Here is a 141,166-nt window from a genome sequence, read left to right as displayed (position 1 = left end):
AAATCCCCCTCCATCTTCCATCTCCCCACTGAATGTTTACTTTGTGTATTTGGCAGTAACTTGCATATAATCACTTCCCACTATTGTCTGCATAAAGCTTTTGCATCACAGGAAACAGAAAAATAGGAAAAAGGGTGATTATAAACCACAAAATTTTAAAGCTACATATAAATGCTGATTGACTGGACTGAGAACTTAATGGTAACATTACCACTATGCAATCTCACTCCCCAAGTCAATAGGTTGACACAAAAACACAAACAAACCAATGTTTTAAAATGTAATGGTGGTGCCTAACATTAGGCTCCTAAACAAACAGTCTGATTGGGGAAGAAGGGGTACTGACCACTCACCAGGATGACCAGATGTCCTGATTTTATAGGGACAGTCCTACTATTTGGGGCTTTGTCTTACATAGCTGCCTATTATTCCCATCCCACTTTTTCATACTTGCTATCTGGTCACTCTAGCACCCGCTGATGTAAAACGGCATTTGTGGCTACCCCCCACTTCTCCAAAAAAACAGGCCACTTATTTAGGGGTCCCCCTCCCTTAGGCACTTAGTAAAGTGCCTAAATACAGATACAGGCGTCTAACTCGATACCCCCAGGAGTGGAAAACTGAGGAAGCAACCGCTACACAACGTTTCACCTGAATAACCAACCTCGCTACCAAGATCTACGAGGGAAGCTGGTTTAGCTCCTGCCTGGAAAGGAGCTCGCCCTGGGCCGGCAGCCCGGGGTCTCAGTTCCAGGGGACTGGGCTCCAACCATCTAGGGGAGAGGGGGATGACGGGGCCCGAGAGAGACGATGGAAAAGGGAACAGCTGTGAGCTGAGTGACAGGCTACCGCCACCCCACCCCTGGCGTCCTCCTACCCCCACTCCCTGCCCCGGGACCTCCCTCATACACCCCCACCCCCCTCAACGTAGGGGTTCCCCCCTCCCGTCCCAGGGTCCACCAGGCCCAGCCCCCAACCCCGCACCTTCATCTCCCGCTCGGGGACCACATCCATATCGTCCCCCATGGCTCGGGCTCAGCCCCGGCGACAGCCGCTCGGCTCCTCTTCCCCGCCCGCGGGCTGCGCAGGGACCCGAACAGACGCTTCCGCTTCCGGAGGCCATCGAGCCTAAGGAGCCGCTCTAGCCGCACCGCTCTATGGCAGCGCCTCTAGGGCCGGGAGAAAGAAGCGTAGAAGGAGGTTACGCTTAGGGGCGGGGCCTAATGCCAGGGCGTGGGAGCTTTGACAGGGAAGGGGCGTGGCTAAAGAGGAGGGGGCGTGTCAGCTCTTTGGGGCAGCGACTATTGGTTTGTACAGTGCCTAGCAAAGTGGGGGTTGGTGCATTATTGGGGCTCCTAGGAGCTACACTGAATAATTCAGACCTGACCCTGTGTGAGGAGGGCGATCAGACAGCACCTGTGAAAAATCACAACACCTATGTTTTAGGGGCAGTGGATAGTTGCCTATAGAAGACAATACTTCCAATATGGGGAGTCACGCCTGGTCACTTGGGAGGAGGCTGCAGTGTAGCTCCAGGCTAACATTTCCCTTACCTGATCAGTCACCTTACAGTCACTCCACTGCAGTAAATCACCAGCTTCAACCTCAGGAGAAAGAAGTTATTCCAGTGTTGCCCCCTCTCGTGATATTTGGTGTTTTAATTAAAGCCCTAGTTCCTGGAGTCATTTTATTACATAAGACTGTCAGGTTCTTTTGAAGAACAACAAGCAAATGTCCAACCCTCATGGTGTTTGGGATGGAGATAGAGTGGATGTGGCCTAAATATAGCTTAAAGGCTCAGAAACCCCAAAGCTGTATGTTTTAAGAAATTCATGATCTTTAAGCCACTCATGAAAGTTTGAAGGCTTGGCAGTACTATATGCAATAATCAGTATGCAGACAGCATGCATAACAGCTGTGAATGATGCTGCCAGAGTGTTGTGTATCTGAACATAATTACCATAAGAGTTTAGCACTTTGCATGGGGGGATAGATCCACTTCCTACATTTTGAAACTGATTGTACTGACCTACGATAAAGGAGTTCTACATTCCCTGTACAAACAGTTTCCAAGTGAAACATGAGTGCAGCATAAATCCCATTTTAAAACATCAGTCTCAAATTATGGAGAAGCTAGTTAATGTGGCTTTATATTTATAGCTGAATTGCTTAATTCCATTTCTTCCCCTGCAGCATGTAACTCCCTCTGACTGCATTAGCAATTACTATTATTTGGCAGTGAGATTATCAGATCCTTTAAACTAAGCTAAAAAAGTCTTGTTCCCCCTGCTCTAGTGTCAGACTAGATCAGGAGTGGGCAAACTTAGTGGCCCGAGGGCTACATCAGGGTTTTGCAACTGTATGGAGGGCCAGGTAGGGAAGGCTGTGCCTCCCCAAACAGCCTGGACCCCACATCCTTCCCCACTTCCTCCCTCCCCACTTCCTACCCCCCCAAACCTCTGCCCCATCCAACCACCCCCTGCTCCATGCCCCTTATCCAACCTCCCACTCCCCACCCCCTTACCATGCTGCACAGAGTGGCAGGATCTTGCAGCCTGACTGAACCCAACCACGCTGCCACGCTGCCCAGCAGGAGCAGTAAGACAGAGCACTGGCAGCATGGTCAGCTGAGGCTATGGGGGAGAGGGACAGCAGGCGAGGGGCCAGGGGCTAGCCTTCCTGGCCGAGAGCTCAGGGTCCAGGCAGGATGGTCCCACAGACCAGATGTGGCCTGCAGGCCGTAGTTTGCCCACCTCTGGACTAGACAGAGGCATACACACACCAACAGCAAATGAAAGGCAAACAATAGCATTACTCATGCAATCTCATTAGACAGCCCATCTGTAGGGGACACCTGCCATTAGATCTCTGGAAAAGAGCTTAGGCTCCTTTTTCCACAGGTGATTTCACCACAATTTCACCACAGTCAGAAGCAGATACAACCCCATTAGTGTTGCCTTCAATGTAGTTACACCCTCCTACACCCAGGTATCTAACTAGAAAAAAATAAATAGTTTAGCCTCCAGCCACCTACTGTTCACACTGTGATGCGAGAGATTTCCTCCCTGAGCACAGATGAGCCTTATTACACTCCAAATCGGGAAACGTGTCTTTTACTGTCACCCAACACTAGAACAACATATTAAGGAGATTTTATCTATACTTGGTTCCCTCGTTTTGCTGAGGGGAACTGGAAAAGCGGTTTAGAGTGTTCAGGTGCATTGTAAGGCAGTACAAGTGCATGTGTTTATATCACTGTAATAGGCATTTTAGAGCATACAAAATACCTTCAACTACTACCACTTAAAACATTTTCTCTCTAGATCAAGTGGTAAAACCTTATTTTGGGCAGGGAGAGCTGAAAGACAAAGGTTCTAATTACAATTCCACAGCTTTATGCAAGGAATAAATGTAATACTGTATTATCTGAAGCATGGAAGACCTTGTGACATTCTTACAAGTGTAAAGCTTCCCCCTTTTTAAAATGAACAATACTTTAACTTGCACTGGCCCCAGCGAGGCATAGACATTCTTTAGAGAGGCTGCTGGCAAGGCCTCATCCCTGCATCTGACTATGCTGGGGCAAAAGGGCATCACACAGCCTTCTGCGATGATGGAAAGGAAATCCACCTCCTGGACCCATGAAGCTTGGTCCCTGCTTGGATGATTATCTTTGGAGACCCAGATGGTTTAGCCAATCCATTGTAAAAGCGAGGGTGGAGAAGATCTGTCAGAAGAGTCTTGCTGCTCCTGCCAGACAGGTGTGCATGTCAAACGGTGACTCTGAAGCAAGTGAGCAGCCAAGAGGCAGCCTGAGAAGTATTTCATGAATGTTTGATTTAAAACAAACAAACAAACAAAAAACTTCCCTTGCCCTGTTTAACTCAAACATTGAAGCATTTGATCAGTTACTGACTTAAATGGTTTGCACCTGTCTTATACTGATGTAACTTGAGTGCCTAGTCAAGGATTTGCACCCTTTTAACTAAACTGTTTTAAAAAAGTTTTAGTTTATCAGGAAAAACTTGACTTTAGACAAGGCTCTGGAGTAGCAACATTGAATAAACTGATACTTCACAGAGTTTCAGATTTATTTTCAGTCTGTACAAGTAGAGCTGTGCTGCCCTTATCTACGTCTCTCTCCATTGCAGTTCTAAGTTCTCAGACAAACAAGAACAGAAAAGACATTTTTAAAAAGGGCAGCCTTTGGCAGGCGCAATAAGACGAGTTAGAATTCCAAACAATAAATTGGGTATCTGTTTTTATTTAAGCCATGATTTAAAAAACACCACAAAGTTAAAAGCTAGCAAGGACAAAGGAAAAAAAAGCCGGAGGGGGAGTGAAGAAACACGATAAGCAATGAAACCCCAGCGGCAAACAACTGGGTTCCAAGCATTGTAAATACAGAGTACACTGCAATGAACACTTCGATGTCCAGAGCACAGTCCTGCTAGATCTAAGTTCTGGTATGCAGGGGAGTCTTTCCTCGCCCAAAAAGTGAGACACAAGATCGCTGTTCCCATAAAAAAAAAAAAAGTCACGTGCTCAGTTTTAATCGCAGAGTAGTCCCATTGAAGTCAACTGACTGCATGAGAATAAATTCAAGCACATAGGAAGGAGTATGTTTGCAGGACAAAGGTCTAATCTGGGAGGTTTTGAGAGCATCAATATGGACAGACAGACACATCCACAATTCTTTCTGGGCCAGTTTAAGAAGTCAGACAGGAGTCCCATTTCCTTCACCTACAGATTCAGATCATCACAGGCCTTTTCTGTGAAATTTGAAGGCAAAAAAGCTGGGCCTGTTCTCCCACCACCCCCAACATTTCAGGTCCAAGATACAGCCAGTTGAATTAGCTCTTAAAATAGGATTTATTCTAGGCAATTGAACGGATCTGTCTCTGGAGAAGAGGGAGGCTGCAAGCTTCAGAAGCCAGCCACTTATTCACATTACAAGGAAAACAAACCCAATATATTATGAAGTTTACATTTTAACTATATAAATATAAGCAGACAATGGATCAACAGCTTCTACCACAGATGACTTAATAGAATAGTTTATCTAATTTCTTAAAAAGGAGATCACAGTTGCAAGGGCTTATTCCCCTTGGTCAAAGGGGGACCCTCCAGGGCGCTTACTCTCTGTCCTGCACCATAGTCACAGATGGAAGTTTTTTATTGTCTTCTGGTTGGAGGCTACTGATTGTGATCGGGAGGGCAATTCTTGCCTATTTTTAGTCTCATTGCTGGTATGAGCTCCTTTAAGTTACAGCTATGCAGGACTTCTTTAAGTCACTTGTGGATTCTTTAATAGTTACCATATAAGCAAACATGTTCCTGCAGACAGCTTGAGAAGTACACTTAGGGCTTAATCTTATACCTTGGGCAGGCAAAATGCTGAAGGATGTCAGTGAGAATTTAGCCTGCCTTAGAACTGCAAGACGGAGTGGGAAATCCAGGCCTCATTAGAAAGTCAACAGCAAAATTCCCATTGATTTCAGTAGGGCCAGGATCTCACCCAGAGGCTTTAACAGGTCCAGACTCTCACGGATTTGCACCCTAGTTCAGGAAGACACATGCAAGACGTAACTAACTCCAGCAAAATCTCTTCCACTCTCCTGATCAACAACGAAAGGAAACAGAGTCCCAAAGAGCCATCCCAGTTTGGCACCAGATCCAGTGCATCTTGGAACTGGATGTTTTTCCAAGTCTGAATTAGTTCTACTGGGATAGCCACTCATTAGCATGTGTTCAGTAAGGCCAGCTCTTTACCTTAAAACAAGTGATCCTTAGAGATGCAGCACTCGGTATTTACTGTATTGCAGCAGTGGCTCTTATGCACATAAGGAGAGCTAAGGAGAGCTAACAGAGTTTTACAGGGCTCCCTCGCCTCTCCTCTTAACCTACCATAGCAACTTCTAGAACAGTAAGATGTGAATATCTAGCCCAACACCATAATATCTCCTCAAATCCTGCTATGAGCTTCACAGGGCATGAGGTCAAATCTCAGCAGTAAAACAGGCAGGTTCCGCATCATTCACAAAGCAACAGGCTCCATGAAAATAGAGGATGCCACATGGTGCAGGAGGGCTGAGTGGAGCTTTTCCTCAGCCAGGACATGTGGAGAGGTATCGATCTGTAACTGGGGTCCACTTTGGCTAGTGAAAGGCAACAGAACTGGGACAGAGATGAGTGTCACAGGTGTTCTGGGGAAATTTAACAGTGGACACTAGGCTCAGACCCAACAATGCTGGGATAAATCAGAGGAGCAGATACTGGGACCTACTGTTCAATGAGATGTAGGAGTATGTGGAAGGGGTCCAAGATTCCTTCTTCAATGTCAGACTCCAGGCCTCCAAGCCTCAGCAGTTACCTGCCCTTCTCCCAAATGGCTAGCATCCCCCCACTATGTCCCCAAAGGGCTGTTCTCACCTGCCTGGGCAAGGACCTAGCCAGCCAGCCTCAAATGTACATCCACCTCCCCATCCTAGTCTAGGACAGCAAGCCACAACGGTGAAAGATTTACTTGCATTTAGCTGGAAAATTGCTGTTCAGGTTCAGTGGGAAAGGAACTAGTCAGAAGCTGTGAGATGTAGGGTAGAGCAGAGACAGCACTTTACTATCTGTGGCACAGCAGTACTCAACAGCAGCCACAGGGAACGCAGATAGCAAGGTGGTGACTGGCAGCAAGGCCATGTCAAGAACATGCCAGTTTCCCATGGAAGTGACGGGAGGATGCTCTGTGCTGAATGCAGATTCAGCATTTGATTCACTGTGGCTCAGGATCCACCTGTTCAAAAGGAGGCAGCCCCTTCTAGCAGAGAGATCCATGCTAGAAACCACAGAGAACAATCAGCAATTTCTTACCTGAGAACCACAGGTGAGGTTGCAGTTATTTTTGGTTTCATGTTTACACTTTTGCTACAGATGAAACTGGCTAGGAGATGCAGCAAAGAGACGGCTACCTGTGGACTGGGGGTCCCTGGGCTTCCCTTGTCATTCCTCTTCTACGGCAGATTAGTTTCTATTACTAAGACTGACCAATGTAAAAGTAACAAAACAGGTAACCCTCCTTAAAGATCACCATAGTGCCGACAGATTTGGCTCTCAGCCTATTGCCTTCAGGGAAGACTGGCAATATCTCTCTCTGGAGGCGGGCCAGAAGGCTTTGGGATGTTTTCATTGGCTTTTCCTTCAAACAGCATGACTCTGGAAAAAACAGTCAGAAGCACAAATTAAGAAAACAGGTGCAAGTTTAACCCATCACCAGGATCGACAACATCTGCTGGAAAACAACAAGGTCTTGCTCCTACATTAGAAAATCCAATAGTTGGACTCCAAAACTGTATGTCAGGATTCCTGGGTTTTATTTCTAGCTCTGCCCCTGACATACTTTGGGCAGTCTTCACCCTTCCAAGTATCTTTCCCTATCAGTGAAACAGAGATGTTCTGCATTGCACAGAAGTGTTGCGAGGCTCAATACATGCCAGCAAAGTGCTCAGAGATCCCCAGATGTTAGGCCTTATAGATGTGCAGAATAGTAACTTGTTTATGTTTTTACTGATCCAGTCTAAACTGCAAAAATATGGGTGTGCTATTTCCCCATAGCCACCACTACTCTGTAGCCAGTAGAGGGCAGTATTGCCAACACAGTACAAGATCTCATCTTCGAAGTAGCCATAAAAGCTGTGCCTTGAATGCCACTTGCAAAGTCGCCCATTTGGTTCCCATCTGAGTGTGCAAGGGATTGGTATGTTCGCTTTAGGCAGCCACTTGAAGTCGATTGAGAACACATGGCAGACCACTGCTTCTAATACACTGTGCCTACAGACCTGCATGGGACAGCATAACTACACTGCATGCACATTAAGAAGCAACAACAAGCAATCCACAGGAACTGTGTGCTGGACAAGGAGTGACTGCCAATTGGGTGGGGCAGTAATTGGAAAGAGACTCCAGAATGCTTTTTAACTGTCACTGCTTTATTCCTCCCTAAGAATTGTAGCCACTTAGCTGCTGCCAGCTGCTACCTCGGTTCGGTGGCTTTTGCTGGAACTGGAACTTCACATTTACAATTGTAGCAGAAACTCAACCCTGGCCTGAGAACAATAGGATGCTTGTTTGGGTGTCTGCTGAGAAGGGAACTGTCTATCTAAAACAGGCGTAGGCAACCTATGGCATGGGTGCCGAAGGCGGCGTGCAAGCTGATTTTCAGTGGCACTCACGCTGCCCGGCTCCTGGCCACCAGTCCAGGGGGCTCTGCATTTTAATTTAATTTTAAATTAAGCTTCTTAAACATTCTGAAACCTTATTTACTGTACATACAACAATACTTTAGTTATATAGTATAGACTTATACAAAAAGACCTTCTAAAAAGGTTAAAATGTATTATTGGCACACAAAACCTTAAATTAGAGTGAATAAATGAAGACTCAGCACAGCACTTCTGAAAGGCTGCCGACCTCTAATCTAAAACTAGTCACATTGGGCCAGAGGATGGAGAGTGTCACACAGGCTTCAGCAGGGGAAGAAGGTTGCCAAGGGAACACTCATGAGTGTTTGTGATAGGAGTCATGGAACTACCAGGAACAAATCCATCGCTGGGAGAGAAAACCCCAGAAACATCCTTCACTAACGTGCTAACCAAGGGCAGTTAAGGGGAGAAGGGTGGTAAAGATTTTCACCACCATAAATACACAGCAGATTAGTGGCAATATGTCTGCTGGTGTGGGGAACAAAATGATTCCCTTAATATCCACTTTGGAGAGCTAGTCGCACTGGAGGTATCCTTCAGAAACGGACGAGGGGCACAGAGGAGAGAGGACCCCGTCTATCTTGGGTAAGCACAAAAGCAGTGCTAGCATGGTTGGTGGCCATGAAAGGCCGAGAGGCTTTAGGAGGGTGGGGAAGGAGCCCGTAGACACCACCCCATTGCAAGAAGCAGCCAAGCTGGTGCCCAGAAGCCATTTGTTACAACAGCAGAGCTTTCACCGCCCTTCTCAGGAAGGCACAAAAGGCTGTGAGAAGCTTACACCAGTGGCTCACACCACAGTAGCAGTACCTCCCCTCCCCCGCATGCACTGCTTCAAACGTGCCTCCTCCACCCACTCCGATGCCAAAGGAACAAGGAAAACCTTGGCACCCAGCAGGAGTGACTCTGGAATGGATGTGAGGAGATGGAAAGGGGCATATTGTACAAAGAGGCATGTGACAGGAGCTTCCCAGCTGCATTGTCGCTGAATTCCCAGTTCAATCCGGACACCCTTCAGGCAGGACAGCAAGAGGGAACCTACTGTCCTGCAAACCTGGACAGACTCAGGTGGGAGAGAGACGAAAGGACCTAATGCTACACTAGCCTTTCCCCACCACTACAGTCTAGGGTTACAGCTGGATTGGAACATGAGTGTGAAAGGACCTGGGTGGTCTCTGGGGAGCACCTGTGTGGACACACACCAAGCCACAGCATGCGAGTCACCCTCAGTCTGGGTACAAGGCTATGTCTGTACTGCAATCACAGAGTGTGACTGCAGCTCACGTAGACACAATCTAGCTAGCTTGGCTACCAGTGCAGTGAATTATGGCAGCACAGGCTATAGTATGGGGCTAGCCCCAGAAGTAATGACCCAGGGTTCCAGGCAGGCTTGGGCAACCAGTGCTGAGGCACATGGTGTCGTGGCTTCATTTCTATCAGCACCCAAGCTAGCTAGATCAAGCTAGCACCCCGTGACAGATGTATTGTGACTGTGTGGCGCACCACCTAGGTGGGCTGTGAGATGGGCCATATGCTCAACCATGCAAATGGCCAAGTACTCCAGAGTATTGTGCCCTATGCGCTTTGGAGCTGCTTTAACCCTGCCATGTCATGCAGGAGGAAGCCTCTTCCCAATACACCAGGCACCTCTATAGTGCATTCCTGGCAGCATGTGGTGGTGACAGACCATGGACAGCCCTACCCCTGGACCTGGCCACTTTGTCTAGCTTTGGAAGGTAGATTGAAAGCAAACAGGGCCTGGAACCACCACAACTTCAGCCCCCTCCCCACACTACATAACCCCCTCCTCAGGTTCAGCCCTCACCCTGGCTGGACTCCGACTCCCCGCCCCAGTGACTCCCGACACCTTTCATCCTTGAGATGCTTCTCTGCTCATTGCCTTCCAGAGATGTTCTTCATCCCTTCTCCATTCAGGCTTTGCAGCCTGTCTAGGACACATGGGTTCTTGCTCCATCTTTGCTCCTCAGGAGCATGTAGAACAGCCCCTGCCTCCTGCTGCACTTGGTTCCCGAACCCCCAAAGCATGGAGCTCAGATCCCAGCATCACATCTTTCGTCTGCCCCCCGGCCCCTCCAACACTCACAATTTAAGGACGGCGGAGCGCTTGCCAAGCATCACGTTGACGAAGTCCTGGTAAGAGATGGTTTCGCTAACCCCTCCAGTCACTTCAGAGATCATCTTCTTCAGCTCTAAGTGTGTCTTCGGAGCCCCCAGTTTCTCCATCATCCTTTTGACAGACATTAGATCTGCAAGAGGAAGAGCCAAAGTGCCAATGCCAGGAATGGTGGCAGCGGGAGACAGTGCAGCGCTGAACATGACGAATAAGCCTCTGGGATACAGGGCATTTACATTAACGACTCAGTCCTCCTCACCCCTTCAATTACAAGCTGAGCATGCTCAGTGGGCAACTTCTAGATCCAAAACAAACCCTCCAGCAAAACCTAAGCTGACCACGGCCACTTTACCTCATGCTTCCAAGGTATAAAATAAAAAATATGCAGGAGTGATTCCTTGCAGCCCCATGCTGCTCTCGCAAAAGTCAGGGCCGACAGTCAGCAGCAGCAAAGTACCACAGAAACCAAAAATGACTGATATTTTTCCTTTGGGCGATGTCTAAGTTCATTTTGTTAGCAAACAAGTATTGGTGGTATCCATACTATTATACCTGTGTGCCTCAAATACTAGTGAATTCAACCTCCTGTTAGAATCTACCACTCTCTCTCTCTCCTGCCCTGGTCCCACAACATTGCTCTGTACAGGGACCATAACTGACTAGAGATTATCCTGAGGGAAAACATAAGCCGGCCCTCATCATAAACCTGAGCACAGAGGTTGTGCCAAGGTGGAAGGAAGCTGCAAGTTAGACACCTAAGGGCTGCTCTGACTTATGCCGGGGCCAGTGGCCCTGGAGCAGCGCAGGGCTAAGGTGGTATAAAGCCACCTTTGCAGCCCCTTCCCCTGGGTTTTGATTTTTGAGGTGCAGCCATTTGAAGCACAGCGTGGGATCAAACCCCTCACTTCTAATCCTAACTCTGCCACTGACTCTGTGTGATCTGGGCTAATCAAGGCATGTTTCCCCATCCTCACCCTATTGTGAGTAGAGATGAGGGTCTCTGGATTCCAACTCTCCTGAAGTGTAGGAGAAAAGCTGGGGAGGGGGATGGGGGGGACAATGGGGAGGGAGAGAGAGGGAAGCACCAATATTAAAGGAACCAAACCAGACCCAAACAGGCCCCTTGGAAGTGGTGCTAAAACCCCACCCTCAGGCAGAGTCTGAGGCAATTTCCTTCAGATTGTTCTCACTTGAACAATGAGCTGCAGGCTTCTTTCCTCCTCCTAACCAGCACCAGGGTGAGGAGCTAGGTCTCCTTCTCCCTCCCCACCCACCGGGGACACTGGATAAGCTAGAGGAGGTGGAGGCGGCTGTGGCTTGCAGGGAACTCACAAGACAGACACAGTGAATACACTGTGCTTTGGGGAAGTTAGAAGCAGGGATGGGCCCCAAGGCAAAACCCGGGACCTGAATCCTGAACATTGCAGAAGTCTGGATCTGGACACTGTGGCTTGGCCTCATCTCTTTTCAGGTGCCAGGTCCTGTCTTTGGGAAAGAGCAAGATAGCACCAATACCAGGTGTGAGAAAAGCCTTCCTTAAAAAACCCTAAGCCGGGAGATCTCAGCGGGTGCAAACAGAAAACTGGGCCAGCTTCAGAGCCTAGACCTCAGCTTACAGAGGTCTGGGGTACAGCCCCTTCTCCCACTAAAGAGAGTCTGGAGGTGGGGCAGGACAAGAGAGCTTTGGTTTTGGGTGGAGACCTAGGGGCTTTGCCTGGTTTCAACCTCAAACCAAGCAAAGCCTTGATGCTGCAGGCTCATCCAAGCACAAAACCCTGTCTAGGAATCCATGGCTCTTCCTGTTACTTACTGAGAGAGAACCACGAGGAAAGAAGAGCCCAGAACAGAAAGAGAAGCAAGAGGGCTGAGCAGAGATCCAGAAGAAAGAGGGGAGCTTGGGACTAAGAACAGAGACACGTCTAATGCTTGAAGCAGGCAAGGAGAGACCCAGAGAGAAAGAGGAAGACCTGGACATGTGAGGACAGCGTCAGTCTCTCAGAAGCCAAGAGACAGAGTAAAGGTCCCATAGGACCAGGCTAGAGATTTGGGGGAGCAGCCCTCGGACTCTATCAGCACCTGCAGATAGAGTTTGAGAGAGAAGTAGCAACACTGGCTTTATGCTTTGCAGTCCCAGTGTCTACCCCAACAGACCACTCTCCTTCTGGCCAAGCAACAAGATGTGTTCCTCCAGGGGTCACTCACCAATCTCGCCTTGGTTATTCAGGTCAAACTCCATATATTTCTCTGGAAGAGACATACAGAAGGGAGTTAGCAAATCAGAGCAGCTTCAGCAGGATCTCAGGGCAGCTCCTTCCATATCCTAGCTGAGGCAGAGGACAGCCCTGAGTGGCACTGCTCCACGGATGGGCACAGGGGCTAGATCACCAAGAGGATGCAATGAAGCACACAGGGTGGTTATACTGGAATGGATCATTTGCCCAGCTAGTCTGGCACCATGTGACTCCTCAGAAGCTGGCAACAACAAAGCCTTTCAGAGGAAGACAAAAAAAAAACCCACATGCCAAAATGCCCAATAGTTGTACTATTCCATGTGGGTAGGGAAGGAAGCAAGATAGTAAGGCCGAGTGGATACAGCACTGAGCTGGGAGTCAGGAGAACTGACTTCTAGTCCTGGTTCTGCAATGATTTGTTATGGGACCTTAGCAAAGTTATTTTTCTCTGTGCCTGTGTCTCCCCTCCCACCTGAGAACCCTCTGTCTAGTCCGACTGTAATGTCTTCAGGACAGGGAATGTGTCTGAGTGTGTATGTACAGCACCTAGCACAATGGGGCCTTGATCTCAGCTGGGGGGCCTCCAAGTGCTACTGGAATACAGAGAGTGATGTGCCTAATATCACCATGGGGTGGTCACACAGGGACACAAATGCCCAGGCTCTTGGGTTTAGTGTCCAGCCTGGACTTTAAAGCTCAGTAATGACTCCAGTTGTGGTTCCTTTCCTACAGGGAAGCCAAAGAAAGAGACATGGTACAAAGCAGTGGCCAGTGGCAGACCAGGGTAACGAGATACGGATGAAGACATTGTGGAATGAAGGAGGGATTTAGAGCAACACAGGATTGCACAGGTAAAGGGATGGGTTTTCCCCAAGTGCTTAGGTCTGATTCCTGATGAACAGTAACTTGGAAGAGGCACTGCTCCACTGGGTGGGGTAACCTGTCCATGGGATTCAGAGGGAGACAAGAGAGCCAGGCAGGCCTGCCCATGTCATGAATTCATCGCCTCTTTGAGGCACAGTGGCTCTTACTGGATAGTGCTCTTTCTTCAAGAAATTTTTAGCCCTACCACTTAAAGGTGGCACCATCACCAGAGATCAGCCCTTAGCAACCATTATACAACGTGGACTGAATAGATTTTCAAAGAGTACTTTTTTTTTTTTTTTTTTAAACTTTGAGGCATCACGTCTATTACCAGCAGAGACACGTCTTTCAGAATTTGCCAATCCACATGAGACATCATATACGACATGAGCGAGAACTGGGCTGTCTAAACCTCAGCTCACATAAAGGGGCTTTGAAGATACAAAAGCCTTTTTAATGGACTAAGAACCAATTAGGCCAAAGGCCAGTTTAGAGGTGCCAATTTGTGCCACAGCCCCCCCCTTCAGTACTGTGACAGGGTCACCCTTGGGTGAATGCATAGGGCTCATTAATGCTAATGGGAGCTCCATGCATCTGGGCAACATGTACCACTCATTAGTGACGGCATGCTAGGATGAACTGTGTATTTTCTACACTGGGTAGCGCAGCAGGCCTGTATATCCTGTGACACAGAGCCTTGCTGTATTTTACATGGCTGATCTGGGTTCTAGGATAGATGGATGACTGGTTTGATGTGGTAAATAATCCTGTTTCCTGAAAGATTAGTGCAGGGTAGATGTATTGGGCCACAAATTCTTTGATTCAGCCCCAAGCTGTCAGCTAATTAGTCACTGGATGGTTGAATGACAGCCTTCAATCGGGATTTAGACACTAAGGCACAATAGGCAGGGATGGCTGGAAAGCCAGCGAGGGGAGAAATTGCGTCCTTTAACACACCTAAAGCATCAGGAGAGTCAAGACAGTGTACAGCTTGGGATGGCTCACTGCACAGAGAACTGCGTATTTACTTTTCAGAAAAGGCCTTTCACTGAAATCCACTGTCTGGCACTTGCTAAAATGAGCTGGCTATTGTGTATATGCACCATTGTCTTCTAGCGGCTAGAATCAGGACTCATCTGTGTGTCCATGGCCCAATACTGCTAACCTCTAAAAGGAGATTCTCCTTGAGCTCAAGTGGTAGGAGTCTGTTTTGCGTCAGAAGGTTCTGTTGCTGCTGGCAACTTGAAATTCCAAGTTGCTACAGTGTGCAGCGTGGAAATAATTGAAGAATAAGAGGGCTACAGATTCATTACAGTAACTTTCTATTATGAAAAAACAGCCTATGTCCGATACCATTTGTGTTGTTACCATGTAGTTAGTTCCATGAGCGTTCCCATTATGCAGTGCCTTATTCCTAGTGGGAAAAGGTTGTGTTATTGTGTCCTCATGCCAGCCAAACCCCTGGCCGAGTGCTGGATGCTGCTCATTAGTAATCAGCATCACTTCAGAGTATTAGAGGGCTAGCTAGGTTAGTCTGTATCCACAAAAGACTTGTAAGGTAACTCCCTTCTCTTCATGTGTCAGTATATTTATGCCTGCATCTGTAATTTTCACTCCAGGCATCTGAAGAAGTGGCTTTTAACCCACAAAAGCTTATGCCCAAATAAATCTGTTAGTCTTTAAGGTGCCACCGGACTCTTTGCTATTTCAGAGTATTCTTGTCCTTTACAGTAACAGGTTCACTACGACGCTCCTACATGGACAAAGCTACATTCCTCTGCCTCTTAGCTCTAAGCAATGCCTTGATACCACGGTGGTGGGCACTATATTAAGAAATTCCCTCTCTTCTCCACCTTATGTTTGTAACATTAAGCAAGGTCATTTATAGCAGCACAGGAAAGTCCCAGCTCAATCACAGCATGTCCCTGTTCTACAGGCAAATTGCAGTTTAATTGCTCATGGTGCCACGTCCTTGTTCTACCAGCGACAGGTAAATAGATGTCTCTGTTTACATTGCCCTGTGGATCAGCTCAGGGTGAGAGGCCTAATCAAATCCAGGCCAGGGCATGATGCTAGAACTGCCTCTCTGGCTGAGCAGCAGAGGACCGACTGCAGGAGGGAATTTCCATCTTGACGAATGCCTTATCAACAAGCCACCTTTCATCCTGGGCTGCAGCAAATGGGCTTGTAGAGGGAATAGCTTGTGACTGGCATGTGCGCCAGAGGAACAGAGAGCAGCAAGGGAATAGGACAGCAGCTCTTGGGATGAAAGGCAGGTTTAACTCTCTAATCAGAGTGCCCTCCTTTGTGGCTCTGAGTTACTTGGCCAGGCCCAAACACTGGGGTCAGTCATCCCAGCATAGGAATCTCAACCGTGTCCCCCACTGTGTGTCTGCTGTGTGCAGTGTGTGTGTTATTTTCTCTGTTCTTCTGAGAAAGTTTGACAGGCAGCGCAGAGAACAGAGGAGGCTTTATACGACGGCACTCCGAGCCTGAGCCTACCCGTTCACGTCTCCCTTTCATCCCATGCTGCCGCGATTCAATGGGGTGAAATCCTGCCCTGCTAACCCCAGCGCATTCACACAAACACCGATTCTGCACAGGGGCTCCCAAGACTCTCTGGCTCAGCTGGGCGAGGGGGATGCATAATGGGCTGATTGTTGGGAGAAGCTGGAGGAGGTGTTGGCGGCGGGGAGTGGGACTCCCACAGAACAGGCCATGGAGACAAATACATGAGGCAGGGGGAGGAGATGCCGAGGGCTCCTGTTAACAGGGAGCTCTGTGGCTGCAACCCACAGTCACAATGTTTGAAGAAAGCCCAATTCAGAGGGAAAATAATTCAGGGTTTCAGCAAAAATGGGAGGAGAGGCAGGTGGCGGGGAAGGAGAACGTGGGGAAACTGGAGACATCCAGTTCCCTCACTCTCTGCTGGGAAAGGCACCAGCCAGCACCCTCTAGGACTGATATCAAAGCCAAAAGCAGCCAATGCCTGGAATGGAAGCAGGTTAGGCAGCTGCCCCGGGTCCTGTTGATGGGCCCTTATTTGCTGTGGAGCTGTGCTAGAGGACAGACAACCAAGGGGTGCATGGCACAGAGGGCATGTTTTCCCAGGGCTCCCCAGGGGGTGGGGGGGCAGGGTCTTTAAGGGTTTGTCTACACTGCAGCTGGAAGGTGCGATTCCCAGTGCGGGGAGCCAGACCTGGACTAGCTCTGGTCGGCATGGGCAGCAGCTCAGGTTAACCACTGGAGCTCGGATCCAGGGGATCAGGTGGTCTTGGAGCCTGGTGGCTAGGCTGAGCCACCGGATATGCCATTATTTTTGGCGTGCTAGCTCGAACGGAGCTGGAACGAGTCTGTCTACCCACGCTGGGACTCTCTCTCCCAGCTGCAACACAGACATCCCCTAACTGCCTGTTGAGAAACAGAGGCAGCTAAGACAGCTCAGCTTGAGACTTGCCCCGCCCATAACGGGCCCAAACCCCGCACCCAGACAGCCCCACGTGCAGAGCCATGCTTTGCACTGCCCTCCTTCCCCCCCTCAAAAACAAACAAATCAAAGGGGAAAAACCACCATTTTAGGACTGAACCAAAACCCCAGAGCAGCCAACGTTCCAGATCTAGAAACACAAGAGTTTTAGGTGGAAATGAAGATAGGGGCACATCTCTGAACCCCATCAATGTGGACTGGACTAGGAGAAGAGGTTTGGGGAGGGAACGGGTTGGCTGGATGGCGATCTACATTGTGTTAGGAAAGATCATGGGGACAAGTGGCCCAAACAGGGATCCCAAGATTCCCCCCATTTTGAGGAAGTTTGGAGCCCAACTTTGTAGCAGAGGCTTCTACTCACTTGTCTAATCAATCTAGGTGCTTATATGGCTACAGTCACTGTATTAGCTCAGTACCACTAGGATCTATTGAAATACAGGATGAGAAAGGAAGGAGAAAGACAGACCTTGACTGCACTGGAAGATTCTGTACTTATTTTCAAGCAATGCCACAGCCATTGCTAGTATGGCAGCTGCGCTGTTGCTGGAAAACGGCAACACGTGTTTGAGCGCAGAGCTGCCCTTAGAGGAATCACTGTTTTGTCACAGTTGTGTGGGAGATGCCTGCGGAGGGACCATTTGACGGGGTGTGCGTGTAAAGACTCATTGTGGGAAAATGAAGTCACAGCGAAGGTTAGGGCTTAGTCTGAAACGTGAGGAGGCTGTGATCTCAGTTCAGTCACTCGTATCTCTTCTGGCAGCTAGTTCTCCTGTCTGGCTGGTTCCAGCTCCTGGGAAAAGGCTACCCTTGGCACATAGTGTACAAGTGAAAGGGGACAGAGAGTGGCAGCTGAGTCTCACCTTTGAACACCGCAAGCTTCTCCTCCAGGTCCTCTTCATCACTGAACTTGGGGTCACAGAGAAATTCCTAATAGGGGCAAAAAAGTCCCAAAGGTTAAACACACAAGGCAAAGCTCCTCAAACCTCCCAGGGAAAGTCTAAGATGGGGTGTGTGTTTGACTATATATACACCCAAGAGGGGAATTAACTGCCAAAAGTCAAAAACAGATGCTGTTTACAAAGCTGAGCAGTATCAGTGCCAGGAGAGATCTCAAATGGATCAATTCCTTCCCCCACCCCATACGGACTGGACTAGGAGAAGGGGTTGGGCTGGATGGCGATCCTAGGGAACCAAGAGGGAATCGCAGTGCCTGGAGATTTCTTAATGACAACACCTTCATCGCACCAGCAACTCCACAGTTTTTCTAGCGGCAATGCCAGGGGATTCCCTTTAGTTCTGTCCAAAGGTGGACACTATAACAGTGTTCCTGATATAGCCATATAGAGTCTGGGGTAGCAGATGAGAGACTCCAACCCCCTCATCTCCCTCTCCTGAGGTCTATGCATACACACTATGCACAGCAATGGCTTTTGGTTCTTTACAGCCGGCACAGTTCTCTCAGCGCTTTGAAGCTCCTGGATTCACTGAAGAGGATGTGGTGCACATTGGATACTGAGTTAAGAGGACCTTTTACATCCAAAGCGAGACACAGCTACTGCCTCTGATGCGCTGAGGCAGGAAACAGGTTCCCCTGAGTGCTGGAGGAGCAGCTCACCCACTTGCAGATGTCTCCAGTCTCCATTGCCATCATCTCATGGCTTTATTATTAAAGTGCCTTAGCACTGCAAGGTGACGAGCCTGAAGCTCCAGCGCAGAGCAGGATCTGGACAGCAAGCCCCACCACTGTGCCCCTCCAGCGAATCTCTGTTGGCAATATATTCCCTGCAGCTGCAAACTGCCTGGTCTTCCTCTTCATTTCCAGCCTCCCACATCCACCCAACGTCCAGGAATTTAGTCACTTGGTCCGTGTTCAGCATTCTTCTCTGCAGCAATCACTCACAGCTGCTGTTTATTTTTCTATTGCATGGGGCAAGGACCCTCCAAGGGATTGAGGGGCAGCGGGCTGAGGCTGCTGCACATTCCATGCATGCGTTGCAGACACAGACTGCATAGCCATGAATGGGTGTGGCAGACGCAGCCCCTAGCCTTAAGGTATTGGGATGCCCAGTCATCACTAACATTAACAGAAACTTGCATGTTCTTTCCTACAACCTTGCCTGACACATCCTTTATTGCTAACAAAATAGGAACCAGGCACCCAGACCCCCAAGGTGGCTCAGAAAGTCTCAGTCTACAGCTCTGGGACCACCAGGTGCTGACTCAGCCATCTCTAGTCTGGAGATTTTAGGGCTTTAAGTACATTTGACACCTGTTTCAGAAGAGAGAAAAAACAGTCAGCCACACCCAAAGCAGTGGCCAGCATAGGTGGACAGGATGTGACACTTTCCAGGGATACCCAGGGCTGAGAGGCACCTTGCTTACACCTGCCGGAGGTCAGCTCCACAGCTGCACTGGCCACAAGCAACACAAGCACTGCCCTCTAGGCCTCTGCAGGCTCAGCTGTCTCTCGACAGGTTAGCAATAGGCACACTCCAACCCCAGAGTGACTCCCAGAGCTGTCAGTCCCTGATCCACTGGACAGTCCCAGTATTCGGAGATTCACTGCTTCCAAAGAAACAGTGCACCCCAGCTTCCTTGTTATACCTGATCATTGCTCTGCTTAACACATAGCACTTAGCTAGGTTTATAGTGAAATCCAGTAAAAGTCTATTTAAAGTACAGAGATTCAAGGGATACCAAGTAGAAATACTGGAAATGGACAGTTGCATATAAAACAAAAATCAGAATATACATTTGACAGCCTAGACTTACTGCACTCATTACTGTCATGTCTTCTAGAGCAAATCTCAGCCCAAGTCCTTCAGCGTTTTACAGCCAGGTTTGGCTATGATCTTCCATTTGTGATACAACTCATGCTATCAGCTTGCCCCCCTCCCAAGGAAATATCCAGGGTCTACCTACCTCTGTGGCCCATTATAACCCAACAACCCACTGGGTTTACTTGTAAGCAGGGCCCCCTCCTGCTGTCTATTTCTTTCTGCAAATTTCCTCTTGAAGATTTGGCTCATGATGCAAACCAGCCTCCATTATAAGATATACACCACACAGGTGACCGGACATGTTACCCCCTGCCGTACGAATCGTAGAAGTTTGTCCCCTCCTAGTCGCCTGACTTAAGAACATAATTCTCAGCATAGAAACCTAATTCCTTCAATATTACCCATACGCACTTTTCACTGTGATTAAGGTGACCGGGGGCTTTCAATAGAGACTTCACATTCCACCCATTAGTGAATTATGAACATATCCAACCCAGCAGATACGTGTAAAACTCTATGCACTCCTGTGCCCTCTGCCAGCTGGCACCTAGAGGTCCCTGGATCAAACTGGGGAAACCTCGAAATGCACTGCTGGCTCCTCCCCGGCACAGAACTGACCAAGAGCCCATCCACATGATTCAAATGCAGTCATTAAAAAAAAAAAAAAAAGCCTACCATAATGGCCTCCTCGCTCTCAGAGCCCATCCCATCCCCGTTCTGTACGAACACCTCCTGGCATTCTTAACTTATAGCACAGAGATGGGCCTGGATCAACACACTAGGGCTGAAGAGCAACACCTAACTCTTACACAGTGCTTTTCATCAGTGCCTCTCCGAACAGGGTCAGTATCGTTATCCCCACCTAACGACTGGGAAACTGAGGTACAGAGCGGTGAAGAGTGGATCCAAATATGCATTCTGCTAAATAGCCCCATTTCGAATAGGGTCCTCTCAACTCTTGCTAATTAGTTAGCTATTGGTTAATATACCTCTCAAAGGGGCTCAGATTTTATGGTGATGAGCACAGTGTAAGAACCAGCACAGAACAGAATGATGTCATTTAGCTCTGGTCTCTCAAGCAACCTCAGACAGATCAAGCAGCTCTGCTGTGTAAAAGCCCCTCACTAAATATTTCAGTCGTGTTACTGCTGGATCACTCTCTCACCATTAGTTAGCCCCACTCTCATCAGGTTTTCCTCATACACAGGCTTGCCTGTTCCATTTACCACCACCCCTGCTCCCAAGTGCTCTCTGCAACTTAACCTGACCTTTTTTTAGAGTGACCAGATCTGAACACTGCTCTAAAGGTGGCAACAGCACAGTATCCTTAGGCTTGTGTAACACACACTGCCTGATACAACCTAGTGTTGCATTAGCATCTGTTACCACTACAGCACAGCACCTCGAGAATTTAAACAGCTGGTCTAAGCAACACACCAAGATCCTTCCCCTCACCCACATAAGCCAGTCTGGTTCCCTTTGAGCCATCCTTAAACAGAAAAAATGATCCAGCTAAGAGTATCACCCTCCAGTTCAACACGATGTTCAGCCCTGGAACCCAGCTGAAAGTGCAAGGGGAGTTTGGGTGGCAAAATGCCATTACTCAAGGTAGAATTCATCCAGGTCATCAGGGTTAACATTCTATTTGTAGAGAGAGTCTCAGAGGAGCTGCGATAGACACGAGAGGTCACGCCCTTGGGTTCATATCTCATCAGAACCCCAGCAGCACGCTATCCCCATGCACCATCTGGCCCACCCTACATAGAGCTCATGGGACACGGTGACAGACTCACAGGCTGCAGAGTGAACCTGTGTTGGGAGGGAGGGTTATTATGGGTATAAACAATCTCTGCAGAAGTGACCTGTCTAACGTCACAAGAGGTGGGAGTGGAAAAGCCAGTACGGAACCAGGGCCCGACTCCCTGTCCCACGACCTACCTGCTGGACCATGCTGAGCAGAGCAGTGGGTATATTTTTCTCCCAGAACGGAGGGGTGGTGAGAAAGGAGAGGCATTTAGGATGGGAGGATACCAACTCCTGCTGCCCTAGCCCAGCTACAATTTGCCAGGGCAGGTGCACAGATGCTCCAGTCATGTGACACCAAGAGCAGGTGGCACTGACCCAGCAGGTATTCAGCCATCTTGAAGTCAGCAGCCAGTTCTCTTGGTACAAGAAGTCATAGAGGGGCAGGGAGTGTATTTCATCGGCCAGGGAGAAGAGTCACAGCCCAGCAACTCTCACAGGGCCTGGTCCGGAATGTGCAAAGCAACAAGGAATACATTTCAAATGGAAACATTCCACCCTCAACACTGTATACAACTCTTGTTTGCAGCCACTGCGATAAGAACAACAGGCATTAACAAGAGCACAGAGGCATTCCATTGCCAGTTGCTCCCAGATCCCTCTGCCAGGGCTCCAGCTTTTAGGGGCACAGTTCCCTGTCTAGCATCCTTATTACTAAGCAGAACTGCACAAATGAGACACATGAGTGCACAGATTAGATGGAGTTACTCTTGGCTAGAGGTCATTTTCCTGAGGCCTATGGACTTAGATGCACAAACCTTCTCTATCTGCAATACAACTGGGGTAGCAAGAGCACAGACCTCCTCAGCCCCGCCCCACTAACACACCTGCACCTTTCAGGGTATGGAGATATGATTCCAGCACGTGGAGAGGTACCTGAGCTAGCTAGTTCAGGAACTAAGAGCAGTAAAGCCGCTGCAGCATGCACTGCACAAGTCTCCCCAGGACCCTGGGTGCGTACTTGGCAGCATGGACTTCTGCAAGACCTAGCCACCCACGGCTTCACTGCTACTGGTACCTAAGTGAAATCAAACCTACGCATGCTGCAATCACATCTCCAACTGCAGCGTAGATATACCCCCTGTGAGGGACAGGCCAACCTACCTACAGCGTTTATAGTGTTTGTAGAGTGCCCATCACTGGGCCTGTCTCCACAGGCCATTGAATTCTTAGGCTGTACTGAGACTGCCCCTTGAAGCATGGACCTCAGCTGGGGCATTTTTGTGATGCGAGCACCTTGTTCCTGGAAAACTGATAGAGACCATTCCTTTCCCATTGGCCAAAGCTATTGGAGAAGGGTAATGTTTGGGTTGCTGCTGATCTGTACTGATTACACCAGGCACCTGCAGATCAAAGTCCCCAAACCAAAGTCCCCTAAGAGAGAGAGAGAGAAATGCATTGGAAATGAGTCTTCAATGCCGTTTGGCAGTCAGGAGGCAGCAAGGGGAGTGGCTTCCTGCCAGAGATCCTTATCCGCACAGGAGTCAGGAGAGTGCTAAGTTGCTCTCCCTGGCTCTCAGAAGCTGCTTGGGAGTCAGGATAGGTTTGGAGATATCTCCTAGAACTGGAAGGGACCTTGAGTCCAGCCCCCTGCCTTCACTAGCAGGACCAAGTACTGATTTTTGCCCCAGATCCCTAAGTGACCCCCTCAAGGATTGAACTCACAACCCTAGGTTTAGCAGGCCAATGAGTCAGGATAGGTGCTCCTAACACATCTCTGTCCTGCCTAATTGAGCTTGTTTGCAGCCCTGGGGATTTTGCAGACTGGAAAGTCCCCTCAGAAAGTCTGAGAAAGTTTCTCCTTTTCCATATACGGTCCCGGCTCGCTCTCAAGGGTGACCCCACCATGCCATCCGCACAGCCTGGTATGCCAGCTATGTTACAGTTGGGAGGTTTTGGAGAGGTTCAAGTCTCTGCAGTTGCACAGCTGATCAGATTTTTAAAAAGGCAAAAAACAACTCCTCCCTCCCCCCTCAATGAAGAGAGGAAGTACAGAGGCTGGTCAAGAAAAGCAGAGCAGGATTTACTGCCCACAGCTGTTCCAACCCATTAACCCCTCAGTATTTGCAGGCTGTTTCATGCAGCAGTTGTGTGTACAGAACATGCATCCCTAACACTCAGGCCCAAGAAAGGTGTTACAGTAGGGAGGGAGAAGCCGGCAAGGGCATTAACAAGTAGCTCTCCAAGGAAATCCAAGCTTGTTGCATTTCTGACACCCAGAGCTCCCTACAAGGAGACTCCTGCCGCAGAATGAGGGTGGCACAAACCATAAGAACATTCCCACTCAGTGCAATGGGCTGAAACAACCACAGCTCAAAGGGCAAACCCGCCTCCCTGCAGAGGCCCAGGCTTGGACCACCCCCCTATGCGGCAGAAATATGGACAGTTTTGTTCCTGCCACAAGATGCAAGTGGGGCTATTGAGCCCGTTGTAATCCATCCTCCCTCAAGTCAGTGAATTCAGGGCCCCTTACCTTGAAAGGACGGTGTTGGTATAGGAACAGTGTCAGAGTGTCCTGGCCCTCTGCACTTCCAGCTGCGATTACCCTACAGATGGGGGAGGTTAGAGAGCAGAATGTAGCTCTTTCCTCAGCCTTCTTAGTCCTAAATCTCGCAGTTGCCCCTGGATATCAGGCAGTGCTAGAACTGACCCCAAACTCTCTAGTCTCCACATCTCCCAGCCGTGTAAGCTGTCCTGGTATCTTACTCCTAAATCACCTCCACATCAGACACTGTCTCCACCTCTCCTCTGCCAGGTGCTGTCTCATTCAGGCCTCTCACTGGTTCAAATCCTCTCCAGTTCCCCCCTCTGTGGTCAGGGGCAGCTCTATGTATTTTGCCGCCCCTAGCGCAGGAGTCAGACTGCCTTCAGCAGCATGCCTGCAGGAAGTCCACCAGTCCCGCGGTTTTGGCAGCAATGACCTCCCACAGGCATGCCACCAAAGGCAGCCTGACTGTCACCTTCACGGCGACCGGCACAGCACACGGTTGGTGCACTGGTGCCTGGAGGCCCCCCGTCTGTGATCTCCATAAGTCCCAACTCTACAGGGCTCAGTCAATCCAAGAGATCCTGACTGCTCTCATCCATACCCAGAAGAGAAACCCACCAAGTGCAATACATTGGCACATGGTGAGGGCAAGAGATTGGGACTGGGGCACCTCAGTTCTACTCCAGGATATGCCACTGGCTTGCTGTGACTTTGGGCAAGTCACTTGCCCTCTGCGCCTCAGTTTCTCCACCTGTAACATGGAGCTGACACTGCCCCATCCCTATGTGGGTTGGGAAGGTTCATCAGCCTTTTTAAGTGCTTTGAAATGCTCAGATTGAAGGTGCTGGCCTGGATGAGCTCCAGATGTTGTCACCCTCCTCCCTTAAGTTTCACTGGTTTTTGTCCACCCCAGAATCCATTACATCTCCCCCCGCGCACGCACAACCCTTCACCCCACACCCTCTTCTCTTCCTAGCCTCCAGCCCACTCCTTATGGGCCTCCTGACAGGTGGAGCAGTAGGAAGTCTGGTAAAGTGCCAAAGCCACCTGGAATTAACCCAGCCAGCCTCCTATCACCAGCACTTACCATCCCAACTCCTCTTCCTCCATGAAACACCTCCCCTGAGAGAGTAAGGCACTTACTGTTCATGGCACAGGCAGGGAAGACAGGCGGGGGGATGGACCCATCTTGTAACCTACTCTCGGGGACAGGAGAAGGTTTCTCCCTCCAGCCCAGCAGCCTCCTCTGCATTGCACCAGGGAAAGGGACCTCATCCGGCCCTCATACCTAGGGCCTTTACACTAACGGCCCTTGCACCCTCTAATCCTTGATTTGCTGTTCCTCCCTCCAGCCCCCTGCCAAGGTCTGCAGGATATCCAGCGGCCCCAGCACCGAGCTCACCCACTGTTTGCACAGAGAGTGGAGAAAAGACCCAAGTCAGCATCCACAAGAGGCAGAAACTCTACACGCCTGAGAGAGGAAATCAGAACAGCTCGGTACAGGCCGGGGTGAAGTTGAAAGCCCTTCCTGAGAACAATAGCTCCTATTCTTCCTAGGGTGCGTTCCTGCAGGGACCGTTATGGCAGCTGGCCACAAAGCATCCACTGGCACACAACAGTCCCTGGCACAGGTCCAGCTGTTACCCCACACACACGATTCCAATCCTCACGCTGCAGTGAGGAAGGGGACCGGCCCCCTAGCTAAGGGACTGCTGTTGGGAGACAGCCCTTGTGTAGATCCAGCTTTGCTGCGCTGCAGTCTCCTGCCCTCAGCTCCACTGGCTCTGCTGCAGCAGAAGCGCTCCTCCAAGGGCCATTGGCTGTGCAGGTGTAAGCAGGACCCCAGGGCCATTAATGCTGCCTGCTCCGGCTGGTGGGACCTGCGTTTCCCATCCCTCCCCACAGGCAGTGCAGCACTGCCCAATGCCACGCTGGGATGCCCAGTGCCACGGAAGGAATAGTTTCAGTCACCCCACTGCCCACTAGAACTCTGCTCCCCCCTCGAGTGCCCAGCCAAACGCCCACCAGCTTTGTAGGGGTTCAGCTTGCAAAGATGTGATAAGATCTCAGCCCCAGGCAGCTTCATTCATCTCAGCCCCTTCATTCTGGCTGCCTCCACCGGGCAACGGGGAGCAGCCCATGACCCCTGTGCTGAGGGCCTGCCACTCTCTGGAGCTGGTAGAATGCAGGGGCACTGCAGAGGTAACAGGCCTAAGTTCTAGGGCTGAGCACAATGGGGCCTATCTCATAAAGTGCCTGCTTGGAACCAGCCACACGCCCAGCACAGGTTAGACCAGGCCAGACAAGGGTGCAGGGAGCCCACTGAAGGAGAAAAAGGCACCTCCACCCCATCTCTCCCATTGAATGGACCTCTGCAAGACATCTGATCTCTCAGCTCTCTGAGCTCAGCCTCCTGAAGGTGTTCCTCTGCCTCAGCACCCCCTGCTCAGGGACCACAGGGCACAAGGGAACACTAGACTCACGGCTAGTGCCTGTAATACAGATTCCTCATGCCTCACCTTGCTGACCTGTCCCAGCCACCCATTCCCACCCCACACCAGATCAATCTCCACCCCAGGCTCAAGCCAGCTCCATTCTTTCCTTGCTGCCACACCCCGTCCTCTTTTCCTGCCAGCCACACTCCCTGCCCGCAGTGGTTTATGGGTGTGACCTGCTGTGATGGAGTAGGGGCTGTCTGCATGGGGGATGGGAGAGCAGGGGAGGACTTTAGGGGATGGACGATACCGGAGCCTGTAACCTGAGCTAGGTAGGGCGGGGAGGTCAACTCCTTGGCCGGGGGAAGGAGGAAAAGGAAGGGGGTGGCAGGAGGGAAGTTTTTTGAGTTGGGGTTTGGGGCTGTGGGGCAGAATTCCGGGTATCCTAGCTGGGATCCAAGCACCCTGAACCCCCAGAAGGACTCGATGGAGGGGTCCTGACTGTGCCTGCAAGCTCTGCTGTAACCTGTGTTCCTGTTGTCCAATAAACCTTCTGTTTTACTGGCTGGCTCAAAGTCACTGTGGGTTCCAGGAAGAGGGGTGCAGGGCTGGAACCCCCAGACTCCGTGACACAGCTATATTGGGAAAGCATGACTACATACCTCAGGGTTTGCTCCAGCCCCTGTTGAAGTCACAGCAGTACTGAGGTCTGTGGGGAAGAGGATGTTTACACTTGTTTTGCCTGCACGGGCCCCTCTTCTAGGGTCCTGTTCAGTTTGGTTGGATTATTCAAACACAACCTCAGACCTGAGCTATGAAACTAGGACAGGAGTAGGAAGCTGCTGGGAAGAGACCAGGATTTAATACATCGACGCAAGAGCCAAGAGTGAGGACAGGCCTGGCTGTGCATTCCCACCATCCTGCCAGTTGGTCCCATGATGTATGAACCTGGCCCAGCCTGCAGAACACACCCAGGGCTCTGGGAGGCTTAAAGGGGCCGCTCTGTTTTGTGGGGCCCTTTGCACTTCGGAAGGACACCTCCCCATCCCGCTCAATGGCAGCCTGGAGAGACACCCTCCTTCACCTGTCTGGGAGTTTTGTGGCCTCTGAAGATCCCCTACGTGAGCTGGGAAATGGAACGGAAGCACTCGGAAGGACAGCTGCGCAGCTCACTCACTATCGTGGCCCTCTAATACCAGGGTCCCAGAGCCAGCTTGGGCGTGGGGATTGGGGCTCTACTCGCTGGGCAGGACTGGGTCCCTGGAGCCATAACAGTAGGTCAGCAAGTCTGTTCTCATTTGGGGCTGGGGGAAGCAAGCCAGATACCAGATAGGAGGCAGTTGCATGAAGAACCCAGTTGGAATTAAGATTAACTAGGGCCTGGTCCCACAGAGACTCCAGTCTTTCCACACACCCCACCTCAAACACTGCCCCTTCATACACCCCTCCTGCCAGCCAACCCTCCAACTCTGATCTCCATCCAGCCCCCCTCAGATGGATTCTTCCCCTCCCCACCTCCAGCCTCCTTTCCCTGCAAACACCTTCATCTTCTCCTCTCAGCTCTCTAGACAGACCCTTAGTTCACATCGACTTCTCGCCGCTTTTGGGCTTCAGCCTCAAGGATTCAGCTTTAACTGGCTCCTAACCATGTCAATCTGCTCCACAAGTGAGACAAAACAGGGCACAAACCAAGTGATCAGCTGCCATGTACACTGCCATGTACAGGCTGGGTCTGCAGACAGCTCTCTCCACTGGGCACAGGCAGGGGTCTTGCTTGCAGCCCAGTTTAGGAGCTGGAGGGCTTTAGTGACACCCTTGGAAAGGCTGGGGTGGGTTTTTTTGGGGGGAGGGCAGGGTGAGAGGGAAGAGCAAGACTGAGACAGATCTGAGAACTTCACTCCCCGATGCCTGGTGCAACACCATCAACTGTGGTCACCCTGGCTGGCACAAGGCATTGGGGAGTGAAGTTCCCAGATCTGTCTCAGTCTTGCTCTTCCCTCTCACCCTGCCCTCCCCCACAAAAAACCCACCCCAACCTTTCCAAGGGGTCCCTTTCCCTCTCATGTCTGATTGCTGCATCAAGCTGAGAGTCTGATGGGGAAGGGGAAAGGGGGCTTGTGGGGATTTCAAACTTTTCAGCGAAGAAACACAAAAGCATCCATCCTTACCCCTAACACGCTGGCCCCCACCTAGCACAACTCACTGGATGAGAGAGGCACATTGGAATTGCTTTAGCAGAGGGCTCTTCAGCAGATTTTACTAGCTAGAGGAGTAACTGTGGTAGGCGAGAATGTCCCTGTGGGTAGAGTCCTGAACTGGAGTTCACGCTTTCCCATCCCAACTTTGGCAAGTCAAGTCTTTGGTCCGTGCCTCAGTTTCCCCAGAGCTGGGCCCTGCTTGGCAGGGGGTGTGATGGGAAGGCGCAAGCACCTAGACACACCTGTGCCCTCAAAACACACACAAGCCAAGATCTAGCCCCTTTCTCCAGCTCACACGTGGGAAACCGGGGCTGGAAGCAGGCTCAGCCGCGTGCGCCGCCGAAGTCGATCAGAAATCGAAGCGCAGGAACTTCTGGCTCCCACCAGCCATGTGGAGCTTCGGGGCTGCCTGCCCCGGCCCGAGCCGGGGGGAACAGGAGCAGAGGCGGCCGGGACCGCACTCCCCCAGCCCCCTTCCCAGCAGCCCAGAGAGCGGAGACCGCTTCCCCGCCGCCCCAGGTTCCCCCCAGAGCCCCTCGCCTTCCCAAGCCCCTTCCCAAGCCAGTTCCCCAGCTCCTGCCAGCCCCCCGCGCACTCAGCCCCGGGAGGAGACGCCGCTTCTCCAGCCCCCGGCCGGCACCCACCGCCCCACGCCGGCTCACCCCCTACCTTGTTTATCTCCTCCAGCCGCCCCTCCTGCTGCGCTCTCCGCTGCCCGTAGGCTTTGCCTCCTGCGCCGGGAAGAGAGGGGCGTTAGCGGGGTAGGGGCCGGGCTGCGCGGGCTCCTGCGCCCCAGAGGCGCAGCAGGGGCCGGGCTCGGGGCGCGCCTACCTTGGAAGCGGCTGTTGAGGGTCACGGCCATGCTGAGCTCCCGCCGGCCGGCCGGGCTGCACTGCGGAGCGGGACGAGCTGCGAGGCGCTGGCGGAGCCGGGAGCGGAAGGGCCGCCCAGCCCCTCTTGAGCGCAGCCATTCACCAAGCGGGGCCCTGGTGACTCAGCGGCCCCTCTGCTGGAAGAGGCAAAAGCATGCACCGGCCAGGCAGGGGTTAACCCTTCCCTTGCCCCTCCGCCCCTCTCCCTGGACTCGGTCCTGCAGAGCGCCCGCCCCGTGCACTAGTAAGGGGAGCGTTTCTGCAGCCAGCCCGAGGCTCAAGCCCTGCCAGCCGCCTGCTTTTCAGGAACTGGTCGAGGCCGCTGGTTGGGCCTTGGTGGTGCCCGCTGAAGCAGCACTTACGGCTTTGCTACAGGGGCGCATAACGTTGGTCTCCCCCTCAGCCCAGCGAAAACTGAGGTTAGGTACCAGCCAGCGCCTCAACCATCTACCCCAGACTGGTCCATGGCTTTGGAAGATGCCAGGCTCCAAGCCACACATTGACCTGTGTTGGCTGCAGGTTGACTAAGGAAGCAACAGTTGACCATGAAAGGGATGTGTGAATGAAGAAGGCCAGCACCGCATCTGGTTGCCTCCATCACTGGATCTGGAAGGAACACGGACTCTGTCTACAGCCAAAAATCACCATCTATAATGCTGTGGTCCTGCCAGTAGGACCCATGAGCCTGTTGTCAATGGCACATTAGAAAGTGAGACCATTTCTGTTTGCGACTCCTGTGATGGTTGGTGATGTTCCCTAAGGGTGAGCGCCCACAACTTGGAGAATTCCATCGAACGGCTGGAAGCACAGTGCCAGGCATGGCAACAAGGTGAAATTCAAGCATCACAACTAGGCAAATGTCTCCATCATGGCCAGTGACACCAGAATGAAGCTAATACCCACTGATGGGATGTTAGATGGGGTGGGATCTGAGTTACTACAGAGAATTCTTTCCTGGGTGCTGGCTGGTGAGTCTTGCCCACATGCTGAGGGTTTAACTGATCACCATATTTGGGGTCGGGAAGGAATTTTCCTCCAGGGCAGATTGGCAGAGGCCCTGGAGGTTTCTCGCCTTCCTCTGCAGCATGGGGCACGGGTCACTTGCTGGAAGATTCTCTGCAGCTTGAGGTCTTCAAACCACAATTTGAGGATTTCAATAACTCAGACATAGGTTAGGGGTTTGTTATAGAAGGGGATGGGTAGGATTCTGTGGCCTGGATTGTGCAGGAGGTCAGACTAGATGATCATAATGGTCCCTTCTGACCTTAAAATCTATGAGTCTATGGTGCGAACTATGATTGTCTGTGTTGGCCTTGAAGTCGAAGTGATGAGCATCATGTTGCTCCCGGAGCACCAGGCCGTGCCTCCTGTCCCTCAGTTCTTTCTCCGTCAGCCCCTGGGCTCACTCAGCCACTTTCCTCATGGCGGTTCAGCAAGCCCCTGTTAACATGTGCTCCGCTCAGAGCTGTGCTACACAGGAGCACCAATAGCTTGGCCAGCGCAACATGTGACCCCAAAGAACAGCCAGAGTGGTTGGGTCTGAGCCCTAGAGGATTCAACCCCGGAGCCCTGAATGCAGGGACTTCTCATCCGGATTTATTTTCATCCAGTGAAAACAAATTATTCTCATGAGGACAAGGGGCTGGAGGCCCAGAGTGCTGGAATCCAGAGCAGATTGGCCACTGGTGAGATGAGTTTGGGGAGTTCAGCCTGCTCCCTTGTGGTCCTTTGTCCATATCACAAAAAAACAACAAACTGTTTGGCACAATTGCAAGATACTTCCTCACTCGCCCAGAACTGAAACAAAAGGAGACAAGAGTCAAGCTGCGCAGGGGCCAGGAGTGGGATATCAGGGACTGCTGCAGATTAGAATTGATAGCCATCAGAACAGCTAGGAGAGAGGGGCAGGACTGGGATATATCACAGGGGGTGCAGTGGTAAGGACTGAAGTGCATCAGCAAAGCTGGAGAAACACAGTGGGGTGAGGAAGATCTTGCCCAGCACCCACCTGCAGGTTAGTCTCCTTGCTGGATTCCAGCCCATTTTACTCTCCCATTTTCATAACCACTCAGATCCCCATTAATAACAATACTGTTTATTTTAATTAAAGAAAATAAATGAAACAATAAGAGTTTGGGCGAGTCCCTTGGAATGGCTGCTGCCTGGAGAAGCCAAGTCTGAGTCACCAGCTGGAAGCCAAAATCTATCTCTTAGGAGAGGTCTCCTGCTTTTGGATTGAAAGTTCAGGGACAGTGGGGCTGAGGGCCACACCTCCACCCAGCACATACTTTCAGTTATTCTAGCACTTGCTCCCTGTCTGGTCTGCCCCCTTGATGTCAGCATCCAACTCACCCCCCTCAGATGGCTCCTTGAAACACCCAGGTTCCAACAAACCTTTCAGAACTGACCTGTGCAAGATACTGGCACCTGTTCATTCCAGCACACCAGGAATTAAAGGCCCCGTACACAGAGGACCTCGTTCTCCCTGCCTCGTATCTTATGAGAGTTGATAAGTAGATCTTATCTATCCAAGGTACTTATGTGACCCGCACTCACTGTAGTAGCCAAGCACCTCTCAACACCCCGTGATGTAGGGCATCCCCATTTAGAGATGCAGAACTGAGGCAGAAAGAGATTAAAGCCCAGATCCTGATTTCAGTGGAATTCAAGAGTCTAAATACTTTTGAAGACCTGAGCCTAAGTGACTTTCCCAAGACCTCCACAAGAAATCTGTGCCAGTGGAGGGTGTTGAACTCAGGCCTCCCAAGTCCCAGACTAAGGCTGTAAGCCCGGTCCCTCCTGTGTCATTATTACACGGTGCTCAGGATTAGCTAACGCTGCCCACGAACAGAGCTGTGCCCCACCTATGGATCAAACTGACAGGAACCGACTGGGTTTTAACAGCAGGCTGAAAGCGTTGGGAAGGGAAAAGCCTCCCTCTAGTGTCCGCAGTGTGGGAGTGATGCTGCATCCAGCCAGTGCAGGCCAGAGAGAGCAGTTTGTGTGGGGGAGCCAGGCGCCTCAGGATCACAGGGAATGCAGCAGCATGGGGAGCTTCAGGGACTGGGATTGAACGATCCCCAGCAGATCCTTAATATGCCCTGTTGTGCCCTGCGGTGTGTCGTGGGGCACTGGGGTGTGCGCAGAGTGTTCAGGGCTGCTAGGAGAGGCACACAAGCAGTGTTCCTGGTACCTGCCCAGGAGAGACGCAGGGACCCATCCCCTTTGTGGACGTGAGCGTTTGGGTCTTGGAACTTTGGACATCTGCCCCCAGAGCTGCTAGCCTGCATCCCTCCAACCTTGACTCTCTCCATTCTGGCTTCCTCCTGCTCCGCTCTGCTCATGCTGCTCTCAGCTAGGTTGCTAAACCTCCCTCCCGGCCGTGTTTCATCTTCCTCCTCACTGACCTCTGCTGTTCAGGCCCTCCCTGCTGAAATGTGCCCCTCCCTTGACTTTCATGGCTCCATTCTCTCCTGCTAATTCCTTTGGCATCTCATCTGGTGTCTCCCTCTCCTCCCCTCTTCAGGGGGCATCCCCCCCAAGGCTCCGGCCTTGACCCTCTCCTTTGCTCATGCGATGGCTTTTTTATGAACAATCTCCATTCACGCAGCTTCAGCTCCTGTCTTTAACTCACAGATCCACCTCTCCCCTCGACCTGCCAACCTCCTGCTCCCCCTAACCCCACATCTTGGCCTTTCGGATGTCGTCTTATGGATGGAGTTGTCATCAATTGGTGCTGTGTTCCCTTCAAACATCCTTCCCCCTTCCCATCTCTGTCACTCAACACATCACCCTCTTCCCTGTCCCTTGCCCAGCCTACGCTGCACACTAACAGTATGGGCCTTCTGTTCTCACAATAGATAGGGGTATGTATCTAGACCACATGTGTGTTATCACTTCCTGCAAACCGCACCAGCCTTCTGCAGCTTGCATTTGCTCCCTTCCTAGGAAGTATCTGCAGGAGGAACTGGGATTTGCATGATTCCTTTTTCTAAAGCTAATGGGAGAGATGCTGGGGTGCTCTGCAGCTGACAGCGGTGTCTTTATGAACCCAGAGGGTATGTTCCTTTCCATGCCTCCACTGGGGACTGGCTATACCGCCCTAGCCTGGGTAGTGCACTGCCCGGCACACAGAACCAGGAAGGGTGCAAAGTAACACGAGGATGACTAGTGTATCAATGGGAAACTACAAGAACCCAGATGGTGCAAGCAGTAGCATTCTCTGAGTCAGTAATTAGCCAGCCCCCCCATGGTGCTGTGCTGCAGAAGTGCCATCCTTCAGAGATGACATGAAACTGAGCTCCCAAACCCTTATGGTCATTAAAGATCCCAGGACACTTTTTTCAAGAACAGGATGTGTTAACCCTACTGTCCTGGCCAGAATCTCCAGTCACATTCCTCCCCCTAAATTCCCCCTGCGGTTTCAATTGGATACTGGGGTTTTTACTTCCTCTCCTAAACTGTTGTGCCATTTCACTGTGAGCTGTTAAACAGCTGCCACTTTCCACCCCAGAAGCAGCTGCACTTCACTGTTAGGTGAGGTCATTCTTGTAAAGCTTTCCTTTACAGAACTCTGGGAGCCTGCTGGAGGACAGATGCTAGAGGTATGTCATGTATTTCCCCCCCACACACACAACTACCAGCTGTTTTATAGCCCATGAACTGCAGTACAAGCAGAATGTAACATATGTATTATATGAAGATTTTTTTTTAATGGATACAGCTACAAGCACATAGCATCAGCTAAGAAAACAGGTCTCTGGAGAGGCTGGGAAGGCGGGTGAATCACGTCTTCTTCAGCACTGGGCAGGTGGCAACGGCTTGACATTTCTCTAACAGCAGCGAGTGTGTGTGCGGATTGAAGATGCCCAGTTGTTTTCCTAGGGAGGCAAATATGTGGCTATGTGTCCCTGCCTCCCAGCCAAGCTGAAATCATGCTGTGCTAGCTTTGCATCAACTGTTGTGCTTTCCCAGAGCTGTCCTTGGGCAGGGAAAGGGGGGAGAGTCTGACAACATCCAGCTGGGGTTTTCTTCTCCAGTGCCAGCTTTCACGCAGAGGCAAGAATGAGCTGGTGTCTTCTGGGAAAGGAACAGGCCCTGTGGCACTTCCAGAGAGCTGGGCCATTGGGGCGAGGGGGGATCCACAGTCCGCTCCAGCAGCCTTGCAAAAAGGGTTGACAGGTGGCTCCAGCTAACTCAGTTTCTAATGATGTGAATGGCACCAAAGCACATTAGAATCAGCTTAAAAAGCAAACCAGAAGCAGGCTCCTAGGCTCTAGCATGATCTTACTTACACCAATGGAAAATCAGGAGTCACGCCCCTGGAGTTATGCTACTGCAAAACCAGTGTGAATGAAAGCAGAAGGGGTTAGATCTCTCTTCTCTCATGTACTGCTTGGCTCCAAGCTGGACCAACCCATTAGAGGAAGGGGCAAAGAGTGGCCATTGCGCGCTTCAGAGAAGCATTCTATCTGTAGCCATGCCCTGCAAGTGATCCCAGCTATTGGGAATTGCAGTCAAGCTTTAGCCAGGAGCCACTGGACTTGCGAGCATCACTCCAGATCCATCTACCACAGCTGCAAAGCCTGAGGCAACTGCCCAGCTCCTCCTCACTTCGCCTTTCCCGGTAGGAAGGGCAAGGGGATGCCAACGAGCTGCTGGGAATTATGGGCTGCAGCCAAGCTGAGCTTGAGAGCAGGGGTGACAGGGATGCAGCCACAAGAGCGAACATAGGCCGTGGCTAGTGACGCACACACACCCCGCCAATGTATTGAGTGGGATGGTGCCATATACACAGAGACAATGGCGTTGGGCCAGTCACAACCCCTGAGTGCACTGGGACACGCTGTGCCCCAGGGGATGGCAATAGCAGAGCTGCTCCGGACCAGTCCCACCTTGGCAGAGCTGTGAAAGCACAAGAGGCAGGGCATGGCCCATCCCTCGCACCTCAACCAGGTAAAGGCTCCTGCTGCACTTGCACCAATGCCCATTGCAACCAACGCTGTTGTGACGGCAGGATCCATGGAGCAGGCAGTTGTGTGCGTCCCCCATAGGAGGCAGCACTGAGCCCTCTCTCAGTCCTACACCCCAAGGTGAGCTCTTTCTTCGATGCTCTCCCATTCTATACAGGTGGCGCTGTGGTCCGTGAGCACCTCCCAGCAGAGCATGGAGTGACGTGACTAGCATCTGGCACAGGTGTATATGTTTTGAAGGCCAGTGGAAGAAGCGGAAGGTGGGTTGGCCTAGGGATGGTCCTTAGCTCCTGCGGAAGTTTGTTCCACCGTCTGGGGTTGGCTCCCAAGACGGCTCTGGTTCCCGCATGGACAAGCTCTACCCTTTGGACTGGAAGTTCCGTTGGGCCTGCGGCGCGGAGCTGAGGGCTGCGGTCCTCGTCCCAGAGCTTCAGACAGAGACCTTGCCCCGCTGTTCTGTGGGAAGGCAGCGTAAGGAGCAGAGGGCAGGTTTGAGGTGCTCATCAGTGAGCTGGGAGATGTCCATTGCTCTGCAGTTCCTTGTGGAGGTGGGGGCAATGGGGGTTGTCCATGGGGCCCTCTCACTGCCAACTCCAGCAGCCCTCCGGCAGGCTCTGTAGAATCTCCTCCAGGTTCTGCTTGTCGGCCCTGATCTCCTGAAGGTCGCTCTCGAATGCCTGGATCTTCTGCCGCTGCTGCTCTGCCTCCCACTGCAGATGGCTCAGTTTCCTCTCCAGGGCTCCGGGCCTGGCCAGGCGCAGCCACAGGCGGTCCAGCTGGAGACGGCTAGCACTCAGCACAGTGTCTGCATGCGTGTCCTCCTCCAAGTTGCCTGGGCGAGATGAAGAGGGGACAACAGTGAGGGAGGAGGCAGAGAGCCCCAGCAGCCCTGTATGGAGCCAGGCCGAAGGGGCTTTAGACAGATGCTGGGCTCACGCCTCGGGGTGGGAATGAATTAAAAGGATATAAAGGGAGTTGGAAGCTCCCAACCACTGCAAAGAACGAAGGGAGCCGGTTAACGTAAACATGGCTCCCTACAGCACTGGGAACAACCTTATGGTATCTGGGCACCTTGCTCTGACCTTGGGCAAGTGACTTCACATTCCATTCCCACACCTGTGGCATGTGATTGCTCCCCCCGTTCCCCTGCACCCCAGCAAAGCACTTGGAGATCTATGGCTTGGACGTGGAATGCCCTCAGTGCTGGGGAAACCTCAGGGCTGGCTCAGGGTTTAAAAAAAAAAGTCACAATCGCAATCAGCGGCACTTCAGCTGCAGCTCCACCATGCCACTTTCTTCTTTGGTGGCAATTCAGTGACTGGTGGGACCGAGGGACCCGCCGCCGAATTGCCCTCGAAGAGCCCAACGTGTTGCCCCTTCCCCTTGGCTGCCCCAAGCATCTGCTTGCTGAGCTGGTGCCTGGAGCCGGCCCTGGGAAACCTGACCCTGAAATTGATTCATCACAGCAGCAAAGCCAACCAGGCTAGTTTCATTGCTCAGACTAAGCTAAATGCAGAAAAAGACACTAACAGCATCCAGAGGAAGAAATCTGTTTACTGTTGGGCCCCAGCTGAGATCACAGCCTCATTGTCTTAGGCACTGTATGTGCACACACCGGGAGAGGACGTCCTCGTCCCAGTGAGCTTAGAGCCTACAGAGGCAAGACAGGCAAAGGGTGTGGGGGGGAACCAGAGCCCCCAAGAGGGGAAGTGGCTTGGCCGAGTTTGACTGTTGAAATCCCTTTTGGTTCAGTAATCTCTGGCATTGTCAGTGACAGAGTTTTGTCTCCCCTCTTCCCCTCCGCCCCAGATCTCTGTAATGTACATTAAAAACATCAAATAAAAAGATACAAAATATCCCGTTTCCTTGTGTGCCCCAATCTCCTGGCTCGGTAGGAAGCCTGACCCATTGCTGGCTGCTGTCCCCGATACTCCACCCAGGCCATAGCTGACCCCACAATTACAGTCTGTTCCCACCACTGAGAATCCAATTGGGGGGTGGTGTGGGGGGAACTCATGCAAATCCAACAGTAAGGTCCAGAGGCCAGGACAAAAGGCAGCTCTGGATGTGGATTGTGCACCAGCAAATCAGGGTCGGCTTTAGCAAGTGCGGGGCCCGATTTGAACAGTTTCAACGGGGCCTCAGCACGGATGACTGAAAAAAAAAAACCACATAAAAAACACATGGGGCTTGTACTCACAGGGCGGCGCTCCAAGTCTGGTCCTTCACATGCTCCAGGTCTTCCACGGCACTGAAGGACCTGCTGCTGAAGAGCTACCGAAGACCTGGAGTGAGTGAAGGACCCGCCGCCGAAGTGCTGCTGAAGACCCGGAGTGCTGCCGGGTGAGAAAAAATTAAAAAGGAACCTCTATCCAGGGAAGAGATTCTCGGCCACTTGTCACCCCTGGCAACCCTGCCACTGGGCGCGGGGCCCTCTTAGGGACGGGGGCTGATTCGAGGGAATTGGTGGAATTGGCCTAAAGCCAGCCCTGACCCTAACCCTAGCTCCAAGTGCCCTACCCATGCGAACCCTAAGTCTAGGGCGGGAAGTCCTACCCATAGGAACCCTAACCCAAGCTCCAAGTGCCCTACCCTTAGGAACCCTAACACTAGGGAGGGGTGCCCATTCATAGGTATCCTAAGCCTACCTCCAAATGCCCTACCCATAGGAACCCTAAGCCCAGGGCAGGAAGCCCTACCCATAGGAACCCTAACTCTAGCTCCAAGTGCCCTTCCCGTAGGAACCCTAACCCTAGCTCCAAATACCCTACCCATAGGAACCCTAACCCTAGCTCCAAATACCCTACCCATAGGAACCCTAACCCTAGGGCGGGGCACCCTATGCATAGGAACCCTAACCAGGGTCGGCTTTCGCAATTGCAGGGCCCGATTCAAACAGTTTCAACGGGGCTGCAGCATGGATGACTGAAAAAAAGAACACATAAAAAACACATGGGGCTTGTACTCACAAGGCGGCGCTCCTAGTCTTCGAAGGCTGGTCCTTTACTTGCTCCGGGGTCTTCCACAGCACTGAAGAACCTGCCGCTGAAGTTCTGCCGAAGACCTGGAGCAAGTGAAGGACCTGCCGCCAAAGTGCTGCTGAAGACCTGGAGCGCCACCGGGTGAGTAAAAATTAAAAAGGCACCTCTATCCAGGGAAGAGATTCTCGGCTATTCCACCCCACCCCCCCGGCAGCCCTGCCACTGGGCGTTGGGCCCTCTTAGGCGTGGGGCCCGATTCGAGGGAATTGGTGGAATTGGCATAAAGCCGGCCCTGCAGCCAGTCCCATTCTTTTAGAGACTCAGGAGGCCAATGACCACATTGGGAGAGACATGCTCTCCTTGGCTGCGCCAGCAGAAACTCTCAAGAAAGTGAAGGCTTAAAAAAGAAAAGTCTAGCACTGCCCTTTGCTGACGGAAACCGGAATTGCACACGGTGGACATGCTGACAGCGGGTGGAGAGTCTCCTTTCGCTCAAGGGGTTGGGGCTGTGGTTTCGGAGCTGGAAGCTGTGGGTTTGATCCCTGCTGTGGCTATCAAGGTCCTAGTGACTGCGATGTATAGCAGAGACTCAGCTGTCATATCCTAGGTGGCTACAGATCTGTTGTAATAAAGATCGGGCCAAGATCCCAACTTGAACTGCAACATCTTAGTAAATAGAGGTGCCCAAACTGGATTTGGCTCACAGAGGAGCTATCACCAAGGGATTCCAGTAGGCCAAGCTTTGCAGCAGTATTTCCCTCTGAGGTCCCACTAGGGCATTTATCCCTCAGGAGATTTCTTCAAGATCAGGATGGTGGAAGCTTTCACGACGCTCACAGGTCCCAGGCAGCACATGCTGCTGGAGTGGAACTGTCCCACATGACTGTACAACAGAGATGACATACCACTGGGTGGATCAGAGGGCTTCAGTGCCCAGGAAGGGGATGTGCCACCAGCGCACCGGGGGGGGTTCTTACCTAGGCTGCTGAGCAGGTTATTCAAGATCTCAATGTCCATCTCCAGGGAGCTCTGGGCTTCTCTGAGGCTCTTCTTAGCTTCACTCATCCCTGTCCTCACCTTCCAACACAGACATGGAGGTGCATTAGCCACCCCCAAGATAACAAACCATATGGCGGATTCTTGCTGCCAGTGCCAACAGATCAGCCCCATGTGGGCGATCCCATGGATGGCATCCCAGCCTGCATGTGGGGGATTCTCCAGAGTATGCCACATGTACCTTGCATCCCATGGTGCCCTGGAGTTTCATGGACAGAGCCTCAGTCCCAACAAATTGCTGAGATTTCCAGCTTTGCGCCTGCCCTCAGAATCAATGCTATGGAAGCAGGGGGGCAGGTCACTGGAGAGGAAAGGGGGGCTCTTACCCACAGTCTCATGGGACGCAGCTCACCTGGCGAGATGCCTCTAGCTCTTCCCCAAGTTCCTTGGACACGTGCTCCTGCCTTGAGATTTCTGCCAGGGTTACGTTGACTCGCTTGGCGAGCTCACCGGCACGCTTGCGTTCCCGCTTCCCTTCCCTCAGCACAACCTGGGACCTCTGCACGGCGTGGCAGCACATGGTTACAAAGGGAAAGGATTGGTAAGAGTTGGCTTTTGCATAGCTTCTCTCCCATCCCATCCCCTCCTTGTGCTGAGACAAGATGTCCTCTTAGAGAGGCTATCGACAGAGCTAGGTTGGTAGCCCAGACCCCACCATCGAACAATAAGAGCCCCGGGGTCACTCACCTGGTGGCATAAGTGAAGGCTCCGTAAGAGGGATGCTGAGCTCAGTGAGCACATGCATGAGCCCTGCCCTCCTGACACAGGACCTCAAGTTAGCCAGAGCAAGAGACATGCTGCAAAGCCAGCCCAGCATGACTAACAATCCCTGCTCAAGAGAGGGCCTTGGATCTAAAGGGCAAGGGATGCTGCATGCCAGGAGACAGGGCTGTGTGGAGATCGGGGGGCTGCAGGTTAGAATCAAGGCTGAGTGGCAGAAGGGGTTCTGAACTGCTCTTAGGAAAGACAGAGGGTGCTGCCGGTCAGGATGGGGATGCATTGGCAGAGCTGGGGGGGATCCTGTACCAGGATAACAGGGGGGGCTGCAGGTCAGGATGGGGGTACATTGGCAGAGCTGGGGGGTATCCTGTACCAGGACAGCAGGGGACTGCTGTCAGGATGGGGGTGCATTGGCAAAGCTGGGGGCATGGATCCTGTACCAGGGCAGCAGGGGGGGATGCTGGTCAGGATGGGGGCACATTGGCATAGCTGGGGGGTCCTGTACCAGGGCAGCAGGGGGTGTTGCAGGTCAGGATGGGGACACATTGGCAGAGCCGGGCAGATCCTGTACCAGGGCAGCAGGGGGGGATGCTGGTCAGGATGGGGGTGCATTGGCAGAGCGGGGGGGATCCTGTACCAGGGCAGCAGGGGGTGTTGCAGGTCAGGATGGGGGTGCATTGGCAGAGCCAGGCAGATCCTGTACCAGGGCAGCAGGGGGTGTTGCAGGTCAGGATGGGGGTGCATTGGCAGAGCGGGGGGGATCCTGTATCAGGGCAGCAGGGGGGTGTTGCAGGTCAGGATGGGGGCGCAATGGCAGAGCTGGGGAGATCCTGTACTTGGGCAGCAGGGGGTGTTGCAGGTCAGGATGGGGGTGCATTGGCAGAGCGGGGGGGATCCTGTACCAGGGTAGCAGGGGTGTTGCAGGTCAGGATGGGGGTGCATTGGCAGAGCTGGGGGGATCCTGTATCAGGGCAGCAGGGGGGTGTTGCAGGTCAGGATGGGGGCGCAATGGCAGAGCCAGGGAGATCCTGTACCTGGGCAGCAGGGGGTGCTGCAGGTCAGGATGGGGGCACATTGGTAGAGCTGGGAGGATCCTGTACCAGGATAGCAGGGGGGGCTGCAGGTCCAGCAGAGCTGGGGGGATCCTGTACCAGGACAGCAGGGGGCTACTGTCAGGATGGGAGTGCATTGGCAAAGCTGGGGGCATGGATCCTGTACCAGGGCAGCAGGGGGGGGATGCTGGTCAGGATAGGGGTGCATTGGCATAGCTGGGGGGTCCTGTACCTGGGCAGCAGAGGGCGCTGGAGGTCAGGATGGGGGCGCTTTGGCAGAGCTGGGGGCATGGATCCTGTACCAGGGCAGCAGGGGGCGCTGCCAGTCAGGATGGGGGCACATTGGCAGAGCTATGCTGGGGAAGCCCATGCAGCATCTCTCTGCATTAAGCCTGACTCCAGCACCCCCTTCACTTGCCATGTGCCAGACTCCCGGCAAGCTTAGGTTTGTACTGCCCCCCTCTCTATGCATCACCCCCTCGGTTGAGCACCAGCCTTGCAGACCTTGGAGCTCTCTCTGGCGACTTGCTCTGCTTCTCTGACCGTCTTCTTGGCTGTGGTGGAGACAGACACAGTGTTTCCCAGCATCCTCTCTGCCTGTCTAATCTTCTTCTGGGCATCCACGATCATTCTGTCCCGGACGATGACCAGCTTCCTGCTCACGGCGGCCTGCCCCTTCTGACGCACAAACACCCTCTTCCCCCCTGCAGACAAAGGCAGCATTCAAGAGAATGGGCCCCTCCACCCCAGCTTGCACAGGTATAGCCTCATGGGACATCAACGGAGTTAATCCTGATCTATGCTGGGGCCAACAAGAGGAGAATCAGGCTCAACAGAACCAGAGGGAGAACCCCAGCAACCTCCACGCATTAGAATCTCCCTGGAAACAGGCGGAGACAGAACCAACCTTCCCTTCCCAGCATCAAAGCAGGAGGGAAATAAATCCATCCTCAAACCGTAGTGGGGAGCCAGCCAAGCTGGAGGACTGGTCATGGCCTTGCACCCCCTCGCCTCTAGGTCACTGGGTCAAAGGCCGCCATACATCACACATTGGTCTATCCCATGAGACCCCGAGAAAGGAGCTAGAGGAACCTCCGTTCAGTGGATGGGAGCCCATTGCATCACCGTTGGCAGCCTCAGCACTGAGAGCAGGAGCTGAATGGGCTGGGCACGGCCCCAGGCGGCGTGGGGAAGTTGGCTCTGGTGCTGCTCAGGCGGTACCTGTTCTAGCAGCCTCCGAGAGGTTTTAACCCCCACGGTTTGGCATACGCCACCCCATCCAGGCATGTCTGCTGCAGTACAGTGTGGGGAGGGACGCCCCCCCCAGCGTGTCAGTGTTTGACTGATCGGAAACCCGAGTGGAGCCACATGCATCACCTCCCTCCCCCCTCGGTCAGGTCCCATTCTCGGTGCTGGGAGTCCCCGTCGCTGCAGAGAGCAGATCAGAGAACTCCCTGCTGGCAGTGCAGAAAAGGTCCCACTTTCCCTGCTCCATCTGCATTAGCCTCGGACTCCTGCAGGTGCTCTTAACTCCATGGGGCTGGGCAGGGTAGAGGCCCCGTGTGTCCCACTGCAAGGCAGGGTTGGCATATCCCACCCTCTGGCTCTGCTGGGATAAGCGGGGGCAGCTGAGTTCTGGTGAGATGCTTTGGGCAGTGACTGTTACCTTCCAAGCTGGACAGCAGGGACTTTGCTTCAGAGACCACAGCCTTTCCATGCGAAACTGAAGTGACTGCCAGAGTCTGGGCAGCATCAACCCCCTTCCGCAGCTGCAGGGGAAGGAGAGGCAGGAGTGAGATTTAGGGGCATGAGGGTGTCTCACCGGGGGAGCCTTCCTGCTGATCCAACCATGCTATTCAGAGACTGCTTGGGTGGGTTTTCTATAGGAAGAAGAGCGGGGTCGGGGGGAGGGAGGAAGACATGTTCTGGGCTGACTCCAGGGGACCTAGGCACTGCCCTCTGCATCTGAGAGCCCTACAGGGCCCAGGGAACAGAATTGTGACCGGCTTGAAATGTTCCGGCTCCAATTCTGCCCTGGCCTGCCTGGGTGAACCCCCAGTGAAGGGTTTTTTGGCCGGGGAAGTGTCTCTGTCCTCCCTGCCCCTGTTCCTCAGCCCCGAGTGGGCTCAGCAGGGCAAGCATGGGTGCCAGGGTGGTTGGGCTCATCCAGTTCTCTGTGGACAAAAGGACTGCAGCAGGAGGCAGGGCCTAGAGAGAGGATAGGCTGGGTGGGAGAGGAAGGGACGAAGAAACGTCCAGGCTCCTGCTGGGATGCAGAGGCCTCTGTCCCCAGAAAGGAGGGAGAATCTCACTCTCCCCACTCCTGTTTGCGCTGGTGGGTGCAAATGGAGGCAGATCAATTATCACCCCGCAGCCTAAATCAGTGACAGGCTCTGAGTTTGCCAGGAAAGTAGCTCCCTGGTTTCAGCCCACAGCCACCTTTCCCTGAGACACTCGCCTGCTGAAACTGCTGAGCCCTCTGCAGCTCTGGGCGCGGCTCGGCTATCAGAGAATCCCACACATCCAGGACCAGGCGCTCTTTCACCTCCACCCCCTGCTCCAGCTCCATCAGCTCCCGAGTCAGGGCTCCGATCTGCACCACTAGGGAGCGCTGTGGGATCAGGCACCAAAACAGCTTGGTCAGAAAGCAGATGCTGTGGGGAGGGGGCATCTCCCATTGCTCCAAGCCCTCGGCACCAGAGAGGGAGGGAATGAGCTCTGAGGAAGGCTCTCTAGTGGTCAGAGCACAGGACAGCGAGTCAGGAGACCCGGACTCTGTTCCTGGCTTAAAGTGGGGATAATCAGCCGCCCCAAAAGGCCCCTAGAGGCAGGGGAGCTCTGAGCTGCTGCTGCACTTACCAGCCTTCTCAGGCTGGTAACTGCTCCCTTCCCTCCCCAGCCAGTCAGCACCTAGGGATGGAGCAAAGCCATGCCAGCCACACTATGATCACCCCCACAGCCACATCAGAGGTGGCCCAGACTGTCCCCTGGCTGGCTCAGCACAAAGGTAGCGAGCTAAGCTGGCTGGTCGAGTGGGAAGGAGCTGGATGGGCAAGTGTCTTCATCTCTCCTGTGCCTCAACTCCCTCCCCGCCTCACAGGGGTGTGAGGATACAATCCAGGCACAAGTGAGAGGTGCCCAGATACCACAGTGATCTAGACAAATGACTCGGCCATGGAGTCTGAACCTCCCTTCCCACCCTAGAGGTGCCCTGCTGGGTTGGGACTGGGGCACACTGCTGGGTGGGACCCGTCTGAGTCTCCAGCCCTGCAGTCGATAGCATTAGCAAGTACTAAGGGCTGCCCACCAGCTGTGGAGCATCGAGCTTCGAGAGGTTCTTTGCCATGTCTGCATTAGCTTGGCGGATGGATGCAAAGGTTCTCTTGGCCTCAGTTGCCACCTCCAGCATGGCAGCAGCCAGCTCCTCCTGCGCACGCTGGATTTCCTGGTACCTAAACAGAAGGGGCACAAGACAAACCTGTGATCTTGCAGCAGGAAAGAGGCCCGGGCTGCTCGCTGCAGGCAAAAGGACACAGTGAGCTGGCAGTTGGCCAGGCATGCAGGTCTCAGGGGATTGCTGATGTAGGGGGTCCCCTCTAGCCTGCTGGGTTTGAGGCTGGTCCAGACTGATCGTGACCTGGGAACCAGCACTACTCAGTGGCACTTTGGTGACTTATGTGCAATGAGTTTGATGGGTCTCAGCCCAGGTGTCCACAGCACAAAACCACCACAACCAACCCTCCTTGTTGGCAGGCTTGGTAAAGAGGCCACGGACTGAATGGGCCATGCAGACAGTTCCCCTCTTGCCCCTAGCGGGGGTCCCTGGCAGCTGGGGTTGAGGCACATTGGGTGGGGAAACCTGGGCAGGTCTAGAAGGCTCCTGTGCCACACTGGCACTCAGCTCCCATAGCACACTGCTGATCCCATACCGGTCTTCCAGCTCTCCCCTGCGCTCCAGGCTAGCGCTGTCCTCCAGGATGCTCTGCAGGAGAGCGTAGCTGGTGTTGGAAGCGAGCAGGGCTCTTCTGGCCACAGACTCCAGCTCTGCTGTTGCATCCCCGTGACTGCAGAGACACCCCCCCACAAGAGATGCTATCAGATTTGAGCCTTGAAGTTACGCCCCAGAAACAGTGCATAGATGGGCTCTAAGTGCGTGCTGTCAGGCTGGCCTGAGCTCTCTGTCTCAGGCGACAGAACTGGATCAGGTCGGTTGGATGGTCACCATTCAACCGACACCCATAGCAAGACCGGAACAATTCCAGCGAGGATGCACGAGGCAGAATGGCATCCAGCTCCCGGCTCCAGAGTCCACGGTGCCTGTTGGGCTCCTTGCTCCAGTAGTTGGATCCCAGGAAGGCAGGTGGTATGCTCACCCCTCGCCTGCACCTCTCTGCTCTAACAGAGGACAGCGTGATCCAGAGTGTGCCTGCGTCACTGCACAGTCTGTGCACTTGGCTGATTACTGAGAACACTCCCTGCACGGGGTGCTTAGAGCACACAGGACGAGAGAAGGCCCCTGTCCTGAGAGCTTCTCCCTGCCTCAGGCACAACACATGAGTCAGCAGACCAAGAGGCATGAAGATGGTCAATGAGCAGCTCAGAGCAAGGGATCCACAAGAGGATTGGCTTTAAGGATGGAGGCTTTTTTCGTTGCGGGGGAGGTTGCTTCCAAGAGTGAGGGGGAGCCTGAAAAGAGGCGAGAGGCTGAGCGGGAGGAGTAAGAAGAGAGGGAACAGCCACAGAGATACAGGCGGGGCAGAGCCTTGGAGAGAAAATACAGTGCACGGACCAGGGAAGCCAGCGAGCGGATTGGAGGAGGAGGAGGTGTCAGAGTGAGGCGAACACGTTTTGAACGGACTGTGGGAGATGTGCCCTCGTGCGCACGCGGACATGATGCACGGGTGTGAATGTGCAGGCATCTGTGTATGCATCTATGTGCACGCATGTCCAAAGTGCGGTACCTGGCAGCCAGCGCCCGGGACTCCAGTGCGAGGCGACTCCAGCTGGTGGGCTGCTGGGAAATGTCGTGAGGAATTACCTTAAAAAAAAAAACATAAAACATGAATGTGAAGCCCCAGGGTTCAGCCCCCAGGTTCCCTCTGCAGGGACAGCACTGTACCCACTCCCAATGGCTAGGGCTGGGCAGGCTCCTTCCATGTCACCTTCTGGGTGAGTCTCTCCCCAGCCTTTCCTGGTGGGAAGAACAACCAGCTGCACACCTCCCGCCCCACCAGGATCTCATGGGGGTGGCAGAGTCACTGGATGGATTTCCCCTGGATTAGAAAAAGAGCAAAGGAAGAAATCTCAATCCTGCAAGGCTGAAAGGTCAGCCAGGGGGTGGGGCGCTGTGTTTGCCTATTAGTGCTGCTCCTTTACTGGAGGAGCAGGTCACCAGTTCAGGTCCTACTGCACCCCACGAGCCTGGCCCCTGCCGGGCTGGGAAAGAAACAAGGGCCCTCCCTCGTGGGGCATCATCACTAGCATCTAGCATGGCTCAGAGTCATTTTATGCCATGGGAGAGGGATTGACAGAAGCCCAGTGTGAGCCAGGCACCATTGTTGCTAGCGTAGCTGCAGCCTGCTGGAGCTCCCGCTGCGTGGACTGCAGCACGGCGCTGATTTCCGACAGAAGGATGCAGGTTTTCTCGTCACCGCCGCTGGCGCAGGCCACGGTCCCGCTGATGTTCCTCAGCCGACCCCATGTGGTGCCCACTGAGCCCTCCAGCTGAGCAACCTGCTCCACGAACAGCGCCTTGGCATCTGCAAGCAGTACAGGGAGAGCTCTCCTGCAGCCATCACCCCTTCCCTCGGGCGGAGCCCCGTGCTGATGCATTGCCGTCTCCTGCCCAGGGGAGGAGAGTGGTGCTCTGGCCCAGAGGGTGCATGCTCACATGGCAAGCAGGACGTCTTCCCCGCCTAACAGGTTCTAACGCCGGGGGGTTCTGATGACAGACAGTTGGATTCCTCCATTACACCTAAGTCCACCCTCTTGAGCCCTCCTTCACAATTCCCCTCTCTGGGCAATACCCAAATACTTGTGGCCATTAATCCTCCCTGCACTGAGTCATTATTGAGCCCAGCTCTGACCATTTACCCCGCCACAGGGTGATCAGATGTCCCGATTTTATAGGGACAGTCCCGATTTTTGGGTCTTTTTCTTATATAGGCTCCTATTATCCCCCACCCCTATCCCGATTTTTCACATTTGCTGTCTGGTCACCCTAACCTCACGGGTCCCTCCAGCCACCTCATCCTCTTCTCTGAGCCCCCTGCAGTTTGCCAGTAATGTGATGCTCACAGCTGCTGCACAGCCCAGGGACAGGATCTTCAAGTCAGCGCAGGGGGAGGTTCCCAAGGCTTAGCACCCACAACTGCAGCCAGATTTCCAAGCGTGCTCCACAGCCAGAAGCCCCACAGTGACACCGGCAGGTAGATTTCCAACAGAGGGCTCAGACCTCAACATGCACCCAGTGCACCGAGCTGTTGCGCAAAGGTCCCCTGACTCCAGTGCCTGACGGGGAAGGACGCTCCCCTCTGCTCTGACCCCTGCTGACTGGAGGAGCACTGGGATCCCCTCTGTACGCGAGGAACACGTTCCTCTGCACTGGGCAACTGGCTCTCACACTGCTTTCTAGTGACCCCCTCGGGCCACATGAACGCCTGGCGGAACCAGGCTCTGGAGGGAGCCCCGTCTATGTGGCTCTTACACTGCCACCGTTGCTCCCGAGCGCTGTGGAGAGTAACCAATGTGCACCGCTCCTCTCTCAGAGCCCCTCCTGCACTGATCCCAGGAGATGAGCCTCCCCAGCCTCTGCCCCTCTCTACCTGGCAGCTGGTCTCCTCGGGGCTCCTCTCCTAGTGCTGGGTAACGGGTCTGGGGGCTGCTGCAGTCTGGTTTCTGCAGCCTCGCCTCCATCTGCTGCAGCTTGGCCTTCAGCTTGTCAGCCTGCAAGGGCAATGGGGTGTTTCAGAGAGGACAGCTTTTGGCACACAGGCAGAGTGGTGTGTGGGCAGGGATAGGGTGGTGCATTGGGCCAGGCTGATCAGGGCGGTATATAGGACAGGGGGGGATATAGGTAAATATAGGGTAGGTGTATAGGGCTGGGGCAAGGTAGGTAAAGGGCTGGGGCCCACAAAGCGATGGCACTTGGGAGAGGGCACAGCACATGGGGGTTGGGGAATGGCAGTGTGAGGGATGAGGGGGCATGAGAAAGAGGGGAGCAAATGCGGCTCTGTGAGTACAAAGGGCTGTCAGGGTGGGTCAGGGGTACGCAGGGCAAAGGGGATTCTAGGCAGGTGTGTGCAGAGAAAGCAGGGGGCTCTGGGGCAGGGGAGGGTCAGCACAGTCAAGGAGGCAGGGGAGTGGGGGGGTCAGATTCGTAATGGTTCAGGCCAGAAGGGTCCATTTTAGTCTGACCTGCTGCATATCACAGGCCACAGCATTCCATCCAGACACCCTGTACTGACCCCTGAGAAGAGTAGGGTGCCTGGGGTGCTGCTAAAGAGGCTGGACAGGCAGGGGGACCGAAGCTGCTCTGGCCCTGGAGGAAGCCTGCAAGGAGGGAGTGGCTCCTGGCTGTGCAATCCCCTTGGCAGGAGACATGGCGGGCGCCGTACCTCGTCCTTCACCAGGCCGTAGCAGATGGGACACTCCTGGCACAGAGACCTCTCTGGGGCGTAGAAGAAGTTCACTTCGCACCGATCACACTTGTAGCCCACAAAGCCCCTCCTGCAGACACACGTGCTGTTCTCGTGGCACTGTGGGGTGATGGCGCCCAGTGGGGAGCAGTTGCAGGCTGCACACAAGGGACAGCGGGGTTAGGGGACAGCAGCAGGCACAAGCCAGACCCCAGGGGTAGAGGTGGGACGCTGTGTCCCTGCCAGCATCCAAGTCAGTCCATGGACTGGAGCCATGACCAGTCAGCCCAGAGGCTCAGGCAGAGACCCTGCTCTCCAGAATGATGCCAATGGGAAGAGGAGTTCCACTGAATTCAGAGCAGTCACTCCAGATTTGAACCAGTGCAATCGAAAACAGAGCCCGGCCCACAGAGGAAAACACACGGCTGACTGCCCTCCTCTAGTGCCTCTTCTCTAAGGGCTTCAGACGCGAGCCCCAGACTGTCAGGAGAAGCAGGCCAGAACATTACCTCCCCTGTGCAGCAAGGGTCACGGGGGCACCAAGAGGTGCGGGACTTGCTGAGAGTCACACTGTAAGTCCAGGTGGGTCTGGGAAGAGAACCCAGGAGCTTAGTCTTTCAGGTCCCTGCCCCAACCGGGAGACCCCATTGCCCTCTTTGTGTTAGACAGGCAGGGACTAAACTATTCAGTCAGTGGGCCAGGAGTGCTGTGAGGAGAGCAAATGATCAGTGGAGATGGCGAGACAAAGTTTCACCACCGCAGCCTGCCCCCTGTGCCAGACTCAGCTGCACCGATACCAAAAGCCATCAGTGATATGGGAGAGAAACTGAGTGACACGACCTCTCTGGAGAAGCTGCTCCTCATTGCTGTTACCTCGGCAGCCCTTGACTGAGAACCCGAAGAAGCCAGGCTGGCATCGATCACACGACTGTCCTTCTACACCAGGCTGGCAGGGGCACTGCCCCGTGAGCGGGTGGCACTGGCTGTCCTGAGATCCCACCAGGTGGCACTCACAGCTGGGACAAAGGCAAAGGAAGGTGGTGAGGGCAGACAAACCTGCAGCCCAGCCACCCACAAGGGCCCAGCCGGATGGGAACAGGGACAAGGTCAGCTCTGGTGTGTGCCCAGCGCTGTGTTAACACCTGGGCCCTTGGGGCGTCCCCAGCTGCCTTAGCAGAAATTGAGTCCCAGCTGACACGTGCAGGGCCGGAGGGTGGGGGTAGCTTTGGTTCAAGACCAGAGCTCCGTGACATCAGGCTGGGTCCATTGACACATGGAGGGGCTTTGCCATTGCCTTCAATGGGAGCCGGACTTGCCCCACAGGCAGCAGGCTGCCTCATGCTGCGGTTCTAGTTATGGGGGACCTGGTACTGGGATCCAGACAGGACTCTGGCTCCTGCAGCTGCAGCCTGCAGTAAATACAGAGTGCAGGGAACCTGTTAACCGGGCACCAGCCGCTGCCTCCCTCTCCTGGAGGCGTCCCCTGTGGTCCATGGCAGTGATACTCAGAGACCATCTTCCCCAGTGGGCTGACAAGGCCTCCATCTCCACCTACCTCTTGCATCCGGTCCCTGGTTGCAGGTCATAAAACCCCGTCTGGCAGCGGCTGCAGTCTCGCCCGGTCACATGAGGGAGGCAGGTGCACTGGCCAGTGAGGGGATCGCAGGCCTCCAGGCCCTGGGCTGAACCGACAGAGTTACACTCACAGGCTAGGGGGAGAAAGCACTGCCTATTAACCTGGAGCAGGCAGATGCAAGCCAGGGACTGGGAATCAGGACACCTGGGTTCTATCCCCAGCTCTGCCACTGATTTGCTGCATGGCTTTTGGACAAGTCCCTTCACCCCCCTGTACCTCAGTTTCCCCACCTAGAAAACCAAAGAACTCTAGAGGAGGTGGAAGGCTTCACACACTACTGCTTGCCCATCTCTTTGGGAAGCCGGACCGGCCAGCACTGCAGAGGGGCAAAGCATTATAACTATAGAGCCCAAGGCAGGTCTGGTCACACAGCGATGCAATTCCATTAACTCACCCCCTCCCCTGCTCTAACCCCTCAACAACACTGCCCATCCTCCCCAGCCCACACTCCCTCCAGTCTTTACGGGTTTACCCTGGCACTACCATTGGCCAAATCCAGCCCTGCAGTTGATGGGGGTGCAGATTCTTTTCCCTTCCACGGCAGCGGCACCCGCTTACCCCAGGAGTGAATAGAGCCCCACGTCCCGGTCTCCATGAAGTGGGATGTGATAAGCAGAAGGCCGCAGCCGGGGCAGGGGAAGCCCTGGAGGGCCAGGGGTGAGCAAGGGGATCCGTACTCACGGGCACACTTCCTGGCGGGGCTCTGAGCCAGCGCACTCCCGTAGAAGCCCTCCCTGCACTTTTCACAGTGCTCTCCGGACGTATTGTAGAGGCACCTCAGGCACTGCCCGGAGACGGGGTCACAGTTGCCCACGGCATTGCGGTCCACATTACCGTTGCACTGGCAGGGGCTGCAAGGGTGGGCCGGGCCGTTCCTCCCCAAGGGGTCCCCGAAAAACCCATCGTCACAGAGCTCACAGAGTCTTCCTGGAGAGGTGAGCAACACAGTGTGTGGGGAGTCTGTCTGCCAGCGAACCCCCCCACCTGCCCCATCCAGAACCGCTCCCCACCCACATCTCAGCACCTTACCTCTCTGCCCCTGGGGGCAGTGGGTGCACACCAGCTTCCCGCTCTCTGGGATCGCCGTGCAAGGCGACTGGCCGGGGCAGGGGCATGGCTGGCAGTCGTCAGAGTGCCCCACGAAGGGGTTGCCGTGAAAGCCAATGGCACACCGTTCGCAGGACGGGCCCTCGGTGTGGTGGAGGCACTGGCAGTGCCCTGCAGGGGACAGAGCAGAAAGATCACCCACCCCAGGTTAGAAAGCCCAAAGCCAGGATGTAAGACACCCCAGGCCCCTGCCTGGGCCAGGGATCACCCCTCATGCTCCTGGGACAAGGTCTGCTCGTAGCTACCCCAGTGTGACCCCACTGAGGACAGCAGGGGAGTCAGACATTACCCATTGCATGGGCTGAGCTGGATCACCTGGTCCTAGAAAACCCCTAAAGCATTTTCCCCAGCCCTTCCCTGCAGCGGATAGACTGCATCCCACCCTGGCTTCTCCATGAGCTGCTTTCGTTAGGACAGGTGAGGTCCCTCAGGGTTTGTCTACACTGGAATTCAAAACCCACAGCTGGCCGGTGCTGCTGATTCGGGCTAAGTGGCTGTTTCATTGCAGTGTAGATATTGGGGCTTGGGCTGGGGCCCAGATTCTAGGACCCTGTGAGGTGGGAGGGCTCCAGAGCTCAGGCTCCAGCCCAAGCAAAATGTCTACCTCACAATTGCACAGCCCCTTAGCCTGAACCCTGCAAAGCCAAATCAGCTGGCTCAGGCCAGCCACAGGTGTCTAACTGCAGCATAGACATACCTCCGTCCATCCCTTCCTCACCAATATCCCACCTTAGTGCCCAGTCTCTGGCCATCCAGGCTGCACACCAGTTTGATAGTGGGCATGGCGTTGCCTCTGCTCAAGCCCAGGGCTTGCCATAGCACCTGCTTCCCATCCCAGTCACAGATGGGTGCCTCTGCCTTCCGCTTGCTGAGCCACCCTTGGCTCCGACCTCAGCGGAAGATTCGTCTCACGTCCTAAAAGGTGAAAACCCCAGGACAAGCTCAATGTACCAGCCTCTCGGCCAGCGCGCCCCATCTTCCCATCCCTCCACTGCTGCTCCCTGCATAGCCTAACTTCAGGGTGTACCTTGCCTTGCTCCCTGTACCCTTGCAATGACTCTGGCTCCCTGGGTGCCCAACCCACAGCCCATTCCTGCTCACTCGACTGTTCCTCCTGTCGTCCCTAGGGGCAATAGCTAACCTACAGTTGCAAACCTTTACATTCAGGGATCCCTTTCGACGCATACTCCAGGTTCCACACTGGATTTATTCCTAGTGTCACCATCCAGACACGGAGGGACAAATCCATACCTGGAGCAAACCCCTAGATGTCAATGGAGCTGCAGCAGAGCTGAATCAGGAGGAACCCCAGCGAAATCAAACTGAGTTGCACCTCTGGGAGGGCAGAGTCAGGCCTCAGCCCCAGGTTGGCAGAATTGCTAGTTAGAACACGTCTGAGCCAAATTCCAACCTCCCCAGCATCTGGACCGAGGGTTTTCACTGGGCCCTTTGGAGAGATGGGGCCTGCTGCAAAATTTCAATCGCATCCAGGTTTGGATTAGATTGAATCAGCTCCCCACAACAATAGGGGTGTGCTTGTGTGTGTCCCTTTCTACAATTTATGGGCTAAATCCCACAGTCCTTGCTCAGGCAAGAAATACCTATTTGGCTTGCATGGAATAAGGACTGAGTAACACCAGCAGAATTTGAAAGGAACATGCCAGCCCAGCTGTCCCTGGGCGAGCCGGAGCACTCAATCGTCGGGCTGGACGCCCAATGAATTCTCAATATTAAAAATCTGTCCGAGTCTGAAATCCTTGACAATGTGTTTCTGCAAGATGGTGCAAGATGTGTCCGAACACATGCCCTGTCTGCGTCATGCGACACACAAGCAACCGGTCCGAAGCCCAGTGGATGAGTGTAACTTCCTCATGTGACCTAAGCCAGTGAGTCACAGGTTGAAGAAGCAAGCAGGAGACATTGGGACACTCTGAATCCCTCTCCTTTTGGCTGGATCCCTTCTGCCTCCAGCAATCAGTCCAAGTGACTGGAGAGAGAGAGCACAGAGAGTCCCATGATGATTTCTTCATGCAGCTGGCAAGATCAGATCAGACTAGGCAAGCTAGCCTGGGGGAAAGGTTTGTGGGAGATTTCCCAGGGGCACAGAGTCAGCTTAGCACATGGGGGACACATGACAAGAGGGGGAAGAGGGTGCGCTGAGGGGGCCTGAGGACTCAGAGCTCTCTGGGAAGAGCACACATGGGGCAGTTTGGATTGCAGTGGGCGAAGCTGTGAAATGAGTCAGACACGATGGGGAAAGAAGGAACAGAAAGAGAAAGGGGCAGGGAGAGAGAAGGGTGGGAAATGAATTAAGAGATGCCTGTGTGATGAATGGGCAGCTTGATTGTCAGAATGAAGGCCGAAAGATCAAAGGCGCGGAATTGCATCCGGGAATGGTATTAAACTGGAGACATCCAGACACTGCACTCAACAACAAATGAGAGAGAGAAGCTGCAGAACTCTGTAATGTTTCCGTCTGGCAGGGCAGAGGAACATGTTAAAAACTGCTCTTTAAAGTACTCTCTGTCCCAGCCATAAACATTTCCTCACTCATGCAACACAGATGTTACAATGCCAGGGCCAGACCACCAGCAAGACGTGGGGGGTGGAGGGGTGTCCTGTTAGCGCTGACATTGGGTCCTGGGTTTCTTCAGTTAAGTAACAAGTGAATCATCTTGTTTCCAAGTCTCTTTGAGGGAACTACGTTGAGCTGGGCTCCACTAGGGCCTGCCACGGCATTAGCCAGGGAATGTCCAGAACAGGACTCATGGACAGATTGAGCTCTGTCTGCCATGGAGAGTATGTTATTGGCTAGCATATATGCCAGGTGCCCACATCTCAGCTGTACCTGACCAGGGGAGTACATCATGTACCCTGCCTGTCTAGTTATACATGCTCAGGGTGGCTTAGCTGTGTGTCACAGGCCCTATACTGCTAATACCACTTTAGCTCCTGGTCTGTGCTTTTGGGACCTGGGTGCTGTCCTTACTGTCACCACAAAGCACCATGATGTTCACGATGTCACACACTGACAGCTGTGAGGTCACAGGTGGCCATGGATTGATGTTATATTATTTCATACAATCAGATGGGCCTGATTCTGCCTTATTGCCTGAGTAAAGCAGCTGCACTGCAGACAATGAGACAACTTGATGAGCAAAATACTACTCAGTGTGAACCAGGACAGCACGGGAGCATCACTGCAGCTCCTTTCACGTCTGCGTGCTGTGCAGAGTGCATCCTGTGATCCCTGGACTGTGGCACAGGGTGGGGCTGAACATGGCAGCTGACTCAACAGAGCATGTTGGTGACAGTCTAGGGCAGGCAGTGAAGAACGAAGCTGTGTCCAATGAGAACTTCGGGAGGAATCTCCAGACAGCAGATGCAGTCATCCCAGTAGCACTTTGGTCTGGATACCAGGGTGCTCGTGTGAAGCAGCCATGAGCCAGCAGATTTCCCCCACTGACAGAGAAACCCAGATGCTTTCCCTGGAGGAGCAGCTCACAGCAGGGAGTCTCTGCCATTTGCAATTCATTTGCAGTTGGCAGCCTTTACAGATCTGGTTTTGGTTACCCCGATGGAGCACTACTCCATTTGTATCTGCTTGCTTCCCCCCCAGCCCAGAATCTCAGGAGATGTCGTATCAGACCTGTTCAGGTGCCTGTGATCTCATGCTCCTCTAGTGGCGAAACACTACTGCCTGGGACAGACCACAAATAACCCACCCTACTTCGGCGGACAGTGAGGTTTGACCCCTTGAACCCATAGAGCTGAAGGTAAGAGTCTCTCCCACTGGAGCTAAAGGACTACGTCTCCTCCCTGGCTGCTACAGCAATCTTTTATATGGACCAGCAATCTTTTATATGGACCAGCCCCCAGAGGGAGACAACCCCATCCCCGGACACTCTCCTAATGTGGGTTACATACGAACGTCTCCCTCTAGTAGTCTACAGAGACTACAAGACGTAACCTAAGTTCCCTGTAAGCTGCTTGGCTGGGTGGCCGCCCAGCAGGCTATCAAGTGCCACACAGTTCAGGTGTCCCTCTGCCCAGTGCCACATGCTGCTCCTGCCCTCTGCCTTGGAGCTGCTCCCAGGAGTGTCCTGTCTGCTGTGCAAAGCGGGGTGTGTATGTGTGTGTCATAAATAGATAGCTAAGGGTTAATGTTTCTTTTACCTGTAAAGGGTTAACAAGGGGAACCAAACACCTGACCAGAGGACCAATCAGGAAACCGGATTTTTCAAAGTGAGGGAGGGAACTTCTGGGGTTTTTTTTGTCTTTGTTCTGTCTGTTTTTGTTTTTCTCCTCGGCTATGGAGGGAAGAGTGTTTTTTTTTTATCTCCAAGCTTCTTTCTACCCTTTCTGTTACCAAGTTGTGAGTACAAAAGGAAAAGCAATAGGGTTTATTGTTATTTTGTATTTACATGTGTGTATCTTGCTGGAAGTTTCAAATTGGATATCTTTTTGAATCAGACTGTTTATTCATATTTTCTTTAAGCAATAGCCCTGTATATGTCATCTTGAGCAGAGTTATATGATGTCTTTTCTTTCTTTTTATATAAAGCTTCCTTTTTAAATCCTGTTTGAGGTTTTGCTCTGGTTAAGGCTAAGGAACGAAGGGTGGGGGAAACTCTCTTTGTGTTAGCTTGACTAGGTTTGAATGCATAGCCTCAGGGGAGGAAGGAGGGGGGAAGGTAAATTGCCCTCTCTGCTTTGCATTCAAGGAGTTTAAGTACAGTATCGCCCAGTGATAACCCAGGGAGGGAAGAGCTTGGGGATGAGGTAAGAGGAGACAAGAGAGGATTTACTTCCCTTTGTTATGAGACTCAAGTCTCTGAGCCTTTTTTTTTGGGGTCCTCCCAGAGAAGGTTGGGGAGACAGAAGGGGCCAAAAACCCTGGAAATTTTGGTGGTGGCAGGAGATCAGATCCAATGCTGGTAATTAAGCTTGGGGAGTTTCATGCAAGCACCCAGATTTGGATGCTAAGGTCCAGATTGGGAAAGAGGCTTATTACATGGTGCAGCGGACGTGGGAAAGATAGAATCCAGAAGCCAGTAGGAATATTATTTTCTTTTTCCCTGCTAGGGGTTTAGCAGAGAAAAAGGGTTGGGTTTAAAGTAGCCAGAGAGAAATCTTTTTTTTCTGCTGCTTTGGAGGCTTGCATATTAAGCCAGAGCCATAGAGGACATTAAGGGTCTATTGTTAAGCAATAGGATTCCAATTGGGAACAGTACCCAGCAACACACACAGGTAAATAAACTGGTTGACTCATTAATTTGCATGTCAAGAGTAGCCAGAGGAAGAAAAAGGACACGGTTGCTAGGCACTGTTGCCAGGAGACAACAGAGAGCCAGCAGTTTCAGACAATAACCACCATGAATAAGCCTCTTCCAAATCTGGACTTAGCATCCAAAATCTGGGTGCTTAGCATGAAACTCCCCAAGCTTATTACCAGCTTGGATCTGATTCGCTGCCACCATCCAAAATTTCCAGGGTTTGGCCCCTTCTGGTCTCCCCAACTTCTCTGGAGAGACCCCCCAGACTCAGAGACTCTGAGTCTCACAACAAAGGGAAAGTAAACTCCTCCTCTTGTCTCCTCTTTACCTCATCCCCAGCTCTCCCTCCCTGGTTATCCTGGGCGATACTTACTTAAACTCCTTGAATCAAAGCAGAGAGGGCATTTACCTTCCCCCCTCCTTCCTCCCCTGAGGCTATGCATTCAACTAGTCAAGCTAACACAAGAGAGTTTCCCCCCTTCGTTCCTTAACCTTAAACCAGAGAAAACCTCAAACAGATTTAAAAGGAAGCTTTATATAAAAGAAAGAAGACATAAAATATAAACTCTGCATCAGATGACATATACAGGGCTATTGCTTAAAGAAAATATGAAATAAACAGTCTGATTCAAAAGATATCCAATTTGAAACATTCCAGCAAGATACACACATGTAAATACAAAATACAATATAACCCTATTGCTTTTCCTTTTGTACTCACATTGGTAACAGAAGGTAGAAAGATAAGCTTGGAGATAAAAAAAAACACTCTTCCCTCATAGCCGAGAGAAAACCAGACCAAACAAAGACAAAAAAAAACCCAGAAGTTCCCTCCCTCACTTTGAAAAATCCGGTTTCCTGATTGGTCCTCTGGTCAGGTGTTTGGTTCCCCTTGTTAACCCTTTACAGGTAAAAGAAACATTAACCCTTAGCTATCTATTTATGACGGGGGGGAAGGTGCTGATGTCAGGGTGTCCTCCTCGCCCTGGCCCTGTACTCCATCTCCACAGAGCGGGCTCAGGAGGGCAAGACAGGGCTCAGGAGGGAGGGAGCTTGCTTGCAGCTCCTACAGTGTCTGAACTTGCTGATCTACTTAAAAGGGCAACATGTTTAAAGTGTGTGGGGGTCGGTCTCTCTCTCTCTCTTTCTCACACACACACACTGTCTTTCACACTCACACCCCACAACACATACTTGTATTTTGTCGTTGTTACTTCTGGATACTTCTTTCAAAGGGTGTTATTTTAGTTTTTTGACTGGTCTATGCATTTCATAATTTTTATTTCTCTCTTACACTTAAATTGAATTCTTTGAATAGTGAGTTCTAAAATGCCCAGCCTGTCCTAACTGGAGTCATTATCCCTATAGTAACTTTTGAAAAATATAGATTATATCTAGGTTTTTACTGGTGGTGCATATCCGCACATTACCTCGAAATGGTGCACATAACAAAATTCATTCCGCACATGGATAGAAAAAATAGAGGGAACACTGGACCTAACAATGAGTGTGAAAATTTCACTGGTTACTGGTAGAGCATTTTGTGCATAAAACCCTCTAATAGTGTAGTTACATTGCAACTGCTGATCACGGTACATGCAGTCTATGTTCCACCTCCAGATAGCTTCTTCTCTCTTACCCTGTCTCCTTCACTAAAGCCTGTTGCTTCTTCCTCTTCAATATCCATCTTCTCATTGATAAATCCTTGGTCCATGTGCTGATCACAACTTGCAACTCAAGCGCGGTAGCCTTCTCCTGCCTGGCTCCTTACCTCTTACTTCTGCCACTCCAGTCTGCCCCCAACACCCTGCTAAGGTCGTCGTCATCTCCTCAGGTTCTGCCCACCCTACCCTCCCTCCTTCAATCCTTCCACTGGCCTCCTGCCTCTTCACGCATTATATTCAAACTCCCCATCCAGGACCAGTAACATTTCCACTGACACCTCTGCTCTTCCTTCCCTCTCCCCTGCTTACACTCATAAAATGCCACACACGTCTGTGGTGGTAGAGGCATTGTTATTATTCCTGTGAGGCAGTTATCTTTGTCTCTGAAATGACGGTGTTATGAAACCACCCCCTGTAATTTACATGGCAATAATCTGATATACTGGGTGCTGTAACCTCAAGTATAATTCCCATCCTTCTTAGGAAATTATGCAGATTTATTATCTATTTACAGCATAACTGCACAGTAATTATATGGCTAAATGGAGGCTGTGAAATGAATGAATACCATGAAGGCCTCTAGAAAAGGAAGGTGAGAGATCGTGTGATGGTAAAAGGAAATCACTAACAGAGAGCAGGGGATCCAAACCTGTGTTGGGGTCACAGCTGCCATGCTGGTTACAAGTACAGGGGATGCAGCTGGTGAAGGGCCCGCCCAATGGAATCTCTCTTTTGTAGCCCGGCGCGCAGGATTCACAGAACTGCCCGGTGTACCCTTGTGGGCAGATGCACTCCTCCACCCACTGAGCAGGCACGGAATGACCTGGGCGAGCAGAGGTGAGCTGGACCTCACTCAGGGAGACTTTACCTGTGGAAGGGACAACCAGAAGTTACGATGGGTGAATATAACCCGTGCCGAGACAATGGACCCTTCAATCCAGTCTCTCTCGCACCCCTTCCAGGATGGGCTGTCCAAAAGGAACAGACCACTGTGCCCAGCTCTAGTGCCTTCCTGTAAGGATCTCAAAACATTTTACAAGATACTCTCAGGGCGCAATTTTCACACATGACTAGTGACTCTGGGTGCCTGATCTGAGACATCTTAGGCAAGCCTGGGTTTCAGAAAGTGCTGAGCACCTGTCCTCTGAAAACCAGGTCTCTTTAAGGCATCCTAAGCATGGAAGCCAAACAACTGAGGGATTGCAAATCATAAGGCAATTTGGAAAATCTTGCCCTTACTAACTAAGCCTTCTAACACCCTCGTAGTAAGTAAAATCGAGAGCGATCAGGGCGCCCACCACTGAAATGCAGCCACCTGAGAGGTGGAACACGGGCTATTGCTTAACAGCTCACAGCAATGCTGCCCAAGAGTTTAGGTCAGAAAGTGAAAATGCCATGTTGAGTCTGAACCTGCGGAGAGAATTTTGGGAGGCAGAACGTAACTATTACAGTTTGAATGTGGCCATGATGCTGACTGCTACAAAGAGTGCCATGGGATTGTCAGAAAGGCCCATTCGATCATCCAGGCTGACCACAAACTGTGGAGACTATAAGCAGCAGGACTCTGCTTTATGTCTCATACACAGAAACTGTAACTCCAGCTGCGCTATGCCCCTAGCATCAGACCACCCGGATTCAGAGAGAGGGATGCTGCTGATTGAATCCCTGAGATCATGAGGAGTCTCGGGAAGGTCTCCCATCCAAGTAACCCCCTAGCCCAACCCTGCTTAGTGTCAGATCACAGCCCATGCTGGTCAGGTAACAGATTCCCACCATGCCACCTGCCTCCCGCAGCTCAGAGGGAGACTCCATCCTCAGACTCCAGGGCACAGGTGGAGTGGGGCAGGTCTCTGAACCTCAAGACCTTGGCCAAAGAACCCCCAGCCAGCACTATTCAGAATGGTCGAAGAGGAACTCAGTGCAGCCTCCACCTGGTGACCATGATTATTAATCATTTATATTGCAGTAGCACCCACAGGCCCCCATCAGGATCAGGGCCCCATTGTGCCAGGCACTGTACACACACAGCCCCCTCCCTGGAGAGCTTACAAGCTAAATCTTCCCTCCCCTTGACTTCCCTGTTGCACTGCAGGGCTACCTGGTCCAGTGCCCAGATCCAGAGCTCTCCTGGGCTCTTAGCAGGAGGAAGCTCCCAGCCCAAGGCGGTGGCTCTGGTGCCATCAGGAGATCACTTACAAGGTGCGTCGCTGCTGCCAGCCTGGATCCTGAGGGCGGTCAGATTGGAGAGCAGACGCTGGACGTTGAAGGACGACAGCGGGGGCTGCATCTCCTCCTCCGCCTCGTGGAGCCTGTCAGAAATCATCCCAAAAGGGAAGGGTGCAGCCTCGCTCCTTATAAGAGCTGCTCACACATACGGGCTGAAACAAACTGGAGCCATCTCGACCCGGGCGGGGGGAGGACAGCAGGCATGGGAACGGCAGCAACGAGGCAGGTGAATGTTGGGAAGTCTCTCGAGGCGGGCACAGACAAAGGGGCCTGGCAAGTTTGCGGGAGGAAACTCTGCTGTGTTTGTGCGTTCCCAGGCCATGGAGCAGGGCACTCTGGGTAACAGGCAGAGTCAACTCAGTGGGCCCGATTCTGATCTGGCTTACGCTGGTTTAACACTGAGGTAACTGCACTGACCTCAGCAGAGTCAGTCCTGATTTGCACTGAGATCAGAACCAGGCCATGGGGATTAGCACTGCTGAAAGGTGCTGTCCTGACAGAACAGGTCCAGCACACGGAGCATTGGTACAAACTCTCCCCACGGCGTTCTGCCAGTGGGTCTCAAATGTGCTTGGCGAGGCCACGCAGAGATGAGAGGGGAATTCAGTCTCCATGGCCCACTCAGTCGTTGGCCTCCCTGTGGGATTCTGCCAACAGAGGGGCCAGCTGAGGTGGTGATTTTACTGAGGGAGATGCGTGTCTGCCAGGAAGTGAGGTCAGCCAGCCTGTACCTGAAGGTGACCTTGTGCTCTCCATGGTGGAGCTGACTTTCATTGCCTGCTGGGGCGACGAAGCTCACAGAAACCGCAATGCCGTCTCCCTCTAAGACCAGCCGAATGGGAAATGAAGAGGATCTGCTCCCGTTCCCCTCCACTCGAAGGAGCAGGGAGAGGAGCTGCCCGTAGCTGAGATGCTGGTCATGCAGAAATTTCCCTGGGAGGTGAAAGGAAGAGACAAGAGCGCATGAGACCCTCCCAGCCTCTGGGTCCAGTCCTGCTTCCATGGATTTCAGTGGCAGAACCAACTGGCCCAGACCCAGGCCTGGCGTGTATAATGGATCTTGGCTCATTTCACACATAGTTTTGGGTTTCCACTGCTGTTCTAATCTGCACTGAGATTAACGCTCTGTCAGCGTCAACATGCTTCCTAACAAGGAGGAATGTGAGCATGAGAATGGCTTTAATGGCTTGGATGCTGAGGGCTCAATTCCCCCTTAGCCTTGTAACAGTACTAATGGCATCATGTATTTACAGTAACTCCTCACTTAAAGTTGTAGTTCTGTTCCTGAAAAATGCGACTTTAAGCAAAACGATGTTAAGCGAATCCAATTTCCCCACAAGAATTCATGTAAATGAGGGGGGTTAGGTTCCAGGGACATTTTTTTCATCAGACAAAAGACTATAGTACACACACACACACACACACAGAGTGTAAGTTTTAAATACTGGTACACAGTGATGATGATTGTGAAGCTTGGTTGAGGTGGAGGAGTCAGAGGGTGGGATATTTCCCTTACTGCTAAATGATGAACTAGCAATTGGCTGAGCCTCAAGGATTAACTCTCTCACTCTGCAAGGCAGCAGGAATGGAGGGAGATATGCACATTTCCCTTAAGTACACTGCCTTGTTAATTAGAACAGCTTGCTGAGACTGCAGCTTCTGCAAGCTCCCTCCATCCTGAGCCCTGGTGTGTCCCCTCTGCTCTATGGAAGATGCGGGTAAGTGGGGTGCAGGAGCAGGGGGGAGGGGGACACCCTGACATTAGCCCCCTTCTTCCTTCCCCCTGCCCCTCCGCACAGCAAGCAGGAGTCTCGGGGAGCAGCTCCAAGGCAGAGGGCAGGAGCAGCAGTTGTGGGGGGGACAGCTGCAATTGCTAGACTGCTGGGTGGCTGCTGCACAGGGAACTTAGGGGAGCGGAGAGCTGATAGGGGGAGCTGATGGGGGGCTGCTGGTCCACCCTGGTTCCAAGCCCCCACCAGTTAGTTGCAACAGGCTGTTTTTCCTTCAAACAGTAGACAAAGCAGGGGTTAGAAGGGAGCATTGCACAACTTTAAACATGCATGTTCCCTAATTGATCAGCAACGTAACAATGAAACAACGTTAACCAGACAACTTTAAGTGAGGAGATACTGTATACAGCACCTGTCATGGCAAGGGGACCCAAAGCTCTTCACGAATAATAGTAATATTAACACCTAGCTCTTAGGTAGCACCTTTCCTCAGTAGATATCAATGTCCTTTATAATGGAGGCCAGTATCATTATCCCCATGTTACAGATGGGGAAACCGAGGCACAGAGCAGCAGAATTGAGTTGCCCAAGGTCACCCAGCAAACCAGTGACAGGGCTGGGAACTGAACCAATGTCATCTGAGTCCAGGATCCTATCCACTAGGATCCACGGCCTCCCTTACATACAAAAGAATCACTTCATCCACCACTGAAATACAGCCACCTCTGGGGTGGAACATGGCAGCTGGTACATTGTTTTAACTGTGGATTCTTAAACAACACACAGTGGAGGTTTTATCACAGCCACACAGCAATCACAGTTACAACGTAGAAGTTCAGCTCGACATTCCCATATACAGCAGTACCTGGTGCTATGAAATCGGTTGGCTCCTCTCCGTCCTGCTCTAGGTAGATCTCCCCATTGGCCCAGTCCAGCTGTACTTCCTTGGCACCTGGAACTTCAGCTCTCCAGCCCTCAGGCCCTTGGCAACCAATGCACACAGTCAGAGCATGTAGTGAGGCATGATGGGAAATATAACATGGAGCATACAGGGGGTATCCCTGGCAGAATAGTCAGCTATTTGATCTGGGCATAAGCGTCACAACAATAGCACATTTGGAAATGTAGCCCTTATTTAGATTTTTAGGGGGGCTGCATCTCAGGAATGTCTTGCCCAAATGACCCCCAAACTGGCCCATTAATATCACCCAGCAGCCCCAGGAGGCACAGCAAGTTTCAAGACAATCTGAGAAAGCACACAGATTTTAGAGCACTAAGAATCATCCACTTCTGAAGGGGAAAGCGCTGCTCAGCATGAACTAGAGAAGAGCTGGTGCACGACAGGCTAATTGGGAGCTGAGCCCTTGAAAATCTGGCCCCAGGGCCAGCGCTTCCATTTAGGCGACCTAGGTGGTTACCTAGGGCGCCAGGATTTGGGAAGGCGGCATTTTGGAGCCCTCGGTGGCAATTCGGCGGCTGGGGGTCCTTCCGCGCTCTGGGTCGTTGTCGGCAATTCTGTGGCGGGTCCTTCACTCGCTCCAGGACCCACCTCCGAAGTGCCTCAAAGACTGGGAGGGTGGAAGGACATCCCCCCCCCCCCCGCCGCAGAATTGCCGCCAACGACCAGGAGCGCGGAAGGACCCCCGCCTAGGGCGCCAAAAGCCTTGGCGCCGCTCCTGTCTGGCCCTAAATGAGCAACCCAAAATTGGCTAGATTTCCTACCACAGAAAAACACATGATATAAAGCCTGGCTCTATTTCAAATGTATGGAACACATTACAGGGATATGGCAATTGGTAACATGTTTTTAATACAATCAGGATAACCTTTCATCGGATGAAGTTCCATACCATCATCTCTATGGGCAGCTATGCACAAGTCAGGTTACATTCATGGGCACGACAGCTGAGCTACCCTCATGGGGGGAATTTTTCTGCACCAGGACAGGAAGCCCGCTCCCAGGGTAATGCTCAGTGGTTGTATTATGTACATTTCTTGTGATGCTCTGCAGAGGGCAGAATTTCCTCACATATGCAGCAAAGAGATGGGATTCAGCCTTGTAAGACATATCCCTGGCTGCAGGCCCAGTGGAGATAAAGTCCTGTTTTCATGGCCTGAGCAGTACCTTCCCTCCGTCAAAGCAAGGGTCATGCAGAGGCCTTTCCCCAGTGGGAATAACCCATGCTATGCACAATGGTTAGGCCAAGGCTGGGTGAGCAGATTGCAAGTGTGAAAAATAGGGATGAGGGTTGGGGGGTATAAGCATCTATATAAGAAAAAGCCCCATATATCGGGACTGTCCCTATAAAATTGGGACATCTAGTCACCCTAGGAGGAGGAAGCCGACGTAGAAGTTCCAAGTATGAGCAGAACCCTTGAGCCAGCTGTTCACCCCTTACTAGGCAGAGACTCCAGAGGGAGCCAGGGGGAACCTCCCCCCACATGTTCATCCATCCCATTCCCAAGCCAACAGACTCTGCTCCACAGTTTTGGGGGGAAAAGGCCATTCAAACCTTTCAAAGCAATCCCAGCCCCTGGCCACTGAAGGATGGTTACAGCTTCCTTTAAGTAGCAACATCTGCCATCTATCCGGTACGTTACAGCCCAAGCAACTTACAGACTATATATTGGTATCTAGGGACCACAGCATCCAGGATTTCCATGAGCTACACTGGGGATGAAGGTGGTAGTTATGTAATGGCCATGCAGCGGTTCTGGGTGGGAAGTGAAGGGGAATACTGGGTTCAGTTGAACTTGCAGGGGGAGTTTATGGTGGAAAATTTAAACTCGGTTAGTATCAGTTGTTTATTTGCAGAGTGAGGGGAGGCCAGAGGACTGCCACTCCCCCACCAATCTAAGCCAGAGTCAGGCCCAAACCAGGATGTTCAGACCCAGACTCAGTGCAACGTTGAGTGACTTGCCAGCCTCCATCCCAGAGTCTCCCTCCTCCATCCCTGCCTCCCCTTTCCCATAAGGAGGCACCGGCTCCGATGCTGGGTCTGGTACCTTGGCTGAAATCAGAGCGGATGTGGTGCACCTCATACTGGGTGGCTGCGGTGCACACTGTCGAGTGGCCATAGCAGAAGCAGCTGGTGCAGCCTGCAGGGTTGTGGGGCTGCAGATTGAATGAGCCAGGTTGGCATCTGGACCCAGGGAGACAAAACACAGCAGTGGTGGTGATTAGGGGATGGGGCAGGCATGGACGCTTGCAGTGCGGGAACTCATAGCTACTCCCCTCCTGTCTTCTCCCAACATGATGCAGTTGAGGAGCAACGGGTGTGGGCACAGGCAGTAGGGAGGGAAGGAGAGAGAAGAAAGGGACTTCAAATCCCAACCTCTCCCAGCAGGAGTCGCTGGAGAGAAAACACACCTCAAATACTGCATTCCCAGCCTCTCCCCGCAGGGAGCAGAACAGAGGCAGGAGGACTGCACAGAATGGGACAGGGGTGCTGGCTCAGGGGAATTAACCACTGCACTCCCAGCTCCTCCCAGCAGGAGGCACTGTGGGGAATAGGTCAGAGCGCTGGCTGTGGGGAACTGGTGGCTGCCGTGGTCCTATCTTCTCCCTGCAGAAGGCAATGTTGGGAGTGGCGAGCTTGCAGCTTCTCCAGTCTCCACCCCACATCCCTTTGCTCTAGTGGGGGTGGAGGGGTGCTCCCTCTCTCATGCCCACCCCGGAAGGAGAGACCGACCCAGCAGAGGCTGAGCTCACGCTGGGCGCCCTGACACCCGAAAGGGAGGGGGTGTGGTTTTCCAGCCCAGCCCTGCCTTGCCCTAAGCCAGTACCCAGCACAGCCTGAGATGGTGCTTCACTCACCTGTTGCACAGATAGCCTTCCACCTTCTCCTTGCAGGAGCAGCGCCCCGAGTTGGGGTCACAGGTCCCCACGCTGCCGGCAGGGTCACAGGCACAGGGTCTGCAGAGGCAAAAGCCAACAACATGAGACCAACTCCCCATTCATCCATCCGTCAGCCTTCGGCCCTATCAGGTCAGGGTCGAGGCTGCATTCCAGGGTGGGAAGTAGAGAGAGGCCAAGCTCCCCTGAAGTGCAGGGGAGCCTGGCTCCAGGAGTTAGTTCTCTCACCTGCAGCCCCCTTCGCTCAGAGAGTGGAACCCGGCCCGGCAGCGCTCGCACTTCCAGCCAGTCACGCTGGCCTTGCACTCGCAGGCCCCTGAGTTGTCACACTGGAGCCGCAGGGAGCCTGCGAGGAACCAAACCAAGAGGAAGCAGTGAGGGGGGGGAGGTGGCAGAGACAGAAAGCAGGGGAAAGAATGGGTGTGTATGGGTGTGTGCAAGACCCTCCTGCAGCTGGGGAGATGGGAGCCGAGCCACAGCATGTTGGGAGAGAAACAAGGGGCTGGCAAGAGAGGGAGTCCACTCCCCTCACCCCTCCACAAAGTGGAGCAAGGACTCTGCCTTGAGCACAGCGCTATGGGACCTAGGGGAGGTGGATCGGGAAGAGGGGTGCCTCCAGGAGTCATGGCCTGAGGGAAGAACATGCTGCAATAGGTGGCAAGAGGGCAAGTCATAGAAAAATAGTGTGTGCGGGAACTGATGGAGAGAGCAGGGCATGGAGTGGGGGAGAGTGGGAGAGACGTTCCCCAGGATGGGACGTGGTTGAACATTTAATGTTATGGATTTGTTTTTTTAAAGAGGTCTCACCCCAATCACTGAAGATGCAGCTTTGTCCCTTTCCTCAGTTAATTGTGCCCACATTTCTGTCACAGCCCTCTTGCTCCCTGAAGCAGACGAGGGGCCTATTCTCACTAGAAAAGTTTGGCTGGGATCACTACACCAGCAGAGTTTCCATGTGCACACGCACTTATATGGGCAAAAAAGGGCTTTTGTAGGTGCAGCTTATACTGGTTCCCCAAGCAAAACGAGTTCTGTTGTATCTACACTAGGGCTTTTGCCAGCATAACTGTGTCAGTGGGGGAAAAAAAGTCACAGCCCTAACCAACATTGCTCTAACTCTCTAGTCTAGACCTGCCCGGAGACACAGGCCAAGCGCAGCACGTGGTCACGGCTTTGCCAGGTGGAGGCTGGACAAGCTGATGGAACGTGGCATCACGTGTGCCAGGGCCACCCCGTTTCCTCCCCCCAGCAGCGTTGCTGTGCACCACATACCCGCCGCGTTGCAGTTGCATGGCTGGCAGGCCATCTGCCCATCCCACCGGTAGTAGTTCTGCCGGCAGTGCTCGCAGTGCGGCCCGTCGGTGTTATCCTGGCACTTCAGGCAATGGCCGCCGTGCCCTGTGCGCCGGTACAGCTCCCGGTCGTAGAAGCACTCGACCGATCGGCCGCTGCAGTTGCATGCTGTGCCAGGGAAGTGAGGGGGGGAACAGCGAGAACATCACAGGGCCAAAACAGACATGGAGACGGAGGGGCTTGGGTCTGAATTGCCACTGGGAGGTGAGGAGGGACTGAGTTGAGACAAACCCATGGCACTTGGGACCTCCGCTGGGTTCCAGCCCAGGTTTTCTGGAGCGACCGGATGATGTGTTACCTCACTGGACTGCTATTATTATTATTATTCTGTATTGTTTGTAATCTGGGAGCACCAGGAGCCCCGTCATGGGTCAGGACCCCTTTTGGCTAGGGGCTAAGCACAGAACAAAGGTAGGCCCTGTCCCAAGAGCCCCATTCCTGCTTCTGGGGTGCGGTAGGGGAATTCCCTGTGAAAGGCCACACTCAGCTGTGCTAGTCCTCAGATTCCCCATGGTTTCTCCTTCAGTCTCTAGAAGCTAAATGCACGGACAATCGTCCGTGTGTCTGTCTCTGACTGTAGGTAGCACTCTTGCCTCTGAATCAACCTTGTTATCTGTTGAGCACCCCGTGGGGGCTCAGAGCAGTGCTACATCGAGGAGATCAGATCCCTGCCCCACGATCCTTATAGCCGTAATAGGATGGAAAACACAAAACATATGTATACCCTCAGAGAAGGGCTGATGTAACAGAGGGGTAATCCTCTAGGTGCAGCATGGGCATCTCTTTCCACAGTGGCTGCAGCTGTCCTGCAAGAGGAAGGAGCTGTTCTCTTGCTGCACCACTGTGCAGGAGATGCCACTGCCCTGGGTCAGAACCAGGACCCTGAGCTGACTTCCCCCAGCCTCAGAGGTTAGCAGCTTTTGACCACTGCCCACCAGGGCTGGATTCGAACTGGCAACCTACAGAGACAGGGCTCCCTGGACGCTAAGAAATGATTTTCTGAATGGCAGAGTCAGCCTGGTGAGTAAGGAATGGGAGCTTCCTGGCAGCGCCTGCAGGGCACTAAGCTCTGGTACTCACGGAGACACTCGTTGGCGGACTCAGCAGTTCCTCGCGCCCACGGCCGGTCCTGGTAGAAAGCCTGGCATTGCTCGCAGTCCACGCCGGTGGTGTTGTGCTGGCAGAGGCAAACCAGCTGGCCCACTTCATTGGGGGCACACTCATTGGCATGGCCGTTGCACTTACACCTGCAAGGGTGCCAAGGTACCATCACTGTCAGGGTTCGGCTGAGCAGGGGAGCAGTAATTAGAATGACCATTGTGCTCAGCAGAGCCATTCCCTCGATAGGCTGGCCCAGCTCCCATGGACTGCAGGGAAGCCACTGACTCCAATGACAGGCTCACCTCTGGATTTGGTCCAGTCTGTGGTGGAGCCAGGGTGTTATTTCAAGGAGGTGAGCTACTCTAGAGCAGTGGTTCCAGACTGCTCTACCTCTTTCAGGAGTCTGATTTGTCTTGCATACCCCAAGTTACACCTCACTTAAAAACTTGGACTTTGGCTTTCTGCCGTGGGCCCAGCAAGTCTAACACTGGCCCTGGCGATCCCATTAAAATGAATTTTCCCACAGTTCAAGAACCGCTGACATTGTATATAGAACAGTATAAACAAATCATTGTCTGTAGGAAATTTTCGTTTGTACTGAGTTCGCTACTGGTTTTTATGTAGCCTGTTGTAAAACCAGACAAGTATCTAGATGAGCTGATGTGCTCCTTGGAAGACCTCTGCATACCCCCAGGGGTACATGTACCCCTGGTCGGGAACCACAGCCCTGTGGCCCTGTGCACTGAGCAATGCTCAAGTGTCCTGATTTGCCAACATACAGTGCAGGCCACAAATCTGCCACCCTGTCACCAGATCCTCCAGCAGCTTCCCAGGCATGACTCCCTCTGCCCACAGCTCCAGAGGGTCACTGGGAGGAGATAGCACACTGGGAGAAAACCTCACCCCAATGGGGGAGGGACCTGGAGGGTAGATGGGTCAGGACCAAGAGGGAGGTCATGGAGACATTAAGGAAGCCTGGCCGCTCCAGAGCAGCCAGTGCGGAAAGGGTTAACAAAACAGAAAGATGAGAGAACAAGGTTTGGGCACAGGTAAAGCCCTGATGGGAGGGTGTTGGCTGGGGGGAGCCTCTCACTCCAGTCAGCAGGAGGCTTCTTACCTAGGTGTTCTGCTTTAGGGCTGCGGTAAGTGGACCAGGTTAGGTGGCACATAACATCCAGCTGAACCCAGCTTAGCCCAGCCCCCCGTGGCTCAGCCAGGACAGCTGCCTGCAGTACACAAGGGCACTGGTTCTAGCCCAGCTAGCAGAAGGCAGGCTGAGCCGGCAGGTCAATGCACTGTAGCGTCTAGCCAGCAACTGGTGAGTGCACAGGGATGTGCCTGAGTGGGTGGCTGCTGGGCCAGTTTCGGGGCCCCCAGGAGAGCATCGGGGTGTGGACAGAACAGACGTCACCCAAACGGGAGAAGGAGGGAAAGCAGCACAGGCTGGGGCCATTTCAAGGCCACCCATCCCACTCCCACAGGCACTCGCCAGCAGCACCCGCTGCAAGGTCATTTAGACTGAAGGTGGCCTGGTCAGATGCTAATGAGCTCCAGCTGTTTGGAACTGGAGTGTCAGACAAAGTCGCTGTGTGCTCCTGGCCTCCCTCTCCCAGTGTCTCTACTCTGGAGCGTGGGGAGCAGCTCTTCCTGGGCGACTGAAATGTTGACCATGGGGATCCGATGGGAGCAGGGAGGTACTGACAGTACAGCCTCGTTCCGGACACCCGAGGTGGAAGAGCGTGGAGGGCGTGATGTGCCCTGCTCTGTGGGAGTGCTCATATCCAGTACGCTCACTCAAAGCTACCACAGGCCTCGCTCAGTTTGTCCTCCAGAAGCAGTGAACTCCATCGAGCTTTAGCAGGACAAACCTGGGCCGACAATGGAGGATTGAAATAGAGGAAGAATTCAGCTAAACCTTGCAGCAGTTCCAACTCTGTCCTCTCCTTCCTGTCAAGCCCAGCGACCCCAGACCTGAGAGCCCGGGGCCAGCTGTCAGTACAAGCCAAGTGAGTGGCCCCTTGCCATACAGCTCACCCTGCTGAGAGCGCACTGCGTTTGAGCAGGCCAGGGTTTAACCCTTTGGACACTGAAGAGGAGGATATTGGTGTCCTGGGCCTTCTCCCTCAGTCCCACAGGAGCTCAGCCTCCCAACTCTGCAGTCAGCCACGGGCTTTTGTGCCCCACTCATCTAATCATGGCCACTGGCTGCTCTTCCCCACACAGAACCCTGCTCTGCCCCACACAGAACCCAACACAGAGCCTCTTCACCCATGGCCTGACCCCGTGGGTAGACCGGTCTTGGCTTTAGCCTGAGGGAGCAGCTGGGAACCAGCAGGGGGCAGCTGAAGGAAAAGGTGAGAAAAGTGGGGGTTCTCCCAGCTGGGGAAGTGGAGGGGGGTTCTCCCAAGCATCCTGCCTGCTAACAGCTGGAGACCCCACCTCTCATAGACCAGCCTCCCTCCCTGGCTCCATCCTGCTTAGCCTCACCCACGCCCCAAAGCTCATGGACAGTCTGGCCTACAGGAGCCGAGGGCACGGCACACCGAGTGGGCAGTCTCCCACCATCACAAGCCCTGTGTGCTGGCAGGAAGAAAGCTGGCCCCACTCCAGGGCAGGTGGGAGCCGGAGGCAGCCGCTGTGTTTGGGTGAGTTGTGTGTTCTGGCTGGTTTGCTAATCCCCCGAACGGGACTTTGTTTGGAGCTCACTCTGTGAAGGCACAGCATGGGAGCCGAGAGTTCGTTTCTCCCACAATAGTTTTCAGATCCTGACTGGCAGCCCAGAGCTCCATGATCCAACTGCTTGGGCCGTGTAAATGCTCTACGTATTGAATACAAACCATGCACCATATACAAGCAGGATAAAGCCTGCTCCACACATGAGCAGCTTTCCACAGCCTGTTCCCCTGCCAGGTCCTCTTTACTGGAGAGCCATCTCCCTTGAGTGCCTGCCTGCTGCCTCCTGAAGTTCCTCTTCCATCTGATAACGAGAACATTCATGCAGCCCCAGCACCTGGGAGCTGATACTAGGGATTTTGGGCAGAGAAAGAGCGACACGCTTTCTGAGTCCATTGAGATTGATTGGCTTTCTGGAGGGACTGGGAGGGAAGATGGCAAGTATAATCCCAGAAGCACAGGCCTGGAAAGGACCTCGATAGGTCATCTAGTTCAGTCCCTTGCAGAGGCAGGACTAAGTATTATTTAGACCATTCCCGACAGGCGTTTGTCTAACTTGTTCTTACAAACTGCCAGCGCCAGAGATTCCACAATCTCCCCAGGTAATTTGTTCCAGTGCTTAACGACCCTGACAGTTAGGAAGTTTTTCCTATTTCTAAACTAAATCTCCCTTGCTGCAATTTAAGCCCATTACTTCTTGTCCAGTCCTCTACAGATAAGGATAACAATTTATTATCCTCTTTATGTACTTGAAGACTTATTGTGTCCCCTCAGTCCTCTCTTCTCCAAACTAAACAAAGTTAAGGTTTTTCAAGCTTTCCTCATAGGTCAGGTTTTCTAGAACTTTTAATCATTTTAGTTGCTCTCCTCTGGACTGTCTCCAATTTGTCCACATCTTTCCTGAGGCACCTTGCCCAGAAATGGACACAGAACTCAAGCTGAGGCCTTATCAGGGCAGAGTAGAGCAGAAAAATTACTTCTTGCGTCATGCTTGCTGGACTCCTGCTAATACAGCCCAGAACGATGTTCTCTTTTTTTGAAACAGCGTTACGCTGTTGACTCCTATTTAGATTGTGAGCCACTATAACCCCCATGTGCAAAATACGGACTGCGCTGCTTAAACAAGGGGAACTGGAGTGTAAGTGCCTCTTATCTGAGGATCTCAAAGCACTTTAAGCCTCACATCGTCCCTCTGTACCATCATCTTCATTTTACAAATGGTGAAACTGAGGACCAAAGAGATTAAATGGCTTGTCCCAATCACATTGTCTCAGAGCTGGAGGCAGAACCCAGGAGTCCTGACTCCCCATCCTATGCCTTAATCACAAGAACACCCCTCCTTCCACCTCTTTTCCCCATGCCCCAGCCACACCTTACCTGCCGCCGACCGAGAAGTCGGAGATGGCATAATAATAGGACTGCAGCACCTTGGGATCCTTGAAGATGTCGTCCCCAAACGTGTTGAGCCGGTTCAAGGAGATGAGCAGATCAGTGCCAGTCACCCACTCCTGAGGAATTCAGGCCATAAGAGAGCTGTTGGTGAGTGGCCCAAGCAAACACATCACCCTGTGGGGGTTCATCAGCCCCTTTACAAGAGGGAGCAGAGGCAGCAGAACCGTCCCATACCATCTTGAGGAACCACCATGTGTATAGTACTCAGTCCTCCCCTTAATTAATCGAACCCTCATGCTGCTTAGACACACATGTGCACATGCCAGAAATCGTGCAGTCAAGATGTGCCATGAACTTGTCTTCTCTCCATCAGCTCCATGTCCTCCTGTGCAGAGGGAGGCCCTGAAATGTTCTCCCCACTTGGCTGACAGCGGAGAGGGGCCCAAGACCTTACATTGGATCCCAGTTTCAAAATAGCCAATGTTTTGGGAACTTTGGGGGATTTGACCCATTGAGATGGAAGGCACTCAGATACCCCAGTGATAGGTCACCTAATGAATGATGGATAGATTAGATAAAAATTAGGATCCAAAGGTCTTCAAAACGCAAGTGTGTTTGGACCTAGGATTTTGGTCCAGGTCCATTTTGGGTCACCGCTGGAATGGCTGGCTTTCAATTGGTTTATGGAGAACAACTTTCCTCCTTGCTCCTGGGAGAATGTGTGTGATGAGGACTTTGCTCTGTGTCTTCCCAGGGCATGCGGGCAGTGGGCACCAGCGGGGTCACTCTGAAGCGAAAACTTTTTTGCTTCTCTACTTCTCCCCCACCCCTTCATCAGACACCTCCATTCTCTGCAGAAAGTTAGAACGGAAGATCTGACATTTGTAAAAATCATCTCTCCGAGGGATCCAGTCAGGAGGAGATTCACTGAGGGAGCTGCCACAAAATCAGATGCTATAAAGCCAGAGCCTGGAACGTTAATGTTCCACGAGAGAATTGATGGGAGCTGAAGGGGATTTTCTGCTGCAAGTGTATAGGGTGTATCCTCTGCACTAAGCCCCCTGAGTATGTGCTTTCCACCACCTTTGAGAGCACAGTGTGGTCCAACCTTAGGCCTGGTGCCTGGACACAACCCTAGTTCCCAATATTGGTAGCAAAATGAGGGAGAACTTTAGACTATGAAGTTGAACAAAGACTAGATGTTTTGAGTCCCAAGGCATGTCTACATTGGAATGGGTAATTTCCAGTCAAGTAGACATACCCACTGTAGCTCTGATTGAGCTAGTGCACTAAATACAGAAGTGTAGCCATGGCGACTGAAGGGCTAGCCATCAGAGTATATACCTAGGCTCTCGGACTGCATCGTACTCGGGGCAGTTGGCCCATCCTGCCACTCGTCCACCGCAGCCATGCTGCTATTTTTAGTGCACTAGTTCAGGCACAGCTAGAGCGGGTATGCCTACTCAAGCTGGGAATTACACCTTCCAGCTCCAGTGCAGACCTCCCAATGGTGTTGGGGAATGGGGTTAGCCAACGAGAGTCTGGAAGAACTGGGTTAAGGCCAGCCTAGCATGATCCATTCCACTAGGGTTTTGGAGGTTAGTCGCCATGGGCTTGGTGGATCAGAGTTTGGGCCAACTGAGCATGGTTCATCAGACTCCTCAGGCACATATTGCACATCTGTACATTCACACACGCACATACGCTCACATCAGAGCAGAATGGAGTTAAGAGCGGAATCTCTCTTTTTAGCTGACCAGATATTTCTAATGTGCCCACCTCCATGGGACCTGAGCACTAACGATATTGCAGCTTTCCAAGCACAGTTCCCAATGCCAACTCCTCTGAGCCACCCGGTCTACTGGCCACACATGGCCGCTTCCAACCCTGAGCCCAGTACCTGTAGCACAGGGCTCTTGTCAAAGCTGTAGGCGCTGGGCCGGCCCTCCAGGGTGGAGAAGGCCACGTTCCCTCCGCTCAGTGGGGAGATGTCGCTGAACTCCTCAGTGCAGAAGGCTACCTGCTCATCCTCACCAGGCCGCAGGTACTGCCGCTCTTGCTTCCTGTAGGTCTTCCCACAGGAGGCGCTGTAGTACTGGTATGGGGTCCAGGGTCCGTCCACGCGGCTGCGTTTGTAAATAGCAAAGCTCTCTGGCCGGCTTGTGTGAAACTTCAGCCGTACATAGGTGATTTCATAGGACTTCCCTGAAGAAGGAGGAGAAGAGAAGGCAATGTAGTTAGGTGCAAAGAGCTCATCCACAGCCTGTACATCTCTCTTTGGGTACCACCAATTTCAGGAGCTACAAATGCTTGTCAAAAATCTGCTGACATAGGTTATTCATGCCATGGGGTAACTGACTTATTGCCCATACTAACCCCATATATTGTGCCATGAGGAACCTGTGACCTGTACTTCTAAATGCAGAAGTGTAACATTGTCCCTGTGTTTCAGCTGCAGAGACTGAGGTTCAAGAGAGCTGATGAAGTGATTTTTCCAAGGGAAAGGAATTACTGGAGTGGTTGGGGATAAAACCCAGGAGTCCTGAGGCCAGCCCTGTGCTGTAGATGTTCTGTGAATACACAGAGGACTTCAGGACTGTCATTCTGACACTCTTCTTACCAGCACAAAATTCACACCCACATTTTAAATGCTAGAAAAGGGAATGTTTTACAGAGAAGGTACCCCAGAGGCATGAGCCATCAGAGCAGGTCCGTCCCCAATTATCGGGGCAGGGATGAGCAAATGCTTCCTCTCCTGGACATGCCTCACATCAACACCAGGCAAGAAATTCTTGCTCACACGGACTCCAGTCGCACCTTGGATTCCACTGGACAACACCAGCTCATAGTGACCCAGCCAGCCCAGTGTCCCTGACATCTTCTGCTTTTGCTGTTTAAAGCCATATATTTATTTTCTCTCCGTCTGTTTCTCTTGATGGATGTAGAGATACGTCAGCCCAGAGACAGCTTTGCAGCTGCTCTTCCAGTGGCTGGTTCATGCCAATGATGGGAAGGAGGACGCTGAACATTAAAAAGCAGCCAATCCATCCAGGCCAGGGGATCAGAGCTGGGACCCAGACAAGACACACAGCTTCTCAGGTGCCAGCTGAAATCCAGCCTAGCTCGACGTCGTTGCCATCCAATAGATGCTCAGTGATCTCTTCAAAATGGGTTTGCTGGGTCTCAAGCCAGATTCCAGCAGACAAGCATCCTGTGCACACACAAAAAGGCCCAATTCTGAGCTCAGTCACACCCATATGAGTCAGGAATAAACTTCACTGAAGTCAATGAGCCAGCTCCTCAGATGGTGAAGTCAATGGAGCTATGCTCATTTATAGTGGCTGAAGAGCTGATCCAATGGAGCTAGACTGCTGTAAAACCAGTGTAAGGGAGAGGAGAACCAGGCCAACCATCACTGACTGGCCTCCTCCAGGGTAGGGTTAGGAAAAGAGCCGGAGGACTCAGTGGACCATGGAGACTCAGCTCCCTTGTTGGCCTTTCGAGTGAAGCTTGACACCACCCGCTAACAGAGTGGTGTGCGGGGGAGGCTGCAACGAGGATAAACAGAGGAGGCTCCAGGCCCTGAGGGCAGTCGATCCACCACTACAATCGCTTATTGAAAATATAAATGAGAAAAAAGAATACAAATATCAAACTGCTTAATTGCCAGAGACACAGGACTGGGTCCAACTCCGAGAGCTGGTTCTTCCATAATTATACCGCTATTGATAGTGCAACACAATCCGCTACAAGGTTTTAACTTTGTTGGAAAAGATAATGAGTCCGGAATGTCAGACGGGATATTTGGGGACTAAGAAAAACCAGCCTTTAATTAGACCCATATGAATTATGTCAGCTACGGGCTGTGACTTTGTAAGAATGCTGTTGGGGAGCGGAGATAACTCAGGCTACTGCCAGGCTGCAGGGAGAAGAATCTGTCATGGATCAGAGCTGTACAGCAGTGGCCAGATTCTCGCTTGTCGTCACAGAAACTTGACTACTGTTTGCAGTTCTGTCTTCAGGAGAGATTTGCTGATAACCTCGCAAGGAGGCAGCAAGCGTTAGGGGAAGTTGACAGCAACAGTTCCGCCTTTGGAGACAGCCCCACCCTGTGGGGTGACTCTTGTAATGTGCTGAGTGCTGAACACCCATTGAGTTCAGTGGGAGCTGAGCACCGCTGAGGCTCGGGCCCAGCATGGCTGTTGTACCCATGCTCTCTCTTCTCTGTCTGTTCTGACTCTGCTGTTCCTCTGGAAGCTTCCACCCTCTGAAAGTGGGGGCTCTTTATCCACGGCTGGGTTCTGTGCTTACTGACCTGCTTCCAACTCATCGCTCTTGCAGATGTACCTACATTTTGCCAGCGAGAAATAATGCATTTCTAGTGTCTTTTGTGAGAGTTCCTTTGGTTTGGTGGGTCTCAGTGTAGTTCCCAGGAAGGCATAATACAAACCACCATGACAACTAGCTCTAACTGGTGTTCTGTGCGGAAGCTCAGGCTTGGCCGGGGTGGGGCAGGAGACCTCCCTCCAGGTCCAGATTGAGGCCATGGTGGATAAAATTGGATGATGAAAAATAATAAAAAAAAATCAGATTTTTTTGTTTAATTTAAATACAGTTTTATTTTAAAAAATAAACCTATTTAAATTTGAAATTATGACAACACGTTATGGAGTAAACTTATTATGATTGATTAAAATCATGTAAATTAAACTTTAAAAATTAATATTAGGCAGTACATGTTTGCTGACAAAGTTTTAGGCAAAAGTCAAACCACTGAGCCGGTGGAAGTCACTGGCTCAGCACCTGGAACCACACTTTGTTGAAGTGCAAAACCAGCTTTTGACAATATTAGCCTCTTCTGCAGATGCAATAAGAATATTTTCTTCATTTCAGTTTATTCAACTTGTTCAGCTCAATGTCTAATTAATTCAAAGTCAAGAAACTGAGTGGGAGTTGAAACATTAGACAAATTTGTTTTCCTCTCCCAATTTATGAATGAAAGCGAGGTGTGAGGGGATGAAATCTACTAGTTCTAAAATCTTGAAGGACATGGTGATCAGAAAGAATCTGCTAAATTCACTAACTACAGATAACACTTCCTTTGTTTAATAAGTTAGTCAGTTTTAAATACAAAAGATGTTTTGATTAACTTTTTTTCTTGTGCATCCAGCACATTGAAGGTTTAATTTAACTAATTTTAAAAAAATTAAATGTTTTTGTGCATTTAATTTCAGTTTCCCTCCAAACAGCTTGATGCAAATCATTAGTAAAAATAATAATTCTCACCTAGTAAATAAGAAATGCATCAGTCACCATATCTAACAATAAAAAAAGTAAAAATTGCAAATCTGAATACAGATATGTTAAGCTATAAAATTGCTTAAAGAGATATGTATAGATATAGAGTATTGTCCTGGTTAGCAAAAAAGCAGCACCAAATTTAGGCTAAAGACTATATTTAGCTGCAAATCAACATGATTTAGTGGTTACCAACCAATAAGAATCAAGTCTTCTTTAGGAAGGAAAAAAAAAACTAAGTACAAGTGCAAATCAAGATTAAGAATTGATGATTTAAATCAAAGTTTCCTCCATGCTGCTTAAATCATGATTAAAAGTGGTGATTTAAATCAATCCACCCTGGCAGAGGCACACTGGACAGGCAGCGCTGGTGAAGCTTGCCCTGATGATGCTCATGTTCTGCCTATCCTGGGAAAGACTCACAACCTGAATCCATGTAGGACTCCTGCAGGTCTTTCGGGTGGAATTCCAGACACCCTGGGTGGGTTTATTCCCAGACAGGAAATTCCTTGGGGGCGTCTACCAAAACAGCAGGCGTTCACAGCAGTCAACACGCAGAACAATTTGCTCTGGGAGGGGAGCTGGTCTCTGCACTGTGTCAATAAACAACCACTGAATGACCCTCACAGAATCAGCTTGGATTCTAGCTAAGTGGGACATGGCGGTAGCAGCGGGAATTGGAGATCCCTGGTTCAATCTCCAGGCTATCAGATTAATAAAGACTGCACATCAGAGAAGGTTTTGGAGTTTGCTCTTGGTCCAAGACACTGGGATAAAATTAATGGGCCAGACTCGGTTCTCATTACTCTCGTGAGAATCTGTGATCATTTGTTTGACTACAGACATGGCTAGCACCAACAAAAATTCTGTCACATAAGGATTTTCCTTTAGTAGCCCAGCAGGGGCAGAGGGAAGGGAAGGAGTAAAAGAACTGACATGCAGCAAACTTTGTGTGCACAGAGGAAGAAAATGAACACCGCATACTGCATGATGTGGTGGTTAGAGGAGGAGAAGGAGAGATAGGACTCCTAGTTCTATTCCCAGCTCTGCTGCTTACTCTTTGGGTCTTAGTTTGCTTATCTGTAAAATGAAAAAGATCCACTGGGCTGGGAGACTAAATTGTTTAAGTCAGTAAAACTATTTGAGGTCTCTGGATGAAAAGGACTATTGATGGGCTGAGTATTATTGTAATATATGAATGTCACATCCACCTACCCCCTCGGCAGGGCCCTCAGATTGAGAAGCCACACATTAGTCCTCAATGACATGAATAGTTGCTACACAAGGATCCATCCCTAGGAGTCAAATTGGCTCCTTCTTCCTCCTCTTAGGCACAGGGAGATGTTTCATAGATTATAAGGAGGGTGTTAAAAAGTAGCTACTGAAGCTAGACATTTTTAAATCAACAGGTCCAGTTAACTTTCAAGCAAGAGTTTTAAAAGAGCTGGCCGAGGAGCACTCTGGCCCATTAATGTTGATTTTCAATCATTCTTGGAACACTAACGAAGTTCCAGGGGATTAAAACAAAGCTGCTGTTGTGTCAATATTTAAAAGGGTAAACAGGAAAAGCCAGTCAAAAAACAGGTGATACAGGACTCAGTTAATAAAGAATTAAAGGTGGGTAATATAAATAATGCTAATTAACATGGGTTTATGGAAAATAGATCTCAAACGAAGTCATCATCTTTTCTATGAGATTACAATTTTGGTTGATATACAGGTAATAACAGCAGTGTAATATACTTCATTTTCTGTAAGGCTTTTGACTTGGTACAGCACACCATTTTGATTAAGAATCTAAAACAGTACAAAAACATGGCACAATTAAATGGATTAAAAACTGGCTAAGGGATAGGTCACAAAATATAAATATAAACAAAGAATCATCAGGTGTGTTTCTAGTGGGGTCCTATGCTATTTAACAAGGTAATTTATCAATTACCTAGAAAACATAAAAATCATTACTAATGAAATTGGCAGATAAAGATTGGGGGAGAGGTAAATAATGAAGTGGACAGGTCATTGACACAGAGCAATCCAGATATCTTGGAAACGGTGTAAGCAATTATGCATATTAATAAGATCAAATGTAAAGTCACATCTAGGAACAAAGAATGTAGGAGATTCTTACAGGATGGGGAACTCTGTCTTGGGATGCAATGATTCTGGAAAGGATTTGAGGGGATAATCAGCTGAATATGTGCTTCCAGTTTGATGCTGTGGCCAAAGGGCTAATATGATCCTTGGATGTATAATCAGGGGAGTATCGAGCAGGAGTGCAGTACCTCTATGTGGCACTGGTGTGACCACTGCTGGAATACTGTGTCCAGTTCTGGTGTCAATAGTTCCAGAAGGATGTTGGGGTGGGAGTGTGTGTGGAAACTTGGAGAGAATTCAGAGAAGAACCACAAGAATAATTAAGGGATTGGGAAACATGCCTTATATTGAAAAACTCAAGGAGTTCAATCTATTAAGTTTAACAAAGAGGTTAAGGGATGACTTGATCACAGTCTATTAAATACCTATGTGGGGAAGACCCATTTGATAACAGAGGACTCTTCAGTCTGGCAGACAAAGCTATCACGAGATCCACTAGCTGGAAGTTGAAGCGAGGCATATTCACAGGGGAAATAAGGTGCAAAGGTTTTTTTTACCAGTGAGGGTAGTGAACCGTTGGGACAACTTAACAATGGCTGTGGTGGATTTCTCATCACTGGAATTTTTTCAAAGCTAGACTGGATATTTTTCTTAAAGATTTGCTCTAGTTCAAGCAGGAATTAGTTCTGGGAAGTCGTGGGTCTGTCTGACGCAGGACATCAGACTAGATGATCATAGTGATCCCTTATGGCCTTACAATCTATGAAGCTGTAAAAGGAAAAACCGGGTTTTATGGAGGTGGAACGTGGAATGAGCGCTTCTTGGCTCCTCCAGTGTCGCCTTTCATCCCAGGCAGGAAGCCCAGTCCTAACTTCCCGGCGATTCAGAACAGATGTCTGCCTGCCTGTTCATGGGGGGCTGGGAAAGGAGTGACCTCTCTTGGAAACAAGCTGCTCCTGTCTCCCTCCACCCTTAACCCCCACTGTTTTCTTAGGAATCAGTGGCCACAGCACGAACCTTCCACCCTGATGGCTTTGCAGAAGTGGTGCTATGGACTGCTTCCATTGGGAAATGCACCACTGTGTGTCCCCGAAGAGTAGCCCAAGAGACTACATCGTGACAGCTTTTGACTGTTATTATTACTGTTTATTATTTGTTTAGTTCCGACAATGACGCTCTGTAATCTCTTGTATTCAGAATGTGGATGGCAGGATATGAAAGAATGAAAATATTTGCAGAGCTGGCTAATTGCCAGGAGAGTTGATATAGCAGGGAAACCTTTTACGTTGTATTTATAATAGAAGTCACGAGCCCTTACATTTTAACTGTTGAAAAAGTGGGACAGTTTTAGAATATCTGAAATATATGGGCCAGATCTTCAGTTGGTGGAAACTGGCGCAGCTCCATTGAAATGGGAGCTATACTCCTTTATACCAGTTGAAGACCTGTCCCTAGGAATTGATTCATCACCATGTGAGTCTAGTTTTTACATCCTGGGAACTGCATTGAAGTCAGTGGAGCGACACGGTACTGTAAAACTAAAGAACATTGGTGAACCAGGCCCATAATACACAGCTTTAAATAAGAAGCACAAGTGGTCATACAGCGTCAACCGTTGGTGACTACTTTGAACCCGTGCATGTTACTACCTATACAGAACCCCATCTCTTTTACACACCTGTGCAATACATTTAATTCAACATATAACTCTATGGAAAATAGTGATTTTTCCCTATGAGGAAAAAAGGGGCATGTTGTTACCAGGTTGGACTGGGAGTCAAAATTCTTATGACCTACTCTGTGCTCTACCACTGATTGATTGTGTGGTCTTGGGCAAGTAGCTTCACTTTTCTGTGCCTCTGTTTCCTCATCTGTGAGCTGGTGATTGGCACAGGGGCTGATTGCGGCTCCACTAGTTACTCCTCGTAAAGTGCTATGAAATCATGGATGGCAAGTGCTAAAGAAGTACAAAGACTTAGGATACAGCCTATGATCCATCCACAGTTGTCTGGAGGCTGGACAAATGCAGCTGGCAAAGGTAGTATGGCAAAGGCATCTTTGCCTATTCGGGACTCACATGCCTTCTGGATCACATTAGCCTATTCAGTCGGCAGGGCCTTATGCAGCCTGCCCCCTCCTCACTGCCAAAAACAAACCCGGCTTTCCAGTGCCCTTCCCCACTTCACTATGGGCTCAGCTATTTCTAGATAGGTTCTTATCTGGTTCCCATCACTGCAGTGCCAGAGAAACTCACCGTCTTTAATGCATTTATCCTCACAACACCTGAGAGGCAGGGAAGTGCTGCTATCCCCATTGTATAGGTCGGGAACCGAGCCACGCAGAGGCTAAGGGTACATCTACACCGCAATCCAAGGGGTGACTGCAACATGCATACATGCACTAGCTTTAATCTAGCTGCATGGCTAAAAATAGCAGTGAAGACAAGGGTGCACAGGCTGTACAAGCCTGACCGGGACCCTGGATATGTACTTGCATGGTTGCCCCAGGCTGGGGCATCTTCACCGCTTCTTTTATCCACACTAGCTAGTGTAAAGCCAGCATGGGAATGCCTGCGCGAGCTGCAGTCACCCTTCTGATGGCATGGGCCAACGTCACAGAGTCATAGAAACGCAGGGTTAGAAGGGATCGCCAGGGTCACCTAGTCCAACCCCCTGCCAAGATGCAGCTCATGCAGGGAACGGTGGAGTGGAAGACTCAGCCTGGCTATCCTGGCCATCCTGCCCCCCACAAGTCCCACTCACATTTTTAATCTCATCTATACATGTGTTTGATTTCACTCTCTCTCAGGGCAGGGGGGACAATCCTAGATCATCAGGCCAGCCAACTTCTCTCTTCACTTCCAGTGCCTTCTCCTCCCAGCACCCCTCCACTCTGGGTCAGGACTCTTGGTGGCAGCAGGTTCCCTGGGAGGGGTGATTCTGGTCGTGCTTACCCAGGTGCAGGGTGATGTTGACGGAGTTGGGGTGCTGTATCCCAAAAGCCATGGACTGGCTCTGCCACCAGGTGCTCTCCTCCTGGCTGTGGAAGTCGGTCAGGTAGGTGGCATTGTGGTGAAGCAAGGGGTCTCCCGCGTCGCAGCGGTGGCACAGCTTGGTGGCATGCCGGGCTCCCATCTGGAGGCAGTAATCCTCGGGTGGGGAGCCGCACGTGTTGGTCGCCCACACCTCCCTGCCGAACGCTGCATTCTCAAAGGCGGGCGAGCAGCGCTGCGCCCGCCCCTCCGGGTCATAGCAGAAGTCCATGCCTGCTGTGGCAGGGCACAGACTGAGGGACAGCAAGGCCAGGACACACAGACAAGGAACCTGTGCCATGGCGAGCCTCAGAGGACACTGAGCTTCCTTCTCTCAGTCAATCTCTGGAGACTCTGGCAGGTCCCTCCTCCTTTGCCAGAGCAGCCCCGCTCTCAGATCCACTCGCTCCAGGTTCCATCTTGTGGATGCTGATGGAAATGCCAAAAAACGGGCTTATTTTTAAATCCAAGACAACATATTTACCTTCTGTAGGCCCAAGATTCCTGCCAGGGTCTATGGAGGCTTCACTGGACGTGGAGTGACAGAAAGAGGCCACAGTCCCTCTTCTCTCAGGGGCTACAGATGCCAAAGGATACCCCAGAAGTGCCTGGTCCTGGCTGCGGTTGGGGCACACCTAGAGTTTCAGCACATCCTTGGAAGCCCCTATCCTGCCACCCCCTGTCACCCCCATCCCAGTCTCCCCACTGTGGGCATTTGTGACAAAGCACAGGGCCAGCCAGAGAATTCTGGGAAGGATTCTCTGGGAGGGACCCCCAAACCCGACTCATTTTACATAAGGGGTGTATAGGGCCCCCGCTGTGGAATAGAGCCCAGAAGTCTGTTCCCCTCAGCCCAGCGATGGCTCTGTAATATTTCACATCCCTCACATTTTCCAGGCTCTTTGCAAGGAAAAGGGCTAGAAAGAACCTTTTCTTTTTTTTACATGAAAAAGGAGAATCTTCCTCTATTTCTTGTTGTGGGAGAGACTTTGACTGTCACTGAGCCCTATGCCTAGCTCTGCCTCAGCTCTCACACCCTCAGCACCGTCAGTGTTCCCCAGTCCTGACGGGAGGCATCCCTGCTGTTCCAGCTTGGGGCTTCCTGCATTGCTTTGCTTGCAGGGACCCCCTCACTCAGACACCACCTTTGCCCTAACCTCCGGCACCCTTGTTATTCAAGTGACGCCAACCGTGCTGAACTGTGTTTTGTGATGGCCATGCACTCTCCCACTGGGGACTGGGCTGAGATGCCCAAACTCCTCCTCTCTGGTTTCCCTCAGGAAGGCAAGTTTGGGGTGCAGGAATCCAGGATTCCCATTCCCTCTTGTGAGACTGAGCAGAGCAGTCAGAGGGCTCCAAGGCCCCTTTCCCCAAACACTTAAGGAAGCCTCCAGGCTCTGAAGAGTTGAGGTAGCTTCTTCTTCTTCTAGGGAGGCTCAGACTTGAAAAGTGTTTCCAGTAGGTGGCAGAGATGGACCATCGTTAATCTCTGTCTAACCACTAGCAGGGAAATGCTACTGGGGTGGGATGGAGGTGCTCTGAGGAACAATAGGTCACCAGAACTGGGGAGCAGGAGCCCAGGGGAGTTACAAGGAGGGCCAGGCTGTGATTCCCTGAGCAGCTTCTCAGATAAAAAGAACATGTTGTTTCACCTGCCTTTGGGCTACACATTTCTGATGAGTTCCTCAGCCAGTCGAGGATTTAAAACCAATACGTGAAAGGGTTGCACTGTAGGAGGGGTCTCAACCCCAGAGCACCGGCCCCAGGTGAATCAGAATGGTATCATCCTGGCCAAACACTTACTACTCAGCACATGCTACGTGGGCATTGGACATGGGATGTTCAGATTGAGACCAGAAGAAGCCTGGTGTCCATCAGCCAGTGAGCCAGCACTGAGAGCAGACTCAGCCGATAGGGGAAGCACCCACATCATCCCCAGGCTGCATATGCTACGTGAGAGTCCTGCATCCCATAGCAGCTGAGGTCTTGTCTTGTCACATAGTTACATCACTGTAGCAACAGTCGTGCGAACGCCTACCATAGAGAAGCCGCACTCATGTAACCCAGTCCTTGCACTGGAACAGCTTATTTTGGTTTGCAAGTCATGGTTCATTCTGGTGCACTGCGTGTCCGCTGGGGGTTTGAACTGGGGCACTGGCACCCACCGCGGTTCAGCTACTCCTGTGGCTAAATCTCCAGTGGAGATGAGGCCCGAGACTTACCTCCAGAACCCAAAGGTCCCCAGCCACTGGCTGAAAGGAGCTGATGGCCTCTGGCTTATTTGCTAGGAGCTTGGCTAGGCTTCCCCCACTCAGAATCACTTCATAATCCACCATAGGAAGCCTCTGGACATTCCTCCAGGTTTCAGGCTTTTTGTGGAAGAGTCCTACAGAAGCTACCAGAGAACAGTTATTTTAGATAAGTCTTTGTGGCCCACACTGGGATTCAATAGGATGGGTCACAAAATATGGAAAAAGTCTGCATTTTCTATTGCATTACATGTGTTTTTAAGAGCAATGTCTACAGAACCTCCTGGCTGTTAAATTCGATATGGCTTGCCATAAGGGTGCTGATGGAGAAGTGGGTGCTGAGACACAGAGTAGCTGAGGAGACAGACACTTTGATGGCCACGGACACTTGGTTTGGCTCATGCATCTGTACTGCTTTTGGACAGCGTAAGCCTCCCCATGGGGAAATGACAGCATCAACTCAGTCCTGCTGAGAGAACTTCACTCCCAGTGCCAACCACTTCACAGCACCTGACTCCAATACACAGAGCTCCCTACAGCCAGGCAGGCGTGAGGCTCAGGCTGCGATTCCAGCCTGAACAACCCTCCCACCCCAGCTGCCGGCGTCCCCAAATGTTTTTGAGCTTTGCAGCACATACATTGTATCTTGTACCCTGGAGTACACACAGCTCAACATTTACCTCTAAAGGTATCCTAGGCCCATACACAATTCTACCAATGCACCTCTGTCACATCCAGCACCCATCTTCTATGCTGAGGTTGCACAGAAAGAGCATAGACTTGATGGAGCTGCTGCTAGACCCTTCAAGAGCATGGGGCCAGGCACTCTCCCCGAGGAGATCAGGAAGTGTCTAGCCTTTTCCATCTTCAGGCCTCACTGCGAGATTCATCTCTTCACCTATGCATTCCCTGAAGCACTAGAGCAGAAGAAAACCCGTCAGTGCACTCAGAAATAAATAGAAGCTGATGGCCAAGCCAAGGAGTAGGACAGAGAACAGACTGTCCCTTCTGAACAAGCTCTCCTTGTTTTTCCAGAATCTGTTTCAGCTACCCACAGCAGTGCTCCCTGGTTAGACTAAGTCACCCTTAGAAGCATTCTGGAAAGGTTCTTGAAACTTAGCCCTTATTTAAAATTTAAACTCCCTCCCTCGCCTTCTCTTTTGTTCTTATTTATTTATTTTGGTCTCACAGCTTCTCTCTCAGCGCTGGGGAGAAAGCACGGGAGACTAGCCGTGAATTACCAAAGTCTTAGGGAGTCCAAAAGCGGTTCCCACAGCACTGAAGTTTCAAAGGCTCATTAGCATGTATTGATCCAAGTTCTGACAGCTGCAACTGAATCCTCAAGGAAGGGAGAGTTCCCAGTGCTGAGAAACTTCACATCAGCCGCTCATGGCAAAATGGCCTATAGCAAAGCAGCTGATGTTTCCCTTTGCTTCATTTTTTTCCCCTTTAAATAAAAAGTCATTTTCCTCCCATGGATTTTTTTTTTTTTGGAGGAGGAGGGGAGGGAGAGTATGGGATTGTTGGTGAGCATGAATTCTCCACAGAAAGGAGGCTGTGCCGGTGGAAGGAACCATTTCCTTTGGGGCTGGAGCTGTTCAAAGCATATTGCTAGGGGGCTTCTGCCCCAGGGAATTGAGACAAGAGGATCGCTAGGAAGCCAGATGAGGCGGGGTTGAAGCTGACAGAAAAGGAGGGCAGGGGAGGACGAGGGAAGCTGGGGCGTGTGGGGTGCATGGTGCAGTGGGACGGGAGGAGATAGGATCATGGCGGGAAGGAAGAGGGTTGGGGTGAGAATGAGGTGGGGTGGGGTGGGAGAGCGTGGGCTAAGCTGAAATCAGTGATGTGTGGTCAGATGGGGCTGAGAAGGGGCGGTTGAGTTGAGCTGGGGGGTAGCAGGGCAGAGAGATGTGAGGAGCCAGGCCAGTGGTTTGGGGGAAGGAGGCTGAACAGACGGGGGTATCTCCTACCCTCTCTCTCTCCCACATTCCCATTCCAATAGTTTCTTCTCTCATGGGCAGTGCCGGGATGGGCCTTCTGACCCCCACTGCATGGCACAGCACGCCCTAAGAGCGAAGCTGGGGGCTGTCCTATTTCCAGCCCCCCAAATGAGCACATCCTACACTCTCCCAGACTCAGCAGAGGTGCATCCTCCACAGAGCACAGCCTTGGTCAACCTGCGCTCTCTGCTGTGTGCACGAAGCCCCAGCACAGGCGTCTGCCTCCCGTATACACCTCTCTCCACCCAGCTCCGCAGCATAGACACGCCTGCACACAGACAGCAGGAGAGAGGCTCCGAGCTGGACAGCCATGCTCAGGGAGGGAGGATGGTGAGGAAACCAGAGCGTAAGAATTGAGTTGAAGAGAATCTGACACTTTACCCACCCATTGCTTATTATCAGTGTCACCCAGCCCGGGCAGGACTTGGGAGAAATGACACAAAATACAAAAGCTGGCCAGCTAGGAGTGGGCCCTGCAAGAGCCCCGGGGCGGTGGATAGATTACTGCCAGGTGCCCTGCGGGAAGGGGATCTGAGATGAAGGGGAGGGTAGGGAAGAACTACTTCTCTTTCTTCTTCGTAGTGTGTTTTGTATGACTCTGGATATTTGGGAACAATTTTTGCAGCTTGTCAGGGCCTCTGGGTGTGCTCTGTGCTCTCACAGGCTGGCACGTTATTGCTGAACAGAGCTGTCTGGGTCCAGGAGGGGATGGAGAAGGCTCCCCCAAATGGAAAAAAAAAGCCGGGAAGAGAAATGCAAACTGTGAGCCAAGTAGCTGCAGCAGTAAGAAGGGGCCTCTGTCAGGGAGTCACTGACACCATGCGCACTTCAGAAGGATAGCTCTGCTCAAAGCCCCTGGAGGCTGCGGCAGTAGCAGCCAGAGAGCTGCCCCTTGGCTGGAACAAGGCAGAGCTGCTGAAGATGAGCACCCAGCCCTATGTCCAATGCTGTCCAGAAGTGATGGGTACAGGCTGTCGAGCTGCTCTCTTCCTGGCCCCTGCAGCTGTTTCAGGCCCTGCTGGAAGTGTGCACAAACCCTCTGTGATCAGTGGTCCTGGCACTCCTTTACAAAACATCCACCCCTTTACCCACTTCGTCTTCTGCAAAAGCACTAGGGAGACCAAAAGAGCAGCCCCTGGTGACGGTACTGGACTGGGATTCAGGAGATTTGGGTTCAATTCCCAGCTCTGCTACAGACCCGCTGTGTAACCCTGGGCAAGTGTCTGCATCTGTTCCTCTGCCAAAAACTGGATATGACCATCTTTCCTCTCTTCCACCATTCGTCTGTGGCGTCTAGCTTGATCATAAGCTCTTTGGACGAGGGGCTGTTTTACTATGTATTTGTACAGAGTGTAAGCAGGGACCTTGGTTGGGCCCTCTAGGTACTACCATGATACATACAATAGCAGGAGAAAGACATTTTTGTGCTACCTGCCAGTACAACAGCTGGGCAGCGAGAGTTGTTGCTAGCCATGGATAAGTGGCTGGTGGTGATGGCCATTCGTGGACTCAGGCGAAGACGACATTACTGGTTTAGTGTTATGGGGATACACAGATGAAAGAACCAGTGAGTCAGGCCAGCACGTGTGTTGAGATCTGTTTTACTTTATCCAGGTAAAGTGCTCGATGAGAATCTGAATGAGAAACCATTGCAATGCAAGTAGGCAAAGAGGCAAGTGCCAGGACTGTTCACAATGACGGTGGTGAAGGATGCATCTGCCCAATGGCGTAACAGCAGCACTTGGACTGAGTGCAAAAGGCAGTGTCGTTCACCCACGCAGCTCCAAGGCAGCAGAACATAAAGCCTTTTATTAAGGCCCATTCTGCTATTACTGGATGATAAGTATGGCTGGACTTGATTTACACTGGAAGCGACTGGATGTTCTACCAGCAGCGGGTCTGGGTGATTTGCAGCAATGGGCTGTCACAGCTGGCCAAGGGAAAGGAAAACTTTGACATGGCTATAAGTGCATGATGATTTATCGTGCCACTGCTGACTGGCAGCCTGGCAAGGGACCATGGAAGTGTCCTGGAACGTGCTTCATGGCTCGTCAGACACACTCTGGTCGGCACCCTGGCAGAGAACTGTTAACATGCTCCCAGAATGGGCTTTGTCAGGCACTGGCTGATTGATTGGCATGCTGGCAAGAGGCAGACTCATTTATACGTCCCAGAGAGAACTCCACCGTTTATCAGGTATCCGGCAGACACTTGGAGAGAGAGAACATCTCCAGAGACCCCTTTTGCCAGGATTCTGCTACAGTTATAGGTCACAGAAAAAGTAGCGGAGCTGGCACACAGCTTGGTAACCAGCAGAGCAGTTTGGCTTGCTGCAAGAGCAGTTCCTGCCAGGCAACTCCACTTTGGATGCCAACTGAGAAGTCATAAGAATGGCCAGACTGGGTCAGACCAACGGTTCATATAACCCAGTATCCTGTCTTCCGACAGCGGCCAATGCCAGGTGCCCCAGAGGGAATGAACAGAACAGGGAATCATCAAGTGATCCATTTCCTGCTGCCCATTCCCAGCTTCTGGCAAACAGAGGCCAGGGACACCATCCCTGCCCATCCTGGCTAATAGCCATTGATGGACCGATCCTCCATGAATTTATCTAGTTCTTTTTTGAACCCTGTTATAGGTCTGTGCTGGTTTACTGCAGCAGGGGCCGCTCTATGAACCATGGCAAAATTGTTTGCCTGATTTCCTCAGGGCTATTTATGTCATGCCTGAGAGTAAACTCCCTGGAGCACATGGTCCTGTTTTCAGTCAGTAATCACACTTACAGCCCCTTCAAACGACAACGGCTGGCATCAGCTTTGACTCGGCTGATTGAAGAAATAAGCTTGAGCCGAGGCGGGGGGATGGGGGGGTTGGTCCAAGTCCATCGCTAATCAATACATCTTTCCAGGTCAATAAGCCTCATGACTGAATTCAAAATTATTTTGGGCTTGCCCCCGCGCCTCCTCCCAACTCCATCTCATCTCCTTTGAGAGCAAGATAATCAGAGGAACCTTGCTTTCATTTCACGTGGCCAAAGTCTGGAAAGAAAACATCCTCTTGCAGGGGAAGAGTCTTGAATATAGGTACAGGATTCCCCCTTCTCATTCTAAACTGTGTTCTTCCATGGGAGACCCCAAGCCAACTCAAAGAATTATGGGAAATTCCCACTGCCACAAGGGAGAAGCCCATGTACTCCAGCCTTCTCAAGGCAGGGGAAGCGGTGGGACAAGAATGGTGGAGGACATCCAAAGGGCAGGTCAGGAATTGTCCTTGTTCCCTCTGTCAGATTGAGATGCCAATGGCATGGAATTGATCCACTGCCTGAAACCTCCACAGCCGGGCTAAGGAGCCTTTGCCCATCTGCTGTGGTCCAGCTGCTCCAAGCATGACAGAGGAAGATTGCATGGGTTTGACTCTCACACGATGGATATGCTGCCACTGTTGGGTCACACAGCCACGAGGCCCCAGAGCCAGGATCCCTCCCCGAGCATTTCACCAACCAGCTTCAGCCAACCCAAACGGGGTGCCTCACAAGGGTTAAGAACCTTCCAGGCGGCTGGGAGAAAACGTTCCTCTGATTTGCCTAATGAACATTAATTAAGAAGACAGAAGATAGCAGATTCCTTCAGGGTAGAGATGAAAGGCTCGTTAATTAAATCTGGAGAGAGAGGGACCAGGGCCGACTGATCCTCATCCTGATCAGACTTGACAATGCAGGCACCAGCAGAGGCGAGGTGTGTGCGATAGCAGAAAGTTCCCCTTTCTCCCCCATCCCCCAGTTCAAAGCAAGGAGTGCAGCCAGCATGGAGCTTAGTCTGGCTTTTGAAGGGACACTCAGGTGCGGGGGTGGAATCGCTTTGCATGCAGTGTGGCTCTCCGTAGTTTTGAGGGGAAGGGGGATCCTGTCTGCGACCAACACCCCACTGACCTGCCCCTCTGGTCTCTGTCTGGACAGGGGAAGCCAGAGCTGTGCTGTGCTGAGAATCAGAGTGGGGCAGTTACTCTGAGCGCCTGTTTTCCTGCAGTCACACTCGAGCCCCAAGGTGCAGAGAGGGGTGAACAGGAATAAATGGCACCAGACTCTGTTCCAAGGCAGATCACTCACCTGGGCAACTAGAGGCTCCTTTCCTCAAGCCAGAGTATTTTATTGCAGAGGAGCCATCTATCTTCTCCAGCTCTGCCTGCTTCCCCCAACCCCCATCCCTTCGGTAGTGTGCAATCTGTAGCTGGGGGAAGGAATTCACAGCCCTTAAAGGTGGGAACACCTGAGCCAGGCACTGTCTGGAGCTGGAGCCAGTCATGGCCAGCTTTGAGATGCTTGGGAGCAGAGTTTTGGGTTGGGCCCTTCCCTACCTTTAACCACTGCAAGAAAATAAATCCTGTAAATGAAGTTCTCTCCTGGAAGCTGCACTTCCCATAGCAGCTAGTGAGAAGAGGTCTCCCTCTCTCAATTCACTCCCTGGGGAGGAGGAAAAGTGGGCTTAAATTTCTGCATGCATCTGGGAGACTCTGGCCTTGCAGATACAAATCTGGTCTATGGGGGGCTAGTGCCACCTTGCCCTCAGGAAATCAGAGCAGGCAAAGCTGTCTACAAAGGAGGAGCTGGGACTCTGGGTGCTAGTTCAGTGGTGACCATCCGCCAGGACACAGCTGGGACAATCTTCCCCCCTGCAGCCACTAAACTGGCCCTCCCCAAAATTTCCCAACTTTGATCAAACTCAGATCCAGCCTTCAGTTAGAGCTGGGATGGTTTTCACTGCCACACGCTGCTACCAGATCTGTTGCCTGGATGGCCTAGCCCAGTCCAAGCACTGGGACCTGCAGCTTTCAGAGCTCTGAGGGACTGCTCTTCCCAGCATGGCAGCCAGTGGGGAGAGACTAGGTAAGAGCTCTTCAGCGAAGGTCTTTGGAGCAATTTCCAGTTGTCCTCTAGGGACCCTGTGCTAGCAGGTGCCATTCATCCTCCACGCCTAGTGACTGACAGGCAGGGGCAGAGATGGCTGGATGTGGAGGAGAGGTGGGCAAGGTTTTCAGGGGAGGGGAAGCTGCAACAGCTGGGCCAGGGAACTGAAGGCTGCTACAGGATCCACCACAGAACTGTCCCTCAGCAGCTAAGGGGTTAATATAGTTCAGCTGGATGTGGCATTCTCCTTCCAATCCTGTCCTCAGACCCGGCCTGTCCTGTAGCACTGAAGTCAAAGGGAGTTTTGCAACTGATTTCAGTGGGAACAGGAAACAGGATCCGCACCTTAAATTGCTGTGAAGCACTGTTGTGCGCTGTTAAGCAGCTGCCATCTTCCAGCCCAGAGGTGGCTGTATTTCAGTCACTGGAGCAGTGATCCCCGTGTGTAATTTGTAAGGCACTTTGGGATCCTTGGCTGAAAAGCCCTGCCTAACTGCCAGTTGCTGGCATTACTGTCATCTTGGCCAACAGTCTGCGACAGTGGGAGCCTCTCACCTCCCCTCCCCACCTCTCCCCTTCCCTCCCACAATTACCAGCAACCGGCATGATGTTTCGATGCATGTGCTTTACCTCATATTCATGGATCAGGAGGCTTCCTCCATGAGCTACTTATTAAAATGGGCTTTTCTGCCCTCACTGAGATTCAGAGACTGCCAGGCACTAACAGGATGCTACTAACACTCTCCATCCTTCCCGGGCCAGGCATTCAGCATATAAGCAGATTGCTCTATAGTATGGTCTGCTTGTATCCCCTATTTAGTTTTAGCTGCAGCTAGAGGGATCCTCCAATTCTATTTCTTAATCATCAGCATCTAGCAACCCTGGCAGAATCGGCCCTAATCTCCTTCCACTACCTCACACTCTTTTGCTGCCACTTGTTCTGGGCGAGACGGTAAAATTTCTCTCTCTCTCTCTCTCTCTCTCTTGCACTGGTGAGTTTGTTTCTCCATCTCCTCTCTTTTTCCCCCGACTACAGCTGCAATTCCAAGCTTACCCTTTGAGGGTCCCACCAATGGGATGGGAATAGAGGCAGGTTCTAACTACGAGGCTCCATGTGCGTTTAAATAGACGGGGGAAAAGTCCCCTTTCTTCTCAGTCACATGCGGACATTTCCAGCCAAGAGAGGTAGCAGCATGTGCCTTGAAGCAAGGGAATCCATGACTCCGCCTGCGATACCTGGAAGGAGGGTGATCTGCAGTCTGCACAAAGACGAGCAGCAACAATAAAAAGGTGCTTGGGGCATCCCGGAGCCGTACACAAATCAAGAATATGACGATCAGTCGGAAGGGAACAGAGTAAATGGTTTAAAAGTCGAATGGTGAGGGAGGCATTACAGGTGAATAGGAAGGGAGCGAACAGAAAGACACAGAGAGAACAAGAACATGGGAAACCCACCTTGACCTTTTCCTAGGTGCTCAGCTCTAGAATTTCTGGGGAACCCTGGCTCCCCACATGGGTGCCATCATGTCTCACTTGATACCTCATCCTTTCCTGGGTGACCCTGCCCAAAGTGCCTTCCAGCAGCGGGCTGCAGCAAAACAGGCACACCTGCCTCAGTTTCCCCCTTTCTTCTGAGGTCCCCAGTAATGCCAGACAAGCCCTCCAAATATCAACAGCCCCTGGAGGGGTTAATTTATTACAAAAGTCCCATAATCGCAGCCCAGAATTCCCCAATAGGATCCAAACATTACAATCTTTCGAATCCCAACAGTCCTTCAACACCAAATACAGCTCCAGCATCTCCCACCAGACACCAGTTCTCAAGTAAATCCCCAGCATCTCTCACCATGCCTCAACCCAGCCCCTCTAGCTGGGGGCCTTCTCTGCCCTGTTTCCTTCTCAGATATGGCTCCGGCTCTTGTCCCAAGATGTCAGCATCAGCCTTCAGCCTCCGTGGGCTGTGGCAGTTTGTGGACAACCTGCCCGCCCCTGGCATTGCCTTGTGATCTGGCTCCACGGCTTGCTAGAGAACTCGCATCACTCCCACCTTCAGAGCATCCCCTTCCTGAAGCTCTCGGGCCAGCTTTTGTCTCCAGGCTCTGGACTTGGCACACGCACGCTGGGTTCTCAACTCCCTTTTGCCTTTGGGCTGGCTCTCATTTGTAACACCCAGGGGCAGCCCCACCTTCCTTATTACACAAAAGTAGGGCACCTTTGGACTGGAACTGAAGAGCTGGGCCCAATTCCATTTAAGAGGCCTCCTACCCAGTTCCCCCCCACCCACACACACACAGAGCTCCCTCTCCTTCCGCTGACCTGAGTGAGGTTTGGTTCAGGGAAGCTTCCCAACAGGCTGCTGAGAACTAGCTGGAACTCCTGAGCATCTAAGACCCAGGCTCCAGGGTGAGATTTCCAAGTTGTACAACTTCCAGCCATAGGCGGAAATACCGCCCACGGAGTCTCTCTCTCCCATAAAGCTTTAGCTTCCCAGCTGGGACCTTAAAGTAAAAACTCCCTGATGTGAGCACTCAGGCCCTTAGCATTCAGTTTAATTTTAGACATTAATTCAAATGCTGGGGTGGGGGAAGGTTTTCTACATTCTTCTGCTTCAATTCTCCCTTCCCTACTCTATCTCCCAAGTCCTGCCCTCGGAGATCTGTGTCTTTCCTGCGATAGCGGACACCCTCCACATAGGTGCCTAACCAGAACAGGGAGCAGCTTTCACCACAGATCCAGCCCTGGCCCCATGCGAGCAATGCAACTCCACACGGCCTCTCTTTGTGTGTGCAGAATGAGTCCTGCAGGGGACTGGGAATAGGACAGAACTTTCACTTCTAGGTTGCCTGTTCAAATCTAGCCCAGGTCAATAGTATTGGAAAATTACCATTGTGGGCCACTCAGCGGCCTGTGTGAAATGAGTTGCATGATTTCAGTCCAGTTCCACCACTTACAACTGTCACTTCCAAATTGCCCCCTGGCTGGCCATGTCAGCAGATGAGGATCAAATGGGCCATGGAAGCTAAATTCCCCTCTCACTTATGTAGCTGCTCTCTCCAAGGCAGCCTAATGGAAGACTATGTACCGATACGCATCTTGGTCCAAACCCTGGGGACCGAACCAAGGACGGCCCGTGCGAAAAGCATGACCAGCTTGAGCTAAAGAGCCACGGCTTCCTAGCTGGGCCTGTAATGGACTCTCATCCCTGGGAGAGACACTCACCAGCACTGCTGTTGCTCATGCTGAACCTGCTCTGTGATCTCCAGCCAGGTCATTCTAGCACCTTTCGCCAGGACTAAATGCACATATGAAGAAATTGAAATGAAAATCCTTTAGATCTTACTACAATGCACAGGACCTTTAAGATTTGGGACAAAGGGCCAAGCGAATAGAAAATGGCAAGTGAAGTGTAAATAATGGCTGGAGTTTCTCTCTCTTCATCTGGATTTATTTTCTAAACCTGAACTTTATAAATGTCAGGGAATAGCTAAATGTGAGGCCCAGGAATAACTAAATCACTATTAGAATTCCCTGTGTTAACAACAATCATATTCTAGCTCGGTAATAGCATGTTAGGGCTAATCCCTACTAAGGCAGAGGGAATAGCGCACAACGCTGAATGAAGGGGGTATTTAATTAACATTGTCATAAATAAAACTCTAATGATTCCAAGCTGAACCATGACAAAGTGGGACGGGGAGGGTGGCAAAAAGGGGAGAGAGCCAGGAGTAACGGAAGGAAATTAAGCCAAGGGAAACGTAGGCTCGAATAGCAGGAGAAATTTAGGGCAGGATCAGAGAGAAGAATCTATTTATCTTGGGTATTTTCATACCCCCTGTTACCATAGCACCTGAACTACTCACCATCTTAAAAGTATTTATCCTCACCATACCAATGTGCTGTTATCCCCACTTTACAGATGGGAAACTGAGGCACAGAGTGACTAAGTGACTTGCCCAAGCTCACACAGGAAGACTAGGCGGAGCTGGAAATGGAACCCAGGTCCTTGTACTAGGAATAGCAATGGGGAAGTGGCTCTGTTGCTCCAGCCCTCGGTGACCTGTCTCTAAAGAATCAGAGGCCAGAATTACCTGTGTGATGAGGAATCCACCTTGGTTAAACTCTGTTACCCAGAGTGCTTTTACATGTGGAAAAATATTGGCTATGTAATTCACCTCTGATGCAGCTCTGAAAGTGGTAGCAGTGGTGGAAGCTGTAGGGTAATCAGGGTGCCCTCCCTTCTCAATTACTCAGGTTTCATAATGTCCTAATCCTGTGCAGAGAATCTTCCAAGGAAGCTGGGACCAGAGTTCTAATGCAACCTAAAGAAAGGGAAAAAGAAAACCAAGAAACTCATTTTTGGGGTGGGGGGGGGCGACCTTTTTTAAATATCTTGTATAGAACTGAAAATTGAAAGGGCAAAAATCCCATATCCTCTGTTTCCAGTTTTCATTTAAACCATTAACAATGGAGGAGAGGAGATAACACACAGAAATACCATACTGAGGAACGGACAGACTCGGGACCCAAGATGGCTTAGGGCCATCAGGAAAATCCTAGTGACCATTGGGATAGGTAAATCACAGAGATCTTCTTGTGGTGTAGTCTAAATCCATTGGTCATTCTCAAGCGGCTGGTTTCTTTTGGCAGACAGATACACCCTATAGTTCCACATTCATGGTTAGTCTCTCTGTTCCACAGGGCAAAAATATTCACTGGGAAGAAATCTTGTCTTGAGAAAGTTCTTACCCACAAGGTTTGCCAGACCGACCAGAACGAAGCTTCCACCTTCGGTGAGAGGCTAAGCCAAAGCCCATTGAAGTCTCTGCAAGTCTTTCCATTGACTTCCGTGGACTTTGGCTCAGACCCAGGAGAGGAGGAAAGGCGTCTTTACACTTCTAAGATCAGGTCCAGGTGGCTGAGGAAAATGGGGGGCTTGACAATGACGGTCATTGGCTGGGATCAGCTGAGCGGAACAGACCTTTCTTGTGGATTTGGATAAAGCCAGAAATGCCCTTTCATTGGGTTTGGGCTTATCAGCAACCTAATGAGTTAAGCTAAAAAATCTCAGAGTCCACAGTCACCAGCCGTATAGTATTAGCTCACAAGCAAGGCCCAAACAGCATACCATCACTAGAAAATCTTTCTAATTAATTAGCCAGCAGCTTAGCTTTGCACCTCCATAACAGCCTCCCAAACAAAGCTGCCACTCTTCTTTATTCACCCCTTGTTGTCCAGCCATATTCCCTTTATAAGCCCCCTTAATGGGCTTGTTAGCATAACCTGAGGCTACCTCATTTGTTAACAAGGCTCATCTGGCTCTTCTTCGATCCAGACAGTCTGGAGAGGGATCGGACAAAGCTGTCCTCAGAATTGCTGTGATAGGAACCTGCTTTGCTCAAGCCTGGCACCTGGGCTGCTACAGTGGGAAGGACTGTGCACATCCCAGTACCTTCTGTCTCTGGAGCTTATTCCTGCATCCTATAGAGCGAGGGTGGTGTCCCTCCCAAGAAACATCCCTCTCATCACTCACAGGGTCTGGCCACTTGTTTGGAGTGGCTGTCTTTTTTCCTTACTCCAGTTCACCTGGACTGTTTAGTTCAAACTCAGATCCCATCCTCTTTACCTGCTCCACATCTGTCCATGTAACCCGCATGCAGGAGCCCATCCAGTATAAACTGGAGTAAGGTTAGCGTCTGTTACGTAACGTCCCAGAAGTGACTGATGTGCCCAGTGCAGGGTCATAGGCTCAGTCAAAAGTGGGATGTCCTGATTCTTTATATTGGTGTTTGTTATTTATTTAACGTAGGGCATATGAGGACTGAAGCCACAAAACATTAAACGGACCTGAACTGCCTCTCAGACGTGGTATGCAAAGAGAGAGCACTATGTTCCTATCCTGTGGTGGTTTTATTCCATTAATACCAGCTCTTCTGGACTTTCTCTGTAACACCCACAAAAGCTTACATTAGACCTCCCCTCCCGCAATATTCCCATTTTTAACTCCCACATCTAAGAACCCAGGACAGCTGGCCTCCGAGATTGAAGATCTTGGATTACTTGAAGCCTAGGGCCAGCATGAGTGCAGCAGATACTACCAACACCCCTCAGCCGGAAAGAGCATTTCTAGGAGTGATTTCAGACTCCGTGGCCCATTCAAACCCTTGGTCTTTCTTTCCAACAAAAAGGGGCCAGCCACAATCCTTGCACATGGATACTCAGTGATGTGGGCACAAGACAGTGGGCTGGGACCCATTGATTTCATATATAGGCTGCTAAGCAGCCATCAGATGATAACAGATGGTTACCGCCAACTTGAAAAGGAGCTAAGCCAATAACCAAGAGGTGAAAGGCTCTGTATCCCATTACAAGTCATTTGTTAAATTACCTCTATTCAATTAGCCTCTGCTCCCCCCTATTAAATAAATCCCCACACACCTGTTAAGTTACTGGTGTGGTTGGAGTGATTGTTATGAAGCGTCCAGAGGCAAATGAGTAAAACAACTGAACTTATTAAGAATCAGAGATGAATTCAACTGAGCTTAAGCCAAACTGTGCAAGCTCTTCTTGTCTATTCTCTATACAGTGCCCACCACCATGGTATCTGACCTGGCCAGAGACAATACCTGCTCCATCAAGGTCTACAAAAACTCAATGGTCTGCGCTGCCCCAGCAGGATTTTAAGTGACAGTCACTCATGTGATCATCTGAGCACACTCTCATTGGCTGATTACAGCCTGAGGCTGAAGCTGTCACCTGCAGGGTTTTAACCCTTTCACAAGGCATCACCTGCAATGCAAATCACGTTCCCAGGAACTTAAAATTCCGCCCGTCTGCAGTGGTGAATTCCTGCTCTGTGGGGCGAACTCCATTGAACAACACTGAGCTCCTGAAAATGAGCTTCTCCCTTTAATAAAAGCAGGAATTTATGGCACCACTGTTGTACTCCTCTCCTCCCAGCAGCCACGACTACTAGCTTGAAAATAGCTGAGGAAACAAAGGACAGTTAGGCACCAGTGCTGCTGTTTCACCATGTCAGCCAGATTGGGCATAGAATTGTTTATGATCATAATGTAGTCGCTAGGTCTTTTCCCTGCTGAGATTCTTTAAGGAGCTGGTTTTCAGAAGTGTCAAGCCCCTGGGGTCCCATTGGCTGTGATGACTTGTAAGTGCTCAACACCTCAGGCAACTCAGATTCTGCCTCTCCGCAATATCAGTCTCCATCACCTCCTTTGTCTGTTTTCCAATAAAAACAGACCCAATTTACTTTGTACCAAATAAGGAGCTGTTGTGATAGCTTCAGGTTTGAAGCAAAAGAAATAACCCTTGTAATGCGATCTTCGTGCCTTTATATTCCAAAGTGTGTCACTCCAGACTTGGGCTGTGAGCCTGATTTAATATTCTCATGGAAAAGAGCGCCCCTGATCCAATTACCACTGGGATTTTGGTTCAGTCAGCAGTCGTGATGCAGGATGGAAGAGGCCCTGGCCGGAGAAGTAAAGCACAGAGACTGAATTACCTTTGCTCCCTGAGGAGGAACTAATCCCAGTCAGGTCAGGCCAGGGTCACTGAAAGTGGCAGCCCAGGGAGTCTTTGACCACATTGTCCCCTGCTACCATCCTCAGATAAGGGCTATATAGGTGACCTGAGTCCCATCTCCCCATCACTACTGCTCAGCAGCAGCTAGACCCTGCATGGTTGGGAGGAAAGAGCCACACATTCGAACAATGGCCTGGAAACAGTAATCATGTGGGGAGAGGCCAGTAATTCCTGCACTGCCCCGGAGAGAAATGGGGTTCAATTCTCGCTGCCTTCTCCCTCACAGGCAGCTGGGGAAGAGAGGGCAGCAGAGGCAGTGCCCACAGCTGAGGGGCAGAGGGGGGAATAGAAGTGTTGTCACTCTGTGAGTGCCTCCCATGCTAAGGGGGGGTGGGTGCAGGAGGGCTTCTCAGCCCTCTCAGTGGGCGCTAGCGTCCCACCGAGCCTGCAGGGGGAAATCACTGCTGCCTGGATCCCCAAAGCGCTCAGCAAAGCTAACAAACTCGAGGCCACGTGTTCCCCGCCTGCACAAATTCTCCGAGCCACTGGCACTCCCATGCTGCTGCCTGCACCACAGGATCCAGGCAGGGATGGGGCCAGGAACAGCTTCAGGGAATCCTTGTGGGCTCTGAGTCAAGATGGATGTGTGTCTACTGAGAGAGACAAGGTGGCTGAGGTAAGAGCTTGTATTGGTGAGAGAAACCAGCTCAGACCCCGAAGAAGAGCTCCGTGTGGCTCAAAAGCTCATCGTTCTCACCACAGAAGTTGGTCCAATAAAAGATATTACCTCTCGCACCGTGTCTCTCTGATATCCCGGGACTAACGTGGCTACAGTGATACCGCCTGCTCCTACTGACACTGACAATGGCAAGCCAGTGGCCAGCACCTGGGGTCTCGGACCCCCACAGTGGGCACCATACAGCGTGGAGGGATAGGAACTACTGACTTTTCTCCCCACTGCAACGTGGGGAGCAGAGGAACCTATGTGCTAGGAGTCAGGGAATAATGAGGAACAGGGCCTGACACACATTCTCTCTCTCACGCGTGCTCCTTCATCTGCTACTAACAGATGACTCAGATGACTCCAGGGCTGAAGAGGACAATGCCATGTGAATCACTACTGGGCCCCATCTGAGATCAGTGCCCCCTTGTGCTAGGCACCGTTCAGACACGCAGTAAGAGACTGTCCTTGCCGCAGATAGCTGCACAGCCAGGACTACCATGCAGACCCCCTGATCCAGTGCCCTGTGCACTAGGTCATGCTGCTTCCCAGCTGGGGGCAGGGCGCGAGGACCCACGTCATCTCCAGAGGAAACTACAAGGAGAGTTTTTAAGTTTTAAAGTGTTGAGCAGGTGGAATGTAACTTCCCTTAGCCAGAGCCCTGGCCCCACACCAGCCCATTTCCAGTGCCAAAAGCAGGGTGTCATCTAGTAACCTTCAGCACTCAGGGCTTCACTTTTACGTCATCTCATTCAGCTCCATGACTAGCAGGACTGTGTTGCCAACTTAGCGACTTTGTGAGAAAATAAGTGTCAAAGTGACCAATGATAAACCTAGCGACTTTCACTGCCAATTACAGTGATATTCAGAGTCACCAATATCCATAGTCACGAAATCATTCACAAGCAGCTCAATAGTGTTCATAAAATCCATTCCATGCTCTAAATTCTCACTACCTTCTGTTGCACACCACGTCAATGTCATTACGTCTCAATTGAGCACGTCCTCAGAAGGAATCACATTCTAGAGCTTCTTGGGCTGAGATCACTCTACTCTGCTGGCGAGGAAAAGTTTGTGGAGGCTAATTAAATCCTTTGCTAAAGGCAGGTGCACTTTGGAGAGATCAGCACATTAGCCAGGGCTTGTGTTTACCCAAATGTTCTTTCTCCTCGCTCCATAGTAGGTAGCACAGCCTGTGATGCAGGGAAAGCCAACTAATAAAGTGGGCAGGGCTGGGGAGGCAGGTTAGCCAGTGAGGAGAGCTGCACGGATGGAAGGTGCAGTGGGAGAAGAAAGGGCCATGTGCCCAAATGGGGCAGGGGGGCACCGTGCCTCCAGGGATGAAACCCTTACTACAGGATCAAAGGTGGAGATAGCTTGATTTCAGTTCCCCTTTACCCCTTCCCCTGACTTGGCCTGGGGTTACCTGGCCAGCTGTTTTTAGAAATCAAACCCTGGCAGCAGAGGGAAGGGGGTCCAACTACAGGATTTTTGTTTTTAAATCTACTTTCTTGGTTCCCTGCAGTGCTGATCTCAGGTCAGGTGAGTGCCCTCTTCCCCCTGGCTCTGGCCTCTCCCTGTCACTCACCTGTCGGCTCAAACCCAGGCGGCAAGGAAGGGAGGCTCAACCAAGATTAACCAACCCTAGCCATACTGGGCTGCCGTGTACAAAGCGTCCTTCCCAGTGAGCACAGGTCTGCAGTTTCCTTCCCATTGAGCAGAGGGCACCCTCCTGATGATGGCAGTGTACTGGTGTCGCTGCTTCTGGTGTGCAACTGAATGTAGGAAGAAGCGAATGGATTTTATTAACACTACTGAGCTGTTTGTGAGTGATTTTGTGTGAGACAGAGAGTGTGTGTGTGTGTGTGTGTGTGTGTGTATGAGAGAGAGAGAGACTAAAGGCTTCGTCCAGTGAAAGGGTACTGAACGGGGCTTTTGTACTGAGCAATGGGCACCCTGAAGGAGGCGCCATTCACTGCCCTGCACCCACTGCCATCACCTTCTAATCTCCTGTGTGGGCTGGGCTCAGGCTTTGAGAACAGCAGCTCTGCCCCTTTTGTCCCTCCTGGGGTGTCTGGGGCTGGGAGGGAGCAGGCAGACACCGAGATTTGGTAGCATCGCCCAGGACCCAGCAAAGGGCTTGGCTACACTCGAAACTCCAAAGCGCTGTTGCGGGAGCGCTCCCGCGGCAGCGCTTTGAAGTGCGAGTGTGGTCGCGGTGCCAGCATTGGGAGAGAGCTCTCCCAGCGCTGCAGGTTCTCCACCTCCCTGTGGGGATTAGCTTACAGTGCTGGGAGCTGCACTCCCAGCGCTGGGGCACTGTTTACACTGGCACTTTGCAGTTTTTCCACATCCCTGAGCGAGAAAGTTGCAGCGCTGTAAAGTGCCAGTGTAGCCAAGGCCTAACTGAGGCCCGGGGAGCGTAACGGGGGCTGGTGAGATGGTCTGTGAGAGGAGTGGAGGATGGTGCATTAGCTTCAGACCAAGCCAGGAGCCCTTTCAGACTCAAATCCTCCACTAACATCTGAATCTTTGAGTAAAGCATCAGGCTGAAAACCCGGCCTGACTGCACAAAGACAGGGCCCCACCTCCTGCCACCAGCCAGCCAGGATGCACTATGCTGCCCCAGACACAGAGAATGGCAAATGAGGGCTCAGGTGAAAGCTCCAGAAGTTTCAGGGGAGCCCACGGTTGGGGTGGGGGCTCTCTCTGTCATCTTCCTCCCCCAGAAAATGATTGGGGTGGGGGTCACAAGTATTCAGTGGTGGAGATGGCTTGAGTCATTTCCCTGAACTGGCACGTAGGGAAAAGATCAGGAGGCAGAGCGAGGGGGTGACAACTGTCCCTAATATCCCATGCTGCTGCGGTGGGAGACAACACAATCCATTTAGCTGCTCTGCAGTTCAGGCCTATTTTAACCTCCATGAACCTTGTTTTATCCATCTGCCTAATCAGTATTATAATGCAAATGTTTATCTGCTTCCTGGAGGTGCGGTTAGTCTTCGTTAAATAATGTTTGCAAGGGGCTTTGAGATCCTTGGATGAAAGGGGCCATGGAAATGCTAAGTATCATTGCCTAAATAGTCTCTGTTTTCAAATCCATCCCGCTGGGGAGCTCTTACATTATAAAGAACTAACTTCATTATGGAGGCACTGGTGATGCATCCACAGTCAAGGCTGCACTGAGATTTCCACTTGAAACAGTACTAAAGTCACTCTGTTTTGCTCTCTGCCTGCTGCTCTGACGTCATCCTCAAGCCAAGAAGTCTGGATGGTTGCTAGATATCCTGTGTCATTTATTTTCGTTGGCTAACACAAAAAGTGCAGTCAGAAGACTAATATTATCTGTGTCAGTTGGCCCATAAAATGTTTCTTTAATTGTATACTGGTATTTTATTTGGCAATAATAAAATATAAGAAGCAGCAAACCCTGAAGATATTTTCCCCCCATTTAAAATTTCCATTCAGTCACTTTATGGTACATTTTATCTAGAGCACAACACATTAAACTTTTCTTAAAAGTAAATTGTTTAGTTGCCTCTGATCTTTGGATACATTTTCAGCCTGTAAATATCAAAACAGAAAAACCTCTGATTACTCAAACATCAAATGTTATTTTTAATCAAGAAAATCATTTTTTTTCAGCTCCTCTTAGAGAGAAAACTGTTTCTAGTTCCCCCAGACTCTAAACAAAACAGGAGACCACTAGTAACAGAAATATATAGCAGCTTTACGCCTTCAAAGCATTATACAAACAGTGAGGTTGGGATGGCACACTTTATCCACCCCTGATTTTTCTCTCTCAAGGACATTTTTCTTTGTACAGGAAGTTAGGCGTGGAGCTAGTTTAGCACTGTTAATGCACCTCCCAAGGAAGGCTGTAATTCATTTATTATTAAGCACAAGAGCGAGAGCCGGGGGACAAACCCAGTACTGGATTTTATCAAGATCATTGGGGCAGAGATTACATGGTCAACCCAATTTCTCCTTAAGCCAATGGGAGTCACGCCACTGATATCAGTGGGAGCTGGATCAGGCCCTGTATCTTGCATGGGCTCTGCGGAACACTGACAATGTTTATTTAGTGGTTGGTCATAAGAACAGCCAGACTGGGTCAGACCAAAGGTCCATCTAGCCAAGTATCCAGTCTCCCGAGAGTAGCCAGTGCCAGTGCTTCAGAGGTAATAAACAGAACAGGGAATCATCAAGTGATCCATCCCCTGTCACCCATTCCCAGCTTCTGGCAAACAGAGGCTAGGGATACCATCAGACCAGGGCACATCTCCTATTGACTTCAGCAGGGCCAGGCCCTACAGTGGCCAGTGGAGAAGTATGAAAACCACATTTAAGATGGGTGTGAAGACCCTGCTGGGAGGTGAATGATTGAGGGTGACGCAACAGGGAAGAAGCAGATGTAATGGGGTGAAATTAAAAAAAAAAAAGAAAAAGAAAAAGTGAAGCTGATTCTCATGAAAACTCCTGACAGTGAGATCCCTTAGTCTGCAGAATAGTCTCCCAAGGGAAGTGCTATAATTTGAGACATTTATTACAATGACTTGATAAAGCACTCGATAATACCCTGTAGGGAACAGCCAGCCCTGCACTCCCATTAGGTGGCCTAAGTGAGTCTTTTCTAGCTTGATTTCTATAGCAGAGGCATGGAATTAGCAGATCTTCATTGGTGCATTGGGGCTCACAGAAGCAATCAGAGGGAAAGTCAGTAGTTAAATAGCTAAAGATAGATAGGTTAGATGGAAATCTCAACTCAAAACAGAATGCGGAGGAGGGGATTTTGGCTGTTCTAAATGGGTCTTCCCAAATACACTTCTAGGTTGAAATCTAATGAATTGTAAGGAAATCAAAGCAGATCTGACCAGGCCAGTGCAGATCCCAAGTGGTTCAGTGCTGATGGGACTTTCAGAGAGATGGATCATTTTAAGGAGAGGACAGTGGCATGTTGTTCCAATGACAGGCAAGAAGAAAAAAAGTGGAAATGCGATGACAAATGCACATGTGGTTTTACACCGGTCGATTCGGAACCACGGCGTGTTCTGCCTTCTGAAGTGCTGGCTGCATAGAGAATGAAGTCTTCAAAATGACTGCGACAGTTAGAAACCAAACATCTGTCACTGAAACATAAACCTGAGGATTTTTCTTTCCCTCTAGAGAAAACATGAAGCCTTGAATAATCAACAAGACTTGATTACCCAGACTGACTGTGTCAGCATGAACACCCCTTCAGGTATTTTTTTTAGTATCTACAAATCACATAGCAGCAGCAGTCAGAATCTCTTCCCCTTCCCCGCTTCACAAGTTATAGGTTGGAAGCAGCTACCAGCAAAGCAGATACTGTTTGTCAAATAACTCTGTTTTGTGTTGTGTGAGTGACAGGACACAAGACACCCAAGAGCAAATGCTTTCAAAATTGAGGGAAAGTGACCACTTAGAAATTCAGCATGAGTCAGATGATGGCTCTGCTACAGCACAGCTTCTGGCTTCCCGGTTTCAAACACCGCCAGCAGGTTCCAGCCGCAAAGACAGGCCTGCAAGTCTGTGCCAGGTCCTTGGAGGTGGTGAACTTTATAACCATTCGGTCAATGAACTCTCGACTTCTTGCACTGTAGCATAAACGGCTAATGCTATGGAAGTGCCACCCTCACTCACACCTTCCATAATTCATTCACCCAGTGGGACTTCTTGACATCTTCTGATGCCTAAATGAGCTGACAGATGGAGCATGAAGGTTTTGGCCAGGCACAATAAAGCAGGCACACCCATCCGGATACCTGCCAGTTGGTCTTCCCGAGCACAAAGAGTTAACTCAGAGTCATTTTTTCAATGTTCAGGTTTCGTGGAGGCCGGCTGATCACCAACTCATTAGTGGCTAACTGGAAAAGTTGCCATAGGAGTTCAAGCCATGTGATAGGAGCCATCGAAGTGGTGGATGGTGAACTGTGAGAGGAATGCACCCTCTGGGCTCATCATGTCAAGGGCCGTAGCACAAGTCCAAATTCTTGTATCACCTGCCAAGGACTCCTTTGGCATAGGTAAGGGTTTTCACCAGCCCACCCTGTTGAAGGAAAGACATGAGAGAGTCTCATTTCTCCCATGCTCTTTCCTTGCTGGTAGTTCACATCCCTCCATCACCAGCCTCTGGGATCCAGGTACCTGCCAAATTAGGCTTCTGAACATGCCTGTCACTGAATCACGACTGTTCCATTAGATTGGCACATTGCAGACACAGGGACCCTGTCCTATAAGCACCATAGCAGCTGCAGGGAACATCTGGCAGTACAGTCTAGGGATCTATCCCCTGACTGCCAGGGTTCATGTAGGTTGCAGCTAATGTGTCACAGGGCATGTTACCTGCAATCTGTTTCTTTACCACTGCAATCACAAAACGTGTTTAGAGAAGCCCATCAGTTTGTGTCTGCCAACACCCCAGCTTCTTCCTGTTTCAGATAGTAACACTCCTGCCAGGTATCAGAGGGGCAGCCGTGTTAGTCTGGATCTGTAAAAAGTGACAAAGAGTCCTGTGGCACCTTATAGATTAACAGACGTTTTGGAGCGTAAGCTTTCGTGGGTGAATACCCACTTCGTCAGATGCATTTAGTGGAAATTTCCAGAGGCAGGTATAAATATGCAAGCAAGAATAAGGCTAGAGATAACGAGGTTAGTTCAATCAGGGAGGATGAGGCCCTCTTCTAGCAGTTGAGGTGTGAACACCAAGGGAGGAGAAACTGCTTTTGTAGTTGGCTAGCCATTCACAGTCTTTGTTTAATCCTGAACTGATAGTGTCAAATCTGCAAATGAATTGAGGCTCAGCAGTTTCTCTTTGAAGTCTGGACTCACAGGCAGTGAGGCTACAGGGCGTGGTCCTTGCTGTCCATGTTCCTGCCATCTACTTCAGTCCCAAAGGTTCACACCAAAGGCTTCTTCCCAGATGAGGGAGGTTTTCCTTAATGGTTGGTTTCTTCAGGTGGAGTATGAGATACTCACGCAAGGGTTAATTGGTGAAAGCAGCATCTCCCAGAAGTTGCTAGGTAACAGCACCCTGCCCCTTACAATGGGATCAGCCAATGGGAGCATGTGCTGGCAACATCATGGTTCCAGTTTGTGTTTCATCATTGACTGAGTGTATTGACCTGCGATCCTGCATGGTGAGGAGGTAGCTGGGGACCTTCTGGAGCAGACCTGAGCTGCCTGTTTCCAACCTGGAGACGGCTCTTTCTTGCTCTGCACCTGCAGTTTCAGATAAACTTCCAATAAACTCGGCTGTTATTCTAACTGGCAGTGGGATTCCTAATGACTTTTAATGCAAACGTAGCAATTAAATGGAGGCATTTGGAAAACTTCCCCACCAGTGGAAACCCCCCCCCCCATCCCATCCCCAGGTTCTGGCTGCCAGTGGTGGAGACTGGGAGAGGCAACCTCGCCTGCCATTTACCTGCATATGCTCCTCCAAATGGCCTAGGGAGGCTGTTCTCCATGCAGTAGGTGGCTCACGTTAAAATCTTTCCTGTGTTTTTTTGACGATAGCCCATTTGCCATCATTAACTATAGATGGAGATCACGGCTGGAAATGAAAATCCTCGTTAACTGTGAGCATCTCCAGCAGGGGTTCCTACTTAATATCCTCTCTCCTCTTTCCTGGTGGGCCCTCTGCTCTTTTGTGCCATTGTCCTGCAGAGACTTCTGGGTAGCCAGATAATGAGCTCCTTTCAGCCCATGGTCAGCTGCTCCCCTCCTTGCTCCCACCTCAGCTAGAGAGTGGCTAAAGTGCTTTTTTCGGTACTGCCCCCTGCAAAGCCCTTTGGATAGCCATATAATCAGCTTCCAGCCAGCAGCCTTGTTGCTAGCTCTCTGCTCCGAGCAAGAAAGGCTAAAGCCCGCTCGCTTGGATTGATCCTGCAAAGCACTCTGGGTAGCCAAATAATCAACTCAGAACTAGAGATGGGCTGGGATTAAAGCCCTGGATCCAAGCACTTTGGAATATTAAAGAGGGAGGAAGATAAGAGGTTAAAATTAGAACCTGGATCCACAGTTTTCAAATGAAAATCCAACTCCAAACTCCTGCGAAACATGGGAAGGTTCAAAATCCAGACCCTAGTGGAAAGCAAATAAGGCCCCTCTTTATAATGGACTGAATCAAAATCCTCTCGCAGAGCCCCTCAAGCTCTGGGGGGGTTGATATCAAGGTAGCCGAAATAGGTGGTTTGAACCATGAGTGTGCAATTAGTTCTCCTCTGAACCAGCATCTCTGCCTCACCCCCTCTCTCCGCCACATGCTCGATCCTTCTCGCATGGATGCTGATGAAAGCTTTCTCATGGGCTTTGATGGGAACAGGATCATGTCCTGTACATCAAAGGAGTTGGGGGTGAGCGTTATAACAACATTATCCCAGTGCTGGGCAGTTGAGAGTGACCCCCCACACCTTCCTACCACACTGCCCCCCCCGGCCCCCGCCCCACCAGCGCATGAACCCGGCAGAGCGAGCAAGCCGCAAAAGCATGCAGATACTCCTGCTCTCACCTGGGACTGTTCAAAGCCAAATTTTCATAGAAACAATGGATTACAACAAGACAGTTCAATCAATATGCTGCTGCAGTAGAGAGAGGCAGAGGAAAAAAAGAGAAGGAGAAAGGGAAAAAAGTGAGAGGAAGAGAGAACAGGAAATATCTGTCATGACTGTTGAGGTTGGTTTTTTCTTTTGTTTGTGTGCAAAAAATAAAAATAAAGCAACGTACACAAATGCCGCTGTGGTTTGTGGGCAGCAGGCTCTCCACCTTCCACAGCTGGCTTAGCTTCTCCCACTGGAGAGCAGGAGCACATTGCTACTCTTGCTAATTGGAATTCCTTGGAACATATGCAATACTGGGGAGAGCTCCTCGGTCCTGAGCCTGGGCCTATGCTCAGTTTAGTCCTTTCTCAGGTATTTATTTAACCTCCCCCTCCCCACCCTGGGCTTCACCAATAAAATTTCTCCAGACTAATTAGTGCTTCAGTGGCAGGGAAACCCAAGCAGGTGCACCAGGGTGTTAGGGTGGGAGAGGGCGCCCCTGCATGGAGCACCAAGAAGCTGGAGGCGGTTAAGCTTTCGGGGTGGGGGTGAGGTGTTCAGTGAGGGGAAAAGAGGTTGAGGGATTTCTGGACACAAGACTAAGGGCCCAAATGTGCAACGTGATGCTCTGAGAGCCCTCAGCTGCCACTAAACGCAACTGGAGCTGGGGATCCCATGGGATCAGGCTCCCTAGGGGGTGTGGAGGGTTAAGAATGTTTCTTCAAAGGACTCATAAGTTTTGCAAAGGGCCAAACAGGCCAGGGGATTTTACCGAGAGGGAAGGGACCCTAAGCCAAAGGAGCTCTGGCAGGTTTCAATAGGGGATCCAAAAAGTCAAAAAAATAAAACTGCTGTGGAACATATGGGTGCCTGTGCAATAGATTCCCATCCCGGATTCCTCCCCCAGGGCATCTAATTTATTGATAGCATTTAAATACACCTGCTGGACAGTCACTGGAACTGACTTCATCGAAACAGCTCAGGGGACCGATCTGCGCAGCACCATGCCCCGGCAATGAAAATATTGACATCCCAAAACATGGCGCTGCCATTCAGAGAACCCTCGTAGCAGAGGATCCGTCTATTCCATACCAAGTACCGGATCGTGTCATAGTGTGACACTGCAGAATAGCAGATCGGGCACAACGCTAGAGAAATGCAGGGGGCCACGTTGCACAGTGACTCTCTCTTACAACCAAATGACCAGACTCAATTCAACAGGATTACACCAGGGTGACTATGGACGCCACTGTTGCCTCTGTGGGACAACGGCTCTACCCAAGCTCTCTGCAGCTGCTTGAAGCTTCAGCTAGTAGCAGAACACGGAGATGCAGAGGACCAGGGCTGTGCTTGCACAGATGCTCTTTGCGTTCAGATTGCTGCCCATAGGGAGGATGTGGGACATACCAACAGTTATCATCCTGCCCCTGGCCAGCTCTCTCCTGACTCTGTTGCTGTGCTAAATGCCTCCTGTGCACTGTGCTAAATTCCTATCCACGAGGGAAGAGACCAGAGCTGAGGGCCCCTTCAGAGAGCGAGGAGCTGCTAACTACATCCAGAGAATGATCTGGGCCCCTTCCTTATAGAGGGGACGTGCAGGAACTCAGCTGTCCAATGTGCTCCCCCTTCATCATAGAGCCCAACTTGGCTATTATTCCACCCACGCCACACCCTGCTCCCTCCCTCACTAGCAAGATGGGCGTAGCTCATCATCTCCAGGGGAGACACGGTCATCCCTCTCCCTGATGGGGAAGGACTCCCGACACTGACTAACGGATCAGGTGGGAAAGGGAGTGCTGTGAAACACGAAGGCAATGCCTTTCCCTGGGAGACCCATGGCACGTTTGTTCCACACACCTGATCTCCACTAGCCTGGAGACCGAGCAGCCAGGAAAGATGCCTCTGAACCTAGCTCTCTGGACCCAAAAGTACAGGCGCTTGTGCTGACAACCGGCCCCCAGCTGCCAACCACGGTTCCACTTCCTTTACCGGGGCAACATTTGTATTGCATTTGTTTTTCGGTCTCCAGATCCAGCTCTCTGGCCCTGACGCTGAAGCATTTATAAGTACAAAATTAAATACATAGGCTAGATCCCCAGCTGGCATAAATCAGCCTAGCTCCACTGAAATCCATGGATCAACCTTGCTGTAAATCAGCTGAGGATCTGGCCCATTTTACTTAAAGTGGAAATCAGTCCACTGGTGGAACTGTTCCTACCCGTCTGTGCCCAGTTCTCCCTTAGGCACAGTGGGACTCACTGCTACAGGTTGGTGCATCAGATAAATATTACGGGCCCAGTTCTCCTCTCAGCCACACCAGGGATTTCAGTGAGGTTACTTCTGATTTACACTGGCATAAGAGGCTGGAGGATAAGGCCCCTCTGACTGCTTTGAAAAAGGGGCTGGCTCATTTTACGACTGGTGATTATGTTTATGCTGTAGCGGGGCATGGGCGGGTCAAACTAATCTCACCTCATGCTTCAGGGTTTAAGCTGATCACCTGGGCAGTCCCTGCCCCGGTGCCTAGTACTGCCTAGGTGCCACAGGGTTATTTCCTTCTTCCATTGCAACAGCTGCTAGCCACTGCTGGTGGCAGAAACCTAAGCCAGCCAGGATTCCCCAGGCCAGCTTAGCTCCTATGTTCCTGCCTCCCATCAGCCCTAATGGGAGTAAAGGAAAGAACAGGCCTTTTCAGAAAAATTGTTTCCTTCCGTTAGCTGCAAAAACCTGAATGGATCCCACGTTGTTTGTCTCCAAAGCCTGTGTCCCCTTCTGCAGGCCGGTCCCCAGAGCAGCGTTCGCGCAGGCTGGGAATGTCCGTGCGGCCAATCTTGTTTGTAGAAGGTAAAGGTTGGGGGTGGAAGCTGGGGTGCAGCTCCCTGGCTGGCACAGATGGGGGGAATTCTGATCACTATCCCGGTGACCCTCTGGGAAGTTCGGCAGCTGGGGCATGATCTCCATGCCAGTGGGGTCCACTGTTGTGCATTTCTCTAGTGCCTTCCCTCTCGGATGGTGTTAGGCACATGCATGGATGGATGCCCTGCTGCAAGGGCACCATCATCTCCATTTCAGAGCGGCAAAGGGACTTGACCAGATCACTGGGTGTCCCAGCCAGGACTCAAGCCCTGCCCTCCATGGGCTCCCAAGGCCACTATTCTCCTCTAGGCTGCATGGTCTCAGCCTTCAACCTCTTGGCTGCCTGTGGGACTCTCTCCAACCCAGGAGTCTCAGCCAAACGATCTGCTCCCCTGACCATTGCCTCTCTCTTGCTCTGTCCCTGTAACGCTGGTGCGATCTCCTGAGGCTTATTCCTCTCTTCCCTTCCCCTGAGCAGTGAAGGCTACTGGGCCAAAACGCTGCCTCTGATCTCAACGGCTCTTGCCAGGACATCTTTCCTCCGTGCCCTTGTTGTATTCTGCAGCCTCGCCCATACCAGAGGTTTGGTTTTCATTTGATAAGTGGATAAGTGCCTTTGTTTTCCCTCTCCAGAGAATCTCCTACTGTCACCCCCAAGTCAGCGGGACGAGGGGACCGAGGGACGAAGGGTGAGGGAGCTGGGAGCTGATTGCCACAGAGGGATAGAACGAGAACACATCAACTCTAAGTCCTTTCTGGCATGTGGGTTCCTGATTACGTTGTCTGCTGTCACCTGTGCTGTAGGGGCCGGATCCAGAGCCCAGTGACCTCCCTAGGCTTTGGATTCTGCCTCAGAAGTCTATTTGTTTTATGGCCTTGGCTGTGGATTCCTCCTGTGCAGAGCAAAGACCCTGACCTAGATAACACACACAATGATCGCCTGAGCTCTCTGCCTTCAGAAGAACCTGCCCTCCTGCCACGGGGGAGCTGTGTGAAGCCCTCGGTACAAAAGGCCCCATTAGGATTTAAAGCTGATGCAGTTTGCGCTGAGGAGACCTGATGCTGTTTGCAGGCTTTGCTCCCAGGGGCCAGGAGGAAGCTCCAAGTGTGGCCAGTCCTAGTCACTGCAAAGAATGTTTTTTCAAAACCTGGGCTCGTGCCCTTCGTGGCTCCCATAGGGCACACAAAAAGAGTGGGAAAGGCTCTTGCCTACTACCTTCTAGACTTGCCATGCAGAAGCAGGGAGATGGCAAGGAAATGCTGGCCGGGAGGAATTGTGGGAAGGCATTGGAGGACGGTGGCACCTGAGAGGCTTCGCCTGAGAGCACATCACCGAGTGGTCCTGTTAGCAGCTCAAGTGTTGGCAGCTCTCTGGCTTTAACCCATCCCTCACCCCCTCCCGAGGGGCAGCTGCCTGGGTGTCAAGCAGCACCACGCTGAGGCTTGAGGGTTTTGCATGTGGCCAGGAGTCAGGCTCAGGACACCATGCAAGGAAGAGCCCGAGTTAATTTTGCAGTGAAGCCCTAGGAGAGGCTGCTCTCTCAGTTGAGCCAGGGGGGCATAGCAGGGACTTGGGGGAATCTCCTGCTGACAAGCCTCTGTAGAAAAACTCCCACTGCGCCTGGCAGAGAGGGCCTGACAGCAACAGGCACACACACTGAGGTCCTCTCTCCTCCCTGACCCTCCGCAGTTACGAGGCTCTGCACTGGCCAAGCCTTCACACAGTACATGGCTGCGGCCCCCTCCGGCAGGCCAGGAGCACACGGGGATGACTTCATCTCGAAGGAAGCCAGAGCAGCCTGTGCCCATCCCTTCCCTTCCCTGGGAGCAGGGTGACAGCCTCTCCGATCACTCTGCGCTGACAGGTCAGGGTCAAGGCACAGATTGGGGATCCTATCAGAGCCGCTTTCCTTTCTGCCTTCTCCTCCCCTCGCCGCTGAGCAAGGAGCCTTTTTTTCCTGCCCCAAGGAGCCAGGTATGTTTCTTTTCTCTCTCTGCAGCCAGGACAGTGCGATAGGCCCTCATGGCCAGGGAAGAGAAAGAGACGCAGGGGTCAAAAAACCCCAAACTCTGGTTCCATGTAATTGCTCTGCTGCAGATTGAAGGGGGTTCCTTTGGTGCTTTCCCCAGTGTCTGCTTGGAATGAGGCGCATGCATCTCCTTTGCATTCTGCGCTCCTGCCAGCTGAGGAGCGGAAGGGTCGAAGATCTTTGAGGGCGCTGCCCTTTCATTATGAATATGATTATGATGGCTGATGAGGTGTGTGTGCAGCGACTGCTTGCCAGCTCTAATGGCGGCTTTCCAAGAAATGTGTGCTCTGCTACTCAGGGGACCAGTGCAGACAATTCTACTGTCCCCCCCGCCGCCTTCCCCAACCCACCCTCACTTAGCATCTCGATCAGCAACTTGCTGTGGTGTGAGGATGCCTGCCAGCGAGAAACCCTTATGGAGCGCAGGGAGGAGGCAGGGAACCTCTCCGCTGAAAAATGACCGGGCCAAATCCGGACCTGAGCTCACTGCACTAATGTCACTGGAATCAGAGACAAATCCATGACTGGTGTCACTCCACTGACACTCCCGCTCTCCATGTCAAGGGGTGATACCTGAGTTGATCTGTGCCTGTGAGTGTATTGAACTGAACAGGTGGGACATACAGACCAGATGTAAGCGCTTAGGAAGCTGAACAGAACTTTACTGCAACAAAGACTGAAACAGCCACACCTTCTCATGCCTCGTTGACTCCCCTGGGCAGGGCTTCCCCACCCATACAAAGCTCTGCCAGCACGTAGAGAAACCAACTCACCTGATTTCCAGCCGCAAGGGGTCCATTTCAATCCAGATGATCCACGTCACTGATTTCAGTCATTACCTAAAATCAATAACTAAAAAGAAAGGCCTTGATTTAACACACAGATTTGCTGGTTTAGTCACTGTCTTAAAGAAAAGCAAATGCCTCTTGGCCCGTGTTAGAGCAGACACATGAGCAGGTAACTAGGCACTTTGGCTCAGATCTTCAAAGACTCCTAATTGTTGGAGCCAAGACACAGACAGCTGGGTCTAGTGGTTGAAGCAGGAGTTGCAGCTGGGAGTCAAGCAAGTGTCAGAGTCAGGCAACAATGCAGAAAACCAGGGTCCTATATAGCCAGGTAGGGCCACTTATGCAGCCGATTGTGTGCCCCCCTCTTTGGGTTTAAATAGGAAGCCCTGACCAATCAAAGTTCATGGTGTTTCTCCAGTCAGGCCCAGGAAACCAGCCCTGATGTAAATTCAGGCCTCATGGTCGCTCCTGCCCAGGGATTAGCAACCAGCTGCTGGGTGGGAGCAGGGCTGAGGGTGGCGTCAGTTGAGTGGGAACCCTGCAGACCCAGGTTCAAGACATGTGGTGTCATGATATGCTCTGTGCCAAACCACTGCTTAAGGGAGCACCTGATGCCCTTGTGTCCCCCACTCCATCCCTAAGTCCCCCCCACAAGCACACCCGCCTAGGGTGTGGAATCTGCTCTCCCACAGCCAGCATGGTGGGGGAGCAGGACAGGTTGGGGGAGAAGAGGCCATCCTGAGAGTGGGGGGCTCTGAACTTGATAGTGGGGTCGGGATGTCCCTCTCATGCTGGACCTGAGTCAGATTCCCCCTTCCTGCCTGGGCGCCACTGACTCCTCCCTGCTTACTGGGCTTCGCTGGCTGTTTGCCTAACCTTTCCTGTGGCTTCACTGGGATTTTCCTCCAGAGAGGAGAAGAGCTGGGAAGAGCTGACCAGACTGAGCAGGAGATAAAAAAATAAAATCAACCCCTTCTGCTGGGCTTTTACCTCAAAGGCTCCAATCCCTGGCGGACAATTACAGAACACAGAGACAATAGAGGCCTCGGCTTTGCAGTGCTGAGCACAGAGCTAAGACTATGAGCTCGGTAGCAATGAATCAAGCAGCCTCCACCCTCTTTCCAGAGAGCGGAGGAGAAGCTAATGGGGAGGCAAGAGGAATTCCTGGGCGCATGGCCAATGCTGGGTGAGGCCTTAGGCCACTGGGATGCAAGTAATCTCTGCGATTGGAACTGTCCCCACAACACACAGCCTGCCTGGGCCCGGCTAACGAGCCCCTCGCCACGACGCTCCCTGAGTGGAGCAGTGTAATCCGGGACTCGAGGCTGGCTTCTGCACAGCTGAGGGGCAAACAGCTAGGGCTGAATTCTCTCTCTTTGGCAATACTTTCCCAGGGTCTAATAATATTAACAGGGCAGGCTGCCGCCTTTGCCTCTAGATGCTTTCTAAGAGGACATGAGACTCTATCCAGATAGCTGCAGTGAGAATGCACAGATGAGAGAGTAGTAGGTGCCTATTGTGACAGCGAGCTGGCAGGGCACATTCGCTGCTCCCCACCACCCCGGGGCATAAGTCCGAGCAGGGGCTGGACTCAGCCCTGAGTGACAGCGATGGAACAGGGCCAGCCCTGGGGCCTTTGGAATCCCAGTCTCACCCCTCCTTTGCGGGAGGAGGGAAGGGATGGAACCCCCTATGAGACCTTGGCACCCCCTGCTGGGCCACAATAGCCCCCGTTGGCTGTTTGCCCCTCCTTGCACCAGTGATTGGCAGGTGGGGAATCCCACGCTCAATCTGACCCCATAGGAGGACGGGCTGGCAAGTTTCCCCTGCTTCTGCCTTTGTCCAGATCATTTGTTTATTGTCTTCCCTTTCCCCCAAGTTCCCCAACTAGCACCCTTGGAATCACTCACGAAGGGCCCCCCACCCCAGAGACCTCAGCCTGGCCCATCAAATACAAGGAGACAGTGGGGAAGGTCCGGTGTGCCCGTTCCTGCTCGGGATCCAGCCTACACACAAGATCTGCCCCAAAGAAATAACCCAAAGGCCAGGAGCGCTGACTGGGTGAACCTCCCCCACCGCCCAAGTGGCCTACTTCCAGCTCCAGGGCAGCCGGGGCGCTACATGCTGCTCTCTGGCGGCTACTCGTGCAGCGAGCAGGATTCCCACAGAGCTGGCTGGGCTAGAGCTCCCAGCTGCAAGCATCTGGCCCCACAGGACAGCTGTTCAATGCACATTTCCACACACATCTGGACGGAGGCTGAGCAAGTCAAGCCCGTCCCTCTTCTGGGGCTAACTCCTGAGCTCAGCGCCTGCTGCTCCTGCTGACTTCAGTGGGGTTCGTGGTCACTCAGCACCCCTGAAAAAATCAGACTACGGCCAGTCCTTTCTCTGGCCGAACTCTCAGCCAAGTCTCTGGGGCTAAGGAAGGAGCTCAGGCTCTGGCCACTCTGAGGATCCTTCCTTCTTCTATCTAGGGCGACCTTCGCCCTGCCTTTCCGCACAAAAGCCTGTGCCCTTTGCCAAAGCTAATGGAGAGCTGTGCCAAGCAAGCTGCCTGCATTTCCCACCCGGCCTGGGAGGTCTAACATGACATGACGTGCCACAAGCTCCCTTCCCAGCCAGCCAGGATGAGTCAGTCATCAGAGCAACGCAGCCTCGCTGTCAGTTGCTAATGAATCTGAGTAGACAAGAACAGAGTCAGCGGCCAGGGCAGGTCAGCCCTTCGTATGGCTAGGGGCAATGTACCCACAACTATCCCCAGAGCGGCAGGGGCCCTGACTGCTTGGCTCTCTGGGTTACCCCAGGGCAGCATGCCCTGTTGCTAACAGTCGAGGAGCCAGATTCTGCCAATGTAGGGTCACCAAGCCGGGACTTTGCTGTGGGAAGTGCAGGTCTGTGGGGCTCTGGTCACAGAGCACCAGCCTTTGATTGTTATTATGTCAGATGTGTTTACGGTAGGGCCCACTCTGTGCCAAGCACTTTCCAGACACTCAGGGGTGGCCCCGAGGAGCTCCCAATCAAGGGACAAACAGCTGAGGAGCTAGACCATTCCTATATGCCATCCTGACCCAATGCAAGCAGCATGCCAGAGTGGGATTGAAGGTGGCCAGGGCAGGAGGTATAAGGAGGGGCTCTGGGAGGCCGGACCCAGCATGGCAGGAGGCACAGAGGGCACTGGAGAAGCTGAGAAACAAGCTGGCAAAGCTGGGATCATTGGCAGAGCTACATGACGTTTGACAAGGAAAGATAAGCAGGGAGAGGCAGACAGTTGGGGGAAGGATTCCAACTCCCTCCTCCATCAGTGGGTTCCTTTAACACAGCCTTGCCCTGCCTGGAATAAGACTGCAGCTGGAATAAAACTCTGAGCGTCAGCGTGGGCACATTGATAAATTATCCATTAAGCATTGTCACCAAGCGGGGCGATCCCGTCTCATGTCTGTAGCATGTTGTGAGCTTTCTCGCTGGCTACTCCGGGGAATGGGAATTGAAACAGTTATGTTGAAAGAACATAACGCAGCCTGGTCCCAGCAGGTAGAGCTCCTACAGCAAGCGCCCTGCCATAGCTGTGTGTTTATTAGCTGGGTCAAGCAGTCCGGCCAATGACAATGGGGTTTCCAGCAATTATCCTCACCCTTCTGCCTCCCCGTGAATCTGTTAATAGCCGGCTTAGTGCGGCGAGTTTCAGAGGTTGCTGCGAAGACAGGGGGTGGGGGAATCTTCCCCCAGTGCAGTACCCAGGCAGCAGCCAAGACTAACAGGCATTTCAACCAGTGCTGTGTGAAAGGGGCTGGTTGTTTAAACGGATAGGAGAAGATTGCTAGCAGCCCAACCCTCCTGGGGCTCAGCGCTGTGGTGTGGGCTGGGAGGGGCCTTTCCTTGCATGTGGGCTGGTGGATTGGTCTGTGGTAGGAGGTGGCTGAGACTCCATGCACTGCACAAACAAGTAATGACCAGACGGTCCCTGCCTGGAAGACTTTGCAGTTGAAGGATGAGACAAGAAGCTGGGGTGTATGGAGGACTGTGCTGGATTTGCAAGCTATTGTTTAAAGAGTGTGTACATGAGATACCTGGTGTGCTGGACCAAGCTTGCCTTGCGGTAGTTCAGCGATGCACCTAGGGCACCTTAGAAAGAAAGTGATGGGGGGACAGGTCAGAGCATCCAGACCTCTCTGAAGCCCAAGGAAAGATCTGGTCTGAGTTTGGGATGAGTTTTGGGGCCCCATAACTGCCCTCTCCTCATTGCTGTAAACAGCAATGTCTGCACTGACTCCAACAGCGAGTCAGAGCCAAATCACCCATTGGCCCTGTGAAAAAATGCGTCATGGAGGGAGACAGGCCGTGCACACAAGTATCACAACAGTATATGCACATCACCAGGCACACACCACATAGGCCACACAAGACCCTTGCACCAGTGAACATTGCTTACAAACAAATCAGCTTGACATAAGGATGCTTTCGTAAACACACACACTACCACAAAACAAGACATACAGCACAACAAAAAACACAGAAAAATACAAAGATAGGCCGAGAGAGAGAGAGAAAGTGTGTGTGTGTGTGTGTGTGTGTGTGTGTGTATACACAAACATATTTTGTATATAGATGTAAAAAGTATATTATGTATAGAAAAATATTCCCAACACAAACCACAAACATTCAACTCAAGGCACAGATAACCTCCATTTACACTGGTAAATGTCATTTGCAGACAAAACAGCTTGACTCAGGGAATCTTTTCTGCAAACACACACAATCGCACACCTGCCCCTCCCCAATTCCCCTGGTCACAGCCACCCCTCCACAATCATAACTGCACGATCCCCAAACGCACCACAGAGTGCAAGCTGGCATGCAGAGCACTGTCATAAGTAGATAGGTAAGGGTTAATTTTCTTTTACCTGCAAAGGGTGAACAAAGGGGGAACCAAACACCTGACCAGAGGACCAATCAGAGACCTGGATTTTTTTTAAAGTCTGGGAGGGAACTGGAAACTCGGGGTCTTTTTGTTTTCCTCGGCTGTGAGTAAACAAGCTTTTCTTCTAACTCCATCTTCTTTCAAATATTCTACTATCAAGTGTGAGTACAAAGGAACCAAAGTAATCGGCTGTGATGTGCTTTGATTTGTATTTACATGGGTGTTGATTTGCTGGACTGGTTTAATTGGGCTATCTTTTAAATCAGACTGTTTATTCATATTTTCTTATAAGCAAGAGCCTGTATTGATCTCTTAATGCAGTATTATTGTTCTGTATTTTCTTTCTTTTTATATAAAGTTTTCTTTTTAAAACTTGTGGAAGTTTCTTTTCCTAGTGAGGCAAAGGGGAGAGGAATTTCTGTGCCCGGAGTCCTGTTACATCTGTGACAGGCTAGGGAGGGCGGGAAAAAGTTACGGGGAAAGAGAGAGAGAGAATCAGCTCTGTTCCCTGGTGCTTAAGGCTTGTCTCTTTGGAGAGACGGAGACCAGTTTCTTGGTATTGTCATGTAAAGAGATTGCATCAATCCCCTCAGAGCGGAACAACGGAGAGAGAGGGAGGAGGGAGGGGAGATCATTCCTTTGCCGGTAGACTCATACTTCTGAGTCTTGGGGGTCCTCCCAGGGAAAGTTGGGGAGGCCAGAGAGGGGGGTCCCCCCCCCAAGGAATTTGGGGGAACCCAGGCTGATAGTAGCCTCAATACTATCTGGTGGTAGCGAAATAAGATCCAAGCTGGGTATAAGCTTGGGGAGGTTCACAGTAAGCACCCAGATTTTGTACGCTAAAGTCCAGATTTGGGACAGACACTTACCATAAGCACAGACACGGCTCTCAAGCTGCACAGGGCACAAATGCACACCCCAAGCCACCCCGCAGACCCACCTGCAAAGCTAATTGTGCTTGTGCATGCCCTCCCCTCCACCTTGTCCCTTGTCCATCCCCCTTACATTGCAGCCTTCAGCCTGTCACACACAGTAACTGTTCACAAAGAACAACCGAAAAAAATCCATTGTCAATTGGCCTTGCCCCCCTCCACCCACAATAGCCCCCCCCCACCTCTGCTATTGTATTATGGGTTTATGTCAAGGTATGTTGGATTCTAAATTAAATGTCAGAGCCACTGTACATTCCTGGCTTCAGTTGCAGCAAATGAGTTGCTGGACTTGGAGAATATCCAGTTGTTCAGCTCAGCGTGTCTAACGCTGAGGTATGACAACCCCATTGAATCATTCCTCAGTAGATTTCCAGGGCACATGAAGCCAAGATAAATTTATTTTTAATGATAAATTTTATTGTCAGAGTTAAGTTGACACAACCTTTACGTGCACAGGCTGGCTGCTTCCAGAGACTGATAAGCCGGAGGGTCAGAGCTGCCGGCCTCGGGGGGTGAGGGGTGAGCCACTGGTGAAATCATTCAGATGGCCTCAACTCTGAATTTAGGGCCACCGCGAATAGCATGTAAGCGGGGCTACCAGCAGGACTGGAACGTGGGACGTTAAAAAGCAGGAACTTTTACCACGAGCTCCAAAGGATTCAAGGCCACGATTTTCAAGAGCTCTCAGCTGCCATTTAGACATTGAAACAAGTTCCTCTGCAGCGTCGGGCACAGGTCACTTGCTGGAAGATCCTCTGCACCTTGAAATCTTTAAACCATGATTTGAGGACTTCAATGGCTCAGACACAGGCTTGATACAGGAGTGGGTGGGTGATATTCTGTGGCCTGCATTGTGCAGGAGGTCAGACTAGATGATCATAATGGTCCCTTCTGACCTTAAAGTCTATGATTCTATGAAGTCACCAGCTTTTCAGCACATTGCTGGGCTCCGGCTGGAAGTGTCAGCATGGAAGCTGCTGGGTGCTGAGCATGGCTGAAATCCTGACCTCAACTGTAAGCGAGGTTGAGCTTTTTTAAGATTCTGGTCCAATGCCACCATGCCGGTACAGACTCTTAAATCTCTTACGTGAACTAGCCACTAGAGGGATTGACAAAGCCCTGCATTTTCCTAGCATAGGTTATATAAACAGGAGAAGAGCCCAACTGGTCATTGACCATGGTACAATTTGCCATTCACCAGTGCTGGGTCACAGGGGGTGGACACAGATGGAGGGGAGCAAGAAGAGTTATCAGTGACTTTCCCTCCCTCTGCTTTGTCACCTGGCCGAACACCTGCAGCAGCTTGTCTGGGGAACACGCCCACATTACTGACAGCCAGACAAATAGCCGCACAGCTACATTTCCACAGTGGCTGGACAGGGTGGTGCTAAAAGAGACATTCGAAAGGCAGGAGTGATCACCAACTGCTGTCATTTTAGGTCCTAATCCTGCAAGGCATTGAGCGCCCTCCAGCTCCATTTGACATCAGTTAGAATCGAGGATGCTCAGCATCTTGCAGGATCGGGCCTTGAATTAAACTGACAGCAAGCGAGTATGGAATTTATCAAGCCACAGAAGCCATCACTGGGCAAAATACGGAAGGGCAGCAGTTTCACTGCAGGAAGCTGCCCAGGGGAAAGTTTGTAGAGACATACCTGAAATTCCAGGGACTTTAGTTGCTTGGTCCTGCCTTTTGTTCTGTGACCCTCTGGAATGAATTGCCATTTTCTCCCTGCCCTGCCTGACTCCTATTTGCTGAGTTCAGTGACCATAGAAATATAGGGCTGTAAGGGACTTCAAAAGGTGGTCCAGCCCCCGGCAGCGAGGCAAGACCAAATATTAGACAATCCCTGACAGGTGTTTGCCAAATTTGTCCTTAAAAACCTCTGCGGCACCCAAGTGGCCTGGCTAAATAGGATCCTAGCGTACAACGAAAACACTAGCTCATGAATCATTCTGGCCCCATCGAAGCTCCACGCAGCCAAAAAAATAGTCCATAAAGGACAGATGCGAAGGCAGAGCCATTCTAGCTCCCCAAGCACCTGAAAGCACAGCTGTACTACCAGCCGTGTGTGTGTGTGTGTGCGCGCGCGCGCGCGTCTACTGGAGTATGGTGGACTTGCTAGTGTCTAACAGCCTTTCGTCAGGCTGAGCTAGTGATGGTTTCTGTCTGTTTGACCCTAGGGGGAATGTCCTTTTTGTATCTAGGGCTGAGGTTTCCCAGTTGGGATCCCCTACCCCCAGCTCTCATCTCCAGGAGGAGGAAGCTGGATGGGATGGTGCTCTGTGACTGTGGATCTATTTCCATTCCCCTGTTCAGTCCTGTCCTTGGAGCAGAATTCCTCTGGGCAGCATCCACTGGCCCCCTACACACCTTTGAGGAGCAGCGGGTGCAGCCGGGGGGGGCTCTGCTCAGTGTCCCCCTTGATCCTTGATTTTTTATCTTTAACATTACTCCCACTCCTGGTGTTTTGTCCCCACAAATCAATGGTGGATTGGGCTTAGTAGTTCTTCCTCCCCTCCACATGCCCCAGGACTACAAATAGTCCTTACACATCTCATGCTAAGGTGTGGGGGCTTTGATGGTACAGCCTTGCCAAGTGATAATTACCTGTTCATTCCCTCTGGGGCACCTGGCATTGGCCACTGCTGGAAGACAGGCCACTGGGCTAGATGGACCTTTGGTCTGACCCACTATGGCCGTTCTTATGATGATCCAGAGAGGCCCTCTGGGGGGCCTTGCCTAGGTTCCTAATTCATAGAGTGGAACCATGCTGGAGAACAGTCTGCTAGACAAGGCTTCTCAAAGCAGAGGGAGAGACACCAACCCTCTTCATTACACACTTTGTACTGTAGCTGGTGGTCTCAGTACATATTTGTTAGAAATGCTATTCTACACAGCGTGTTGCTTCAGTAACAAAAGCATTAATGGAGACCCTGATATTCTGTACTAATGAGGGCCATACAGGGCTGGTGCAACCATTTAGGCAAAGTAGGCGGCCGCCTAGGGCGCCTAGTGGTTGGGGGCGCCTAAAAGGCCCCTCAGGCAAGGAGGTGGAGGTGAGCTGGTTGGGAGGGCACGCAGGGAGGGCTGCCCGCAATAACGAGGGGGGGGCCCACAGGGGAACCGCTCCCTGCCCCAGCTCACCTCCACTCTGCCTCCTCCGCTGAGCACACAGCCCAGCTCTAAGGCTCCTCCAATCAGCACTGCAAGCCTGGGCGGGGAGGAGAATTAGAGCAGCGCGGGCGTGCTCAGTGGAGGAGGCGGAGCCGAGGTGAGCTGGGGCGGGCTACTCAGGCAGGGTTAGCTGCCATGGAGGGGGGGAGTCTCCCCAGGCAGGGTTAGCTGGTGGGGGAAAGGGAGAAGTCTCCCCAGCCAGGGTTAGCTGCCGGGGGTGGGGGAAGTCTCCCCAGGCAGGGTTAGCTGCAGGGGGGAGAGGAAGTCTCCCCAGGCAGGGTTAGTTGCCATGGAGGGACGGGGGGTAGAGGGGTTAGCTGTCGAGGTGGGGGCTCCCTGGGTGGGGGGCTAAGTTAGCTGCCATGGGGGGGCGGGGTTAGCTGGGTGGGGAGCAAGATGGAAGTTTCGCCTAGGGCGCAAAACTTCCTTGCACCGGCCCTGGGGCCATATAAGCCCATGGCTAGATGCTTTGTCATTGATGTGTTTATTGCAAGTGAGTTAATTAGACCTCCAGGTGCCAGCCTTGTTTCTATTGTCTAGAAACAGGCAAAATATGACATTGTTGCAACTAATGTTCTAGTCTGCACATGTGTGTAACTGATTAACATGGAGTGTGCAGCAAAGCAGATTGAGAACTGCTGAGGAGAGAGTAGAACAGCTAGTCAACTTGCTTTCTTGTCTCTGTAACCCACCCTGGAATCTGCTTTCTGTGCTTACATTCAAGTTAAACACTTGGTGGATAAAACCCAAGTGATTTCTTTGTTATATTTCAACACCCCACATTTCCCTTTACCCTCCTCCAATCCCCACTCTTATGTTCTGGTTGAAAATCACGGGCCTGCTTGTGAGCTCACTTATGCTAGTGTAAATAAGGCATTACATCTCTGAGGCCAGTGGCATTATCCTGGTGTGGAACTGGAGTGAGATCAGAATCAGTGCTCGTGGGTTTATATGCTGCAATGCACTGGAGAGCTGTATTTCCCTATCCCTGTCCCACTCACTTGGAAATGTGGCTTAGTGCTTAAAACACAGGCCTGGGTTCAAGAACACCAGGGTTTGCATCTCACCCTGGCCACCAACTTGTTCTGTGACTCTGGCAACTCTCTGCCCGTCTGCTTCCCCATCTGTAAGAATAATATTTATCTACTTCGCAGGAGATCAGGAGGCTTAAATAACATATATGAAGCCCACTGAGATGCAAGGGCTGGGGGGAAGGGCTCTAGGAGGGCAAAACGTTATTGTTATTCTGTGTGGTGATGCACTGTGAGAAGCATGCAAAGGGGAAATGGCAAATAAAATCATACCCAGTAGATTACCTGGCTCTGTCCTGTTGGCTCGGTGAGAAGTGGAAGGTGCTGCTGCTTTGGATGCTAACCCTAGGGCTCTCCATCCTGCACACCGTGCAAGCTTCAAGGGAGCACCATGCTCTACGCATGACAGCGCAGCTGCCCCGCGGTCATTTGGGCAAGTGTGGCGTCGCTTCCCAACACCTCTGAACCGTAGTTGACTGGCTCCAGACAGAAATTTTACAGCACGGGCCCATCTCTGCTTGTGGCCCCTGCTTAGGCAGCACCTTGCATTCACCACAACCCCATGGCCGCATGCGCTTGCATCTCAGGCTCATCTGCTATTGTGTGTGGTTCACAGAGAGGCTGGGACACAGCCTGTCCCATGCCCCAGTACTGGACCTAGAGCAGAATCCCCATCAGCTGAGGTGATAGCAGGGCCTGTAAACGCTCTGCTGCAGCCATTAGAGGGCGTCGGAGTCACACCTTTCAACAGGCCTGCCACTGAGGACCATGCCCGGCCACCAGCCAAGGAGCTAGTGGGAGCCAGCCTGGAGCTGGGGGAATGGAAGGCACCCCTTGGTGGGGGTGGGGGGCTCTGTACCATTCCAACAGAACAGCTGGAAGGAAAAGGCAGGTGAACTGCACAGATGCAGCGACCCCAGTAAGCGTGAAAGCTTCAGCTGTCCCTGGTCACTGCTGATGCCTCCACCCTATCCATCAGATGGGGGGCTGCACCTGCAGAGTCACCCCCCTGCCCCCCCCCGCCCAGCACTGTGCAGGGATACTAGGGAGTGGCAGTGCCCCCTACTGAGTCAATCCCACTCCTCCCTGCAGTGCAGCGCCCCCTAGCCCCCCTGCCTCACCCCTTCTAGGCGCCTCTGCCCCTGGGCTGCAGCTCTGGCGCCTTCTGGCTGGGTGGCAGCCCCGAGGGACAGGAATCCTGGCACCCGCTGCCCGGCCTGACATGCAGCCACCTCTGGGGAGCTAGGAGGGAGGCACTGCCTGCTCCAGCTCCCCTATGGACCAGGGCTGGCCTGAGCTGCGGGGCAGGCTGTGCTTGGCGGGGGGCTTCAGGGGAGGGGGTGCCCCAGCTCCGCGCTGGGGCTGTTCCTTGCAATGGCAGCAGCTTCCCCGCTCACCTCGTCGCCCCCCTCTGGCCGGGGGGCACCAAGGGCTGCCAGGGCTGAGGGCAGGTGACAGGCTGGGGCGCGAGGTTTGGGTGGGGGGGGGCGGGGGAGGCTTGATTGACAGGTCCCTGCCCCCTGCTAATCCGCCTGAGCTCTGCGGCTGCCTCGCCGGCCCCAGGCATCTCCCAGCCGGCGGCACCCGCGCTGGGCCGGGCCAAGGGCAGGGACCGGGGCCGCTCCGCGCTCCCTGCTGCAGCCGCGGCTCCTGCCCAGGGGCAACGGGATTACTGAGGGCGCTGCCTGCCCTGGGAGAACCCGGGGGGGGCAGAGGGGTAGAAGCCGACGGGGAGGGCAGGCAGAGGGGGCAGGGCAGAGGGGTAGAAGCCAGGGGGCGGGACAGGGAGAGGGGTCAGGGCAGAGGGGTAGAAGCCGGGTGGAGGAAGCAGGCAGAAGGGGCAGGGCAGAGGACTAGCAGCTGGGGCGAGGGCAGGCAGAGGAGTAGAAGCGGTGGGGCGAGCAGGCAGAGGGAGGAGGGAGGGCGCAGGACCCGGAGAAGGGGCAGAGTGGGGCTAGTCCGGCAGATTTAGGGCAGGGAGGGGAAGGAGGTGAGAGGATCGGTCCAGCCCCCTCCCCCCCCGCCGCTTGGGTCTCTAGTCTGGGTGGCGGGGCTGCGTCTGTGCCAGCGAGGTGCTGCTCTGGGCAGATCAGTGGGAGGGAGGGAGGCGAAGTCCCCCCCCCCAGGCTCCAGCAGGGGAGGCGCAGGAGGGCGGCGCGCCGCCAGCCCGAGTCCGACGGGAGCGGCTGGCTGGGCCGGCTGGGGGAGCGGGGCGCTGGGCTGGTGCGGATCCAGCCCCGAACGCGCCGCAAACTTTGCCCGACGCTGCGCGTAGCGAGCTCAGGGGGTCGGCGGAGCGGCCCGGCAGGCTCCCGGGGCTCTCTCTGTTCCCGGGCCGGGGCGCTCCCTGCGGGGCGCAGCTTCTTCCCCCCGCCCCCCCTTTGAACCGGACTCGCTCCCGTCCCCCCTCACTGGCCCAGAAGATGGTGAACGATCGATGGAAAGACATGGGGAGAGCGTCTCCACTAGAGGACGGGCAGCAGGGGAAATCCCAGGTAAGGAGCGGGAGCGGACGGGTGAGCCAGGGGAGAGAACCGAGGGGACACTGGGTTCCCTCACCCTCTCTCCGGGGCCAGACAGCGCCCCCAAAACTTCCTAACACCCTGTGGGGCCCCCTCTTTGCATAGCGAAGCACCCCGGGTTACCCTGACCCCCCAGCCGCGAAGGGGGTGAGGGTACCCGGGTGCCTGCTGGAGAAAGCAGCCCCGGCAGGGCTGCCCAGGCTGAGTTTTGGATGGCAGGCAGGCTGTATGTTCGCTCCTTGGAGCCCTTGGCGAACAGGCAGGAACCGATGTCCCTGGCGGTTGGCAAATTCTCCCTGAATTATTTAGATTATTTATTTACAGTGAATGTCACATCGTGCTCTAGGAAAGTAACCGGGAGTCAGACAGGCAGCAGGTAACTGCGCCCGGCTGCCCCAGCCTCCTCCCCTTAGCTCACTGCTGCACCTTTAAAACACTTCACTCACTTTCTAAGAGAGGATGTTTGCATGTCGAATCTATGCTGGGGGCAGAGCTGGCCCTGGTAAGGTACAGACTCTCCCGGCACCATCCCCTGCTGGAATAGGCACTGGACCCTGCCTGGCTGCTCAGCACAGCTGAGGGGGAGGAGGTGACTGTGGTGAAGGGGGTTCATACAGCACTTAGTGCCCTGCAGAGATGTGGGAGTGTGTGCCGGAGCGTGCGTGCACCTCCCTGGAGCAGTGTGTGATAGCCTTGTGCATGTCCAAGCCAGTGTGTGTGTACACACAGGGGAATCCATGTGCAAGTCAGGAACACAGCCTGAATATATGTGTGCACACGTGAGTTTCCATGTGTGTTCTGCCACATATCCCAGGGTGAATGGGCAGGAACATGCATGCAAGACTGTGCGTGAACATGTGCATGTACGTGTGCGTCTGCCTGTACTTGTACTGCTGAGGGGGGTCCGCATCATGCGCTGCGTGTACCTGCAAAGAGCTAGAATACAGCAAGAAACAAACCTCCAGCTGATCCTTCCGAGGGAAGGGAAAGAAGCAAGGAGGAAAAGCTGGGGAGGCTGAGATGGAGGGGTAAGAGACCCAGCTCCCAGCAGGCTGGGTGGTGAGGAATCACAATAAGGAACCACGGAACTCAGAGCCATGTAGGAAACCCTGGCAGCTGGGACCTGAGCTTCCCAAATGTACCAAGGGAGTTGAGTCCTCAGCCATCCTGGCACAACCGCTTCCCCTTGGTCCTGTCTGCCATTGGCCACCCAGCCATATGTGATTTGACGGGAGTGATAGGAACGGATGTGACCATGGGCTGTTTGAGGATGGGGGTGGTGGTCCGGGTTCCCTAGGGACAGCTGCTTTGTTCTTCTTCACCTTCTACATTTAAACGTCCAGGCCCCAATTACCCCGGATGCCACCCGCATGTCAGCAGCTCTGCCAGGCCTGAGGGCTCCTCATCCCCATCAGGAGTTCGCTGCACCAACTTTCCTTTCATGCCTTGGCTAGGGTGAATGCCACAGGGAGAAGCCTGCCAGCCCTGGGGCCACAAGGGGGAGAACTTCTGTCCACAGCTCCCCTCCAGTTGTGCCCCATGTCCCAGCACGCTCCTTGCATGGTAGCCAGAAGCATTATGGTCTGGGCTAGGGCTTTCTCCGCTGGCAATAAATGAAGTTTCCCCTAGGGCAGGTTGAATGCTCAGCGCATGTGAGTAATACAGAGAACTGGCCCAGTTCCCCACCCAGGTTGTGCGCTGTGTAACAGAACAATCAGTAGAGTATGAATTAAAGCAGGGCTTTTCAAAGAAACCTAGGGGGAGCCGCATGTCCAGCTCACACTGAGATGCAAGGGATGTTGAGTTTTAGCTGCCTGAGATTCCTTTGGAAGCCACAGCCTGGCTCTTATTCATCTAAACGCAAGCAGACCGTTTTATAGAGCAGGTCTCCTACCATCTGCAGCATCTCCCCACCTCCCGAAAGAGCTTTACGGTGTATAAGCACCACCAGGCAGGCTCGGGCTTATACTGGATTACAGAGAAGAGCAGTGTAAAGAGATCGGGTGGCTAAATTAATCACTGCTAGGCCAGGCCCCAAGGGGTGTTGAAATGAAGATCCAGTTCAAGATGAAATTTGAGATGGGGCTGGTGTCAGCCTGGCGGGGATAATAGATGTAGCTGCACCACTGCAAACCTCTGTTGTCGATCCAACGTCAAGCAAGACATGCGTTTGAAACCTGTGTAGGCAAGCAGGTCATACAGAGAGGTTGGTTGCAGAAGGAAGGGGCTGCTGTGGACAAGGCTCTCATACCACTGGTGACAAGGTTGTGGGAAAGGACAGAAGAAGCCAGCCGGAGCTGGGGAGGGGAGTAGAAAAGATTTGTGAGGTCAGCTGGGGGCAAATCCACAGATGGTCTCAAAAAAACAAAACTGAAGTAGCCCTTGAAGTGAGCAGGGGCCAGCGGAGTTGTTTGGAGGGGAGTTGATGGGGTCACGCTTGTTGGCCCTGACTGTTTGAGCCTGGGGACGTGACTCCAGGGTGATCACAGGCGGTACATGTTGCCCAGATCCCAGGCCACTTTGTTTGGCTGAACACAAGAACATTGGCATATAGCACCAGAAGGGCAAACACTGAATACACTCAAAGGGTCCTATTCATAGTTACCGGCTGCTAGACTGACCTAAGGGGATGCGGGGGGAAAGAGAAGGACCGATACTTGCAGGGGACAGTGCTGCCATGGTGCAAAGTCAGCTGTGTGGCCGCTCTGGGTTCAGGGGGCATTTGGGGGTGGGCCTGGGCAGGACAGACCCATAGCCTAGCTAGTCAGAGGTGCCAGTTAGCTAGGCTGGGGGCTGAACTAACCGCAGAATGAATGAATCTCCCTCCAAGAGAGTAAAGCCACAGTCTGTGCTGATCTGCTTGCCCTCTAGGTGATCTGGTTAGGACATGGGAAGAGAGGACATCCAGGTGCCCAGAATAAGGTTGTGGAGTTGTGAGGGAGAGGGGCTTGTTATAGCCAGGCCCCTGTAGGTGAAGACTGGATGATCGCTCTGACCCTGAGCACTGCTCTGTCATGGCACGAAGGGGACATGTGAAGCTGGAGTATGAGGCTATGGGGTGTACGGGAGCAGGGAGGAGAACCCAGGAGTAGGGGGCTGCCTGGGACAAGGCACAGGAGTGCGGATGAGAGACAGGAGGGTGTGATGGGAAGGGGAATCAGGGAGTGTAGGGGAGGCGAGGAGGGGCAGTGCTCAGTGCATTTGGCTGTGTATGGAGCATGGTTTTCATGCTGCATGATGCTGCTGTGATTGATGTGTGCGCGCATGGCGAGGCCCGCCTTAAGTTGGGCAGTGTCCCATCGCCCTGGTGACTGATAAATTAAATTAAACAGTCAAGAAGGGAGATCCCCCAGAGCCAACGACGCTGGTCCCCCATCAGAGGATCTGACTTCTAAGGAAACTTCTGAGCATCTTCCTCGTCCCCTGCCTGATTCCAGCTCTTCTACCAGCCGCTCTCCATTGTCGCTCCCAGAGGTGGCAGATACACCTGCTGCTGAGGTCAGAGAAGAGCAGCTGCAGCCTCCCAGCCACCAAGTACAGCCAGTGAGTTCCTCTGCTTTGGGCACCCCTCGGGACAAGCTTCTTCCTTCCCTTGACAGGCAGCTACGGAACAGCTGCATGCATGTGTGAGGCAGCATGCATTCCGGGTGGCGCTGTGGCCCTCTTCCGGCACTCGCTCACATGGCACACCGGCTGAGGGGAGCAGGGGGCTATGCTGTTGTGCAGGGCTGGAGGACTCTCTGTGCTCCACAGGCAAAAGGTCCCAAGTGCATCTTCCATCCTGCTGCTGGGCGTGTGTCTTGGCAAGCTGTGATCTGACTAATGTCCTGCGTGTCTGAGTCCCTAATTCTCTCTCACTCAGCATGAGCAGAACTGTTGCAGGGCTCTTGGACAATGGGACTGGGGGGAATAGGCAGTATATACAGGCACTGCACTAGCCTTTACTGAATTGCTGGAGTACAGCCCTTTGCAGAGACAGGCCCTGTAGAGGGGTCCTGGGATCGGTTCCTGGGAGCCACCCTCTTTGGGTAATCTAGGCCCTTTGGCGCCATCTGACCCTTTCAGATGGTTTCCTCTTCAGAATCATCTTTGACCCAAGGATAAGAGTCAGACACAGCAGGATCTGGGGAGCGGTGGGGGGGGACCCTGAAGGCAAGGAAACCCCTTCTGCCCTCACATGCTGGCTGAACACTGCCTGGCATTCACACATCACACCCAAGGTCTACTGGCTGCCTCTGCCAGCTGAGCTCCTGGGCTGTCTCCTTTATTTCCCAGGCGGCCGCCGGTTCTTCGGAAGGGGACAATCCCACTGTCTTGTCTCTATCATGTATTCACCAGCAGCGACTTACGGGGCAGAGTGTGAGAGAATGCAGAGGATCACACACACGCCTGCTTTGGTGACCCAGCTCCCACCATAAGACAGCCAATCTACAGCTCCAGGTGCCGTGCAGTTAGAGAGGTTGTGTGCTGGGCCAGGCCCCTGCTGTAGCCTGGGAGCCCTGCTCATTAACTCAGAAGCCAGCCTCTCCACTTGCTGTCGCCTCATTTCACCAGTTGTTCAATTCCTCCACTGGGCAAATGTTGATGGTTGGAGTTTGACATTTATCTGACTTTCTTTGCTGGTTTCTATGCTTGTGCAGTGCACAGGAGTGGCAGCTGTAGCTGTGGGGGTGAGGGAGGGGAGAGAACTTACTTGCACGTGTCACAGTGACTTTTATGTTGAATGTTACTCCTTTTGTCTTTGCTTGACCCAAGCAATTGCCACAGCAGTTTAGATCTGCGCAACTCCTGATCTGCTATTTTGTTTCAGCCAGTGGCCAGCTCCAGCTGCTTTAGAGTAAGGTAGGTTCACAGAACAGTCATGCAAGTGAAGTTCTGTTTATAGAAAGCAAATTTTAGGCCCAGAGTTTCGTTACATCAAGAGTCTAAATGTGTTCTGCAACTGACTGGGCAGAAGTTAGTTTACAGAGGTGTGTCATCCAGTCTGGGGCAAAAACGGCATTGTGTGACTTAGGCAACCAACTGCACAGCTCAGATGTTTAAAGGAACCCCAATCCATAGGCCAAAGTCCATTCACAACAATTCCGTGAATGTATTTGCTAATAACAAATAGTCACAAGCAGACCTTGGCTTTTATAGAGAGAAAAAAGGGCAAAATGCTCGGAAGAAACCAAGGTCACATGGCAATGACATTCTGGGACGGAGCGATAGTGTGCCGAAATATTCCTGTAGTGCCATAAATAGACATGGCATCAACAGGACAGAGCTAAGGCTCACCCCCTGCTATGAAGAACTTAGGCAACATTGAAAACCTCAGCCCAAGCGATTTGGACACTCCGTTCCCCATTACAAAAGTAATGGAGATTGGGCTTCTAAATCCCTTAGGCAGCTTTGCAGACGTCAGCCTTGGTGTAAATCAGACACGGCACAGGCCTGTGGTTGAAGAAGAGAAGGGCCCGTGGGTTGCTGAAGGAAGACAGATAACTTGGGAGAAATGGATGCAGACAAGGAGGCTTAAAAACTCAGGGAAGCGAGATTGCAGGTCACCTGATTGCGAGGCGATTCCCAGCAGCCATTGCTAGCCAGGAAACAACCAGGAGAAGGTGAGTAGATGGAGGTGGCAGCCATCCGAGTCTGATCCTGTATTCAAGGGCTCTCTTTCAGAAGCAGGGGTGTCGGGGGAGATTCGGAGCAGCCAGCATATTTTCTAGATCCCAAACTTAATGTCTTATTTTTTCCTTCAGCCCTCTTTTGGCAGCGTCAAAGAAACAGAAGTGATGGCTGTTCAGTATTGCTGTTGATACTTCAGGGTGTGCAGCTTCAGAGTCATTTGTATTGTGCTAGAATAAGGCTGTTTTCTTGGCAGCTGTCATGGGAAGCAGCTGTACTGCTTACTAGGAACCATTTAAATGAAGTCTTTAACCCATTGGAATTGCCTGGCAGACCAGGTGCCTGACTGCATCCGTAGAGCTGCCCCCTGCTCAGTTCCACGGGATGTGCCAACAACATGGTGACACAAAGACAGGGGCAGCAGTAACCACTGGCATCGGGAGGGATGGAATGAAATGAAAGGGCTCGTGACACGGTAACATTCATGGCAGCTGTACCGGCTGTTGCAGAGACTGATCTGTGTTGGTGCATAAGTTTAAGCACATTGTTGCTGTCCAGCCAGTACAGGGAGCACTGCACATTGGGTTTTGTAGGCCTACATAAAAATTTGCCAATTTAAGAGATTTCTTAGCGTCAGCTTGGATTTTTTTCCCCTGAATCTAAGATCACGTTGCTAGGTAACAGTACCAATGTGAGGCAAATTCTGTTGGACTTTGAAAACGGTCATGAACTCAGATCTGGCCTTTCTGTAGTCTCCAGATGTGCACGTCCTAGCTGTAAAGGAGGATTTCTTCTTCCCCTCCATGCAGGGCAGGGGGAGAAGCTGGTGTGTGGTCTCAGTGTGCCCCTTCAGGAGGCTGGAAATAGGAATAATGTTGGGCAAAGCTGGAGTATCTGGTTTTGCCAATGCAGGAGTACTTGGGTTTGTCCAAAAGCAAACTAGGCTGGTTGGTACTCGGGTTCCACTTTATAGGAACGGCCAGGTATATGGTCCAGTCTCCACCATTGCCAGCTTGGTTGATCGTTTGGTATAAGCATGGAGTGAATTAGGGCTGGGGAGGATGATGTGAAAGCAATTAGGATTTGCTGGGGGATAGGAGGAGGCATGGAATTGTGTTCTCTTCCTCGTCTTCCATGACAGTAAGATCCCTTTATAGTCACAATGATCTAAATATGTCCTAGGCAGGTCACCTCTATGGATGACATGCATGCTGTCTGCTAGCCCTTCAGATCAAAACCTACCAGAGATTTGCCTTGAGTGAACACTTGTTTTGTCCTTTTGCTTTTATGTTCTCGGGAAGGATGAGACGAGGCACTTGTATCAAAACCTTGTCTGTTTTCCCCTTTGGTGAAACAGCTTCTTCTTTCTGTAATGCTCAGTCCCAGAGTAGCAAGAGAGGCTTTCTTCTCACAGCTTCTTTCCTTCTCAGAATGTGGTCTGTCAGTCAAAGCAACACTCTGATCCTTCTCCGACAGGGAGCTAGAAAAGGGGAGAGAGCGAAGAAGCAGCGCGTCTCCTGTTTCACACCAGCACAGCTCATGCAGCCTACTGCTGCTTGAAAACTGGCCTTGTGAGAGGCACTAGTTCATAAGGCATCTGACTTGCCCGTTTGCAAGAGGTGGTTGTTAGTCCAAACTGAATGGTGATAGTTGAGTCCATTCCAATGTGTCTGTCGTTGCTCTTGCATTTGGCCTGGGGCACTGAGAGGTTAAACGATCTTCTACCAAGGGGAAGAAACTAAAATTCTGCTTTGCATTTAATTGGACAACTAAAGGTGAACCACGCAGCGAAGTCAGACACCGTCTTTTAAGATGTGTAAAGATGGCCTCCAGTTTTTTCTCTGTGGTTTTTACATTGGAAATATCAGGCTTTCGCTTCCTTCCTTTCTGTTGGCAGATCTTGTTGAGATCTTCAGAGGACTTGGGTAGTGATTTCAGGATGGGTTGAACTAAACCTCCAGATTCAAACACCATTAAATACTGGGGGAGGAGGAGGGAGGGTTTGTAATCTGGACTCCATATTTTCCAGACTGGACCTCCATTTATCTCTGGTACCCTATGTCCAAAGAGCTAGCTCCTAGACATAATGGGTCAGATTCTCAAGGGTCTGATCCAAAGCTCCTCCAACTCTAAGCAATGGAAAATGACCCCAAATCCCTCTCCTAATGTACCCAAATCTCACACAGCCCAAGCTATGCCTTGATTTGCCAAGCTAACCTGAACTGTCCTCCTTGAAGCAACAGACCTCTGCCCAAGGTGCAGATCTGGCTTAATATGTTACAAATGCAGAGTAAACATGGTAACCTGTTTTCTCACTGAAAGCCTGCCTTATTGTCTTTGACATATTTCTTTTTAATGCACAGAAAGCTGGAGTCTGTGACGAGCACATGGCTGCCTCTTTAAGGGGGTCCCTGCAGGCTGGCTTCCCACACAGCCGAGTGCTGGTGTGTTTCATGTCTGCTGCTTTGCTCTTCTTTGGGTGGATAAATCCATCCTGAATTCTGTTGCGAGTCTCTGAGAAGGAAGGAGTTATTTTTGGCTGGACGTACTGGGAGGCCTCCACTCAGTCTTTCATGTACTCATCCAACCCGCAGCTTGAGTCACCTTAATGCAAATGGCTGCAGGACCCTGAATGAAGGGTGTTTGAAAGAAGGTGTCACTCCAGATAGACATGCAGGAGAGGACAGTGCCTGGGAAATCTTTGCAGATGCAGCAATTTTTATGTCGTTCCTGGAGAAAGTGTCTTTGTCTCTTTGAATATGCAACACTTTCCCAGCCCTCAATTCCTTGTGACAGCTGCAGCTGGGGTCAGAGGAAAATCATAGCCTCAGTCCTGCAGGTGTAATGAAAGGGGGAGGCAGCCAGCAGGAAAATGGGGAGCTAATCCACTCACGATGTGGCAGTCAGCTGACGGCAGGGCAGAAAGGAGCTGGCGCTAATGGGGATCAGATCTTTGTGCCTGGTGATAGATAAAACCTCCCTGCCTCCCTCCTTGAGCAGTTTGCAAGGATCAAGAGTCCTGCGGGTGAATCCAACAGGTATCGCGGGGAGAACTGACACAGGGGAAGAGACAGATCAGGAGGAGAGAGACGCTGGCTGGGAGGGAGCAGTCCTTCACCTGTGGGCTGCACAAACTGCCAGGGGGCAGAAGGCACATGGGCAAATTTCTGAGTTCTCCAGCCATCTTAGCTCCTTGGTGCAAGGTCCAGTAATGCAAGCTTTGCTCCTGGTGGGGGAAAGAGGGGCAGGAGCATTTGGCCCAGAAGGAAGGGTGAACCATCCCATTCATCTCCCCAGCAGATTGCAGGGAAGGGTTTGGTTAGGGATTTCATTAAACTTACGAGGCTGAGGAAGATATCTGAATGGGGACACAGTGGGATGGGGTAATGGAAGGGAGGGGTGTCTGTGATCTGCTATACATGACGCTTAAACCCTTCTAAATCTGCCACTTGGGCCAGAGAGTTCCACTAATGCTCTCTGTGTCCCCAGAGAATGAGCTGCAGCTACATCCTGTGCACAGTCCTCTTGTCTGTGGCCGTCCTCCTGGCCGTCACTGTCACCGGTGCCATCCTCTTCATGAACCACTATCACACCCCTGTCACGGAGTCCCCACCCATCATCAGCACCAACCCTGAGGAGGCCAATGCTCTGGTCACCATTGAGAAGGTGGACAGTTCCCGCATCAACATCTTCATTGACCCCAACTGTCCGGACCAAGCTGGCAGCTTCACCCGCCTGGAGGGCTTCCAGTCTTCCATGCTGCGGGCTGTGACAGACCATGCCACTGAGATGAAGTCATCCAAAGGGCAGGACCGAGCCCTGCTGGTCACTGTGGCGGATGAGGTGGCCAAGCTCCTGACCTACGCCACTCAGCTGAGAGCAGACTGTGATAGCCTGAAGAAGGGGCACAATGCTATGGGGCAGGAGCTCAATGCCCTGCAGAATGAGCAGGGGCGGCTGATACAGGTAAGCGGCACCTGCCAGTGTGGGCGGTCACGGGCTAAGGTCTCCAGGCATTGCTGAGGCCGGCAAACTGGCAGACTGCAGCATGGAGCCAGAGACTGGCTCTGGAGAGGGAGCGTAACAGCTCAGTTTGCAGGATTGTCCAGCCTAAATAATGTTAGCTGGAGGTTCTGGACTGGAGAAGGCGTGGTGAAGTCAGAACCGCTCCCTGGGCTGCACACAGGGCTCCAGTGTCCTACAACCTCCGGGTTCACCATCTTCCTGCCAAGGGGCACACATTGCAGGTGGGAAATGCGAGGCTGGGCTCTGGTACCACTCTCACCCACTAGAGACCAACTGCAGAGAAGGCAGCCATCCACCCCATTGTTGTAAGGCTAATGCCGCGTGCTGCTGGCTGGGGCAGGGAGGCATTGTGGGGGGGCCAGGGAGGGAGGGAGAAAGCAGCGCAACTGGATGATTCAAAGACTCATTGTATCAGGAGGGGCCACTATCCTTATCACCTTCCACTATCCCTACCGCCTTCCTCCTAGACGGACGGTGGTGCCACATGATGAGCTGGCCATAACTTTTCTCCAACTGCAGCCCTTCACTTCCTCTTCCATCCTCCCCGACTCCCAGAAACATCCCACCCCTCTCCTCTCAGTCACCTCTCCCCTTTGTGCAGTTATGCAGCCAGTTGCTACTTTTCGTCCCTGCGGCATGGGACTCCGTAGAGCTGGGTTCTAATCTCGGCTCTGCCGCTGGCCTGCTGGGTGACTGTGGCACTTTGGAGGTTCACCCAGGCCAGTAAGGCGTTGTGTCACCGCCTGCCCGGTAGCCCGGGGGCCCTCTGTGCTTTGCAGCTTTGGCTCAGAGCCCTGGCACCAGCAGCCTGCTCACAATATAGTGACTTCACTCTGGCTTCCACCAGCCTGGTTACTCCTTGCAGGGTAACATCAACAGGCCCGAGGCCCTCCCAGACAATTTTTCCTGCAGTGTCCAGTCCCTCTCGCTGGACACTCATGGAAGTTATGAAGTTGACTGCCTCCAAAGCGACAGAGCCCACTTCAGCCTGGTAGTTACCTGAGGATTGCACCCTTCAGTTTAACACAGTGGTTTTCAACCTGTGGTCCATGTCACCCGGCAGTGCGACTCCTCACACACACACACACACACACACTTCTGAGCCAGAGGCTGACTGTCTTGTGATGCTTGGGTCATTTCAGGGAAGGCCAAACATTCTGCAATCTGGCTGCAGCAGGACACAGATATTTTTAAACCGACCGGGAATCCTCTCTCTCTCTCTCTCTCCCCCCACCCCTCCAAAGATGGCTTTTATCCCCTAAATGGTAGACACGGGGTCAGGAGCTACAGCAGGTCAGAGTTAATCTTTCAGATGTGCTGTGGGCTTGTCTGGGATTTGCCCTTGTCATTCGGCAGAGGCCAGGCCCCACTGGGTAACGACAGAATAACTCCATTTGATAGCCTCAGTATTATTTTTAAGTGACATTAGTGCCCTGATCCTGCTCCCAACAGAAGTTTTGCCATAAGCTTCAATGGGAGCTTTCCCAAAGCTTGTTGGGGTTTGGATCTCGTGTCTCAGCCTGGGCCCGGCTCTGTGCTAGATGCATTTTAAGGCAAAGTCTGGATTCTGTGCCAGCTGAATTCACCGTCAAACAGATTTTGCACTGATGTAATACGAGCGCATCACTGACCCTTCTGCAGCCCTTTTCATCCAGGAGTCGCAGCACAGACAAGTCCTTTACACGTTCAAAGCACTATCCAAATATTGATCAATGAAGCCTCTCAACCCCTTGTGAGAGGCAGGGGAGTGGTTCATTATCCTCATTTTACAGATGGGGAAACTGAGGCACAGAGCGCTGAGTGACGTATCCCTAGCTCACACAGTGAGTCTGAGCTAAATGTAGAACAAAGAAGTCTGACTAAGCACTAGACCACTGTCACTATGTATAGGAAATATCATCTGGGCTGAGGCGCCAAAGTCCAGAGGATGGAAATGGAAGGTTTGGTGAATGTCATTCTACACTCAGTGTTTGCAGCCCCACTCCTTTTAGCCTGGCATTTGGGGTGAGGACTCTCCCTCTTGGCAGTAGGAAGAATGGCTTCCAGATGTGGTCTGTGTCCCTGTTCCTAGGAGGCTCGCCCCTTATTGGCAGCAGAATCTCAGGGGTACAGTAGGTGAAGTGATTGCTCTGGGAGGAAGCACGTTGCACTACGTGAAAGGATCAGCCCGGTGGACCCAGCCAGGCTCAGCATCTGCCTTTGAGGGATGCATTCAATGCTGCTGCCCGCCATGTTGGAAAGGGTGACTCACTCAGATTGTTTGTCTTCTCCCCTCCTAGCTGCTCTCGGAGAGCCAGACCAACATGGCCCGGCTGGTGAGCTCTGTCAGTGACGTCCTGGACACGCTGCAGAAGGATCGAGGCATGGCCAGGCCTCGGCTCAAAGCCGACCTGCAGAGACCTCCAGCCCGGGGAGCCCGGCCCCGAGGATGTTCTAATGGTGAGACAGCCTCCTCGTCTCCTTTCCTGCACTTCAGGCCGATAACCCTAGGCAGAGGGGAAGAGAAGTGACATTACTATGGGCTTCCTCACAGACTATGCCAGTTGGGAACCCAAAATGTGATCACGGCAGTGCAGAGACTCACCTCACTTTGTAGTGGTCCAGCAAAGCCTGGCATTTCCCAGAAGGCTGCTCTGGCTCCATGACCCTGTTCTGCTGTGCAGTGGAGGCACTCGGGGACACAGTGCAGAGAGCGAGCCCACGATCAATGTTCCAACCACAGAGCCATGGCCCAGTCAGCCTGTCATTGCTGGACACTACACACACACACACACACACACACACACACACACACACTCCCCTGCCCAAGACAGGGTGACCATACATCCCGTTTTGGTCAGGACAACCCCTTTTTTAAGCCCTGTCCCGGCCATCCCGACTTTTTTGGCAAAAGTGGGCATTAGTCCTGTTTGCTTTTGCCAACTTGATCAGTTAGCAAGAGCAAACGGGACAAATTACCAGGGGAGGCAGGGCTCAGAGAGCAGGAATGCCAGCCCCAGCCTCGCCCGGCACAGGCAAGCAGCAACACCAGCCCTGCCCGGGGAGGAGGAGGCAGGGCTTGGTTGAGTGGCTTGAGCCAGCCCCATGGGAGGGAGGAGAGGGAGGTGCCTCAGGCTAGGCCCACGCGGTGTCCTGTTTTCCCTTTACAGAAATATGGTCACCCTGGCCCCAAGACCATCTGGAGCTCCTCTGAGGTGCTCCTCCTCAGAGACGATAAAACCAAAGACCTAACTTCAAATCCCCCAGGCCTCTGGGCCGGCTCCACAAACATGGTCACATCATTGTCCAGAAATTACCCAAGCCTCCCACTCCCCCAGGGCAATGGAAGGCAGCTCTCCGACCCCTCTCCACTCACACTCTCTTGCTGCTGGGTGCAGGTCTCCTTGCTGATAGGGAAGTGTAATCACCTTTAGCAAATCAAGCATCAGAGAGACCTAGGTGTCTCCTCTCTACTGCCTGCAGTGGAAAAATATTCCTGGTTCCTAGCTACCCCTGGAGCCCTTCTGTCTTGCTGTAAAGCCCCAGTCCACTTCCCTTTATTGGGGACACTGAGATGTGTGCACCAGTGGGGCTGCACATCCTATCAGACATGCACCTGTATCGTAGGCATGGCCTGTTATTAAGGTTGTCTGACACTTCCCCGAGAAGATCCGATTTTCAGTTGCTTAGAACTTTGCCAAACTTCAACCTTTTGGGCCAAAATTTTCCACACAAGGTGTCAGCCTCAGGCTGAATTGTTTTGGAAAATTTCAACTTAAACAGTGCAGATGTTTTTGAGAATGAGTCTACAGAAAACGTACACTGTGCTGCCCATGTTTAACAAAATCCTGTTGACCTTTTCTTTGAAAAGCTCTGGCATCCTCCTGCTTTGCAGCAGATACGTGAAATTTGGCAGGGGTTGGA

General features: G+C 52.0%; 4 protein-coding genes across 10 annotated transcripts in view; 1 reads left to right on the top strand and 3 right to left on the bottom strand.

Annotated features, from left to right (window-relative positions):
* The window catches only part of NUP214 (nucleoporin 214), a 74,721-nt gene extending 73,594 nt beyond the window's left edge, over nucleotides 1-1,127 (bottom strand). For 4 of the 5 annotated variants that reach the window (XM_032797688.2, XM_032797689.2, XM_075060656.1 and 1 more), the window contains exon 1: nucleotides 985-1,120. In XM_032797688.2, coding sequence (XP_032653579.1) covers nucleotides 985-1,026 — 42 coding nt within the window. In that variant the 5' untranslated portion in view covers nucleotides 1,027-1,120. Of the gene's footprint in view, nucleotides 1-984 lie in introns of all 5 variants that reach the window. The other variant, XM_075060659.1, reaches the window with a different exon arrangement.
* Nucleotides 1,128-4,246: 3,119 nt separating this feature from the next.
* On the bottom strand, nucleotides 4,247-29,607 carry AIF1L (allograft inflammatory factor 1 like). Of its 3 annotated transcripts, XM_032797802.2 has the most exons (6): nucleotides 29,504-29,607; nucleotides 29,342-29,403; nucleotides 17,829-17,895; nucleotides 12,589-12,630; nucleotides 10,357-10,519; nucleotides 4,247-7,209 (listed from the first exon to the last, which is right to left on the bottom strand). In XM_032797802.2, the coding sequence occupies exons 1-6, from the start codon at nucleotides 29,532-29,534 to the stop codon at nucleotides 7,122-7,124; spliced, it is 453 nt and encodes a 150-aa protein (XP_032653693.1). In that variant the 5' UTR covers nucleotides 29,535-29,607; the 3' UTR covers nucleotides 4,247-7,121. The 3 variants fall into 3 exon arrangements, with proteins under 3 accessions (XP_032653693.1, XP_074916563.1, XP_074916562.1); XM_075060462.1 differs by lacking the exon at nucleotides 12,589-12,630 and having other exon boundaries at nucleotides 5,800-7,209; XM_075060461.1 differs by lacking the exons at nucleotides 29,342-29,403; nucleotides 29,504-29,607 and adding an exon at nucleotides 21,687-21,842 and having other exon boundaries at nucleotides 5,800-7,209.
* A 4,640-nt stretch (nucleotides 29,608-34,247) lies between these two features.
* On the bottom strand, nucleotides 34,248-83,717 carry LAMC3 (laminin subunit gamma 3). Its single transcript, XM_032797805.2, has 28 exons — nucleotides 83,325-83,717; nucleotides 74,877-75,181; nucleotides 72,962-73,092; nucleotides 68,891-69,057; nucleotides 67,730-67,918; nucleotides 66,686-66,803; nucleotides 66,419-66,517; nucleotides 65,608-65,744; nucleotides 63,467-63,583; nucleotides 61,603-61,804; nucleotides 60,842-60,954; nucleotides 59,295-59,513; nucleotides 51,628-51,816; nucleotides 51,280-51,525; nucleotides 50,518-50,671; nucleotides 49,836-49,978; nucleotides 48,942-49,120; nucleotides 48,150-48,270; nucleotides 46,879-47,084; nucleotides 46,287-46,363; nucleotides 45,255-45,389; nucleotides 44,633-44,777; nucleotides 43,784-43,936; nucleotides 42,992-43,094; nucleotides 41,830-42,029; nucleotides 39,906-40,052; nucleotides 39,475-39,574; nucleotides 34,248-36,348 (listed from the first exon to the last, which is right to left on the bottom strand). Exons 1-28 carry the CDS (start codon nucleotides 83,701-83,703, stop codon nucleotides 36,098-36,100), a joined length of 4,725 nt encoding a protein of 1,574 aa, XP_032653696.1. The 5' UTR covers nucleotides 83,704-83,717; the 3' UTR covers nucleotides 34,248-36,097.
* Nucleotides 83,718-127,488: 43,771 nt separating this feature from the next.
* The window catches only part of FIBCD1 (fibrinogen C domain containing 1), a 34,003-nt gene continuing 20,325 nt past the window's right edge, over nucleotides 127,489-141,166 (top strand). The window contains exons 1-3 of the mRNA XM_032797783.2: nucleotides 127,489-127,600; nucleotides 136,727-137,203; nucleotides 139,543-139,702. Of these exons, the coding sequence (XP_032653674.1) occupies nucleotides 127,529-127,600; nucleotides 136,727-137,203; nucleotides 139,543-139,702 (709 nt within the window). The 5' untranslated portion in view covers nucleotides 127,489-127,528. The remainder of the gene's footprint in view (nucleotides 127,601-136,726; nucleotides 137,204-139,542; nucleotides 139,703-141,166) is intronic.

The sequence above is a fragment of the Chelonoidis abingdonii genome, chromosome 24 (genome assembly GCF_003597395.2).
Source record: "Chelonoidis abingdonii isolate Lonesome George chromosome 24, CheloAbing_2.0, whole genome shotgun sequence".
In the NCBI taxonomy this organism is placed as follows: Eukaryota; Metazoa; Chordata; order Testudines; family Testudinidae; genus Chelonoidis; species Chelonoidis abingdonii.
The sequence above is the reverse complement of the archived record's forward strand: the minus strand, read 5'-3'. Positions and strand labels throughout refer to the sequence as shown.

What these genes read in the sequence shown, in the direction of transcription:
- LAMC3 (XM_032797805.2), bottom strand. Translation starts at nt 83,703, where the DNA reads ATGGCACAGGTTCCTTGTCTGTGTGTCCTGGCCTTGCTGTCCCTCAGT. An exon ending in AGCTAGAGGCATCTCGCCAG is followed by an intron (nt 39,575 to 39,905) that starts GTGAGCTGCGTC and finishes CTGTGTTGGAAG; the next exon opens with GTGAGGACAGGGATGAGTGA. An exon ending in TAACCTGCTCAGCAGCCTAG is followed by an intron (nt 36,349 to 39,474) that starts GTAAGAACCCCC and finishes CATCTCGCCCAG; the next exon opens with GCAACTTGGAGGAGGACACG.
- AIF1L (XM_075060461.1), bottom strand. Translation starts at nt 21,842, where the DNA reads ATGACTGGAGCATCTGTGCACCTGCCCTGGCAAATTGTAGCTGGGCTA. An exon ending in TGCTCAGCATGGTCCAGCAG is followed by an intron (nt 17,896 to 21,686) that starts GTAGGTCGTGGG and finishes TGCCCCTATTAG; the next exon opens with GAATTTCTCTGTGACCCCAA. An exon ending in GAAGCTTGCGGTGTTCAAAG is followed by an intron (nt 12,631 to 17,828) that starts GTGAGACTCAGC and finishes TGTCTCTTCCAG; the next exon opens with AGAAATATATGGAGTTTGAC.